The sequence below is a fragment of the Dama dama genome, chromosome 15, assembly GCF_033118175.1.
Source record: "Dama dama isolate Ldn47 chromosome 15, ASM3311817v1, whole genome shotgun sequence".
NCBI classification, from domain to species: Eukaryota; Metazoa; Chordata; class Mammalia; order Artiodactyla; family Cervidae; genus Dama; species Dama dama.
Genome location: NC_083695.1, coordinates 16,947,963 through 17,069,858, shown reverse-complemented (window position 1 = coordinate 17,069,858; position 121,896 = coordinate 16,947,963). Strand labels below are relative to the sequence as shown.

At 38.5% G+C, this 121,896-nt stretch overlaps 1 protein-coding gene and 1 pseudogene across 2 annotated transcripts; one reads left to right on the top strand and one right to left on the bottom strand.

Moving 5' to 3' along the window:
* Positions 1-1,747: 1,747 nt before the first annotated feature.
* LOC133070583 (RAB11-binding protein RELCH-like) lies at positions 1,748-79,233 on the bottom strand (annotated as a pseudogene).
* Positions 79,234-79,515: 282 nt separating this feature from the next.
* On the top strand, positions 79,516-107,243 carry LOC133070004 (GPI ethanolamine phosphate transferase 1-like). 2 transcript variants are annotated; one of them, XM_061161540.1, is made up of 12 exons: positions 79,516-79,920; positions 81,160-81,313; positions 85,844-86,096; positions 87,195-87,316; positions 89,084-89,182; positions 89,360-89,451; positions 97,335-97,451; positions 99,570-99,610; positions 102,801-102,860; positions 104,204-104,296; positions 104,980-105,035; positions 106,411-107,243. In XM_061161540.1, exons 6-12 carry the CDS (start codon positions 89,418-89,420, stop codon positions 106,487-106,489), a joined length of 480 nt encoding a protein of 159 aa, XP_061017523.1. In that variant the 5' UTR covers positions 79,516-79,920; positions 81,160-81,313; positions 85,844-86,096; positions 87,195-87,316; positions 89,084-89,182; positions 89,360-89,417; the 3' UTR covers positions 106,490-107,243. The 2 variants fall into 2 exon arrangements, with proteins under 2 accessions (XP_061017523.1, XP_061017524.1); XM_061161541.1 differs by having other exon boundaries at positions 79,522-79,920; positions 106,449-107,243.
* The last annotated feature ends 14,653 nt before the right edge of the window (positions 107,244-121,896 follow it).

The window sequence follows — 121,896 nt, the reverse complement described above, 5'->3', positions numbered from 1 at the left end:
GACATACGCATAGGAAACTACAAATTGAAAGCAAGTCTATTCAGATAAATGTTGGACATCATCTGTATGAATGTTTAAGGCATAAACAACTTCAGACATTCTTCAGATTCACAGAACGACAATAAGAAAGTATGGCTACACACAATCCATTCAGTTTTATAAACTACCAATGAATAACCTCACAAGGAATTTAAAAACAGATGACATTTCAAATGTCATTTTCAACATTTAATAGCTTTGATCTATGAACAAGACTGTAAGACAGAAAATTAAACAAGTATGACCAAAATAAATGAAGTAAGTCCTCAATAGATATGAAAACATCCCATAGTAGTGAAATGAATTAACATAGTTATTAGGACTTCAATGCAAAGACACACCTCCAGATTTGATGTAATCAGAATTAATATTTGGCAAAAAATACAAAAGCTGATTTTAACAGTCATATTATTTTTCTTTGTACCCCTAAAAAGAAAAACAAGCTTGAAAAACAAAATCAAACTTGGAGACTCACATTTCCCAATGTTGTATGTCAGTATACAAAGCAACAGCATGTAAAACTTTGTAATACTACCATTAACATATGCATTTAAATGAAATTGGATGAAATACCCTCAAATAAACACATACTTCTGGACTCAATGTTTCACAAGGCAGATAACATTCAGTTAATGAAACTGAGATGGTAACAGGCAGGAAGGCCAGGTGTCTCCAAAGTGAGGAAATAGGCTGCAAGTGTCAGATGTCTATTTTTTATCTCTCTCTTAAGAGGCAGCAGGAAATAAGCTAGTGTTATCTTTTTTCCCCTTCTCTATACAAATTTAAAAAGACGTTTTTCTCTTAAAATTCTGTGTTGCCATAATGACACCTGGTTCCACCTGAACTTAACTTTTCCCAAACCTTGAGCTAACCAAGGCATTTTTCTTATGGAAATGTTTGCCTTAAGCTATGTTAATGTACTATGTATTTACCCTAGACTATCTTCAAATCGGTTCTGCCTAAAGCCTCAGAACTGACTTGACAAACCAGTATGTTTTACTCATACCTTGTTCTCCTAATCTATGTTAGTGAAGCTATATAGTTGCTTGGAAATCTGCCTTTCTCCAAGATTCATGTCAATTGTTTTACGGCCCAGGATGACTCACCTGGTGCCACTGGTATCTCCATGTATCTTGTGGGTGAGGGGCCTGCTGCCATTCTCTGAGTTTTGAGACACTTCCTTTCTCTAATTAGTAGACTGCTAGTAGCTATATAACATCTGGTTAAAGACTAGCAGGGGGGCACTCTTTCTGTCCCCTTCTGATGTCTATGTCAGAAGCTCTTTTATACTTTAATAAAACTTTGTGACACAAAAGCTCTGAGTGATCAAGCCTCGTCACTGGCCCTGGATTGACTTCGTCTTTTAAGGAGGTCAAGAATCCCGGCATCTTTCGTGGTTCAGCAACAACCTTTCAAAACAATGGTCTTTTCAAAAAATGATGATAGGTGATGAGTATACACATGCATATGAATGAAATGGGACCCGTATCTCAAACCACATAAAAATAAATCTTCCCTCAACATAAATATAACACAATCAGCCCTTCATATGCATAGATTCTTCAATTATGAAGTCATACAAATATGGATGTAAAATATCACAATAAATTCCAAAGTTTAAATGCTGGGGTCCAGCCCCAGCAGGATCCAAGGGGTTCCCTCAGGATGAACGGCGTCGGCGAGTGATAGAAGACACATGAGACCAGCCTTGATAGGGCCAAGTCTGTCTTTATTTCTTGACAACAGTTTTTATACCCTTACTCAGAGTGTATCCAGGATACAAAATGCTCACTCATGTCTATACAGGGTTAGTTTACATTACGTCAGTTTGTCCTTAAGGAAGAACAAGATGCTTTCTGCATTTCGTTTCTATAATAAATCTTTACACATTATCTTTTGGCCTTAGGGCTTATTAACATTTTATGTAAGTCAGGTGAATGTAGGCCTGTTTTCTGTTTCTGTGGTGACCTTAACAGAAAAGTTACAGTCTCATAGGGCAACAGTGCAGCATGTCACAACATAATAAAAATATGACCCTGTTAATACCAACATCAATTCTTCTGCAAAAGTTGTCAATTAAATTTATCTAAAAGTTTTACCCCATACAGACTTTGTGGCTCTAACAAGACGGCCTCTGCCTAGCACTCCTGGCTAATAATTAACAACTATTTCATTGTTACAATACTAGGGCTAAGCTCTTATATTAACAATGGTTACCATAGCACAGCTTTAACACACTAAAAGCAAAAACACAGCAAGCAAACATTAACCCAATAACCACTTTTATGATAATTTTTCTTATATTTTTTAATAAAACGCCTTCATCCCTCAAAAATGCTCTATATCTATTAGGGCTTTTATATAATCAGGTTCTTTAAACTATTCTATGATTAAAATATCATAAGCAATCATGCATATTAGTACCAAGGGCATAAATGCATTTGACTAACAAACTACCAGCAAAGGAGCTCAAATCAAAACACTCCTTGCAACCTAAATAATCTCATAAAATACCACCACCTAAAAAACTTATTGATTAAAGTTCTAAATTGATTCTTATATGGGAAGAGATCGGGGAAGGCCTTCCTGCCTGCGTCAGAGAAATTAGGGAGTAGTCCACTGAGGCAGGCATCAGAAAGACAGATATCATCTTTAAGGTGAGTGCCGGGGGCAGCTTTGGGGCAGCTTTTGGGAATCCCTGAAAACCTGATCCGCCTTGCCCGTCAGGCTTTCTCCCCATGACCTTGTCATGGGTGGGATCTCGTGAGCTAGCCTTTTTGGAATCCTTGAAAACCTGATCCGCCTTGCCCGTCAGATTTTCTCCCTTATGGCCTTGTCATGGGTAAGGTCTCGTGTGCTGGCTCCCGGCATTTAAACTTTTAAAAGTGGTGAATATTGACTTTCACCTGCTGGCACTTCTTTACACGTCATCGCCATTATATCAGCTATTACAATGACTCATGTGCTGTGCTAAGTCACTTACACCGTGTCCAGCTCTTTGGGATCGTATGGACTAGGGCCCACCAGGCTCCTCCGTCCATGGGATTCTCCAGGCGAGGATACTGGAGTGGGTTGCCATGCTCTCCCCTTCAGGAGATCTTTCTGCCCCAGGGATAGAACCCATATCTCTTATGTCTCCTGCATTGGCAGATGGGTTCTTTACCATTAGCACCACCTGGGAAGCCCCAAGACACATGAACATCAGCGGATTTGGGGATCCACGGGGCACATACAGAACCATTCCTCAAAGAAAACTGAAGAATGACTTTAAAATCTCAAACAAAACACGAGTATACGTGCTCACAACCTTGATGCAGCAAGGGTTTCCTCGATCTGACAAGTGCCACGGACCGATGAAGGACTATGTGAATAATACTTCAAAGTTGATTTGGCCAACACAGCCTAAGTTGGCTATATTTAGTCCTCAAATGAATAAGAATGTCATTAGTAGCGGTGGTTTCCAATAAGCAGCATGTGAAGCTGTTTACACTTATTGTGATTCACGGTATACCACATCCACAAATTTCAGTAGCATTTGTGCAAAAACCATACATTTCTCAGTGGAAGCTTCTACATGGACTGTTGGGATCAGAGTTCTAACTCATACAGGCATACTTTTACTTTTAAAATGATCCTGCATGATAATCAAACAAAACACTGGATTAACACCTAGACAGTGTTTGAGCTCTGTACTAAATAATTTTAAAGCTAGTAGATGGAGTGAGCTGATGAGGAAGACTATGAACGAGTCATGATCTTCAACTTGGTCAAACTGCTGATAGTCATACAAGTTAATAAAAAGTTAAGCCTGTTGTCATTAAATCAGTTTAAAAGAAATAGAATAATAAAACAAATTAGTAAGTCTTGTTTTCTTAATAAACATTGTATTATTTCTGCACAGCTTTTTTACTGGTATTAATAAAATACCTTAAATAATAAGGTCACAGTGAAAAAGATTCACATTCTATTTTCACATCTATAATCGATGTCACAGCTGTTTGACACTATTACTTGAATGAATACAACTTATGTGACTTCACAAACTACAAACACTACTAACATAATAGGTATTAAAATACCTTGACTGACATGAGCGTTAAGAATTAGTAGAGTTGCTCTCATGAATAATGATAGTATTATTCACTCTAGTCATGGTACTGGAATCTGTACATTAATACCTCTACAAAGGAAACTGAAAGGATAGAATACTACTAAAGGAACTTCATAACTATAAATTTAATCCTACTGTAATCATTCAACATTGTATGTTTTCTTTTAAACTAACTTTCATATTTGGTCTACCCTAACCTCTTCTGTGTTCACATTATGCTGTACTTATTGCTAACAGTAAAAATACCATTGGCGCTCTAATTAATTTTTTTTTTACTTGCAATGCTAGTGATAGAATCAAAGGCTGATATCTACATCAAACAGGAGAAATGTAATGGAAACTAAACAATTTTATATAATAACATTGCTGTGCTCCTATACAGTCAAATGGACATTCAAAAGGACATGTTTTTTCTGAATATTTCAGAAAATTAGAATTGGATGACTGCAAACAATAAAACTAACAATATATTAATACATAATGTTAATATACAATTGGTCATTACTTTTCCTATTCTACCACAGCTAACTGACTAGAAGTCAGTTTTAGTAACTACTACTAACATAAGACCTTCATCAATAAGTGAAGATATATAGGAAAATCCATAATATATCTAAAAAACATCAAAGATAAAATGATGATAAAAAAATACAGTGACATCTTAGTTGGTATAAGAAACAGGATGATTATGAAGGCAAAGCCCACGATCATATACAGGCCATGGAAGCCTGTGACTGTCACGAGTGTTGACTTCTTCATCTGAGGTTGTAAAAAGTGCTTTGCAAAATCCTGAGGTTTGCAGGAGTTGTAACCTCCTAAAGAGACTGCAATAAAAACAGTTTCTAGAATATCCTGACAATTTCCATCTACCAAGATATGGTGAGCTCAAGCAATACATACTCCAGAGGACAGAAGACAGACATGTTGAGAAGTGGGAATGACTTCTACTGCCCTTAGGGAGAAAAGGGCATGTTGCTATTCAGCCAAGTGCAAGTGTAGAAGCAACACCTCAGTGATTAAACCTTTAAAGATTCTATAAAAATGACAACGACTGATAGGAATAAACTTTCATAAGCGCCTTCTCAGACCTCCCGTCATAAGCACAAGCATAATAAAAACACTGAGTTTTCATGGTCTCACACAAAGTTAGACTCACTTATGACAATGGCCGGAGAGGCTCCTATAAGACATCAGGGCTGGGATTTACTGTAGGAAGCACATCGGTTTAGTGCATCGCTATGTGTTATGGAAATATGTGTTATTGACAGGGTGAAGGCATATTCTTGAATAACACAGCAAATAACACTACAAATTCAAGGAATATGGCTACAATGACAATAGCTAATTTCATGATGGCTACTGCTTGGTAGAGCTAGGATTGCCTCTCCCATTAAGTACTTAAATGGCCAGCTGTGATATTAGCTACGAGTTTCTCACTGTAATTCTCACTTAGAAACCGAATCTAATACTTTCCATGTTTACTAGCACAAGAACAGTGAAAGATCCTTGTAGAAGAAAGTCAGACAGACATGCTTCTGTTTTATCACAGAAGCTGCTTATGACCAGTCCTGCTCACAGACAGATTGCTAATTCCAAATTTATAGACAGTTATGCAGATATTCTTTACCAACTGAGCCACCAGGGAAGCCCTAATAGCTCAGTTGGTAAAGAATCCACCTGCAATGCAGGAGACCCTGGTTTGATTCCTGGGTCAGGAAGACCCCCTGGAGAAGGGATAAGCTACCCACTCCAGTATTCTGGCCTAGAGAATTCTATGGACTGTATAGTCCATGGGGGTCACAAAGAGTCAGGCACGATTGAGCCACTTTCACTTTCACATGTGGATATTATTAAAAAAAAAAAAGGTGGTAACAGATCTAGTACCTTTGTCAAGCTAACGAATGAGTAATATAAATATGAATAATCAACTTCATCCTTCATAGTTGTTACCGTCCGGTATTTGCTTTGAGAGGAGTTGAACTACTCATTGTTAAAGAGAAATGATCCTTTCCTCTCTGAAACATTTGTGAATCATTCAGTTGGGTGTGGTGAATAAAATAATTAAGGGTCTAATACATAAAAATGCAATAGGCAAAGCAGTTAGATTTTTTGCTCCCTTTCTCAAAGGATAGAATATTTTGTATTTGCCCTGATTTTATGTCTTGACTTCATGTACAATTGTATATTGATATTTTTAGTTGAAATACAATAGGACTAAAAATATTGATATAATACTAATAAATCATGTTGGTATGTGTGGTTGTCACATAGGATTCACAGGAGATTTAAATTCACAGTTGTCAACGTAAAGGATTAATGCTGTTTAGCGTCTTCATGAATCTATACCATGAATGAAGAGCTTTCCTCAACATATTTCACTGAAGGAACTACAAGGATGATAGGCATAATACTATGCTTCAACTCATGGATTTCTTTTTTTTTTTTTTTTTTTTCAACTCATGGATTTCTAAGCATTGCTCACAACCCAAATCTGATTTTCAACATTAGGGTTCTTTCAGTGTCCTTGAACAGCATTTGTTTTTCTGTTCAGTTCAGTTCAATCACTCAGTCATGTCCGACTCTTTGTGACCCCATGAACCGCAGCACACCAGGCCTCCCTGTCCATCACCAACTCCCAGAGTTTACCCAAACTCGCGTCCATTGAGTCGGTGATGCCATCCAGCCATCTCATCCTCTATCGTCCCCTTCTCCTAGTGCCTTCAATCTTTCCCAGTATCAGGGTCTTTTCAAATGAGTCAGGTCTTCGCATCAGGTAGCCAAAATATTGGAGTTTCAGCTTCAACATCAGTCCTTCTAATGAACACCTAGAAGTGGTTTCCTTTAGGATGGACTGGTTGGATTTCCTTGCAGTCCAAGGGACTCTCAAGAGTCTTCTCCAACACCACAGTTCAAAAGCATCCATTCTTCTGTGCTCAGCTTTCTTTATAGTCCAACTATATATTCTGTATACAGAAGAAAACAGCTCATAAGTATAAAACTTGTTCATATAAAATGAGTGTATGAATTGTTATCTTCCCGACCTACGGATCAAACCCACATCACTTCCATCTCCTGCACTGGTAGGCAGATTATTTACTAACTGTGCCACCTAGGAATCGATACACATTTCAAGAACCACTGCCATCAGCTTCTCCTGTTCATGACCGAAGTAGGAGAAAGAACACTGGAAGAAGTACTCGTAAGATATTATTTAGTCAAGGAACTGTTATGCTGGGTACTCCAGTTATTACTGGGACAAGTCAGTTCCTCCAATGATGATGGGTATAACTGAAAAATTCTTACAAGTTCATGGGATGTGATGTCTACATGATAAATGTGTTCATCTTACACTACTGCTTCAGGTATGCCTACTTCAGCATGAAGGACTGTACTTAAAGGGATGCCAACTATTCCAGCTCAAGCAACAGATAGTGAAGTGCAGACCATTGTCCTTTGTTGACAATAATTAGCAGTTTGTCAACATATGTAACATGCCAGAGCAAGCCTTGGGATGGAACTCTAAACACAGATTAGGCCCTCTTTTTGCCAAGCCCTGCGAGAAAATACAAATCAAAAAAAGAAAAAGAGCAACGGTTTTGTCAGGACTTCCTCACCTTTTCTTTCTGGATGGCAGGAAGCAGACATTGAGGGCAGATGACTGCAGGATTTAATTGTGAGCTAACATTGGGTGGGGCGGAAGCTCATCACTCTAGTAAGAATGTGGCTCAATTACACCGTTGGACTTTCATTCACTTCATGTACATAGAGTTTATAATCCTTCGTTAAGGAATTAAATAAGTTATACTTCCTTACACCTTCACAATCTCTTGGTTTACATGAATGTAAATTCCTAGTCCAGCACTTATACAATGAGTGTTACAGGTAGTAATAGTGCATAAATGATGATGAGCAATGACAGGAAGTTTATTTATTCTCTGTTTGAATTATCTATTTTTATATAATCAAGCAGTGAAATATACTTAGGGATGTGAATATTTTAGTGGCGTGTATAAATACATGTTGACTAGTGCTATGAGAACTCATAGTGTTGGCAGAATAATTATCATGGTATTATGTCTTTTTCATATATTCCTTTTGAGATTCTGTTCCATTGTACATTATCATAAGATATTCAATACAGTTTCCTAAACTATACAGTAGGTCCTTGTGGTTTCTTTAATATATAGTACTATCTATTTGTTAATAATTCAAACAAAAACTGGTATGCAAATATTCATAGCGACATTATTCACAATAGCCCAAAGGTAGAACCCATTCAAGTGTCCATCGGTGGGTGAATGAATATGCAACACAGGATATATTCAAAAGCTTGAACATTATTCTACCATACAAAAAAATAAACTGAAATGGTTCTGCCACTGTGCAAGACATTACAGAAATTACTCCAAAACTAACACAGGGAATAAAGATATATTTCAATTCTAAGTCATGCTATGTACCCAAAAGGTTTGGAAAAAGGGGCTGAAAAAATGCATATTTCTGCAGTCATATTCACAACAGCGTGATTCACACTGGCCAAAAAACAGAAGTAATCTAAGTGTCCATGGACAGCCAATTCCATAAACAAACTGTGGTATACACACAATGGAATATGATTCAGCCCTTCAAAGACAGTAATTCTGACAATGCTACAATGTAGATGAACTTTATGGTCATTATATTAAGTGAAATAAACCAGACCAAAAAAGGACAAACATTCTGTGATCCCACCAGTATGAGATATCCAAACAAGTCAAATCCAAAGCCTGAAAAAGCAGAAAGTGATTCCCAGGGATCGAAGACAGTTCATGTTTCATGACACCCACCCAGTTTCCCTTGGGGAAACTGACTTCCCATGACATCTCCAAAACTAATTATACAAATAATTGGAAGCCATATCCAATCAAATGAATGTATACATAATTTTACAATTTATACCAACCTCACTCAAACTTCTCAACAGACAAAAGGCAAAACTGTATCTATGGTACCTCAGCTTTGCTTAAAACTGTATCTATAGTACCTCAGTTTTGCTTATGAAATTTAACAAAAAAAAAAACCAAAACACTAAAGTCTATCCAAAAGTAGATATAAAATTTATAACATGAACTGTAAAAAATTATAAATTTAAACTGTGGAAAACCTTATTCACAAAACTTAAATACAAGCCACAGAAAAATATATTTATAAAATACATATCTGATAAAGGATTGTACTCCAACTATACCAAAAAATCTGGAACGAACAGCCTCATTAAAAATGTATAAATCTGAATGCCTGGCCAAAGAACATATACAGAGAGTAAATAACCATATCAAAAATACTCAAAATCATATATCATTAGGAAATTACAAACTTAAACAACAGTGAAGTAGCACTGCACACCTATTAGATCCAGTAAACTCAAAAAAGGGGGGCGGGGCTTCTTTGGTGGCTCAGTGGTAAAGACTCTGCCTGACAACGCAAGACACTCAAGTTTGACTCGACCCCTCACCCAGGAAGATCCCACGTGCCAGAGAAACTTAGCTGGATTTTTCCACAGCTAAACAAGGCTCACCTGTGACCTGAACACTATACTATACTAGACTTTACTAAGTCTAGCACTTAGTAAACAGCTTTGAAAAAGTGTCCAGACAAAAACTATTACACAATTATACACAGCAGCTCTACTTGTAACAGCTAAAAACTTTCAAATATCAGGATGTCTTCGGTAGATGACTGTGTAAGCAAATTGGGATACATCCAAAGTGAAGGGGAGCAAATGCTACCCCATAATATACCTCTTCAGCCTGAGAATTAGTTGGACCTAATTAACTTTTTTTTTAAGAGGACACATGATCATCTCTGAAACCCAAGTTCAAGATGGCTCTTCTGTGAGTCACATTTACAAGAGAAATCTCATTTCAAAGGAATCCTCGGTATATACCAGACAGAAGGATGACAGCTTGTGAAACTCTTTTTTTTTTTTTTTATCAATAGGGAAAGCTAAGATGCAAATCTGTACAACAACCATACCCTTTCTTTCCTTCGGTTTTAATTTTTTAATATTTGTTTTTTTATTTGGCTGCGCCAGGTCAACCTTCGTGGAGGCAAGCCAGATATTTAGCTACAGCATGCAAACTCTTCGTTGTGGCACTGGAGATCTAGTTCTCAGATCAGGGATTGAACCTGGGCCTCCGTCTTTGGGAGTGTCCAGTCTTAGCCACTGGACCACCAGGAAGCCCGGGTTCTGTTTTTAGATGAAGATGCTATCTAAGGTGCTATCTTGGGCCATTTCAGTCACTGACTCCGTTTCCTGAGTTTCTCCAAAGCATGCACAAGGTACATATTATTAAACTGGTTTGCAAAACAAGTAAAGGTAGTTCATACTACAACGCTGTATGCTTACAAATATCTACATGGTAAATGGCATGTTATTTATTCTTAATTACTATGGGGAAGAGAAAGAATGCATTTTCATACATGTTACAACATGAATAAACATTAAAACCATCTTTAGTGGAAAAAATCCATATAGAAAAGGCCACCCAGATCCCATATTCACCATGTCTGCTTTAAATCCATCAAGTATGTCCAAATAACTGAAAATCCCAGTAACACTCTGAAAAAAAAAAAAAAAGAAAAAAGGATGAGGAAAAGGATGGGAAGAAAAGATATATTCATACAATTGAACAATTGCCGAAAGGGAAGTGGGGCTGTGGATTACATTTTAATGTAGAAACCATATGATTTCCTGATTTTGGATGTTATGTGCTGCTTCTGCAGGAGAATGCACCCATTTTGGATAAAACACATACAGTATTTTAGATGATGTGGCAAATGCGAGCACTTTTCCCCATTGCTAGAAGTTTTCTGTACTTTTTAAATTACTGGAAAGTAAATTATGTTTCAAAACAACCATGTCAATACCATAAAATAAAATCTGATTAGACAGGCATGAAACTTTCTTATAGAGGCCAAGACTTACCCAGACGAAGTTCAAGGGAAGCTCTGATGCTCACTGCCCTTGAAGGAGTCCACATTGAATGAAGAAATACTGTGGGAAGTCTATTAGTAACCACCATGTCTTGGGTCCTCTGGATGACCTATTGCAGGAGAAACAGATTTTACAAATAAAAATTTCTCCATAACTTCACAAAAGGTTGTTAGACTACATTCAGTAAAGTTGAATAATTTTGGATCAATTTATAATCATATAAAATACTACAATTTACAATCCCAATCAATATACAAAGATCAGTTGCATTTCTATACACTAATAACAATCAGAAACAAAAATTAAGAAAATCCCACTTATAACTGCATCAAAAAGAATAAAACATCTAGCACCAAACTTAATCAAGGACATAAAAGACCAGTATTCAGAAAACTAGAAAGCACTGATAAAGAAACCAAAGAAAACACAAATAAACAGAAAACTACTCCACGATCATGCACTGGAACAATGAGGATAAAATGTCCATTCCAACCAAAGCCATCAACAAATACACTGACTGGAATCACAAAAAAATATTCAATGGCATTTTTCACAGAAATAGAAATATTCCTAATATTAGGCTGCTAAAACTGAACAGGACCTTAAACAGCCAAAAAGACTCTGAGAAAGAAGAACACAGCTGGAGGCATCTTCCTCTCCGACTTCAAACTACATCACGGAGCCGTAGTAACCACCACGGTGAGGAACTGGCATGAACACAGACACATGGACTCGAGGAAAGAATAGAGAGCCCAGGAATGAACCCACGTGTACGGGGTCAGTTCATGAAAATCAAACCAGGAAAGGACAGTCTTCTCAAGAAACAGTGACAGGAAAACTGGCCACCTACACTGAAGAACATCACTGGTCATCCTCTAGATCATCTAACAGAAAACCTGTCATTTTGCACATGGAGCTCCTCCCCCCCGCCCCGCCTCCGAGTCCTCTGAGATGGACCTCGGTCAGCGCTCAGCTGGACACAGGAAATGCCTACTTCGTCCTCATTTTTCCCTCTTGCAGAGCCTCCCTGCTGGCGGGCACTGAGGCAACCCTGCTCCTCTCAGCCTGGACGCAGCCCCGTTATCCAGAAGCCCGAGCCCTGACGGCCCTGAGGAGACAAATCCCCGCTAGCTGGTCACCGAGCCCAGTCTGAGGGCAAAGCGTCCGGTGCCAGCAGATCAGAGGGGGATTTGGCGCCCCCTGCTGGCCGCCAGAGAAGAGCGGGCAGCCCCGTGCTCAGAGAGCCCAGAGGGCTCACCCAGAAGCAGCTCTGCTGTGAGCACTCAGACTGGAAGCCCAAACTGAAATGCAGCAGAATAAGCTCCATGACCCTCCTCAAAGCATGGCTAAGGAACAATCAGAGCCTATATGGAATACAGCCATAAAAAGGAACACATTTGAGTCAGTTCTAATGAAGTGATGAACCTAGAGCGTATTAAACAGGGAAGTCAGTCAGAAAGAGAAAAACATGGAATCTAGAAGGATGGCACTGACGAAACTGTTCACACAGCAGCAATGGAGATGCAGACATAAAGAACAGACTTAGGGACAAGGGCGGGGAACGAGAGGGAGAGGGTGAGATGAATGGAGAGAGCAGCATGGATTTGTAAATAGACAAACCAACCAGCACCAACATTTGTAAATAGACAACCAGTGGGAATTTGCTGTCTGACTCCGGGAACTCAAACTGGGACTCTGTAATAACCTGGAGAGGTGGGAATGGGTGGGACGGTGGAGGGAGATTCAAGAGTGAGGGGACACACGTACACCTTTGGTTAATTCATGTTGATGTATGACAAATCAAACCAATATTGTAAAGCAATGATCAATTAAAAATAACTATTAAAAAAAAAAGATGGAATGAAATGAACAGAAACACAAACTTTGCAACTAACACCGTAATTCAATTTAAAAAACTATATAAAATTTTAGAAAACAACAAAAGATCTACATGACCTTTGGTCTGGTGATGAGTTCTAACACACAACAAAAAAGCCAACTTACCAAATTATGAATATAAATTATTTAAAACATTGACTTTTACAATTTTATACATTTACTCTGTGAAGGACCTTATTCGAGAGAACCAAAAGACAAACTGTTAAAAGAACTACTGACCACCCACCCTTGCCAGGCAACAGAGAAGAGAAAACACTTGCAGGAGTCATCTTACAACAGGAGGTCCTGGTAAGGAGCAAGGAACTAACAAGCTACCACCAAACCAGGATTCTGGAGAGGTCAAAAGGAGATGGGAGACTCCAGTCCAGAGGTCCTACCAACTTCCCAGGATCCTCCTTGCTGGAATCCAGCTCGGCTGAGTGATGCATGTGCCCTCAGGAAGGATCCCAATTCAGAATGACTGGCAAGAGACAAAACAGAAACTAACCCAATGACCATAAAATCTGAGACTGTGAGCCACGTGGCAGAGAAGTTCTCTCTGTTTCCCTCACCCTCCTGCCCTCCGCCCCAGCAGCCCTTCCCAATAAAGTCTCTCACTTGGACAGCATTCCTCTCCTTGGACAATTCATTTCTAAGTGTCAGACAAGAACCCACTCTCAAGCCCTGGAAGGGATCCCCCTTCCTTCATCAAAACCACAATCCAAGAGAAGATATCTTCAAAATGCTATCTTGTAGAGAAGGAAATGGCACCCCCTCCAGTATTCTGGCCTCAGAAATCCCAGGGACAGAGGAGCTTGGTGGGCTATAGTCCAACAGCAGGGCATTTCTGAGGGGAGGAAACAGTCCCAGGGAAGTTGAGGTGCTCGCCAAAGGCCCCAGAGCTTTTGATGTCACAGCCAGAACTGTGGCTGAGGACTCCCAGCTACCAGGCCTCTTGATCCTGGCCTCTCTCACCAGGTACATGTGTGGAGAACTAGAATAAAAAATATGCCTGAGGGCTTCCCTGGTGGCTCTGTGGTAAAGACTCCGCCTGCCAGTGCTGGAAATGCAGGTGTGATCCCTGCTATGGGAAGATCCCACATGCTATGGAGCCCGTGTGCCACAACCGCGGAGCCTGTGCTCTAGAGCCTGGAAGCCACAACGCCGAGCTCACATACTGCAACTACTGAAGCCCGTGAGCCTGTGCCCCACAACAAGAGGAGCCACTGCAGTGAGAAGCCCGCACACCACTAGTTATGGCCCACGCTCACCCAAACTAGGGAAAAGCCCACACACGTAGACCCAACACAGCCAAAAATAAATAAAATTGTTTTCCTAAAAAATGCATATCTGACAAAGAATCTGTACTCAAATTGTCCAAGAACACTAGAGCACACAAGCCCATTCATAACTGGTAAAGACTGAAATAGACACCTGGCCACGGAGGGTATACTGACAGTAAACTCTCCTATAGAAACATACTCAAGATACTGGTGGAATGCATGCACAGCCCCCTTTGGAAGACAGTGTGACAGTTTTTTTCAGTAACCACATGGGACAAGCACTGAATTCTATACATGACAAGTGGTGGAAGCCAGGTATCTTACCATTGGAATGAGAAGTTACGGATAAACAAAAGGAGAGAGTACAAGATTCATGGAGACATCATCACAAATTACCTTTAACTGAATATGTTCAAAGGTAAGCTGGAATACATGTATATATTTCCAAGAATTGTCAGCTGAGCATATTTAGCTCTTACATCCATGTTTTAAATATCATTCTCTAATGAAAGGGAACAGGAAATGTCCCTGGTGGTCCAGTGGTAAAGGAGCTGCCTACCAATGCAGGGAACACGGGTTCAATCCCTGTTCCTAGGAGATTCCACATGTCCAGGGGCAATTAAGCCCCCGTACAACTACTGAAGTACTTGCATGCTCCAGAGCCCAAGTTCTGCAACCAGAGGAAGTGCTGCAATGAGAAGCCATGGCATGGCAACTAGAGGGTAGCCTCTGCTCACTACAACTAGACATCTAGCTACAAAGACCCAGCATAGTAAAAAATAATTCAATGTTTAAAAAAAAGGATAAGTTCTTTCAATAAATGACTGAGACTAGCAGTGAGACAGTAAATATATGAGCCAGGATAATCTTAAAGTATGAGAAAGTAAAGAAAGTAAAGACAACTATCAAGCTGTCCAAACTGATAAAAATGAATGATTACACAGTTTTATCTGTATACACTAGCAAATAATAATCTGAAAAGGAATTTAAAAAACAATTCCATTTCGATAATGTCAACATTAATAAAATACTTTACCATGGATGTAACGAGGATGACAAGACTGGCACACTGGAAATTATACGTGATTGCTGAAAAATATCCTGAATACTTGCACAGATATTCCATAGCGATGGAAAGACTTAAGATGGCAATACCATGGAATGCATCTTCAATCTGAAATGAAGATTCAATACGAATTACAAAAGACTGAAAGGTCATGGCTGAACCACGAAAGGCGCCAGGATTCTTGGCCTCCAGAGGAGAAGAATTCAATCCAGGGCCCGTTGACAAAGCTTGATCACTCAGAGCTTTTGTGTCATAAAATTTTATTAAAGTATAAAAGAGATAGAGAAAGCTGCTGACATAGACATCAGATGGGGCCAGTAAGAGTACCCCCTGCTAGTCTTTAGCCAGATGTTATACAGCCACTAGCAGTCTGCTAATGAAAGAAAGGCAATGTCTCAGAGAATGGCACCAGGCCCCTCACCCACAACAGGCATTGAGATAACATTGGCAGCTGGTGAATCATCCCGGGCCATGGAATGATTGACATGAATCTTGAAGAAAGGCAGATTTCCAAGCAAATATATCGTTTCATTAACATAGATTAGGAGAACAAGGTATGAGTAAAACATACTGGTTTGTCAAGTATTGTCCTGGGTTACGACATCTGTACCAATTAATTCACTCAGCTGTTAACCCCTCAGATGGAGATAAATGGTTAAAAGATTTAATAACCCAAATGTGAGTATTTCTACAAATGAACTTCATTGGGCAAGGAAAATAGGAAACACACAACATAAGGCCACTTCTGGAGCCTTTCACTTAAAGATTCAAAACTGCAAACAAAGTAAAGATAAATCAATAGGAAAGTTTTTAAAAACAGATTTTAGTAAAGTTCCAAAATATATTCTGGGGTAGATCCACAGCAAAAATGAAGGCAAGCATGTCCTCTCTTTTTATAAAACGGCTGAGATCTAAAATAAGGAACTTAAAAAACAAAAAACAGAACTGATTTGAAATGTAAGACTGCTATGTTAGAAAATCTCTGAAGTATGACTGAACATTTTCAGAGAGCCTTATAAAGTTAAAAAAGTGTGAAACAAACAAAATTGTATCATAGTCTGAAAAATATTCCCTAGTGGCTCAGATAGTAAAGAGTCTGCCTGCAATGTGGGACACTTGAGTTCAATCCCTGGGTCTGGAAGATCCTCTGGAGAAGGAAATGGCAACCCACTCCAGTATTCTTGCCTGGAAAATCCCATGGACGGAGGAGCTGGCAGGCTACAACCCATAGGGTTGCAAAGAGTTGGACACGACTGAGAGACTTCACTCACTCACTGAAAAAACCAAATGGCCCCTGAGATAAAAATCAAAACCTAAAGGTCCTGTGACAACCAAGAGTTGGGAAAGAAAAAGGGCCACTGGATGAACTGATGTCTTCTATTCTCTAAGAAATAGAGGGGGGAAAGTTCAAAAATATCACTCCAAGAAACAGCAGTTACTACCCTGCAATTCTCTGATCTTTCTCTAATTCCTAACAGTAATTCTCTATAAATACAGATAGCTAACAATATAGCATCCTTGTCAATATGGGTTCTACTTTGTCTACCATTCATCTTATTAATATAGGACATTAAGTTCCTTGGGGTAAAGTTTTAAAGCAAAAGAGAAGCCAACCTAAATACAGAAGAAAAAAAACTTTTTTTGTCTTAAAAAAAAAAAAAGGTCTAGTGCCAGAATGTGAAGGAAGACTGTATAAAACACACTTGTCAATCAATACACAGTTAACTTGTAGAAGGCTTCAGGGATAATGGTTTACTACACCTATTCAAGCATTGGAAACTTCTATTCTCAATCCTTTCTCTAGCCAAACCTTGTTATTTTGGGATCATTTGTGAAAAGAAAGTTTCTTTTTCTATGTAATGTGTCAGTCTTTCTCTTGAATGTACATAAAAAGGTTCGATTGTATTCTCAACAATGTGGCACCCACCAAAGGTCCACTGACTATTTAGCCTATTCCTTGATTCAATAGCTAAGACCTGCTTCAGGGCAATTACACCCTCAATAAAGTCAGGCAAAGCTCCTGCAAAGGGTCATCTGTATATCTGATGTTACTACGATGAGGAACTAACCCTCAGTTCAGTTCAGTCCAGTCGCTCAGTTGTGTCCGACGCTTTGCAATCCCATGATTCGCAGCATGCGAGGCCTCCCTGTCCATCACAAACTCCCAGAGTTTACTCAAACCCATGTCCATCGAGTCGGTGATGCCATCCAGCCATCTCATCCTCTTTCGTCCCCTTCTCCTCCCGCCCCCAACCCCTCACAGCATCAGGGTCTTTTCCAATGAGTCAGCTCTTCGCATCAGGTGGCCAAAGTCCTGGAGTTTCAGCCTCAGCATCAGTCCTTCCAATGAACACCCAGGACTGAGCTCCTTTAGGATGGACTGGTTGGATCTCCTTGCAGTCCAAGGGACTCTCAAGAGTCTTCTCCAACACCACAGCTCAAAAGCATCAATTCTTCGGCACTCAGCTTTCTTCACAGTCCAACTCTCACATCCATACATGACCACTGGAAAAACCATAGCCATGACTAGATGGACCTTTGTTGACAAAGTAATGTCTCGCTTTTTAATATGCTATCTAGGTTGGTCATAACTTTCCTTCCAAGGAGTAAGCACCTTTTAATTTCATGGCTGCAATCATCATCTGCAGTGATTTTGGAGTCCCTAAAAATAAAGTCTGATGTTCTTTCCAATGTCTCCCCATCTGTTTCCCATGAGGTGATGGGACCAGATGCCATGATCTTAGTTTTCTGAATGCTGAGCTTTAAGCCAACTTTTTCACTCTCCTCTTCCACTTTCATCAAGAGGCTTTTTAGTTCCTCTTCACTTTCTGCCATAAGGGTGGTGTCATCTCCATATCTGAGGTGATTGATATTTCTCCTGGCAATCTTGATTCCAGCTTGTGCTTCATCCAGCCCAGAGTTTCTCATGATGTACTCTGCACAGAAGTTAAATAAGCAGGGTGACAATATACAGCCTTGACGTACTCCTTTTCCTATTTGGAACCAGTCTGTTGTTCCATGTCCAGTTCTAACTATTGCTTCCTGACCTGCATACAGGTTTCTCAAGACGCAGGTCAGGTGGTCTGGTATGCCCATCTCTTTCAGAATTTTCACAGTTTATTGTGATCCACGCAGTTGAAGGCTATGGCATAGTCAATAAAGCAGAAATAGATGCTTTTCTGGAACTCTCTTGCTTTTTTGATGATCCAGCGGATATTGGCAACTTGATCTCTGGTTCCTCTGCCTTTTCTAAAAGCAGCTTGAACATCTGGAAGTTCACAGTTCATGTATTGCTGAAGCCTGGCTTGGAGAATTAACCCTACTGCTAACTAAATTACTAAACTTTTTCTGTTAACTAATTGTGAAATATGCGAAATATTATGATTTCCTCCTCATGTTACCAACACTATTTCCCATTGAGAAACAATCTTGTGATTGTGTTTTTGTAGTTCCATAAGTGTTCATGCCCTTTTGGACACTGCAGTCCAAATCCTGACAATATTTTTGGTGATAATTCTTATAAACTGACTTAGGAAACCAAGCCTGTGATCCTTTCAAGAGCATGTCAAATGGCTAAAAATAAAAGGACTAAGATGTAGCAGTGATAACTGTCATGCTTTTGGTGTAATAATTACTGGATGCTTTGATACCACTCAGAAATTGCTATCATAAAGGTTGAGGCTCACTATAGAAGTGAAACTATAGAAACTGGAGAAAATGCTTTAGCAGATCATTATGCAGATTATTTAGCAGATTGACAAGCTGTGACTTAAAATTGTCGAATGACATGCTAAGTAGAAGAAATGTACATCTTTCATAACATGTCTAGAAACACATATAAATTTCCTTAGAAATAAGAATTAAATAATAATCTCTACATATAAGGGGCACAGTTATTTTGAAATTAAGTTATTAAGAACTGTTTTAAAAATAATGTGAAATTATTTATGAGTTTTTTCATATGTCTATAGGATATAGTATAAGAAACCACTGAGTAATAGCAATAGTGATCAATCCTCAATAAGAAACTTGTTTCACTTTTAGCTTTCAAAGTATGAAAGACAAAGTGCAGAAGAGGCTTTAACACATGACATATCTACAGAGAAACTTATGGTTTTGCTTTTACATATCAATTTAGGAAAAAGAGTTAAAAAAATGCAACTTACACTCATCTCGGAACCTTGGTTCTGCATTAGGCCCAATTCTACCAAATGTTTTTATGATCTCTTTATTCAGAGAATATTTGTCTTGATATTGAGTGTCTTCCAGGAAAGAAGCCAACTGCATTTTCACTCTTTCCAGCAACTTAAAATTGAATATTAAACAGTCAAATTGAGAGAAAGATACACACTAAACATGGTTTGCATCACTGGATTCAAATGACTTATATCAACATGAGTTGAAGTTTGAAATTAAATAAGTACTTCTTTAATCTTTCAGCTCAGAAAAGATCCTACATTTTTATGTTTACCAACTTTTTTTTTTTAACAGAACTATTCCCTGACAAACTGTAGAAAAGATCCCACAGTATTTAGGGCAAAAGATAAATGTATGATGATTTTGTGTCTAAGTTAGAATTCTTCAAACAGATCACAGTGTAAGTTACCCACTTATTCACCTTCTGAAAGCAATGAGTCATTAGTGACTTATATATTACTCATATTTCCCTAAAAGAAGTTTTTATTTTGGGATTAAGAACATGTTGAAATTCTGCCAAGACTGCAAGCTTTGCAGAATGATGTATTTTTTTATTTTGCTCCACCAGTGAAATATACATATATATGTAAGTGAAAAAACAGAAAACACTTTTTCCCACAGCTAACATAAGTTTAGTTTTTTGTTATAAAAAAATCTCTATGACAAAAATTTTACAAAACAGTCTATATATATATATATATATTTTTTTATTAAATGTCTATGAGATGGAAAATCTTGTTTTCCATTTAAGTGGCTAATATGTCCACAAATAATTGATTTTCTAATGTATAGCATTTGTCATTGTGCAAGGACATGTCCAATCTAATAATAGAGAATAATATTCTGATACTAATTTTGATAAGTGTCTAATAGTTAACGGTGCAGACAGAACCGAACAACTTTAGATCACACAAGTTTCTGAATCAAAATATACTTTGAGGGAGGAAGACTTTGGTAATCTCCTGAAGCAGGCATGAGAGAAGGTTGTCCCAGTGAACTGGACTGCAAAAAGATGACACCAGTCCATGACATGACTTGCAGTTTGATATGAATGATAGTTACAAGAACATAGGTACCTCTAGCCTCCATTCCTGAAACTGAGGAAACCTGTTCCCTTCAAATCTGCATGTACTGACAACTGGGAATTTATGCAGACTATCCAGAAGTCTACTGAATAAGAGAAGTCTGTGAAACTATATCTGCTGTGAAGGACTATTCAGTACTGCAATATCCAGACCAGCTCAGAATAGAACATCTGAGACCTGGCTTATACTAATTGAGAGATTGCCCTAGCATGTGAAAAGATACTTTTGGTAGGCTATCATATTTTCAAACACTGAGATCCTCTCTGGCCCATAATTAACTAAGAAATAAAATGAATGTATATCCTCCCTGCCCCCAACCACAGGGTACGTGTATGGTCAGGTGCTTTCATCACCTCAGCAGTACATACAGATTAAATAAATTCCACTCATTTCCTACCTCTCTTTGGATAACTGTCTTCATAATCGTGCCAAAGGCTGGAATTGTAGCAATCCTGACAGAGCTGTTAGAATTAAAGAAGAAAAACACTTTACATTTTCTTTGAGACGAAAAACTCGTTATTATTAAAGTATATATCAACGTAAGTACAAGGTAAATATAGTGTATTAGTCGCTAGCAATGACAAATTAAATTAAAAAAAAAGCAGAGCAAGAAGAATGCTCAAAAAGACAGACAGGATAACTTAAGGTTGTAGTCTGTGGAACTCACAATTCAGGATCATTGGACAAGGTAACAAGGGCCGGAGCAACCTGCTTATCAACTAATGCTTCACTCATGCCTCGAAGAGTCAGCTGTAAACCAGTCAACATGCAACAAAAAATGGTTTGGTAAACTGGAACGAGAACTGGGTTAGCTGTGACCGAGGATGGGCAGGCAGACTCACTGGCCTTTCTTGGTTTAGTCACCAACACGAGACATTAAAACATTAAGCCTCTGGTTCATGACACTATACTTACTGGTAACAACATGTTAGTGAGATTAGCAGAGCATCCCTTCTTGGCTTGGAAGAAATAGTTCATCAGCATGTTTTAAGTTTTGCAGATGTTTATTGAGGACCAACACTACTAATAACTCTTTCAATATGTGGGCCTTGTCATTAGGTTTACTGTGAAGGTTGACTTAAAAAAAAACAAAAACCCATACACGAATAGTAGTATGATAGTTTAAAATCAAGTAAGCATAATCCCATATTATTATTTTAAAGAGTTAAACCACTCTTCAGTGAATTTAAAAGCTGATGGTTCTTTCTTTATATATATATATATAGATAAACTTTTATTTTTTTTTTCATTTATTTTTATTAGTTGGAGGCTAATTACTTTACAATATTGTAGTGGTTTTTGCCATACATTGACATGAATCAGCTATGGATTTACATGTGTTCCCCATCCTGATCCCCCCCTCCCACTGTCCTACCCATCCCATCCCTCTGGGTCATCCCAGTGTACCAGCCCTGAGCACTTGTCTCATGCATCCAACCTGGATTGGCGATCTGTTTCACACTTGATAATATATATGTTTCAATGCTATTCTCTCAGATCATCCCACCCTCGCCTTCTCCCATAGAGTCCAAAAGTCTGTTCTATACATCTGTGTCTCTTTTTCTGTCTTGCATATAGCGTTATTGTTACCATCTTTCTAAATTCCATGATGGTTATTTCTTAACAGGCACGTTTTGAAAGGGATGCCGAAGGTAAAAGGCAAGGACAACACTTACACTTCAGGGTCACTGGAGAGAGTTATGAGAGCAGGAACAACCCTCTGAGCTACCAGAGTTTCATTCACCCCCTTCACCAACAGCTGACTGGTCAGCACAGGGGGTAATCACAGGTGATGCATGGAAAGAACAAACAACAATGCCATGGGAAGAAGAAAGGAACAACCAAGAGAAAGTGAAAATACAAAAGCAAAAAAAAAATTAGAAGCTAAGCAAATATTACTACTGCAGTGCCTAAAAAAGACAAAGAATGCTTAGGAGGAACATAAAGCTTCCACAGCCTAGCAGTCCCTGAAAACAGCTTGTCACCAATTCAATGGCAATTTGTACTACCAGTCACATAGTCTACACAATTTCCATATTCAATTAAAAGGCAATTTAAAATAAAGCTTTATTCTTTGTTATTATTATATTTTTAAAGAAGCCAAAAAGATGACATACTGGCTTCTATGGTTAAATTTTTTAAATAAATCTGGTATAATTTTGTTTTGACCAACAAGGTACAAACTGGAATGTCTTTAAATCAAACTCAAATGGCTAGCAGCCACCACTAAATTGCTTTTGACTGTTCTAAAGCATGTAAATTTAAAAATCACATACAAAAATTTCCGGTCTTTCACATCACAGAGCTTTCTTTCTTGAGGTACAGAGACCTAAGACAGCCTAGTGCAAAGGAGTTATTTCATGTGGGCATCAGACCTGGGTTCAGACTCTAGCTCTCCACTTGCTAGGCATGTGCCCTCACATATATTACACCATCCCTTGAAACTCAGTTTTCTCATCTGAAAATGGTGACTGTCATCTACCTTCAAGGATCGCTTCGCTACTAACTGCACATAATACACTTAAACACTGTGTCTGACAAAGGCTAGGCATTCTAGAAATGCAAGCAAAATTATTATGATGACTCAAAAAAGAAATTATTAATTAAAAAATGTTTCTGGTTGGTCCAAGGAGTTAATGCTTACAAAGAGATCATTTCTCTAAAAGCTCAAATTAAAAAAAAAATTTACAACCACAATTAGACCTATTTCTATAATCTAATCATAAAACAATTTTTTTTAGCAGCCAACAATAAATCGCAGAACAAGAGGACAATATTAAGCTATATGCATTTTGTTTTTATAGAAATGACAGCATTTTATGAGCTTCAACAGAGAAGGGTAACACCTTAATCCTATAATCTCAATTTCAGAATGTAAATACAAATTATTAATCTTCAGTTCAGTTCAGTCACTCAGTCGTGTCTGACTCTTTGCGACCCCACGAATCGCAGCATGCCAGGCCTCCTTGTCTGTCACCAACTCCCGGAGTTTACTCAAACCCATGTCCATCGAGTCGGTGATGCCATCCAGCCATCTCATCCTCTGTTGTCCCCTTCTCCTCCTGCCTCCAATCCCTCCCAGCATCAGGGTCATTTCCAATGAGTCAACTCTTCGCATCAGGTGGCCAAAGTATTGGAGTGTCAGCTTCAGCATCAGTCCTTCCAATGAACACCCAGGACTGAGCTCCTTTAGGATGGACTGGTTGGATCTCCTTGCAGGCCAAGGGACTCTCAAGAGTCTTCTCCAACACCACAGCTCAAAAGCATCAATTCTTCGGCACTCAGCTTTCTTCACAGTCCAACTCTCACATCCATACATGACCACTAGAAAAACCATAGTCTTGACAAGATGGACCTTTGTTGGCAAAGTAATGTCTCTGCTTTTTAATATGCTATCTAGGTTGGTCATAACTTTCCTTCCAAGGAGTGTCTTTTAATTTCATGGCTGCAGTCACCATCTGCAGTGATTTTGGAGCCCTGAAAAATAAAGTCTGACACTGTTTCCACTGTTTCCCCATCTATTTCCCATGAGGTGATGGGACCAGATGCCATGATCTTAGTTTTCTGAATGCTGAGCTTTAAGCCAACTTTTTCACTCTCCTCTTCCACTTTCATCAAGAGGCTTTTTAGTTCCTCTTCACTTTCTGCCATAAGGGTGGTGTCATCTTCATATCTGAGGTGATTGATATTTCTCCCGGCAATCTTGATTCCAGCTTGTGCTTCATCCAGCCCAGAGTTTCTCATGATGTACTCTGCATAGAAGTTAAATAAGCAGGGTGACAATATACAGCCTTGACATACTCCTTTTCCTATTTGGGACCAGTCTGTTGTTCCATGTCCAGTTCTACCTGTTGCTTCCTGACCTGCATACAGGTTTCTCAAGAGGCAGGTCAGGTGGTCTGGTATGCCCATCTCTTTCAGAATTTTCCAGTTTATTGTGATCCACGCAGTTGAAGGCTTTGGCATAGTCAATAAAGCAGAAATAGATGTTTTTCTGGAGCTCTCTTGCTTTTTCGATGATCCAGTGGATGTTGGCAATTTGATCTCTGGTTCCTCTGCCTTTTCTAAAAGCAGCTTGAACATCTGGAAGTTCACAGTTCACGTATTGCTGAAGCCTGGCTTTGAGAATTTTGAGCAAGTAAAGAATTATTTTACTTGCGTGTGAAATGAGTGCAATTGTGCGGTAGTTTGAGCATTCTATGGCATTGCCTTTCTTTGGGATTGGAATGAAAATTTTTGCTGCACTCAATATGCCAGCAAATTTGGAAAACTCAGCAGTGGCCACAGGACTGGAAACGTATAAATGTTAAAATTATAAAAAAATAAAGTAATAAAATTTACTACTTATGAGAAGAAACATTTGTAACCTTAGTGAGTCTTAATTTCTGGCATCTATAAACACTGGGGAAACAATACTGTCCTACATATGCCATACGATTGGTACAGGATCAGTTAGGATAACCCAAATCAAGAATAACTCAAACCACCATATGGAAGGGTTAAGTTGGGTATGAAGCTTATCCAAATGTGGGATAGTGTCATTAATAAATACATAAACCTGTTTTTAGTAAAGAATAAGAAGAAACTACTTAAGTAGCTAGATGACGTGATTATGATTTTGGTCACTCAGTGGTGTCTGATTCTTTGTGAACCCATGGACTGCAGCATGCCAGGCCCCCTGTTCATCACAAACTCCCAGAACTTACTCAAATTCATGTCCATTAAGTCGGTGATGCCATCCAACCATCTTATCCTCTGTCGTGCCCTTCTCCTCTTGCCTTGAATCTTTCCCAGCATCATGATCTCTTCAAATGAGCCAGTTCTTCACATCAGGTGGGCAAAGTATTGGAGTTTCAGCTTCAGAATCAGTCCTTCTAATGAATATTCAGGACTGATTTTCTTTAGGATGAACTGGTTTGATCTCCTTGCTATCCAAGGGACTCTCAAGAGTCTTCTCCAACACCACAGTTTAAAAGCATCAATTCTTCGGCACTCAGCTTTCTTTATAGTCCAACTAACATCCGTACATGACTAGTGGAGAAACCATAGCTTTGACTAGATGGACCTTTGTTGGCAAAGTAATATGGCAACATACTATTGCTTTTTAATATGCTGTCTAGGTTGGTCGAACTTTTCTTCCAAGGTGCAAGTGTCTTTTAATTTCATGGCTGCAGTCACCATCTGCAGTGATTTTGGAGCCCCCCAAAATAGTCTGTCACTGTTTCCCCATCTATTTCCCATGAAGTGATGGGACCAGATTGCATGATCATAGTTTTCTGAACGTTGAGTTTTAAGCCAACTTTTTCACTCTCCTCTTCCACTTTCATCAAGAGGCTCTTTAGTTCTTTGCTTTCTGCCATAAGGGTGGTGTCATCTGCATATCTGAGGTTATTGATATTTCTCGCAGCAATCTTGATTCCAGCTTGTGCTTCATCCAGCCCAGTGTTTCTCATGATGTACTCTGCATGGAAGTTAAATAAGCAGGGTGACAAGATGCAGCCTTGATGTACTCCTTTCCCGCTTTGGAACCAATCTGTTGTTCCATGTCCAGTTATAACTGTTGCTTCTTGACCTGCATACAGATATCTCAGGAGGCAGGTCAGGTGGTCTGGTATTCCCATCTCTTGAAGAATTTTCCACAGTTTGTTGTGATCCACACAGTCAAAGGCTTTGGCATAGTCAATAAAGCAGAAGTAGATATTTTTCTGGAACTCTTTTGCTTTTTCGATGATCCAGTGGATCCTGGCAACTTGATCTCTGGCTCCTCTGCCTTTTCTAAATCCAGCTTGAACATCTGGAAGTTCATGGTTCACGTACTGTTGACGCCTGGCTTGGAGAATTTTGAGCATTACTTTGCTAGTGAGATACTGCTGCTGTGCGGTAAACCAGGCAAATCAACTGGAATAGAAAAGGGAGCCCAGTGATCCGGCTTTCACTGGGACTCCTTTTCCAGTCTGGGGCCACTGAATTTTCTTCGAATTTGTACTTGATTTTATGCCTCCAGTTGCTTCAAAGAAGACATATCTCTATCCTGTACCTCATTCTTTTTTACAATGTATTGATTACAAAATACTAAAATATACAAAAAAAAAAGAACAAAAAAAATCTTAAGTAAAAAAGTCAAGAAGTTTGGTGTGTATACTAATCTTTATTTAGACTAAAAATATGTAGTCTATAAAACCAATTTTAAAACTTTCAATAGCTTTTAAAAACTATAAGCTATTATTTTTACCCCAGTTGCACAAAAGCAGCTTTCAGGCTATCAAGAGGAGCATTAGATAATGAAAGCAAGGTCATTTCATCTTCTAAGAATCCAATCAACAGCTTTAGGTCTTCTTCCTATGGAGGAAAAAGACTGATAATGAATTTCCAAGCAATCAAGTAGAACTTAAAAACCATCATTTCGTATCTACAATTAGAAAAATTTATCAAATAAGGGGAATATATCCTAATTTGGAAGCATTTTAATTAAAGATATTTATTAAGCATATCTACGATCACAATGGTATAAGGACAAACACTATTCTTTTTTTTATGTTTTATTTTTTTATTTTTTCCATTTATTTTTACTAGTTGGAGGCTAATTACTTTACAATATTGTAGTAGTTTTTGTCATACATTGACATGAATCAGCCATGGATTTACATGTATTCCCCATCCCGATCCCCCCTCCCACCTCCCTCTCCACCTGATTCCTCTGGGTCTTCCCAGTGCACCAGGCCTGAGCACTTGTCTCATGCATCCAGCCTGGGCTGGGGATCTGTTTCACCCTAGGTAATATATATGTTTTGATGCTGTTCTCTCGAAACATCCCACCCTCGCCTTCTCCCACAGAGTCCAAAAGTCTGTTCTGTACATCTGTGTCTCTTTTTCTGTTTTGCATATAGGGTTATCGTTGCCATCTTTCTAAATTCCATATATATGTGTTAGTATACTGTATTGGTGTTTATCTTTCTGGCTTACTTCACTCTGTATAATGGGCTCCAGTTTCATCCATCTCATTAGAACTGATTCAAATGAACTCTTTTTAATGGCTGAGTAATATTCCATGGTGTATATGTACCACAGCTTCCTTATCCATTCGTCTGCTGATGGGCATCTAGGTTGCTTCCATGTCCTGGCTATTATAAACAGTGCTGCGATGAACATTGGGGTCCACGTGTCTCTTTCAGATCTGGTTTCCTCAGTGTGTATGCCCAGAAGTGGGATTGCTGGGTCATATGGCAGTTCTATTTCCAATTTTTAAAGAAATCTCCACACTGTTTTCCATAGCGGCTGTACTAGTTTGCATTCCCATCAACAGTGTAAAAGGGTTCCTTTTCTTCACACCCTCTCCAGCATTTATTGCTTATAGACTTTTGGATAGCAGCCATCCTGACTGGCATGTAATGGTACCTCATTATGGTTTTGATTTGCATTTCTCTGATAATGAGTGATGTTGAGCATATTTTCATGTGACAAACACTATTCTTATTCATAGATTTAGACCTGAGCTGTCAAATATGGTATTCACTCACCACATGTGGTAACTTACACTCAAACTAAAGAGAAGTAAAATCAAAGATTCAGTTCCTAAGCTGCACTAATTACAATTCAAGCTGTTTAATATCCATGTATGGTTACCTCACTGGACAACTCAGATACAGATTACTTGCATCACTGCAGAAAGTTTGATGAGATAGTTCTGGTTTGAAACATGAAACAGTGTATTTTTTTTAATTAAAATTCATTTTAGCAGTTTTACTTCTCATTAATTTTGGCTCTAAATACTTAAATATAAGCCACTAAAACAGTTATCCTCCTAAGAGTAGAAATTGATATCTGAGTAATTATCAGTGGTGAGAAGTTGCACAGTTGCTGAAATACAGACCATTGTGTCCTTAAAAAAAAATAGTCACACCTTTGATTAAAAAATTACCTTTATTTTTAAGCTTTCTTTGACAAACCATTATTTTAATAATCAGAAAATATTTCTTTCTTTTTTTACACAGCACACTATTAAGAAATTAGTTAGAAAAAGCAAGTCTGCTCAATATTAAAGTTTAAAAAGATAACTGTACATTAAATTAGCCAGAATCTGTAAGGGAAAGAATCTGACATTCTATCACGGAATAAATATATAATAAATTAGAGTCAAATATTTTGTCTTTAGGGCTATATTATGTCAACAATAAATGGCTTCTATATATATCAGTATCAATGCTTCCTGGTGGCTCGGTGGTAAAGAATCCACCTGCCAATCAATGCAGGAGACGCAGGTTTGATCCCTGGGTCAGGAAGACCCCTCGAGAAGGAAATGGCAACCCACTCCAGTATTCTTGCCTGAAACATCTCACGGACAGAGGAGCCTGGCAGGCTATAGTCCATGGGGTCACAAAGAGTTGGACATGACTTAGTGACTAAAAAGGCACATATATCACTAGATCCATGAGGAAGACTGGATTACCATCTAACTTTTCCTACATGGTCAGGTTAATTTAGAGTGAGGCAGAAATAAAGGACTGACAAAAGTAATGTTCAGCATGAATAAAGGATGGACACAGCAGTTTTGTAATATGCTGGTTTGCTTAGTGAAGAACAGAAACACTGACAAGCCACCGTCAGAGCTATGGTGGAACGGGGATCTCACTCATTTTTAGTTGCTTACTGTATCAGAGGATCCATAAAATTTGGAAAATAAACTGTAAATCTGAAAAAACTTAACTGAAGCAACAGCTATAAAATATACTGCTAAATGAGCATGAATTCTTTGATTTGAAAATTTACTACAACACAATTTCTCAACTTTGAAATTTCAAAACAAGTAATACTGCTTACGTACTTGATTCAAAATAGGCTTTGTTTATCAAAGCAACAAGGACAGTTAATTTACCTTAATGGAAAATTTTGTTTAGTAAGAAAAACATTGGCGTGTATTTCCTTAAGCACTGGCAATCTATGATAGCCACTCAGTTCTCATTTTGTAAATAGTAGCAAAGCTCTTCTCTCTTTAGATATTTGGATTTCACACAGTTACTTAAAAAATACGTCTATATTGATTTATTCAATAAATCTATTCTGAGGGACTGCTATGAGACAAACCTTGTATTTCATACTTTATCAAGCTTTAAAATATGTATTTCATATTTATTACGCCTTAAAATACTATTTATGGTCAAAATCAACATACTTAGCATACTTACTGCTCAAGCTTAAAAATGAGAGAGGAAAATACTGACATCACCTTTGTTATCCTGCTGGAAGAGCTTCCAAAATTAAAGAGGAAAATGGTATTTGTGCTGTTGTGCCTGGTAATGTGCTAGGAGTTAATCGCCACAAATTTAAGGACAACAATGGATGCAATCTGTTAAGGTTACATGACTTAAAATATTCTAAACACAGAGATCCTGTGTGTATCTGTATTATGAGGTAGTCTGAGAAACTAGGGTAGAAAAGTGAAAAGAATACTGTACTACTTTAACTGAGTTGGAGCTTCTACTACAAGATATGATATTGTAGAACTACAGTTTAATATTATAAGAAGGTTCAAATCTGATTTGGAAGAAGAGTGCAATAAATATGAACGGCTATACTTTGAATTCAAAAGGCAAAAAAAAGTTAGGATTAGTGTGGAAAATTTGGGGAAAAAAGATCTTCCTCTTTGATTTTCCCATTCTAATCCTTTTTAAAACTTAATTTGGGTTTATTTTATTGTTTTCCTATGATTACATTCAGATTAATTGGGGGGAGTGGTCAGAAATCCTACATAGGAATTACTGTGTCATAATTTCTAAAATGCTTTATCTTGAGTCCATATTTTCAACTCACAGGTGGGACTGCCTCACACTTAAAAATGACTGATATGCCTTAATACACAACGTGTTAATTTAAAGCAATGCTAAGTAGAGTGAGGTGGTCTGCTATGCTGGTGACCACCAATGAACCACCTCCTGGGTCAAGCTCTCATTCAGTTTCCTCTTTTTTCAATCGGGGTTGGACCTGTGACTTGCTTTAACCAACAGAATACAGTAGTAGTAATGTGCTAACTCCAAAGCCTAAGCTGCAGCCTAGCAAATTCTGTTTCTTACAATTTTGGGAGCCCTAAGCTAGCACAGAATGAGCCTGGCTCTGCCACTCCACAGGACATGCGGACAGAGAGAGGCCCTAAGACCGTGGGGACTGAAGCCCAGCCACGCTTCCAGGAGCCCCACCAACCAACCAGGTGAACACAGCCACACAGCCAAGAACAGTGGAAGAGACACCCAGCTGAGCACAGACCATGAGCAATAAAAGAGTTATAACAATTCTTCATGTTTCAGGATTACAAAATACTTTGCTAAAAATAATGAAACAGTATGTTACAGCATTTTGCAGTTTGCTTCAGCTAACACATGTGCTTTGTTTATTAATGAAAAAATTATCATGAAACACAAAGAAATTGCTACATAAGTACAACCCAACACTTTTAAACAAAGTATCAAGAAGCACACAATCTCTAATTTTATTTGTTTAACAGAGACTCAAGAGACTATTATTAAAATATGCTTTCTACTATAAACTATTTATTGAATAAGAAGAATAAATAAATTTGTTTCTCATTTATGGGTATTATTTTCACTTATAAACACATTAAAAGATATAACATTAGCTATCTTTCTAAATAGAAAGTGCTTTTACATTTTCCAACCAAAGAATTTTTCCCTTACCTGAATATAACATGTAAGGACTCCTGTTGCATAAATGGGGACAGTAGCTTTTGTGAGGACCCCATTTCCTGCTGAGGAATCTAAAAATCACAAAAATAATTTAAAATATCTGAGTATGCTTTAAATGTAAAGCAAAAAGTCATAATACAAATTATATTTTAAATTACAACTGGTTACAAGGCTTACAAATAAATGTTATCATTACTTTAAAAATACTTTGATCAAAACGTATATATCCACTGGTGGTTGTGAAAATGCAACTTAATACTTTTCAGAGCCATTAGCATACACAATTTTGATAGATGGGAAAAACTCTAATGACCAAAATGCAATGTTATACTGTTATTTGCATAGTCATAAATCAGAGCTTTCTTTAACACTTTCCCAACTGGCCATATAAGCATATTGTATGAATTTTCAGGCTTTTAATTTGCAGTATTCAGTAAAACATCAAGGTACTCAGCTGAAAGGAGACACCTAGATATATATTTAACCTGCTTCTAGACATCGAGACACTACCTAGTTTCTACTATTAGCCTAGTTCCAGAGCTCTTCCTGTATCCTGTACGGGGGTTTTTTAGAAGCCAGACAGAACCCTGACTATTTTCATGGAGTAGGGAGGCTAAATACAGCTTGGGGAAAGGGGAAAGCATCCAACCACAGCTGAGTGTCCTGTGACAACTTTAAGACATCAGATTTTCCTATGCAGCATGTGTAGATGATTTTTTAAAAACAAGTCCAGAGATGATATGGCAGTTGCTATTTATAGCACCAACAGCTCTCACTTACTGAGGCATTATTTGAAGCACTTTACGTTTGCTTTTATGTACTCAAACTTTTAAAAATTACTTTTTTCTATTCTTATATGGTTTTAAATTCTTTTCAGAAAGTAGTACATACAGAATTCAGGTAAAAACATGTATTTAACTATCTTGAAAGTATTTTCACCAAAAAAGAATCTATTTTCATATCAATTAGTATTTGAGGTTTTTTTATTCTCCTTGGCAAGAGTAATTTTACCTTTTGGGGACTACTGATGTTGGCTGAGTGTGACTATGGTAGCTGAGAGGTAAATCTGAGGCTACGAACATAAGCTTAAGTTGAATTCATACATATAGACTGAATATAATCACCTCATAACTAATAATTCTGAAAGCTATCATCATCAGAATGTATAATTAACTAAACAGATAATACCAATTTTTAATTCCAAGTAATCAAACCATTAGAAAGCTATATAACATAAACTTTAGGAAGCATTTGTAAAAAAAAAACCCAAACAACTCACTGACATTTTCAAACTTAAAAGGAATCATTTATTCACTCTCTAATTACCTCTGAGGACAGACAAAAATGGAGTTTTCCAGATGACTCAAATCAAATCACTAAGGTAAGACTGAGATAAGAATTACCTATATATCCAAAACAGCCAAGTTAAAATACAAATCACGGGGACTATACATTTTTGTCCTTAATATTTTTCACAATTCATTCCTAGAAATTAGAAAAATACACAGGGACATAAGATCCACACATAAAGGAGTTCTTGGTGCTATAACCAGACTTCTTAAGACAGTAATTGAAAACTATGAACAGAGGGGCCGGAGCTGTCCATTAAAGCCTGTAGTTTCTTAAAAATCACATGTTTCATTAAAAAAATATATGTATATCTTATATTCTATTCAGTTATACTTGTTTTAATTTTTAAAAGTTCTAAGTAACTAATTATGAATTATATGCTCTGTATTTTTTCCTTTTTAGTATTTCAATTGCACCACTTCAAACCTCCAAGGGTACAAGTAAGTACACAGTCTGAGAAGGTCAGGCTTAGGTCAATTTGATTACAGTGAAGGTAGATATTTACAATAAAACTGATGGAGATTAATCTTATTACTACTCCATGGAAAGGATATTAGATGTAGCAGTGCTGTAAACCCAAGAACTCCATAGTATAAATTTTCCTTTTCAACTGTACTTGTTAGTTTATTTATACAATTTGCTTATAATGAATAAAGTATTGTTCTGAAGTAAAGAGACTTAATTGTTTGTAAAAATTATAATGCACAAACTTACCAATATTTTCTTCAGACAGCCTTAAAATCTCCTGGAACGGAGGTTTTACCTAAGCAACCTGAAGAAAAGATCCAGAACATCTCAGGTTCAACAGACCAATCAATGGTTAAATATAATGTTTCCTACCATTGCTACTACTACTTATTTTTAAAGATTTAAGTAGTCAAAAACACAACAGTTCTTAAAAGCCATAGGAAAAAAAGAAGTGTCAAGTTTCTGAAAACAACATCTTTTTAGAGATAAAATATTTAAAAAATCAATTTAGGTCAGCAAGTTTTCTGAAGGACCTTTAGATTCCTTCACTAAATTAAAATAATTTCCAAGGTGACTTTAAGTGTTTGAAATTACTACCTCCCAAAACCGAACCTGATGACAGAAAGGATACTTAGGCAGATAGTATATGATTAAAACTGTTGAAAGAAAATGTTCTGTATAAAAGGAATGAAAATGAAATTCCATTCATTTAGGATATTCAGTAAGTAAGATACTCATTATGTTATATCCATTGGCTTAGTCTTTAACTTTTTTAAAATTTGATTTTAAACATGAAAGACAGAATTTAACATTAAAGTTTTAAGTTAGAGGAAATGCTTGTTTCAATTTTTATTATTTAACATCACAGATGTCAGGCCTCTGAAGTCAGCCACTTAAGTATTAAAGTGAATTCCTAATTGCTTTTGTAAGAAAAAGTAAAATAAATAACAGTTACTTCTTCCGGAGATGTCAAACAGGTTTTGCCAATAGTGATTCCCAGTAAAATCCAACTATACTTAATAATTAGATGTTAATGAATGATTTGGTTTCTCCTACAGTAACATTAAGCTCTGATTTTTGCCCTCCTATCAATAGGTCAGGCATATTAATCTGCAAATTCCATTTAAACTGAGATGTAGACCACTGTGAAAAGATTAACCTACAGCATCAGATGTACAGGATTAAATTTCATTTCACACATGAAAAGATTAAGCACAGCTACATTAAATGATTTACTCAAGGATACACAGAGTCACAACCCATTTTCTGAATATTGTCAGTCCACTATACCAAACTGTTATGCTCTAAATGTTTAAAAAACTACAGGCTTAGTAGAGAGGTGCCACAAAATTTTTACCTTTTAAATGTCTTAACTTACAGCAACCACATCTTTGTAAGGTTTTGTTAACGCTCTAAAGAACTGGCTCAACAATCTGTTATAAAGACAAATGGATTAATAGGATTAAAGAAGAAATTAGGACCTAAGAACTTTCCAATTTTAATATTTAAACAACAAAATAACCTGGTTAGGCAAATGTAACAGTGATTGAAATATGCAGCATTATCTCATTTATCTTAGAATGATTCCAAGAGCTCCTATCTTGTAGCAAGCTGCTTTGTTTCTATAATCACCTGAGTGAAAGTGAAAGTCGCTCAGTTGTGTCTGACTCTTTGCGACCCCATAGGCTATACAGTCCATGGCATTCTCCAGGCCAGAATACTGGAGTGGGTAGCCTTTCCCTTCTCCAGCGGATCTTCCCAATCCAGGAATCGAAGCCAGATCTGCTGCACTGCAGGTGGATTGTCTCTACCAGCTGAGCCACAAGGGAAGTCCAAGAATACTGGAGTGGGTAGCCTATCCCTTCTCCAGCAGATCTTCCCGACCCAGGAATCGAACTGGGGTCTCCTGCATTGCAGGTGGATTCTTTACCAACTGAGCTATTAGGGAAGCCCATAATCACCTGAAGTTCTGACCAAAGCATATAGAGGAAATCGTGGCTTCCTGAATCTGTGGTAGATTCAGTACAAGAAGCACATTCAAAGAATTGGAGGGGAGTCCCCTAGCTGATACTTTCTCTGCTGGAAAGCTCTGAGACATCCACAGTGAGCAGACCTTATATTTAAATGTGGATACAGACTAAATTTTGACTAAATAATTTTCTGAAAATCAATAAAGAATATTACAGACCAGAATTTTCTTTTATTATCATAGTTTTCTAAGATATTAAAAGATAATTAGAATAAAGGAAGGGCTCCTGCTTTTACTTACTCTGCCATACCATTAATTAACACATTACATTTTTATATGTCTTGCATATAAGAAAATATGAAATACAAGTTTTTACCTTAGTGTTTGTAAAAATTTTGCCAAATGTCCGGCAAAGGCGCCAGAAAAATCTGGAGAATTCATGGACACAGGCAGTTGAAGTAACATTAATTTTGCCAACTATTTCTATAAGCTGTGGTAACCTGAATAAGAAAGAAAGGAAAATCGGCAGGGGATACAAATAAATTACTGTTTCCTTGCCAATTTTGGAAACAATCCAAATCTAACAATCTCTTCTGCTTTTCACAGCCAGTAAAATTAGAATGCAAAGGAGTTGTTTGGGACCCTTTGAAAAAGTCTTAACTGTATACTCTGTAAACTTCTTAAATTTTAACAGATTGTCATGAAATATATGGAACCTTAATGGCAGAGTTCTAAGTGTGGTGTTAATAAGACTTAAGTCAATGGAGGTGATACTTCATACAAAAGCTTGGCTAACATGCCACCATATATTTTAGCCTCAAAAATGAGAAGTCTGGATGTAGTTTACAATCCACCACCACTTTTAGATACTAAGGGAGCAGACAGGTCTTTCTGCAGTAATACAGACGTACCGTTTTCACAGATAAGCAACTACATGTCTACAGGTATAAATCTTCTCTCCTGAAGACAGTTACCACAGATGACGCCAAGTTATGTTTTGTTCTTTTTAAAAAAATATTTTGCTATATTTTGTCCCTCAGTTCCCGGGCTTCCCTGGTGGCTCAGAGGATAAAGCGTCTGCTTGCAATGCGGAAGACCCGGGTTTGATCCCTGGGTTGGGAAGATCCCCTGGAGAAGGAAAGGGCAACCCACTCCAGTACTCTTGCCTGGAGAATCCCATGGACAGAGGAGCCTGGCTGGCTACAGTCCACGGGGTCGCAAAGAGTCGGACAAGACTGAGCGATTTCACTTTCTTTCTTTCCCTGGCTAAATATCATGAGCTATCTTCCATTCAAGTAGCTGAGATGTACCAAATGAACATGGAGGTGGTAACTTACAGCTGACTGACAGCCCATGGTAACCTCTCCCAGCCGGCTGTACGCTCGTGTTCCAGCTGGTGGTCATAAAGCTGGAGCAGCAGTGCCAGTTGTCACGACTCCAATAATAGTAGACACATCCTGAAGAGGTGACAGGCCGAGGGAACCTAGTCACCATAAAATAAGAGAAGCAAAATAAATCATGTAGAAAATGGCAGTTTGGAAAGTTAACTATCTTATCAAAAGAAAAGTAAGGTTCTGCCTCCTAATATCTGCTTAGCATATTATAGACTTCAAATATAAAACCAAAATACATTAAATCACTTTTAGAAAAAAATGAAATGTAGTTGATCCCTGCACAATCAGGGGTTAAACTGTCTAACTTACAGTCAGACCTTTCAACCAACCATGGACCAGGCAGTACTACAATATTAACTACAGAAAACTATCCATATATAAGTGGATGTGTACACCTCAAACTCCTGTAATGTTTAAGGGTCGACTGTAAATTTCTCTTGCATGTGAACAAATTTAACAAATCTCAAAAATTAAGATTTTATGAGACTAAATATCTAGTAAACAAACACTGAAATGAAAGAGTTTGCCAGTAAAAAGCAAAACTTTATTTATTTTAATTTAAAATTTGCTCCAAAATAAGATCTCAGTTAAAATATGGATTTGAATTTGGTTTTAAAAAAAAAGATAGTTTTAAATCCACCAGACTGCTTATGTCAATAAATAATAACTACAATAAGATATTTCCTTCATGGAGTAAGAAACTAATAGGTTGACAGCACGGAAAAATTGTTTAATACCAGAGAATAACCTAAAATACACTAAAGCTTAGCTGAACAGGATTCTTAAGTATTTAATCTCCAATATTAAATGCTTTATTTAGAAATTTTCCCATAATTTGATAAACATTAAGTTAATATAAAGTGTTAAAAGCAGTGACCAGTAAGATAAAACTATATGTAATGATAATCAAAAAATTATTATAAATATTATAACCAGGGTCTCAAATACAAACTTTAAAAGTTTTGGGGGAAAACTGAAAAAATGACTTTAAAAATTGTGTAAATAAATAATGAATATACATTAGTATATTTTCAAATTTGAACATATCAATAAAATGTATGATCCTACAGATCACAATTAGATCTCAGGTCTCAGCTGGCTCTTAAGTGAAGAACGCTACCAACAGCTCCTTAACTGTTGAAGAGAAATTCCTAGTGGCCCAACAGCTCCTGCATAGAGGTTAACACCCTAAAAAGACACAATGAAGGATGCAGCATTTTCTCAAAGCATGTGAATGGCTTAATGATAATCATTAAATTTAAGAAAATATGAAATAACTTTTAAAATGCTGAAAGACAAAATTAAGATAGTTTTATCTTCCTATGCTTCCTAAGGTATTTAACAATATCTTAAGTACAGATAAAGGTTGTCCCTTGTTAGTTAAAGTCTCTACTTGCTATCATAATACACAAACAAATAAATGAACTTAGGTAAAATGGTACCCCATACTCTCTGAGATTCCTGCCTGAATCATCATTATCTCAACCTAGGAATCAAACAGATTTGGACACTGAGGGATAGCTGTACCTCATATTTCTATATCATGTTGAAGCACATCTGATCATTTCAAATAGGATTATATCATATTGGTCACAATCTGTGATACTACGATGGAAGGCATATTATTCCTTCAGAAATATGACAAATTACTGAAAAGCAGTGGAAGAGTTAAGAGTAAAATAGATAGTGTTAAGATTTATTATAGGAAAAGTGAGGCCCAAAGATTTAAAGCGAGGTCCAACAGAAGCAAAACAAGAAATAAGCAATTACTTGGATAACTCAGGGGTTCCCTGGGGGCTCAGATGGTAAAGAATCCGCCTGCAATGTAGGAGACTGGAGTTTGATTCCTGGGTTGAGAAGATTCCCTGAAGAAGGGAATGGCTACGCACTCCAGTATTCTTGCCTGAAGAATTCCATGGACAGAGGAATCTGGCGGGCTACAGTCCATGGGGTTGGAAAGAATCAGATATGACTGAGCAACTAATACACCATGGATAACTCAGTTGTAAAAGATAGGTAGTCGGAATGATAAGTTTGAGGTTTAGGAACCTCAAAGTATTATTCTATTTAAAAGGATTTTTAAAAATTTAAGTATCTAACTTGTCAACGTACAGAAAAGTCCTCAGAATGCCATTTCAGTAGACTGGCAAAAAGCTAGCATTTCATTGTCTAAAAATTACCAAAATAATCCAAATCCAGCAAAATAACAGCTACTATGATTCTTTAATGTATTTCCTTCCCACCAAAATATCAGCTCTATGATGGCAGAGATTTTTTTCTGTTTTCTTCGTGAGTGCATCTGAAGTGTTCAAAATAGTACCTTGCATAAATATTAGTTAGTGTTGTGGAATTTTCATTATTTAAGAGAAAAACAAATCTTCACTTCTATAAATTGTATCCGAAATTATATAGATGTGCATATAGACAGACATATAGACACAGCTATATAGACAGACCCTAAACACAGACATAATATTTCCTCCTTTATAGCAAATGCATTATACCCTACATGTGAGTATAACAACATTAACATTTACAGCTACTATTAAAAGTCAGAAGGTCAAATTAAGTCAGTGGGAACTTAAGATTATTTTTGACATGATAAAGACATAATCACAGGAAACGTCACATAAACATCTGTTCAGAATGGTAAAGTAGTTTTGAAAATTTTCTGTCTAATCTCTAGCATGTGCTTGGCCATAAGTGACACTGAAGAATTATTTGCTAAGTGAATGAATGATAGCGAATGCTATTGGGTGAACTATGTCTCCCTTAAAAATTTGTATGTTGAAATCCTAATGCCTAAGATCTCAGAATATGATCTTATTTGGAGATAGTACTGTGGCAGGTATAATTAGATGATATGAAGTCACACTGGAACAGCGTGGACTTTCAATGTAATATAACTGATCTCATAACAAGGGGAAGTTTGGGCACAGAGATACGCACGCGCGCACACACACACACACAGAACGGAATGTGAAGATGAAGGTAGAGATTGAGGGGATGCATTTACAAGCCAGAGTACTAGAGATCGCCAGCAAGCCACAGGAAACTAGGGGACAGGCAGGAAAGAGCCTTTCCCTCACAGTCTTCAGTTCAGTTCAGTTCAGTTCAGTGGCTCAGTCATGTCCGACTCTTTGCGACCCCAGGAATCGCAGCACACCAGGCCTCCCTGTCCATCACAAACTCCCGGAGTTTACTCAAACTCATGCCCATCGAGTTGGTGATGCCATCCAGCCATCTCATCCTCTGTCGTCCCCTTCTTCTCCTGCCCCCAATCCCTCCCAGCATCAGGGTCTTTTCCAATGAGTCAACTCTTCACATGAGGCGGCCGAAGTATTCGAGTTTCATCTTTAGCATCAGTCTTTCCAATGAACACCCAGGACTCATCTCCTTTAGGATGGACTGGTTGGATCTCCTTGCAGTCCAAGGGACTCTCAAGAGTCTTCTCCAACACCACAGTTCAAAAGCATCAGTTTTTCGGTGCTCAGCTCTCTTCACAGTCCAACTCTCACATCTATACATGACCACTGGAAGAACCATAGCTTTGACTAGACGGACCTTTGTTGGCAAAGTAATGCCTCTGCTTTTTAATATGCTGTCTAGGTTGGTCATAACTTTCCTTCCAAGGAGTAAGCATCTTTTAATGTCATGGCTGCAGTCACCATCTGCAGTGCTTTTGGAGCCCAAAAAAATAAAGTCTGACACTGTTTCCACTGTTTCCCCGTCTATTTCCCATGAAGTGATGGGACCAGATGCCATGATCTTAGTTTTCTGAATGTTGAGCTTTAAGCCAACTTTCTCACTCTCCTCTTTCACTTTATATTTACATATATAATATATCTGATTACTGATGATGCAAATTTATAAAAACTCATGCAGTACAATCAGTTTTAGTGGTAGAGTTTTTTATGATTAAAAAAAGGGAAAATTAAAGTTAAAAAAAAGCTTAAACTGCATCTCATAGCAATTAGGTTTCTATGCTATTTTAAAGATTATCTTAAGGAAACATAGTAAAAGGGATGCAAACATTAATGCATTGCACAGATTATGTTACAAGCTGAAAAAGGAAAAAGAAGCTCAAACACCATTCTGCCAGGCAGAACTGCAAAACAATCTGAAATTGGACACTGATCCTTCAAGACACAGAAAATTTTCATACTTCTTAATATCTCACAACTATTCTTAAATGTTAGGTAAAATAAAACCGTAAGTAAGAAAACAGTCATGTTTACCATTTTTAAATTAAAAATACTTATAGGTATAAAAATTATTAAAGCTCTACATATACGTTTTCTTGAGGATCAGTACAAATTTCTTGTGCTAAACAGATAATTAAGGATAAGCTCTTATATGGGTTTTGCCAATGCATTGTGTACCTATCATACTGTAGGTCACGTGAATTATGATTTAAACCAGTGGTAAAGATTAAGAGGTTAACAAAAGAAAACTTGTAGGACACGTTTGATAATATTTTTAACCTATTTAAAAAATTTGTGAATTGCAAATTGATTTCATAAATTGAATAATTCAAATAAATAAACTTGTTTGCAAATAAATCACTCACTATTTAAGTGAGATAACAGATAATTTTTCCTTAATCTTTTAATGGTGAAATATAACTCTACAGAATACTTTCTATAGTATTTATGGCTTATAACAGATGCTACTGGGGGCCGCTTTGTGGTGTATACTAAATAACCTCTGTTATGTAACCTTAGATATTACTCCTTTTCCTCATAGATTAAGCACATAAAGTACAACTCATAGTTACTTCTCTGGGTCTCACCTCTCTCTTGGCCAACAGCACGTTAGGGACGATGTGCGGCAGGCAGCACCCCAGCATTAGCATGATGTTCGTCCCACTGTCTGAAGGCCAAGACACCTGGAAGAACACAGGGTTAACCAAAGATGACACTGGAGGACTCCTGTGCATGATGGGACTTCAAGGCTATGATTTGGACCCTGTCACTTCTGTTTCTGATTTTGGAGTTAGTGTGCCAAAGCTGAAGCCTGTTTGCTCATTACGTTCCCCCTCCCCATTCTTTGAGCGGAGAGAGCTACAACACATCTAACTGCCCAAGCCATAAAGTCTTTATCCTTCTCTTAGTTTTAACTTCCTAATCCAATCAATTTTCACCTTCTAACTATCTTATAAATCTATCTATGTCTTCCAATACAGGAAACTCCCCCATTTCTTTCCTGGACTCTTCCAAAAGATATCCCATGAGTCTCCATTCTTGCTACCTTCTAATTACCACTACTCTAGAGGACTCTTTCTAAAACTTCAGTTCAGTTCAGTTCAGTTCAGTCACTCAGTCGTGTCCAACTCTTTGCGACCCCATGGATTGCGGCACAACAGGGCTCCCTGTCCATCACCAACTCCCGGAGTTTACTCAAACTCATGTCCATTAAGTCAGTAATGCCATCCAACCATCATGTCTTCCCCTTCTCCTCCCACCTTCAATCTTTCCCAGCATCAGGGTCTTCTCCAATGAGTCAGTTTTCACATCAGGTGGCCAAAGTATTAGAGTTTCAGCTTTAATATCAGTCCTTCCAATGAACACTCAGGACTGTTTGGATCTCCTTGCAGTCCAAGGGACTCTCAAGAGTCTTCTCCAACACCACAGATCAAAAGCATCAATTCCTCGGCACTCAGCTTTCTTTACAGTCTAACTCTTACATCCATACATGACTACTGGAAAACCATAGCCTTGACTAGATGGACCTTTGTTAGCACAGTAATATCTCTGCTTTTTAATATGCTGTCTAGGTTGGTCATAACTTTCCTTCCACGGAGTAAGCGTCTTCTAATTTCATGGCTCCAGTCACCATCTGCAGTGATTTTTGAGCCCCAAAAATAAAGTTTGCCACTGATACCACTGTTTCCCCATCTATTTGCCATGAAGTGATGGGACCGGATACCATGATCTTAGTTTTCTGAATGTTGAGCTTTAAGCCAACTTTTCCCTCTCCTCTTCCACTTTCATCAAGAGGCCCTTTAGTTCTTCTTCACTTTCTGCCATAAGGGTGGTGTCATCTGCATATCTGAGGTTATCGATATTTCTCCCGGCAATCTCGATTCCAGCTTGTGCTTCATCCAGCCCAGCGTTTCTCATGAGGTACTCTGCATAGAAGTTAAATAAGCAAGGTGACAATATACAGCCTTGACATACTCCTTTTCCTATTTGGAACCAGTCTGTTGTTCCCTGTCTAGTTCTAACTGTTGCTTTCTGACCTGCATACAGATTTCTCAAGAGGCAGGTCAGGTGGTTTGGTATTCCCATTTCTTTCAGAATTTTCCAGAGTTTATTGTGATCCACACAGTCAAAGGCTTTGGCATAGTCAATAAAGCAGAAATAGATGTTTTTCCAGAACTCTCTTGCATTTTCCTTGATCCAACGGATGTTGGCAATTTGATCTCTGGTTCCTCCGCCTTTTCTAAATCCAGCTTGAACATCTGGAAGTTTACGGTTCATGTATTATTGAAGCCTGACTTGGAGAATTTTGAGTATTACTTTGCTAGCGTGTGAGATGAGTGCAATTGTGCAGTAGTTTGAGCATTCTTTGGCATTGCCTTTCTTTGGGATTGGAATGAAAACCGACCTTTTCCAGTCCTGTGGCCACTGCTGAGTTTTCCAAATTTGCTGGCATATTGAGTGCAGCACTTTCACAGCATCATCTTTCAGGATTTGAAATAGCTCAGCTGGAATTCCATCACCTCCAGTAGCTTTGTTCATAGTGATGCTTCCTAAGGCCCACTTGACTTCACATTCCAGGGTGTCTGGCTATAGGTGAGTGATCACACCATCGTGATTATCTGGGTGGGGAAGATGTTTTTTGTACAGTTCTTCTGTGTATATTTGCCACCTCTTCTTAATATCTTCTGCTTCTGTTAGGTCCATACCATTTCTGTCCTTTATTGTGACCATCTTTGCATGGTATCTCTGCTTTTCTTGAAGAGATCTCTAGTCTTTCCCATTCTATTGTTTTCTGCTATTTCTTTGCAGTGATCACTGAGGAAGGCTTTCTTAACTCTCTTTGTTATTCTTTGGAACTCTGCATTCAAATGGGTATATCTTTCCTTTTCTCCTTTGCCTTTCACATCTCTTCTTTTCATAGCTGTTTGTAAAGCTTCCTCAGATAACCATTTTGGCTTTTTGCATAATCTTTTCTTGGAGATGATCTTGCTCCCTGTCTCCTGTACAATGTCACGAACCTCCGTCCATAGTTCATCAGGTACTCTGTCTATCAGATCTAGTCCCTTAAATCTATTTGTCACTTCCACAATCCCTTCCACAATTGTAAGGGATTTGATTTAGGTCATACCCAAATGGTCTAGTGGTTTTCCTTACTTTCTTTTAAAACTTAGATACCAAAAAAAAAAAAAAAAAACTTAGATACCAAGTCTCTAAAATGAGTTAACACAGCTTGTATAACTTAGTCTCAGCTTAATTCTCCAACTTCCCCTCCTGTTGTCTTCTCATTTGCATGCTTTCCTTCAATCCTCATAAATCCTTCTTAGCTCCCCAAGTTCAGTGTTCTTCCTGCTCCTGTTAGTCCCTCTTAGGGGGAAAACTTCCTCTTATCTCTTTGCCTGGTTCACTGCTACTTACACATCAGGTATAAAGTTAGAAAATACTTCTTCCCTGAAAGCTTTCCTACTCTGATGACTAGGTTAGGTACACTGATTGTGTGTTCCCCAAGCAAGCTGAACTTCTCTTATATTATTACCTTTTACAATATTATAATTGCCTGACAGTCTCTCTTATACTGTAAAGTTTGTAACCGAAGTGTAACATGTTTGGTTACCGTTACTATACTCTTCATTTGGGCTTCTCTAGTGGCTTCATTTGGGCTTCCCTAGTGGCTCAGATGGTAAAGAATCTGCCTGCAATGCAGGAGACCCGGCTTGGATCCCTGGGTTGGGAAGATCCCCCGAAGAAGGGAATGACTATCCCCTTCCGTATTCTTGCCTGGAGAATTCCATGAACCTCGAGAAGATTGGCAGGCTATAGTGCATGGGGTCCCAAAGAGTCAGACATGACTGAGCAACTAACACTTTCACTCTTCTTTTAAACTTTATATTCTTCATTAACATTGCCCGACATACAGTTAAGAGCTAAAAAAGTTAGTTGGATAAATTTAACAATCATCTTTCTCCTGAGAGTGGCTTTGGACTATAAAGGAGATATATGGAACTACTAAACATTAAGAACTACTACAAATGCCACTGCATTATTTTTATGACTATATCTTAACCATATTAGATTAAATGCACTTTGAGGACTGGGCCATGTCTATTTCAGTCACACACAACCACACACAAAGTTGTGGCATATGAATAAAAAAATTTGCTTTGGAAAAAAAAAAATCAAATACTTCTCACTAATAATGAGTACCTTTAAGTCTAAAACAAATTAGTCCTGCTTTCCTATTACACCCCAACACTTGCTCTAATACTCCTCCATTTAATAGGAGGAGGAAGTATGACTGGCTCAGAATGCATCACAAGGTATGTGTGAGGATTAACTAAGCTAGCATATGTAAAGCATTTAGAACTGTGCCTGACATATAAAAAGAACTCAATAAATATTCCTCTCTTAGAGAATATTCTTTTTTCACATTATAATGTAAATACTTTTTGTCTCCTCTACTAGGAAACATAATCATGATGGGCAAGGGACCCTGCTTTAGTCATCTAAATTCAATCATTGCTATTCAATAAAAATTAAATGAATTAAGATAATATTCATGACACAACATTACTAATGGAGGCAGACACAGGAAAAAGGACTAAGATCAAGAACTAATCGCCTTTTTAGTAAAGGTAACTATTTAATATCAAAGCTTTCTACTGAATCTGATAATGACTGTAGAACACAGAAAAGGTAAAAAACACTGGGTAAAATACAGCACACAGAACATACATATTATTTATGGGTTTCAGTACTTAGCTAAAATAGGACCTAGTTCATTTATGGTCTATTCCTCTTCAACACAATTTAACTTAGTAATTACTTGTGATTTTTTTGCAATGATGTGGACTCTGCTATGTGTTAAGTTCATGTCAGACACATAAAAATTCATGCATCTGATCTGCAAAATAAGAACTGAAACTCTTCTAGTTTGACAATGTACTAAATAGCTGAAAGATGCATTTCAAAACATAGAACACATACTAACCTATTGGGTTTTTCAAAATGGACTCTGTTTTTACTTGATGGAGAAGAAGATGGTATTCCTTCTCTTTCTCTCCTGAGGAAAGAATGTGGAAAATTCTCTTTAGGAACAGTGGAATCAACTTCATCTGATTTTGAAAGATGGACATCCTTGTTTTCTCCCTTGTCGAAACTATTTATAACTGATTTCTTTCCACTGTCTTCAGAGTCTTTGTGGGGAGACTGATCCAAAGAAGGCTGAACAGAGTCACAAACTACAGGGCTGGCAAAGTGTTCATTTTTGAGGAAGTCCATTTCACTGTAAAAGAAAGAGAAATTACTAGTGAAGAATTGTATTTCTTAAGACTTTGGCAATAGCATAAACCTCATACTGGGTTTAATGCTTTAAAAGTATAACATGTTAATAGAAAGTGGTTTGGCAACTAATTAATCTTTTCTGTACCATATATATTGATGCTTCATATAGAAATGTAGCCACAAACTCTTACAAAACATAAAAATGGTTTATAAACTATGCTTTGGATTATCACTGAGCCTTCTTTGTGTGCGAAATGTGGAAAATTCCATCTAACCCACATCATGAGTATAAGAATTAAATGAAATACATGAATGGAAAATATGTATAACACTAGCATGTATTACTACTGATACAACCTGAAGAAAGTAAAAAATATCTTACTCCTTGGTTCTAAGACATATACGATTTTCTGATTATTACAGTGATTAACAACTTTTGGGGGGAAAAGAACACATTAAGTATATAAGCAATTATAAGATTTTTTTTCCCCCAGAAGTATTAGGATATGAAAAATTATAGCTTTCCACTGAAATATTATCTTATATGTTTATATAATCTGTCAATTTCTTTAATAATTTTAAGAGGTTTTATAGAAATGATGATTAAGTACTAACCTTTCAAGTCTTCTGATTTGTTCCATCAAAGACCATTTCTCACTATTGAACAAACTAATTTTATCTTCTAATTTCTGCACTAGCAAGGAGTTCTAAAATCAAAATGGGAGAAAAACAGAAACTCAAGATCTCATAGTCTGCTTTGACATGGCTTAAACACTTTTTGTGGACTAGATTAATACCTCTCACCTCTACAGTCTGCAGAGTTTCAAGGGTTGAAGGAAGGCTGCCTAAAACTGGTGTCAGAGCCTCTAATTCGTCTTCTTCTACACTGCTGGCCACTTCCACAAGGTCTTTCCAGTTACTTGATGATTTCCAAAATCTCGGTAGGGCTGTAGTAAGTCTGGAGGTTTTGGAATGTTTAATCCTACATCATCCCATAATTCAAAATCTTAAAAGATAAAAAAAATCCATGTGGCAGTTTTATTCTTGCATTTTTGAGATATATCTTTTCCTTATTGCTACTATCTTGAAAATTCAACATAATTGTGTGATAATGTCAAAGTGTATGTGCCCGGTGAATAAATATCCTGGGAGTCAGGAAGTGTCTAGGATTAGACTATGAGATGCACCCCCACCTCATACTTGGAAAATAAGGGAAACAGGGTCCTCAGTGGAGAGACAAGTTTTCTTTACAGCAAAAAGGATATTCTGGACTTCCCTAGTGGCACAGTGGATGAGAGCCTGCCTGTCAATGCAGGGGACCTGGGTTTCGTCCCTGGTCCGGGAAGGTTCCATCCGTCTTGGAACTACTGAGTGCAAGCTCTAGAACTTGGAGGGCTGCAACGACTGAGCCTGCAACCTGCAACTACTGAGACTCATGCACCTAGAGCCTGTGCTCTGCAACAGGAGAAACCAAGGAATGAGAAGCCCATGCACCCCAAAGTGAAGAGTAACCCCAGCTCGCCACAACTAGAGAAAGCCCGAGTGCAGCAACAAAGACCCATCACAACCAAAGAATTAAAAAATAATAAATTTCTAAAATTAGAAAAAAAAAGGATATTCAGAGAGAAGTTGAAAATGAAGGATGTTTATTTACAATAAGAAAATTTCACATAGCACCACAGAAAGGAAAGACAGGAAGTACAGGAAAGAATGGGCAACAGGGAACCAAAAAACAATAAGACAAGGATTATATGCAGATAAAAATATAAGAAAACTATCAATAAGTGTGTAATAAGTGTTACTATTCATGCAGATACAGAGGTGAACAAGAGATTCGTTTAGCCTCAAGAAGATTATAGGCTAGTCAAGGCAGATAAGAGATAATCTTAGGTAACAATAGAGCCATGAAGATAAAATCAGGCCACTAATATAAATGATCAAAAAACAAAATCAGGTAAAAAGTCTTACATTTTAGGCAGAGGCTAAACATGAAAGGAGTGAGGGCTCTAGGATAGAATTGCTTTAAGGTCAGTTGAAATTACCATTAAACATCACTTAATGGTTAAAGAATAAATAATGATGAGCACTTGCACTGCCCTTTATAAAATAATTTTATTGGGGTATATAATTAATAAATAACAAACCGCATAATTTAAACCCGACTCTTTGTGACCCCATGGACTGTAGTCTACCAGGCTCCTCTGTCCATGGGATTCTCCAGACAAGAACACTGGAGTGGGTTGCCATTTCCTTCTCCAGGGGATCTTCCCGACCCAGGGATCGAACCTGGGTCTCCCACCATGTAGGCAGACGCTTTTACCGTCTGAGCCACCAGGGAAATCTTAAATTCACAAGCTAATTTAAAATGTACAATCTGCGAAGTTTTGACATCTGAGTACACACCTGAAGAGATCAGTGCAATCAAGAAGATGAACTTGGCGGCTTCCCTCGTGGCTTGGTGGTAAAGAATCTGCCTACCAATGCAGGAGACACAGGTTTGATCCCTGATCTGGGAAGATCCCACATGTCCTGGAGCAACTAAGCCTGTGTGCCACAGCTACTGAGCCTGTTTGATCTACGGCCTGGGAGTTGCAACTATTGAGCCCATGTTCTGCAACTACTGAAGCCCACATCCCTAGAGTCCGTGTTTTGCAACTACAGAGTGGCCCCCCGCTCGCTGCAACTAGCGAAAAGCCAGCACAGCAATGAAGACCCAGCACAGAAGCAGAGGGGGAAAAAAAAGATTAAACACCAAAGCTATGAAAAAAAAAGATGAACTGTTCACTCCCCAAAGTTTTATTGGTTGCTTGTAACACTTCCCCTTTTTTCCTCACAGATGCTCTGTACCTAGGCAAATACTGTTCTGTTTTCTGTCACTGTTACAAGTTTACATTTCTTAGAATTTTATATAAGTGAAAGCATACAGCAAATACTCTATTTGCCTGGTTTCTTTCATCCAGATTATTGATTTTCAGACTAATCTATGTTGTTGTATCTGTCAGAGGTTCATTATTTTTTATTGCTGAGTTAGCATTTCACTGTAACAATACATCAAAATTTTTTATTCAACTGCCTGCTTTTGGATACTTGGGTTGTCTCCCTAATGTCGGCTATTATAAATAAAGTTGGTGTGAACACTGTGTAGAGTCTTGGTATGAACATCTCCCTTCACTTGGACTGTAATATCTACGAATGGAATGATCAAGTCATATAGGTGGTGAAGGTTTTAATTTTTTTTAAATTGACTGCCAAAAAATGTTCCAAAGTGACTGCACCATTTTGAACTCCCAAGAGCAATGATGATATTTCTCCTTATTCCACATCTTTGCCAAGACTTGGTACAGTCTCGGTTAAACCTTCTAGTAAGTGTGCTGACTTAATTTTTATCTACCTATCTATCTATCTATCTGACTTAATTTTTATCTACCTAATGACTAAAGATGTAGAATATCTTTTTTCATGCGCTTATTTGATATCCATATATGTTCTTTGTTGAAACATCTGTATAAATTTTTTGTCCATTTTTCAAAAAAATTGGGTCTTTTTAAAAAAATTATTCACTTTAGAGAGTTCTTTAAATATTCTGGATAGAAATTCTTTATCAGATATGTTACTTGAAATATTTTACCTAATCTATGGCTCATCTTTTCATTTGTTTAGAGTTGCTTTCAAAGAGTAGAAGTTATTGACTTTGATGAGAACAAATATTTGATGAAGAATACCATACCTTTGGTGTCATATATGAGAAATCTTGGCCTACCTTCCAGGGTTGCAATGAATTTTTCCATATTTTCTTCTAGGAGCCTTATGGCTTTAGAATTTACATTTAAATCCATGATCCATTTGAATTACTTTTTGTATATGGTGTGAGGTATGGTTCGAAGTTCATTTTTGGAGGTATACAGATATCAAAATGTTACAGTACCAATTGTAAAAAAGACTATACTTTCTGAATGGAATTTACTTTGTGCTTTGTTAGACATCAAAAGATCATCTATGTGTAAGTTAATCTCTTGACTCTCCACTAAGTTCCAGTGACCTGTCTAAGTTTATGTCAATAAGATACTGCCTGAACTATAATATCTTTAAAGTCAGATAGCTGAAGTCCCCTAATTTTGTACTTCTTTATTAAAGTTGTTTTGGCTATACTATGTTATTTCCATTCCCATAGAAATTTTAGAATAAGCCAACCTCTACAAAAAAAGCTATCGAGATTCTGATTAGGATTGTGTTAAATGTACAAATCAATTTTACAAAAATTGACACTTTTTGACAACACTGAATCTTACCTATTAGCATAATATATCTCTTCTTTATGTCTTCTTTAATTTCTTTCCACATGTATAATAGTTTTCAGTGTATAATCCTTCATCATACTTACCCCTAAGTATTTCCTATTTTTTTGGATACTTTTGTACATGGTATCTTTAAAAGTTGAACGTCTATTTGTTGCTAGCATACAGAAATACAATTCATTTCTGTTTACTGATCTTGTATCCTACAACTTGTCTATCATCACTTATTATAGTGTCTTTTTTAATGCAGTCTATAGGATTTTCTATATATATATATCATGTTACCAGTGAAAGTTTTCTTTCTTCTTTTCCAAAATATATGCCTTTTATTTCTTTTTCTTGCCTTGTACTGGCTAGATTCCTCAGTATGATGTTCAACAGAAGTAGTGAGAGCAGATATTCCTGTTTATTCCCTATCTTTCATCATTAAGTATGATGTTAGTGATAGTTTTTCTGTAAATGTCTTTCATGAATTTGAGGAAATTCCTCACAATTCCTAATTTCTTTAAAGCTTTCACGGGAAAGATACGTTTGATTGTGTCAAATGTTTTCTCTTGAGTTGATCATATGATTTCTTTTTTTCTTAAAATGGTGAATTACAATGATTGATTTTTGGACTAATCAATCTTATGTTCCTCCGATAAACCATTTGGTCATTGTGTATTAGCATTTTTACACATTGTTGGATTTGATATGGTAAAATGTTATATAGATTTTCTACATCCATGCTCATGAGGAAAATGAGTCTGTAAATTTCTTTGTTAGCCAGGTCTGTATCTGGTTTTGATATCAGAATTATGCTGGTCTCATAGAATGAGTTTTGAACAATTCCCTTCTCTGCAATTTCTAGACGAGTTTGTGGAGAAGTGGTATTACTTCTTCCTTAAATATCTGGTAGGTATCTACAGTGATATAACCTTGTTCATTTACTTTACTTCTTCCTTAAAAGTCTAGTAGATATCTACAGTGATATAACTTTGCTCATTCCAGATTCTGATAATTTGCTTCTTGTCTCTTTTTCTTAATAAGTCAGGCTAGAGGTTTACCAATTTCATTAACCTCAAATATCCAGTGTTTTGTTGTTATTAATTTTTCTCTGTTTTTCTCTGTTGCCTGTATCACTGATACATTCTCATTTTTAATATTGCCTTCCTTTCAATTTCTTTGGACTTCAGTTAGTTTTCTTTTTCTAGTTTCTTAAAATAGAAACCAATCTTCATCAATTTGAAATCTTCTTTCTTTTCTATTTCAGTATTTTGGTGTTACGGAATTTTACTGTATGTATAACTTTAAAAAAAAAAACTAAAGAAGCTAGGTAAAAGAGGAAATAAGTACATTCTAAATTAGAAAGGAAACAAATTATTGTTAAAAAAAAAAAAAAAGGAAACTGTAGCTGATCATCATTTTCATCTGAAAAGGTTATTGATGTCAGCTTGTAGTTATTCTTCAACAAAAGTTCACTGACTAAGAAGTTGAGAGCTCTCTTTTCGAGAGGTCTGACTGGCTCCTAGAGACGGATAAAAGACGGACACAGCACTGTAAGTCTTCTCTTTCAATACGTGTGCTACCATTTCACATGGAAGATACTTTCAGATCTGTCATTCACCCACCTGAATTTCAGGACTTGATTTGTAATTTTTTCGTTCCTGTAAAGGAGCTCCATGTTCTGGTGGAAGAAATACAAATAATATTTTACTCTTTTACATTTGAAAATATCTCAGCTACTTCTACATCGTCAAAGTAGAAAAAGTCTCAAAAAAGTTGTATGTACACCACCTGCAGCCTTTGTCAGGTTGGCTCGGAGGGCCTGAATGGTCTCCTTGGCTTTCCGTAGTTCAAATTCCAGGACTGGACAGGGATTTGGAATAAACACACACAGGCATCCAACCAAGAAAAAGGAAACAAAAATAAAAAATAAAAAGCAAGGATGGGTATGAAAAAAAAATTACAATTTGTATTGAAAACAGAAAGCATGCAATCTTTAAGAAAGTTGTGAACGCATGGAGCAGAGTTGATTTGCAAGCAAACTGGTGAATGTTTTCCATAGTTGTAGAATACAGGGGACTACTGATCAAATGTTCTAGCTGTCTGACAAGGAATAGCTCTATTTAAAAACAAAATCTATGGCATATTCTCATTGAGGCAAATAAAAACCTTAGGTGTTGTGCTTCACTCAGTCTAGGTAAGAAATGTAATGGAATGTTTCCAGGTGACATAATTTTAGGGGAAAAGAAAAAACTTAGATGCAGTCCTAGCAAATACAGTTAAAGAAAATCTTAGGATTAAAAACAAAGTATTTATCTAGAATAATGTTATAAATCAACATACAGAAACAGTGAATATATTCCTTCATTAAGATGTTGAAGAAGTATGTTTTAAGTATCTTACAAATGTGGGATGTCTATCAATTTTTCTACAAAGTATATGTCTTCTATAAACAAGCACAGATATGTTAAACACATATCTAAAAAAAGTTCCAAGGGATTTATTTTAGGTTTCATTTAAAGCCAAAGAATAGACATATGTTTGTTTTTAAAGTTACAATTAAAATCATTCTAAAGCAAATGATGGTGTACAATTCTAAGAGTGTAGTTATCTAAGGATACTGAATAAAATTAGGTAGAATTTCAAAGTTTCTGACAACTCTTCAAATAGATATTTGTTCAACAGTAAGAGGTACTAATGAAACTTAAAGATTTCTCCTTTTACTGCAGAGTCTAATACAATAAACATGAATACTGAGGAAACATTTTAATGAGCTTTTTGAAATGTTTCATCATGAGCAAGATTTAACTATGTCTTTACTGGGAATTTTCTTTAAAATATATAAATACTGCTATGAAGAAAAAAGTATTAGAGCGGAAACAGTCATTTCTGTGAAGTAAAAGCTCTGAGAAAATTAAGTGATCTTTGTCACAACTGAATATTAAAAATATTATTATTTAAATAGTTCTGCATAAAGATGAGTACATTTAAAACTTTAGAGATGCAACTTTTTCCTGATTGGCTAATAAACAGAAAAAAGAAGATGGCAAATGAAATGCTATCAGAGACAACAAAGCTATAAAAATATATGGAAAAAATAGAATTCACTCAGTTTGCACATTTTCATTAAAAACTGAAGATGTAACTGAATCACATCTAGTACAGAAGGCCAATTATTTTGATGCATAGAATTTCACTGCAGCAACACAGAAGCACAGCTAAAAATCAGATGACGTGTATATGACTATTTCTTTTTTTGGTCGTCAGCAATGCTGATCTGCAAACATTTCTGTGCAACAAAGTAGAAACATTTTCCCTAAAAATTACACTTCTGGAAACTCTTAAGAGTTTGTATTTAAAGTCAGACTGCACAGATTCGACATGTAAGGTAAGTACAAAATAGATTTAGTTTTCTTCTATTTCAAAACTCTAGGTTTTGATTTAAAAGCACTTCACTATACCATAAGCAAAGTAAGTATACATATCATACTTTCAGTATCACTTACAATTTATTAAGACATATTACAGAACAATTGCAGATCAGAAATGCCCTGCACCAAAATGATAGAATATGAAAAAAAAAAAAGGTTAAAACACAAACTGTGGGGGAAAAAAAGAAAAAAAAAAACCTCAATTCAATTGGTGAAAGTTTAGGTGACCAAGAGGAAAACAATGAATGATCAAGGCACAGAAAGCCAGAAAAACCCATGTCAGACAGCAAGAATTTATATTTTTATGCACATCTACACATACATTGCCAAATGTCATTAAAAGTTACCACTGCTTTTAAAGCTAGTGCTTATCAAAATGAATTCACTCTGCTGCATGTATCTTAATATATAATACAGACTTTGAAAGACAAAGGCATATCTTTGAAGCTACAGCACATCTCTATGAAGGCACAGTATGATCAAATAATTGCAGTTATGTGAAAAAGTTTTACATGAAAGGTCTGAACAGATATATTTACACACATATGAATTTGTCACTTCTTTATTAAAAGATATTGGATTAAAACTCAAAACTTATTACTTTGTAAAGTGATACATTATACCAAGCAACCTCCAAGTAGTTTTCAAATGTTATAATTCTTCATAAGAATGTTTGAAGTGAATGCTTTTAAAAAACACTGTAGGAACCAGCTACCAGCCTGCTCACTCCACTACCCCAACCCTCTACTAGCCCAACACTGTTGAATGCAATTTTAGTGGAACTAAAGTAATAACTGCAAAGATATAGGTATATTGTAATACTGCATATTATAATCTTACAAAAAAAATTAATGACTAAGTCAGTATCAGCCATTATAGATTAGCTGAAACAGTTATTTCTCAATCAAGGTTGGATAATACTGGTATTATATCAGGGGTACTTGAGTGCTTAGTTAAAGATCAGGCACTCATGACTTGGGATATATGTTAAGTGTGTATCACTACTATCTTAAAATATTTTTTAGTCCTAGTTCTTTTAGCACAAAACTCAAAATAATGGTGCTCTATAAACATATATTCACTTAGAGATCTTTTCCTCATTTAAAGAATATCCGCACAGACTCAAAAAAATAACCAGATTTTTAAATTTAGGAAAATGATGATGAAAATCATCACATACATATATATATATCACACACATATATATAAAAAATTATATATATATATATATAAACACACACACACACACATATATATATGTCAGATAAACAGTTTACTAATGGTTGGAGCAGACCCTACATTTGCATCATGGGGCAATGGACTCAAAACCTGTGTTATCTATAAACTCCTTCTGCCCAAGACTGGTACAGGAATATCAAACAGAGATTTTTGTTCTTTCTCAGTAAGGTTTACATGTGATCCAATGACAGATGACACGATAATTCTCTCTTCTCAATTACTGGTCTTTCAATTAGCTTCTAAGTTACTACCAATGGTTAGTAAAGAGATTTACTTTCTAAAGTAAATCTCTTTGGAAATAAGAATTGTGATTAATTTAAATTTTCAGCCACATATCACACACATGGTTCAACAACAGGCTATGGTACAAGAGCCCTAAGAGTCTAAAGGCTATTATCTTGTAATAACATGTATTTTCTTCCTTTTCCCAGTGAAGATGAAAGACTGCATCCATTCATTCATTTATACTGAAGTACCACTGACTCATAATATTGTGTTAGTTTTAGGTGTCATCCCATTTTTTTGTAGCCTATATTTCATTATAGGTTATTACAAGATATTAGATATAAATTTTTGTGCTATGAAGTAAACCCATGTTTAGTAGTTCGTATCTGTTGCTCCTGTACTCCTAACCTGTCCCATCCTCCCCTCTCTCTCCGCTTTGGGGAACCACAAGTTTGTTTCCTATGTCTGTAAATCTATTTCTGTTTTATATATGTATTCACTGGTATTATTTTTAGATTCCACATATAAGTGATATCACATAGTATTTGTCTTTCTCAGGACCACATGTATTTATATATTAGCATTATATAGTAAGCAAAAATTACTTTATTTCCCCAAACTTAGAGAAAGAGTATAATCTTTAGAATAAAAATATAAGGTCAAAACTAATCGCCAGTCCAGGCTCGATGCATGATACAGTGCTCGGGGCTGGTGCACTGGGATGACCCAGAGGGATGGGATGGGGAGGGAGGTGGGAGGGGGGTTCAGGATAGGGGCACATGTGCACCCGTGGTGGATTCATGTCAGTGTGTGGCAAAACCAACACAATATTGTAAAGTGATTAGCCTCCAATTAAAATAAATAAATTTATATTGTTAAAAAAAAGGAAAAACAAAAACCTACCAACTATTTAAAATTTTCATTCTTAGTTATGTTTGGTTATAGCATTTTGCTTAGTTATAACATCTTGCTTTTACATCCATGTTTCCCCTAATTAAAAATACTAACATACCTAATAACAAGAATGATGATGAACCTCTTAAATTTGACTTTAGGTTTTCAAATAAAAATTAGAGGAATGAAAATAATTACATGGTCTATTTCTGGGTTGAAGTTATTTTCAAATACATAACCATTTGAACAATAATACAATATACAAAACTAAATATATTTGGTTAGTTTCAAAGAAACTAAAATACCATGTATTTAACAATAAATAACATAAAACAGATAATATCTAACATTTACTATACAATTAAATATAACATAATGCCACTTAACAAATGATATAATTAGGAGGATGAGTCCTAAAATTATTGAAATAATTCCCGCTTGATTTGCTAATTTTCAGATATCACTGATGTGATTTGCTCTTTTGACACAGCTGTCGATTAACAATGCTCACGACTAAACCATGACTATGGAGGAGGCAGCTGCACTGAAGTCTTCCAATGACTTCCCCCTTCAGCTGATACTGCTGTTGTTCTCACGGCTCACTCCTCTCTGAGCCTCTGCTAAACTAAAAATGATTACATCATTTTTTCCCCTAAATCATGTAATACTGTTTGAGGTTTTTAAACATTCAATAGCTCTTTTCTCAAGCAATAAATGAAAAGCACAAATTGGAATGTCATTTTACTTAGGTCAAACTTAATCCTTCACCCTAAGAGGTGGCATATGGTACAATCAGCCGTGGGCTCTGTTGCTAGGCTATTCTACACTTGAGTCTTAGCCCTGCCACTTAAGTCTTAAGACTCTCTGAGTGCCTCAGTTTCTTGGGGAGTGGAAGATGAGGATAATTCTATAACCTAATGAGTTAACATACATTTACAAAATGTTCAGAAAGGAGCGAGTGCTATATAAAAATTAGCGCTCAACAGCACTCATCTTTATTCATGATGACTACGACAAGCAAATTTATGGCAGGTTTTAACAACCCTGTTCCAGTAAAGGGAAAAAAAGAATCAACAGGGTTGGTGAAGAGAGGAAGCCATGGTGTGAATGTTCCCTGACCCCACAGGGCCCTCACAGGCTCCACCCATCCCATGTGGCATCTTTCCTACGCTAGGTGTGCCCCCCATTCCAGTGGGTTAAAATACGCAGCTGAGGGTGGCTTCCCATCTATCTCAGAGTCAACATCCCGTGAAAACTACAGTTCCTATAAAGACGTTCAGGAACTACTTCAATAACTGACAGTCACAGTCTGAAGCACCAGAAAGGTACCAGTCACTGGACATCTGAGGAGCCAGGGCTTCTACACTGGTAAATTCAGGGTGGACCCCGAGAAGAATCAACTGGCCTCATCTGATGTGGGCAGAATACAGAGGGTACAAATTGATCTTCTGAAGTCCCTACAGATCCTATGGTGATGCCAAAAAGGCTAAATTGGTGGGAGGGTGGAGAGGGAAGGAGACTGGAATGAGGAACCAAGCAACTAAAAAGGATGCTGGTCTTCTTTTTGGAATGGGCAAAGTCCAGGAAGCCCTGAGTGGACCGAGCATTAACAACCTCTATTTTCAGGATCACAGGAAAGTCAAATAAAGTTTCTAGAGGGATGCAGTGGCGGCCAGGGAGACTCCAAGGAATGAAAACAAAGTTTTGATCACCAATCAGCATGGAAGTATTTAAACCAATTTTTAACCATCAGCAGAGTTGCATAGGTATATACCACATAAATATTACTTAGCCCTGGTCCAGGGGATAAAAGGAATGAGGAAAGCAAGGTCCAAATAACTTTGCACTAAACCATGGCTGACTTATGCCTGCTTTACACCAGTTTTATAATTATATGGCTATAAGCTGTTAACTGTAAGCAGAACTCAGTAGTTGTAGGTACACATAATCAAAAACTCAGAGCGTCACCGGGAAGAGCAGCTGGGTGTAGCTGAACATTCAGGAATGCTCCCTGAAGCCAATAAATTAGTAATATAACTTTGTATGATAACTGTCTAATTCTATTCACATACTGAACTATAGAAGGAAGAGAATTTTTCAAGCCATTTCATTATTTCTGGAATGTCAAAAACATCCAAATCTGTCCTGAGAATCTTACCTGCCACTCTCTCATCTGTTTCCCTGTTACCATCATCTGAATATCTTGCAAAGTCTAAAGAATCAAGGGTACTGATGCTCCCGGCTCAATCTGTAATAAATCAAAAACAGGGGGAAAAAAAAAAAAGATTAAACAGCTTTTTATTTAACTGCCAAAATAAGGGACTGGAAATCAATTACCTACGATTTTTTTTTCCAGTTAATAAACTATGATTCTAAGGTATAGGAATTCTATTAAAACTATAAGGTAAAAATGCTCATACTAATTAAACTACTTTGAAGTAACTTGAGTTTCCCTGCTGAGATCTCTAACTCCTGAACAAGACACACACAGAGTATAATGCAACCAGCCTAGCTAAGGACAACAGAACTGCAAACAATTTGGATTTTATTCGACGTCCATTGGAAAAACAACAGAAACACATGCATTTTTAGAAACTGGCTGCTGTATGGAAAGTGGTTTGCAGAGAGACCAGCTCAGAAGCTATTATGTAAATCAACTATACTCCATTAAAACATAAAAATTAAAAAGAGAGGCTATCAGAGTCATGTAAGGGCTTCCCAGGTGGCATTAGTGGTAAAAAAACAAAAACAAAAACAAAAAACAAACCTGACTGCCAATGCAAGAGACATTAAGAGACTTGGGTTTGATCCCTGGGTCAGGAATATCCCCGGAGGAGGGCATGGCAACCCACTCCGGTATTCTTGCCTGGAGAATCCCATGGACAGAGGAACCTGTGGGCTACAGTCCATAGGGTCGCAAAGAGTTGGACACAACTGAACTGACTTAGCACACCACACAGCACAGAGGCGTGTAGATGAGAGATGATCAGATCTGGCCTAGAATAGAGGTACTAGAAATGTAAGAATTGCTCTGATTTGGGTTATTTTTTGGTGTAAAACTAACATGTCCTGGTAGTGAAATGAATGTGGGTTTAAGTAAAAGAGAGAAAACAAGGTGATTCCTGAAGACTCCATTTACTTAATTTGTAATATGAGATGCAAAAGATGAGTGCAGGGGCTTTAGGAGGTCTGTGTTTTAAGTGCATGGGGGTGGTATGGAGTGTTCTTAGCTTTAGGCAGATTTTTAAGTGTCTCTAAACAGAAAAACACACTGTAAAAATTCTCACTTGAAGGAAGAAATCAAAGCTGACACTTATTAAGGGCGATGTATCAGATGCTAATGCAAAGAAGGGACAATAGGTCAACTCTTTATTAAAGCATGCTACTTACAGAGTACTTACTGTTTATATATTGCTCTAAGGAATAGATTATCTGTTTAGAAAGCACTATCTGGGCAAATAAATGCAGATTACAGAAATATAGATTTGAAATCCACATATGGCTCCCCCACCTCCTTTTAAAACAATTAGTATATGCCAATAATTGAAATGGTTGACTTTTCAAATAGAGTTATGCTATTATCAATGTACCTCTTATGTTTAAATTCCTATTAAGGTGAACTAAGTGAAATTCTATACATAGTACTCTTCTGAGAACACAGTGTTTGTATTCAGAGAAGCATTTAATTTCTCTGCACTTCAATTATATCTGATAAATAACAACTTACTGTTAACTTATGTTGTAAGATAGTATAAACAAATAACAGGAAATCAAGTATACCATTCATTAGGGTGAAATTGATTTAAGCATAAACCAAGAAATATCAAATAACAATATTTACTATAGAAATCTCAAAAGTTCATATTAAAACGGGTTGAAATTAGGAATATTACTCAGCAATAAAAAAAACTACTGATATATGCCACATGACTGAATTTCAACACTTTATGATGAATGAAAGAATCTTTATACAGAATACACACTGTGTAATTTCATTTACATGAAGTTTTAGAATAGACAGTAGTAATTTATGGTAGAAAAAATCATTATAGTGGTTCTTGGAGTCGGGGGTTGAAAGGAGTGGGGGTTGACTGACTGGGAAGAGGTATGAGGGAGCTTTCTGGGGTGACACTGATTGACAGGAGACTGGGTCATCACAAGTGTATTCATTTGTTAAAATTCATCAAGTAGTACACTTGAGACGTATATATCACTGTCTTTAAATTTGCCTCAAAAGAAAAAAAGGTGAATTCTAAACATTGAGCCCAAGTCAGTGATATGCATGCTGAAATATTTAAAGGGAAGTATACCGGTATTGAAAAGCTTCTCTGGTAGCTCAGTTGGTAAAGAATCTGCCTGCAGTGCAGGAAACCTGGGTTCGATCCCTAGGTCAGGAAGATCCACTGAAGAAGGAAATGGCAATCCACTCCAGTATTCTTGCCTGGAGAATCCTATGGATAGAGGAGCCTGGCAGGTGACAGCCCATGTGGTTGTAAGAGCTGGATACGACTCAGCAACTAAGGGCTTCCCAGGTGGCGCTAGTGGGAAAAACCTGCCTGTCAATGCAGGAGAGATGAGAGATGCAGGTTCGAATCCTAGGTCAGGAATACCCCCTGGAGGAGGAAATGGCAACCCACTCCAAGTACTCTTGCCTGGAGCATCCCATGGACAGAGGAGCCTGACCCTACTACAGCCCACAGAGTCATACAGAGTCAGACACGACTGAAGTGACTTAGCACAAACAAACAGCAACTAAACCACCACCAACACCGATATCTGCAACTTAATTTGAAATGCACAAAAAAATAAGATGAACTTTCAGATGGGTAGAGGATCAGAGAGTTGTATAAATCGGAGATAAGGCAATCACAGTAAAAATTTAATCACATAATCAAGGTGGTAGATATCAGCTGTAAAGATTCTTTCCCACCTTTCTTAAGTTTTGAAATTTTCCAAAAAATGTTGGAAAAAAACCTGGATGTACAAAGAGGACCAAAGAAAAAAACACATTTAAGTTAAATCCAGGATCCACTGACTCCTAGAATTTAATAACTGAAGTTGTAATAGTGGGAAATAGCTATGATTTCTTATTGTCTTACATGACAAAATAAATAATTTTGCTTTACTTCTACTGTTTGAAATGGAACCAAAGTTAGACAACGTGTCACAAAAATAAATTTCAAAATATAACAGATAAACTTCTTAAGGCTTTTTACTTATACATCTTTTAAACAAGTAAAAATACAAAATGCTTGACTGGAATAGACCACTGACCTATGAATACATCTGCCTGGTAAATAACTAATATATACTATAAAATGGTGTTCTCAGATCACTATATGTATGCTACCTAAAATTTCCTGTTTTTTTTTAAAAATATGACTTTTCTCCAATGATTTGTACCTTACTGCAAATAAGAGCTCTTTCCTCCAATTATATAAATACACATACTATAAATAATGACAAAAATAGAGGTACATGAAAAAGTAGAAAACCATTCCAATATTACTAAGATTGGAAACATGATCAGAGATTATTAATCCCCTCCCCCCAGAATGTCTAGATACTCTTTTCTGAACTCTTTTCCCCATGTGTAAGAACACATACATTTCTGCAAAAACAGAATGGATACTTGCATCTCTGTAACGTGCTTTTTAAAAATGAAGACCATGTAGTGAGATTTTGCCATATCGATAGGGCGATGGATACATATTGCTTAGACTGCTTTCTAAATTAAGTAAGCACAGCAATCTGAGTTCCATCCACAGTATACAATAGCAGTTGTCAAGGCTTGGTATTATTTTTAATCTCACCAATTTAACATATACTATAAAATTGTCTTATTTAATAATGCATCTCTTTGATTCCTGGTGAACTTGAACATTCTTTTAAAGCTGTAATGGCCATCTACCTTTTTTGGGTGTATGTGTGCAAATTTTCTATTCATTTTTCTTTGACCACGTAACTAACATCCAGATTTTCCTGGTAAGTTATTTTGCCGTTACTGCCGTAACCAGAAACTCCTCTTGAGTACCTGTCCCTCTGCTCACACTCACGAGCACGTTTTAGCTCCTCACTAGCTAGTCTCATGTCTCCAACCTGTGTATTAAAACATGTACACCCAGTAGGATAAATATTTATCAACCAATATTCTGGCGGTGGTGTAGCAGACCTCACTGTTTATTCCTGAGTTTCATGAATAGTGAAGTATGATGCTGGTTGTTGATTTCAGATATATATTTTTCTACATGTTAAGTATCTAATGTTAGTTTTCTAAGTATTACTTTCTCTTTCTGGTATTTTCAATCAGACACACAGGCCTACTAAGTAAGAGGCTATGTGATCATCATACATTATTCCTCCATTATACTATTTCTCCAGAAGTTTGTAATAGGAAAGAGTCTTTGGGGAAAGCAAAGGCAGCTTAATTTCTGTCTTGGTATTATTATAACCATTGAAAAATGTATCCTAACTGCCAGGAGCCATTATGGGATGTCCTGGCCGTGACGAGGTCATGAAGAAAATACCGCGCAGGCAAGGCCATCTGGGACCCCATCCATGACGAGGTCACAAGGAAAAAACCTGACAGGCAAGGCCATCTAGGATAAGGGACCCTCCAGGTTGGCCTCGGCCTCTACCCCACCCTGTATCCTCCCCGCTTTTTCTGCTGTTGTTCTTGTTTGCCCTGTTGCAGATTCTTGTGTTGCCTGCCAAGAGCTCTCCTGCTCCTCTTTCACTGAATGAGGACCAACTTAAAACCCTAATTAATAAATCTCCTGGATGCTGCTACCCTATGAAGGGGCCAGGGATGAAGGAAATACTTCAATTCAAACCCTTTTGCTGGCACTCTGGCTTGTTTGATAAATGTGTGCTCCCATTGCAAAAAATGCTCATGATTGTTCTAAACATCCTAAGCACAGTATGCTAACAAAAGACACCATTAAGCATAGGTCCCTCCGCAGGGTGAGAAAAGCTCCACAAATAAAATAGCCACAAATGTGCCTAATAAAAAACACTTTAGATAGAGATTAGCTGGTGACTTCTTGCAGGTAATTAACTTTTAGACTAAGAGCCTGTTTTGTGCCATATCTGCTGTTTTTGCAATCCTTTGCATTTCTGTTCTGTAAGAATGTAATCCTATCTAGTTCCCATGGAGATGACACCTAATAGAAAGAAAATAGATTAACTAAAAAAAAAGACAGGGTCGGCTACTGACGTTGCTTAAAGTTATACCAGGTGCAAGCCATAAATTGTCAACAGGCCTGAAAGCCAAAAGATATTATACATAGAGATTAACCATAAAAACGGCCCTAATAGGCACAGAGCCCTTTGGGGGGTGAGGAAGCCCTATTAGAGAATACAAAAAATATTGTTTTAAAAGTGGTTATTAGATCAACGTTTGATTGATGTTAATGTGCTGAGGTTGTGCAGTGGAAACTATTGTTAATATAGTTGGAGATCTAGAAAAATAAGAGTTTAGCCCTAGTGTAAAAACAATAAGATAATTGTTAATTTTAACCAGGAGTGCTAAACAGGGGCTCCCTCACCAGAGCCGCAGAGTCTTTGTGTGCTAAACTTTTTAGATAAATTTAGCTGAGAACTTCTGCAAAAAGACTGACTTTATGTTAACAGAATTGTATTTCTATTATGTTGCAACCTGCTGTATCATGAGACTTCCACTTTTCTGTTTTCTGCTAAGCTCGAGGCCAGAAGATAACGTACAAAAAATCTATGGGAAAAGATTCTCATAAACAAAAATATACAGAGAACACCTGGTTTTGTGAAGGACAAGCTGATGTAATGTTAAACTAAGTCTGTATGCTTATCTGCCCCTTAGAAATGTACCAACTTAGGGTATAAAGGCTATGGTGAAAAACAAAGCAACTGCCAGACTGCCGCATATCCTGGTCTGGTCTGGTCTCTCTCTCTCTCTCTCTCATTCGCCGACACCATTCACCCTGAGGGTTCCCCTGGATCCTCCTGGGGCTGGACCCCGGCACCTGACTTTTTTTTTTTTTAGTTCTGAGTCAACAATTTTATATTCTCCAAGGAAAAAAAGCTTTAGTATCTTTTAAACTATAGTAACAATAATGTCATAAAAGTAAAACCAATTTCCCAAGGTATTAAAATATATGCCATGTCAGAAAATAATTATTTATGGAAGAAAGTAATTTCAGCTTTGATGGAGCTAACCTATAACAGTCTGTATATAAAATATACTTTGAAATTTAGATCTAATAGGTAAGATTTTTCAGTGTTTCCAGTAGTCAGGTATGGATGTGAGAGTAGGACTATAAGAAAGCTGACCACTGAAGAATTGATGCTTTTGAACTGTGGTGTTAGAGAAGACCCCTGAGAGTCCCTTGGACTGCAAGGAGATCCAACCAGTCCATCCTAAAGGAGATCAGTCCTGACTATTCATTGGAAGGACTGATGCTAAAGCTGAAGCTCCTATACTTTGGCCACCTGATGCGAAGAACTGACTCACTGGAAAAGACCCTGATGCCAGGAAAGATTGAAGGAGGGAGGAGAAGCGGACAACGGGGCATGAGATAGTTGGATGGCATCAGCGACTTGATGGACATGAGTTTGAGCAAGCTCCAGGAGTTGGTGATGGACAGGGAAGCCTGGCGTGCTGCAATCCATGGGGTTGCAAAGAGTTGGACATGACTGAGCGACTGAACTGAACTGAGGTAAGATTATGGCTTCTAGATAAATAAGCTTCTTTGGATTCAGCCAGAATTCTTTTCCAGGGCAAGCACATACCTTTCCAAATACTCTGATATAAAAGAGCAAGAGTTTGGAAAAACTAGGCTCTTTTCTTAAGAAAGAAGCTACTACCACTTTCTAATATAAAGTATACCACAAAGCATTTCTTCAAATTCCAAGATGGTGTAACTTTTCAGTAATTCACTTTGTAACTCAGAAACTGAATGATCAGGGACTTTTGTCATAGCTGGCAAACCAGTAAAACCTGTATGTAAGTTTTAGTAGGCCTGAAAATTAAAATCATTAGACACAGTGTAACTTTAAGGCATGCAGACTGATTTCATAAATTGCTGTAGAGAGTAAGAGTATTCTTATTTATATACATTAAATCTTTTAGTACTGATGACAGAATGTACTTTAACAGTAGCTAAAAAAATTAGTTTCAGACTCTTGAAAAGCTATCTTTTATAGAAATTACCTATCAATAGCATTGTAAAAGAAAAATGTATCAGAAAAATTGATCAGCTCCTGACTGGTAAAGAGCATTGGTTAATTCAGTGAACATTCAATGAACAACTACTGTGTACCAGGTTAATAACAGGAAAATACAATAAAGAATTAAAGAATACTTTTTAAAGGCTATAGATATAACTGATTCTGAAGAATAGACTTAAAATTTCTGAATACTTCTCTCTATACTGTTTAAATTTTTTTACAATTAATGCTTTTTGTAATATGGGCATTTTATAATTAAAAAGTCATTAAAGTACCCAATTACAATGAATGGATTTGAAGAAAAATAATGTCAAGCAGTTATCTTTAAATTTCAATTTGCTTAGTAAAGATAATTTACTCAACTGCACCAGTGTCATGGGTTAGGGTTAAAGCAAAGAAAGAAGTATATAGTTTATAAATTCAGTAAATAGATAACAAATTTACCTTAAAAATAATTATATCTAAATTTGAGGTCATGCATAAACATTTTAGTATATTATCCACTTAAATTAAAAAATGGATCTTAGAAACTTGTCAATGGCAAAATTCACATTTAGATTTCCTGATCTTCAGTTCTTCTCTAACATGGGGACTCATTTCACTGGCCCCTATATTCAAAATATTTGAAGTTAGAGGGAATCTTAGAGACAGCTCAACACCTCATCTTGACTTATAAGAAAACAGAGCTGTGTATTCATTCAGTGCATATTTACTAACCCATGGTGTGGAGGAGAAAGGTAAAAATTCAGTAAGACTTGGCTCTAGCCTTAAGTAAGCTTACAAACCACTGGAATTTAGTCATGTACACAGATAATAATGATACAATTAGACTATGTTAAAGGTTAAGCAAATTAACCTTTATGAGAAGCTTGCGGTATAATTGAAGTCTCCCAGTTTCTAGTTCACTGTCTTTTCTTTGTCACAAGATTCCACTGAATTAAACATCAAATTAAAAGACTTACACTTTGGAACAGGCGAACACTGAAACTTTACTGACAAATTATTCACTAAAGTTAAAATTTCTATAAAGCTGGATGACTTGACCATATGAACAGTTTGTCAGGTAAAGAGGAGGGTTATTATTAACAGCATTACCTATTATTATATTTAACACTTTCTGACCACTTATTCTGTGCCAGATATTTTTCACAGATAAATAGAAGCTGTTACCTTATGTATTTTACAGTAAAGGATAAAGAGACTATCCCAGACTCACGCAACTGGGAAGGAGCAGAGTAGAAATATGAACTCAAGCCCTCGGATGCCAAAGCCTGAGCTCTAAACCATTAGTTTCCTTGAGCAACGTGTAAAAGCATGCAGGTTCAGATCTCCTAGATCTGAACTAAGCTAAGTTGGGCTTGATACCGTGAATGACCTCAGGAAGGTCAACCTGGACTCAACTTTCCTTAGGCTACAGAGGGAAAAGCTAATTTCACAAGGAATATTCCAAACTTACATATTTAAAGAATCCCAATACCTAAAGATCATCTCTTTAACATACCATCAACATTTATTCAAAGGCTTTTTTGTCAGGCACAATATTAGGCACTGGTGACAAAAAGATAAATAAAATATGGTCTCTTTTTCTATATCCATGCTAAATACATATTTATGAACTGCCTACTTTAGGCACTTGTGCCAGGTGTGAAAGAAGACAAAGATATATGAGACAGGAACCCCAACAAACACCTTTAAAAAAATCTAGTCAGCGAAAACATCAACATACAAAAATAAAAGCAACACTATCACAGTCACAAGTTTCATATAATTAATTTCCATAAGAGAGAGACAAAAAAAACAACAACAAAAAACCACAAGTTCAGAGGGTTTAGAGACTACTTTGAGTAAGGAACATAAACTGGACCTTCCCTTAAAGATAAACAGAATCTGGAAAGAAGAAAAGAATGATGGAGGAAAAGAATATGAAGAGAAGGAAAAATAATATGGACAAGAGCACTGAGACAAGAATATATATAAAACAAGTTCAAGGAACACTAAGGAAACAATGTGAGTACAAGAAAGGTCTGTATATGACAACGTGGATGGAAAACACAGGAAGAAACAAAATTATAGGGAGAACTTTATGACGCATATTTATAATAAAATATTTCAAAGTCATTTTTATCATATACTGTGCAAAAATGGGAAAAATTAAATTCCTAAACAGATTTGTAAATTCTTTTTTCTGCAATATATAATTCTGCTAATAAAAAAAAGAGTTCAAAAAAATTGTCTTGGATGAGAGTGATTTTAAACGGTGTTAGCTAGAGTGACATGACCAAACTGCTTTTAAAATCAATTAAGGAGGGAGGAACTGATTAAAGGCACAGGAACCAGTGATAAGGCTAAAACTGAGGGTCCAGATGTGAGCTGAAGGCCTGAACTAAGGCAGCACACAAGCACAGAGCAGATGGACAGTTAGAAAGAACACAGAAAATAGGATGAGCAATATTGGCCACCTAGTCAGGATCGGCTGGTTTCAAAAACAAATGAACATCATTTCTGACTGCTGAGGAAATCTGGAAGGTTACACTCATGATGGCAACCACGGTCCCCTCCCAGAGGCTTAGTCATCTTCCATGACTAGACCAGAAACTGAGATGTAACCATGCAGCAAAGCTGCGGGACTGAAAAAAAGGAGGACATACTAACCCAACCTTAGTGGATTTCCGTAGCTGAATTTCATTCAGCAGATTATTCTCCTTTGTCTTGGTGTGGTGCTACAGTTTATCATTTTATTTGTTAAATGATCAATATTATTCTACCCGACCTGCCCTCTGCATTAAAATGACTGGCTACTCTGAGTCAGTAAGATATACTCTGAATGGGTCACTAAGATACTTTGCCTGATCACATACTAAAATGATTTGAGAACATTTGCTTAACTGTGCTTTAAAATTGACAAAACAGTAGTTGTGGTGCAATGGAAAGAATGAAAACTTGGAAGCTGATGATCTGGTTTGGAATCCCAGTCTTGTCACTTAAGAACTTAAGACATGATACGTAGTAATATACAAAAGGGCATACAAATAAAAGGTAAGCCCGTCTTCAACCAGCCATCACCCTATGGGTCATCAATCATTGCTTAGACTCTTCTGTATGTATCCCTTTAGAAATACGCTAGGCATAGACCAATCTCTCCCTTTTTGTATGTCAGTGGAAACAATTCACAAATATTGCCTGCATCCTAACTTTTTCAACTTATATTCTATATCATTCCACTTCAGCACATGTAGATCATTCTGTTTTAATTAACCAATCCCCCACTGTTGGACATTCAGGTTGTTTTCAATCTTTGATACCTTTACTCGAATGTAGAAGATACAAAAAAAGTCTAGGTTCAATAATTTGGATGCAAACGAGCTGGTCTATAATAAAATATGGAATGGAACTGGATACTAAGGAATATGCATTTTTAAAATGTGCTTGATACCACCAAATTGCTCTCAAAAGAGTGTCCTACCAAGAGTATATAAGTATACATTTTACTTTCCAATCTTGGTATCATATATATTTTGATCAAAACTACACTCAGGAGACAACATTGTTTACAGAAAAAAAAAACCAACCTGTTAGGAAGAGTTCAGCGAGACTGTAGACTCAAAACCCACCTATCAATACAAGCTATCTATTTGTTACAGACATCTTATTAGAAGGTTTAGGAGGCAAAAATCAGTATCCTTACTACTGTAACTTACCACAATGCAAATAAGAAACATTAAGAACATAATAAAATATGACTAAGAGATTTTGGTGATACATTCGTTACTCTCATCATCTCATCTTATACTCTTTGGACATTTCTCCTTACTCATACATCCATTCTCCATGCCCCCTACCCACCAACACACACACACACACACACACACACACACACACACGCTTTATTCCTTACAAAGATTGTAAAGAATGCCTATAATCAGGAACTACTCTTGAATAAAAAAATTAGAAGCTTTTAAGGCTGCTGCTACATACAGCTCCAATGGTGATTCTATTTCTGCACATATATACAGAATATTTACAAGACTCCCCATACAGTGCAATGTGCAGTGCAATGCACTGTAATACTTCTTATTACAGTGCAATAAGAAGCTATCGGTATAGTTCTGTCCGCTTGAAACATGTCAAATGTATCCTAAAAGAGATCCTTGTCAAAATTATAGTAAGAATTATCAACTGAGTCTCAAAATTTCCCTTCCAAATAAAACTACCTTCAAGGTAAAATAGCAATAGGAGACTGAGAACAGAGAAACTGGTACATAGGCACCAATAATTTGTGAGCAAAGAATGACATTTTTTGCTGCTGTCTTGTGCAAATTTAATTAATAGATGATACAAGACAGATATTCAATATAAGGCAACAAAAAAGGCAAAAACATGTACCAAACACACATGCAGAAATAACTTAACGATGCAGAATATATTCTTTGCATTCATATACCAGAGGGGAAATGGTATTGGTATTTCACGTCACCAGAAACACCAAACTCGGTTTACACGGCACAGTTACAGGATTTGGTGTCAATTAATGGCAGAACACTGGAGCTGTAATTCCCATTACAAATGTTTCTTGTTTTGCTAGCATTTATTACATGCAAAATTTGACAAAAATACCTTAAATTGACTCAAAAATGAAAAGTGCAAAGGACACCACCACATAGCCACCACCTGATATGAACAACTGCTAACATTTTGGAAAATTTAAAAAGAAATACCTTAAAGCTCATGTCCCCAGTATTTCCTTCCTCAAGGGCAATCACAATAATGGATTCAGTGTAACCCTAGTTGATGTTTTTTAAACCTGTAGCACATGTGAAAGTGAAAGTGAAGTCGCTCAGTTGTGTCTGACTCTTCGCAACCCATGGACTGCAGCCTACCAGGCTCCTCCGTCCATGGGATTTCCCAGGCAAGAATACTGGAGTGGGCCGCCACTGCCTTCTCCAGATCAATCCTGAACTAATCCCCCAAAAGTCAACAAAAGAGGCATCGTGTTCAAAATATGGCTAAACAGCAGAACACAATTTATTTAAGTATCAACAAGTATGTTTTTAGTATAAATAAGTTAGAAACCACATTTTATCATCAACTCTTACAGTACAGATGTGTGTGTTGTGTGTGTTTAGATAGTTACAGTATATATACATAGAAGCCAATAAAAACAACTACCCGAAGGAAAAAAAATAGGCTATTAATATTTAAGGCCCTTCTTAATTGATATCTACACTTTAGGTATAAGCAGACTGTACTTTTAGACCAAGGTAAGTGCTCTTTTTCAGTTAATCATCCTAAAACCAATGGGAGTTAAGGTAGTAGGCACAGTTAAAAGCCACCATACAAAAAAAAGTAACAAAACTTAGTTTTTGACCTAAATAGACTAAACAAAATGAAAACTGTGCCAATCCTGAATGGTGTTTTTTCCAACAAAGGTGCTTAAAAAACAAGCAAAGAAACAAAAAAGCATACAGTCTGAAGATCATCTCTAAAGTAGAAAGTGTAAATTTAGTTTTTAACACAAAAAGGTCTGTTCGCTGATTAAATACCCCTATCTTGTTTCCCTTTAAACTATGTACCCACAGTGGCTTGAAGTGTCATATTGCATTTTTATAACTACCCAAATGGAATCACTTTATTAATTGTGAGCCAGATAATGGCAAGCATGTTCCCAGATGATGTTTTAAACAAGGCAAAATATAAAATAAATATTATCTTCTCTTTACCCTCACTTTCTTTTCCTCTTCCTCATTCAGGATGAAGAGTCTAAATATGGCCAAATAAGAAAGCTACTGTTTATATTAAAATTTCACTCATACTCGAGCATCACATTAAAATTTTACTTTCTCCACAATTATCACAATCAACAATGATTTTTCTATATCCGAATGCTTACACTATTACCTGTACCACAGAAAACTATTCTATAGACTTTCACGTGTTAGTCTTGCCTCTCCATTAAGAATATAATATGCTCAAGGATATGCACTAAACTTCCTCTGGATTCCTATAATACTTAGCTGATCACATAATTTAATAAATTTACTGATCAATGTAAAATATTGAATACCAACTATATGCAAGTCACTGTCCTAGGCAATGAAAATATCTGACAAAATTTCCACAAGAATTAAAAAGTTTGAAGCTGCTGAAAGGCATGGGTACAAAATGACAGTCATATAAGACAGAAGTTTAAGAATCTATACCAATAACCTCAGATATGCAGATGATACCACCCTTATGGCAGAAAGTAAAGAAGAACTAAAGAACCTCTTGATGAAAGTGAAAGAGGAGAGTGAAAAAGTTGGCTTAAAGCTCAACATTCAGAAAACTAAGATCATGGCATCTGGCCCCATCACTTCATGAGAAATAGATGGGGAAACAGTGAAAACAGTGTCAGACTGTATTTTGGGGGCTGCAAAATCACTGCAGATGGTGATTGCAGTCATGAAATTAAAAGACACTTACTCCTTGGAAGGAAAGTTATGACCAACCTAGACAGCACATTAAAAAGCAGAGACATTACTTTGCCAACAAAGGTCCATCTAGTCAAGGCTATGGTTTTTCCAGTCGTCATGTATGAATGTGAGAGTTGGACTGTGAAGAAAGCTGAGCACAGAAGAATTGACGCTTTTGACTGTGGTGTTGGAGAAGACTCTTGAGAGTCCCTTGGACTGCAAGGAGATCCAACCAGTCCATCCTAAAGGAAATCAGTCCTGAATATTCATTGGAAGGACTGATGTTGAAGCTGAAACTCCGATATTTTGGCCACCTGATGCGAAGAACTGACTCATTTGAAAAGACCCTGATGTTGGGAAAGATTGAAGGCGGGAGGAGAAGGGGACGACAGAGGATGAGATGGTTGGGTGGCATCACCGACTCAATGGACATGAGTTTGAGCAAGCTCCAGGAGTTGGTGATGGACAGGGAGGCGTGGCGGGCTGCGGTTCATGGGGTCGCAAAGAGTCGGACACGACTGAGTGACTGAACTGAACTGAATGTGGTCCAGACAACAGTAGCAAGTCTCACTCAGCTAAAAGCAGTGAACTTAATACATTTTAGAAATATTCTCTTGATATTTTGTTAGAAGCCAGAGGAAGCACTAAACCTAATCCCAACCTAACAGGGAGGAACTACTATTTTAAGTGGAAGAGATGGGAACTTTTGGAAGATGGGAATCACAGCACAGCTGATACTAAGAGGGAAGAGAGCACAGTGAGGTAAGTACTCTTTCAGAGTTCTGAGAAAAGACAGGACAATGAAAGAGTATTTTAAAAAGGAGAAGGATGACTCAAGAAGTCTGTAGGCTCATAAGTTAAATTATTAAAGTCAATCATAAATGCCTCCTGATAAGCTGCCGTATGAACATCTAGAAGCATGATAAATACAGAATAAAAGAAATTCATCACTGAAAGGCATAAGTTATTTGACCACTTACTGTCTCTACAGAGCTGACTCATTCTAAGGAATTTTAGTCTGATTTTGATTAGACCTTGAAGACTCAGAGTAGAACAGCATTCCTCTAGATAAAATACTGTAATTTGCAATCTAACTGGAAACCAAACTGACTCAACTGGCAAAAATACAGGGGAAAATATATAATTAATGTGTGTGTATATTCAAGCAAGTAATGTTACATGCAAAAGATCAAATTAGTTCATCAAATGTACTTAGTAGAACATCACAAGGATGCTACAATTTATCAAACACTGAGACTCCGTGAGAGCTCATTTTAAATTCTTCCGCTGAAAACATCAAACTTAAAAAGCTATAGTTCTTTGATATGTTTTATAAATTTGACTTACTCTTTTAGTCAAGAAAAAGAAGATAGTATGAAGACTTCTTAAAGCATTTTATAATTACCACTGTAGTATTACCTACGTCAACAGACTCTGGGGCAAACAATTCAGTAAATCTTACAGTTAAACTGCTTTTGTGTGTGCTGAGTCGCTCAGTCCTGTCTCTCTGTGATCCCATGAACTGTAGCCTGCCAGGCTCCTCTGTCCATGGGGATTCTCCAGGCAAGAATACTGGAGTGGATTGCCATGTCCTCCTCCAGGGGATCTTCCCAAGCCAGGATCGAACCCAGGTCTCTGCATTGCAGGCGGATTCTTTACATCTGAGCCACCAGGGAAGCCTTTTAGACATCTTTAAACAAAGAAAACTACTGTTGACTATATATTTATTACTCTGAAGTTTTATGAATTTTCAAATCAGACACACATTAATCAAAAATACATAAAAACAAATAAAAATAATTTAATGTTTTAGATAATCTACACTATCAATCTTTATACTGTTTATAATAAACCAAAAACTACTCATTGAGTATTATAAAGTCATAACCCAACTAGCACCAATTAACATGGTAGAACTGAATACAGAGGACCTTTATAACCGGCAGTAGTCTGGTCCCAAAGAAAGATTCAACCTCAGAGTTTCTAAGATATAATTTGTATGATCTGAGTATTAGTCAAAATCTTCAAAACATGGTACTAACCACAGATTTACAGATTTATTTTGGCATTTATCTATTTTCTGACTGTACTAAGACATTTAAATATATTGATATTTTGACATACAATGCATTTGGATTTAAATTATACTAAAGCTTGTGCTGTAAGTGTCTGCATAATTATAGGAGGAACATTTCAGAAATATTTCTCCTTTTTATGATGCCATCATAGGCCTAAATTCAGAAACAGAAACTATAAAACTTCCAGAAGAAAATACACAAGAAAAATTTTGCAACTTTAGGATACACAACTATTTATTTAGGAAACAAAGACCATGAATCACTAAAGAAAAAACACAATTAACAGGACTTGATGAAATGAAAATCTTTTGCTCATAAGACACATTGTTAAAAAATGAAAAGGCAAATCATGCTGGGAGAAAAAACTTGGAAAACACATATTTGATGGAGGACTTGGGTTCAGAATATATAAAAGAACCACAACTCAATAAAAAGCTATTAACAGACTTTGCACAAAAGATATGTAACGGCAGTAGACACTCCCCCCCCACCCCCCCCCGCAATGCCCAAAAGCTCAAAGAAGGAGCTCAGCATTACTAGTCAAGAAATAAAAATGAAAACCACAATGAAATACCACTGTACTCTCACTAGAATGAGTTAAATAAAAAGCCTGAAAATACCAAGGGTTTGGGGGATGTATAAAAATTGAAACTCTCATACACTGGTGATGGAAATTTTAAATGATACAACCACTTTGGAAAGCCTGTTTGACAGCTTCTTACAAATTTAAATGTATACTAACTATATGAACCAGCAATTCTATTCCTAGGTATTATCCAAAAGAAATGAAAACATATGTCTCTGCAAAACGTATACAAGTATGTTCATGGCAGCTTCATTTATATGGGCCAAAAATGGGGAAAAAAATAAATGCCTAATAACTGATGAATGGAAAAACCAAAAAAGGAATGAACTACTCTTACACATAGAAACATTATTTGGATGAATTTCAAAAACATTCTACTGAGGAAATGAAGCCATACAGAAAAGACTAAATGCTCCAAACTGCATTTATATGACTTTTTATTTTTTAATTTTTTTTTAATTTTTATTAGTTGGAGGATTACTTCACAACATTTCAGTGGGTTTTGTCACACATTGACATCAATCAGCCATGGAGTTACATGTATTCCCCATCCCGATCCCCCCTCCCACCTCCCTCTCCACCCGATTCCTCTGGGTCTTCCCAGTGCACCAGGCCCGAGCACTTGTCTCATGTATCCCACCTGGGCTGGTGATCTGTTTCACTATAGATAATATACATGCTGTTCTCTCGAAACATCCTACCCTCACCTTCTCCCACAGAGTTCAAAAGTCTGTTCTGTACATCTGTGTCTCTTTTTCTGTTTTGCATATAGGGTTATCATTACCATCTTTCTAAATTCCATATATATGTGTTAGTATGCTGTAATGGTCTTTTTCTGGCTTACTTCACTCTGTATAATGGGCTCCAGTTTCATCCATCTCATTAGAACTGATTCAAATGAATTCTTTTTAACGGTTGAGTAATACTCCATGGTGTATATGTACCACAGCTTCCTTATCCATTCGTCTGCTGATGGGCATCTAGGTTGCTTCTATGTCCTGGCTATTATAAACAGTGCTGCGATGAACACTGGGGTGCACGTGTCTCTTTCAGTTCTGGTTTCCTCAGTGTGTATGCCCAGAAGTGGGATTGCTGGGTCATATGGCAGTTCTATTTATATGACATTTTTAAACAGGCAAAACTTATCTAAGGAAGTGGTTTTCACTTGGGGAATTTTGCCCTCCCCTTCCTCAGACGGTGCTGGTGACATTTCTTGATTATCACAACTTGGGGAATGGGGGCTGGGTGGTTGCTTCTGTTATGTAGTGGACACAGAGGTCAGCAACACTGTTAAACATTCTAGAATATATAGGACACTAACACAACAAAGGATTATCAGCCCCAAAATTCCAATAGTGCCTAGGCCCAGGTTGGGAAACTGTTGTCTACTGTGGTCAGTGATGGTCTTGGGATACTGAATGCAAATGAAAATGAAAGCGTTGTGGGGACAATAAAAATGTTCTATATTTTATTTGTAGTATTAATTTGTTCTCCAAAATTCACCACACTGTACACTTCAAATGGGCACATTTTATTGTATGCAATTTTACCTCAAAGTTGATGGTAAAAATTACAGCCTATCAAATAATATAAAGTTACAAAAACAGTTTAATCCAATTTTTGCTTTTAAACATATATGCATAGAAAGAACGGAAAAGGCAAGTACTATTGGTTGGATTATGGATAAGTGTGATTTTTTTTCCCCTACTGCTCATCTGTTTTGTATTCACTCGAACATACATTATATTTTGTAATAACGTACTTTTGAGTTATACCCAAAACAGGTCCAAACAAACTATGGAAGAGCACAACTGCACATGAATATTTGATTATAGCTAAATTCTGATTTATGATCACAGGACTGAAGTTATTTCAAGAAACTATAAAAATGTATAATGCAAAGGCATTTAGAAGTCAACTTTTACTTTAAAACACAGCTATATTTAGAGCCTAAATTATAACTATTTCTGTACAAAAAAGTTTTTAAGAGAAATTTTCACTATAAACAGTGATACCACACCATAATAAGTGGGTGACCATAATAAGGTAGGCTGAAAAGATTAATAAATTCTTTTAAATAAAATAATGTTATAAAGGAATAACTTATTTCATCATATCTATACAGTAGAAAAACATAGCAGATACAGTTCAGTTATGTTCAACAACAGGCCAGGGACTATACAAACTGTGAGTAATAAAAAGATGTCTCTCAAGAAGCTGACTATCTAATGGAGAGAAATGATACTGCTAATAAATCAAATAAAAAGAGTTAAAGGCTATGGTTGAGGTTTGAAAGTAGTACAATGAAAGAATCAAACAACTAAGCCTTGGTAGTGTGGGAAATTATTTACAAAGATGACAGTTGAGCTGGGTCTTGAGGAAGTAGTAAGAGCTTATCAGGTGAAAATCATTATTAGACACTTCAAAAATCTTAAACAAACAAAAGCCAACTGCCTAACAATTTTGTTACACTGCTCTTTTGTTACGTTTTATAGTCTTAAATGTCAGCAACAGAAAAACTAGTTTTGGGAAAAGGAAGATAATCCTACAATACTGAGCAAGGACGTTAAACCTGCTGAGAAAATTCCATATTCAAGAGAGAAGGCTGCTATGGATTTATCTTGATGGAAAAAGGCACTCTTTGCAGTTTAACTACATCTAACTAAGTTACATCTAAGTTAGGCAACTGTGGTGTTGGAGAAGATTCTTGAGAGTCCTTTAGACTGCAAGGAGATCCAACCAGTCCATCCTAAAGGAGATCAGTCCTGAATATTCATTGGAAGGACTGATGTTGAAGCTGAAACTCCGATACTTTGGCCACCTGATGCGAAGAACTGACTCATTGGAAAAGCCACCGATGCTGGGAAAGATTGAAGGCGGGAGGAGAAGGGGACGACAGATGATGAGATGGTTGGATGGCATCACCGACTCAATGGACATGAGTTTGAGCAAGCTCCAGGAGTTGGTGATGGACAGGGAGGCGTGGCGGGCTGCGGTTCACGGGGTCACAAAGAATCAGACAAGTGACTGAGGGACTGAACTGAACTGAAGTTAGGCAATCTCAGTCTCTGGCACCACTTAAAAGTACTGACAAAAAACCATCAGTTCGGCTACAATTTCAAATCATGTATTTTAACATGTGTGAGCAAATTTCAGTTGGCCTCACATAACACATTGAAAACCTCATACCGTTAGTAAGGGAAAATCTAAGATGCCTCTTAAGAAGGGTAGGTACTGAGACTCCAATATGCATCCTTGACAGTACGTTTTAAAGACATAAGAAATGCTAGTAAATATATGATGAATGAGGTAAACGACCAGTCTATACAGTTAACAATGATTACAACGAGGCAGAAAAGTTAATTCCTAAACTAACGAAGAGAAAAAAGCCTACAAGGTTTTGAGACCAGGAGGTAACACTGCAGAGAGAATCTGCCTACTCTGCTTAGACTTCCTAAAATTCTGGAAACCCACTTAAATTAAGGAACCGAAAGCGAATGAAACTGAGTTTATTTAAACTGAACAAATTTTATGCAGCAGAAGATGCAACTTTTGAGTAATCAACTCAACCCCAAGACAACGGGTCTTCAAGTGGATCTGGCTTCGGGCAGAGAGCACCATTTCCTATTCTTTTCTCTCTTGACTTGGAGTCAAATAATTACTGCGAATAACACAAGGAACACTGTTTCCAGGTAGTGGCGATTCAGGAGATGGGAGAGAATGGAAAAACGATTAAAGCGATAAACCAAGGTTGCAACGGAGTCTTCTGGAGTCATGTAGTAGCCAGTGAACTAGAAACTCTGGATATTTAATAGATATCGACACCAATAGTGGAACCAGGAGCTGGTGCAAGTCCCTCCAAGGGCTGGAGGCAGGCAGGGAGAGAACAGTGGCTGCCAGATCCTTTGACCTCCACCGCAAAAGATCACCGCCCGACCCCGCCCCAACCCTCTAGCTGAAATGCTCCCAGTACTCAGCACCGGCCCACAAGCACCCCCTCCCCACAATAACCCCCACAACCCCAACAGCCCAGCTGGAGGGACAGCACCGTCGTTCACTTACTGAGCTGTACCCCACCCGACGTCGTACTCGGCTCCCAACCTCCTGCGCCTCCAAGGCCGGCCGCCCCGGGGACCCCCGGCACCCTCGTCCCCGGCGGGGTCCCGCTCTGCCCCTCGAAGTTGCCAGGGTTGGATAAGTAGTCGCGCAGCCGAGGGAGCTTGCGGCCGCTCTCTAACAGCTCGGTGTGCAGCTCCAAGGCGGTCAGTAGGTACTGATCGCGCAGCAGCTGGGCCGCGATCACATCAATTGACAGGCGGGCCGGGGTCTCCCCGGGGCCCCCAGGGCCGCCGCCGCCGCCGCCTCCCCAGGGAGCCCCGCTCGGGCACTGCTCCCCAAGGCCAGGGGGTCCTGGGGCGACAGCGAGTCCGCAGAGCCCGGATCTAGGCCGCCCCCGGCACCCAGCCGAAGTCCTGCCGGCCGCTCGTCGGTCGCCGAGACCTCGTCCTCGTCCTCGTCCTAGTCCGAATCGCTGAGGAAAGGGTTCACGCCGCCCCCGCCACCTCCAGGAGCCATCGCCGCCATCTTACACTGTCAGGCGTGTGGGCGCCTCCTTGCCTGGCTCTGACAGGCCGCGGCCTGAGTCCCTGCTCGGCCTCGGCAGGCACCGCTCGCTTCCGCAGCCCCGGCCTTGCCACGTTCCGTCTCCTCACCTGGAGACCAGGCGCAGGCTCGGAAGCGAACCGTCCGGAGGCTGCAGCGGCAGCAGCAGCGACTGCCTCAGCCACGGCTGCACCAGCAGCACGGCTCTGCGGGCGTCTTCCTGGTCCCCGGTCTCGCGAGAAATGGCGCGTGCCCCGCCCCTCCCCCCGCCCCGCCTGCTCCCCACGCTTGTGAGCAGAGACTAAGCGGCCCCGCGCCCTGCTCAAAGGGAAAGCCCCACCCCACTCCTTTTTGACTGGTCGCAGGAGGTAGGGGCGGGGATTGGAGTCACGGAGGACTGACCCGTGAATTATCGCGAGAGTAGCTTCTGGCCCGGTAAGTGTCCGCGGCATTTCGTGGTTGGCGGGGACGGGGTGGGGGTGGGGTGGTTGTGACGGTGGCTTAGGAGCTTTCTCTTCTGCGCGGGAGGGGAGCTCTGACTCTCAGCCGGACCCCGCCTTCTCGCTGACAAGGCCTCGTTCCCGAGATCAGGCCTGACCTGCTCATGCCCTGATAGAGTCCGGGAGAAGTGGGGGCAGGGGCCAGGCCCGACACTGGCGCTCGCTGGGGTGCGCTGCCCCCTCTTACTTCGCTCCTGCGGTGTGCGCTGCCCGCTGCTGACGTTTTCCCCGGCGGGGTGGCGGGTGCCTGGCCGGGCCCGTGGTCAGAAGGGGGCTTGCTTCCTCTTCCTCGCCCTCCCAGTCTCGTGCCTGCGGGCCCCTGGGGCCTGGGTGCGGCACAGGGACAGAGCCAATGGAAAATGCAGCGGGACGTTGGGATCTGCTTGGATCTGCGAATATCCCGATAGTCTCGACTTCGGTAACAAACAATTAGGAACGCAGTAAGCACTTGTGGTTTAATACACAGCTTGCACTATAGGGACGCTTCAAAACGTCAAATGCTGTCCCTCAGAGGGTTCCTTGCTGAGCAAGGAGATCCAACCAGTCCATCCTAAAGGAAATCAGTCCTGAGTATTCATTGGAAGGACTGATGCTGAAGCTGAAGCTCCAATACTTTGGCCACCTGATGCGAAGAACTGACTCATTGGAAAAGCCCCTGATGCTGGGAAAGATTGAAGGCGGGAGGAGAAGGGGACGACAGAGAATGAGATGGTTGGGTGGCATCACCGATTCAATGGACATGAGTTTGACCAAGCTCCGGGAGTTGGTGATGGACAGGGAAGCCTGGCATGATGCAGTCCATGGGGTCACAAAGAGTCAGACACGACTGAGCGACTTAACTGAACTTGGGGTTTTTGTTTTGTTTTCGGTAGAAATTTTTTTGTCGTTGTTGATATTTTTAATACTAAGAATTGGAAGCATTTTTTTTTAACAGAACATTAGCTCCTAGTGTTTAATTCTAAATTTATGTGTGTGTGCGCGCGCACGCCATGTATTGAAGAAAAGCATGGAAAAAAACCCCAGATCTTAGGAAAATAGTATCAAAAGAGCCACCAGTGTTGTTTCATAGTCCTTAGCTAAAAGGATTGCTGATCTTTATTGTAATTGAGTTGCCAGAGAGATTGAAAATGGAACCAATTTCTGGAATGGAAAGATGGGAAGGACTAGGGAATGGCATGGAAAGGGCATGTTTAGAAATGGATTATTTATATGCAATATTTCCGCCTGTGTAATGGGAATTTTACACATCTGTTGTACCTAAGGTCCCCACACTTAGGGTCTTCCTCTCAAGGATTGGGCTTATTAGGTTGAAGAGCCTACACTTCATATCCCCGTCCTGCCAATGATTTGCCTTGAGACTTTTAAAAGGTTACTTGACTTCTCTCAGCCTCCTCTGTCAAGGAGATACTTAAAGTACAGAGACTTAGGAATGTGCTTGTCACAGTACCTGGTACCTAGTACACAACAAATGTTGTAATCATTTATCGATTAATGTACTACTCGTATATATTGAGAATATTTGACAGATTTTTAAAAGTAAAGCGAAACAAACCTGATGTCAGTCATTGAGTAGTGTTAGCCAGAAAAAGCAATTAAGGTAGTAGGCCCCAAAGGGAATATCTTTAGGGTCTGATTTCTAAAATGAAAATTGAAAATAGATTTAAAATATGTTTCCTCAGAGAGTTGTAAGAAGTTGGATGTAGAAGTTCTTCCTTAATCAGCAGCTTCCTATGACACATCTGTGGTTTCCTGGTTCTACCTCATATCCTATAATCATGGACTTGTTAATGTGACCTTCCAAGCCCCTAACAAATCAACTGGCCAGTCATCTCAGTAAGTACCTTTCTCTTCCACAGTGCATAGAGATTTGCTTATCATAAAAATGTTGAAGAAATATTAATAGTGCATACTGCTGCTGCTGCGTCGCTTCAGTCGTGTCCGACTCTGTGCGACCCCATAGACGGCAGCCCACCAGGCTCCGCTGTCCCTGGGATTTTCCAGGCAAGAACACTAGGATATTATTAACAATTGATGATTTCTATTTAATAATAATTTGCCATTAATATTGTTGAGGAATTTTCCTTCTACTTACCAAGATTTGCATTAATCTATGTCTTTACAGCCAATGTTTCACTGAATAATCTAGATAGTCATTGATGCTTGTATGTTAGTGTTAAAAATATAAAAGATCGCTTTTTCCCAAGCAGTTCAATTGTTTTCTTGATTAAAAAATTATTTTTTTTGTTTTAGTACCCTCAAAATAACCACAAGTAATATTTTCAGTGCAAGATTTTCATTGACTTTGTAAAGTTTTATAAATATCTAATTTTTATACATTTTTACATATTCTAATTTTTGACATTGTTTTTCAGTGTATGGTAAACATCCCAGAGGTATAAGTGACTTTTATTGATACATGGTTATGTGTATTTTAAAAATTTTATTTGTTAATCATTTTTTAGGTGATTTCCAAATGATTCATCCGTGAAAAAGTTTTCTTTTTCACTAAATCTGAATAAAAAGTGATTAAAAAAAAGAGAAATATTAAATGATCTGTATACTGTCACCCTGCTTATTTAACTTATATGCAGAGTGAAAGTGAAGTGAAGTTGCCCAGTCGTGTCCGACTCTTTGTGACCCCATGGACTGTAGCATACCAGGCTCTTCCCTCCATGGGATTCTCCAGGCAAGAGTACTGGTTTGGGTTGCCATTTCCTTCTCCAGGGGATCTTCCAAACTCAGGGATCGAACCCAGGTCGCCTGCATTCCAGGCAGACGGTTTAACCTCCGAGCCACCAGGGAAGCCAATTAAATGATAATAGTGCTTAATTATATGTGCGTAGCTATAATAAAGTAGGTAGTATGTGAAGGATGATATTTTGGAATCACTGAAATTTTATGTATAGTAAATGACAAATACGAAAGTTACTGTGGTTGTATTTATCCTGAACCTTCACTGCTCTTGTCTCTGTTCTGGGGGAATAGAGAAGCAAGGCAGCCTCTAGTGGCTACAGTGCGTATTACACATACCGTTGAAAGGATAATCCTAGGTTATTTAATAGCCCTGACTAAGTGCCCAGGACTGGGCCGAGTACTGGAGAAAGCCTGTCTTGCTGTCCTGGGATCAGCATGAAGTTATAGAGGCAGACATTACTACAAATAGTCAGAGTCATAGCTGTGTAGTTATAAACTAAAGTAAAGGGTTGAGCTTCTGATTTGGACTGAGCAGTCCCTGAGGAAGTGATGCTAGAAAGTGCCGGGGAGGGACCAACTAAGATCCCACTGTTACTATATGAGAGAACTAGATTTTTGTGTTAGCTATTACAGCTTCAGGGTCAAGGTTCTCAAATAAAATGTTTGTTTTACTACTTCAGTAAGCTTTAGGGTAGTGGAAAATTTGTATTATCCTTTAACACAGACACTTTGATACTTTTTACAGAAAAGTTGTGTGACAACAGTGGGGAAAAGGAAGAACATAAGTGCAGAGAGTTATTTGTAAATGCAAAAGAAAGTGAGAAATGATAGAGATATTTCCTTACTAGTGAACATGATAAGGAGAGTACTCAGGTTACCATGGTAGGAGTATTTAAGTCAATGGGAGCTTCTCTACATCTAGGTAGATACCATATGTACTGTAGTTGTAAACAGAGCTTAAGATCTTACTGAAGTGAATTAAAATGAGTTGAAAAATGAGTTACTTTGCATAACTAAATATGATACCTGATAGAAGAGTTCTGAGCTAGAGAATAGAAGAAAGAATAAGTGAACAGAATATTATGGACAGTTTTGTAATAATTTGACAATTTGGATGAAATGGAAAAATGGACAAAAGGTACAACTACCAAAACTTACTCAGCAAGTAGTAAATAATCTTAGTATCTCTCTGCATATGAAGAAATTGAATTTATAGTTAAAAACCTTCCAACAAAGGAAACTCTGAGCCATTGATATCCTGTTACACAATAAAGGAAGAAATAGTACTAATTCTACACAAACTCTTCCAAAACATGAAAGGTAGTAACACTTCCCAATGCATTGTCTGACACCAAAACCAGAGAAAGACATTACAAAAAAAATTATAGTCTAAAATCACTAATAAATATTAATTTAAAATGCTAAATATTTTAGCAGATAAAATCCAAGAATATATAGGAAGGATAATACTTAATGATTAAGTTCAGTTTATTCTGGGAACCCTAGCTTGGTTTAACATTTGAAACTCCATCATTGTAGTTTACCACATTAGGAGACACCACATTAGGAGACCCCACACCAGGAGACCCCACGCCAGGAGAGACCTCACACCAAGAGAGACCCCACATCAGGAGAGACCCCACACCAGGAGGCCCCACACCAGGAAAGACCAAAAGAGAAAAACCAGATGGTTTTGGTCCTCTCACGGGAGAGGATCTCACGTGATCCTCCCCTCTGACTTTTGCTTTTGTCAAAAGCACTTGACAAAATCTGGCATTTTTCATTCACAACTTTAGAACTGCATATTGAGAGTAAAAGAGAACTTCTTTAATGCAACAAAAGAAATCTATGAAAAAAAACCCTGAAAAACTGACAACTTTCACCCTAAGACTGGAAACACGGCAGGGATTTCTATTGTTTCCACACCTATTCAACATTACACTAGAAGTCCTAGACAGTACAAGCATGAGACATAAATAACAAGTATATAGATTGATAAGGATGAAGTCCTTTATTCACAGGTGACATAATTTTTCTCCTTGGAAAATCAAAAGGCATCTACGTAAAAACTACTATAACAAACAGTTTTTCAGTGTTGTGGAATACAAGGTGAATATATAAAAATCAGCGGTAATTTAAAAACTAAGGAGGGGAAACTGAAATAAATACCATTTACAATAACGTCAAAAAGTGAAATATATAGGAATGAACCACAGGGGCATGAGGAAACATTTGAGGGTTATGAGTATGTTCACTCTCCTGTGATTATTATACACTTTAAATATGTACACAGCTTATGACAGGCCAGTTATGCCTCAATAAAGCAATAAAAATGCTGTGAAGAACATTACTGGGACACTTCAAAAAGTTGGAGTATAAATGGTAGATTAGGTAAAATACTGACGTTGAGTTTACTGAAGTTGGTAACCACTGTAGGTAATAGGGGAGTATCATTATTGTCAGAAAATAAACACTGAAGTATACACCTGCCTCCCCACACACACACTCACACACGAGACGGGTAAGTTAAAGAGATGAGGCAAGGACCAGAGAAAAATGGTAATGTTAGAGATATATGGCTAAGGGGTGTATGAATGTTTGTACCATTATTGCAACTTTTCTCTGAACTTGAAATTGTTTTAAAATAAAAATATTAAAAGTCTGTACTAAAGAAAGTGTTGTCATCTACAAAAATTCCCTGGGTAGAACACAAAATACAATCGCCAACAGAAAAGTTAATTCACTGAACTTTAAGAATTTATAAGCACTGCTCTTTGAAAAACACAGTTAAAAAAATGAAAAGGGGATAAAAGAGGATTAAAAAATGTCCATTACATGCATGTAAAGTAGCTCAACATTATTGATCACCAGGGAAATGTAAATTAAAACCACAATAAGTTAACAGACTGGACAAAATCAAACAGATTACAATACCAAGTTTTGGCCAATGTAATGGTCATGTTGTTGAGGATATACTGCTCGGTGAAACAAGTCAGTCACAGGAGGACAAATGTGCACATTTCTCCTTGTCTGAGATAATCCAGAAGATAATCCACCCAATGATGGGTTTGGGGTGTGTTGGGGGAAGAAAGTGGTTGTTCAATGGCTGTAAAATCTCGCTTATGCAAAGTGAATAAGTTGTTGAGATCTGATGTATAACAGTGCCTGTAGTTTGAAATACTGTATTTTACACGTAAAAATTTAAGAGGGTAGATCTTATGTTAAGAACTCTCTCTCTCTCTTTTTTAAGTCGCTCAGTCATGTCCAACTCTTCGTGACCCCGTGGACTAGAGCCTGCCAGGCTCCTCTGTCCATAGAGTTCTCCAGGCCAGAATACTAGAGTATGTTGCAGTTCCACATCTCCAGGGGATCTTCCCAACCCAGGGACCGAACCCAGGTCTCCCGCATTACCAGCGAATTCTTTACCGTTTGGGCCTCTAAGGAAGCCCTCTTAGCACAACTTGAAAACTTGAAAGCCATGTAGATAAGGCAAGTAGCCGCAAAACAAAGAAGCTTATTGAAAGATGGAGGAAATAAAAAGTGTCCACCAAACGAAGAAGTTTTTTGAGACTGAAAAATGAGGCAGGCAGCTCTAGTCATCAAATAAGTTGAAAACATATTTGTTTGCACTAAGGCTTACCCAGATTTAGTTTTGCTCCCTCTTTCCAGTTTCTCTTGGAGATAGATTAGTTCCTCTGGATATGCTGCTGTACGTTACTTCGGGATTGCTGGTGCACTTCGTGTTCTTCGCCTCCATCTTCATCATGTGTTTCACCTCTCCTTTGGTTCATGGAATGATTCCTCAGTTTACGCCCCTGCCTCCCCTAGCAAAATGATTAGTGCTGTTTGTCGCTGATGGCCTGCGAGCACATAAACTTTATGAATTAGATGAAGATGGAAATTCTAGGGCACCGTTTGTTAGGTAAGCATGTCAACTGGTACAAAGACATCTCTGGAAATTGTTACGCTGATGCTGTTTATCTCACATTGGATAGAGGGGTGATGATGAAAAAGAGAGTAGGGCACATATGCCTCTGTCTTTGTCATAGAAATTAGCAAATGTGTTTCCTTCTACAGTTACTTCTGTTATTGTGGAAGTTGATACCAGGTAGTCGAAATGCATGACCTTAGCCGCTTGACCTCACTTGTCCTGATTTCTGAATCCTGGCTTACAACTCAGTATATTATCTTTTTTTCTTTTTTGTAAACTAAGACTGTTCAATTTTTAAGTAATGACAAGCATAAATTTCAGTGAGTTGCCAATTACAAAGGTATTTAGCTAAAAAATATAAATTTCAATTCAAAATACGTTTTCTGTAAAATAAAGCCTTCCAAATTTATATCACTATGTAATATGATAATTTTGGATTCTGTTAAGTGGCTTTGAAAAGAAATATTTAATTTTTTGGACCTGTGGGGTTCATGCAATCAACTATTCTTTTTTTTTTCATTCATAGCAAGCCCCTCAAAAGCCCTTCCTAATGCTACTGTGGAGAGATTAAAACTCAAATTCAAGGGAAGTTTATCTAAAATTGTCTATCTTTCCCCTGTCCCTACCTGTCATCATTGCTTCCTATCCCTCTACCCTATTTTAATTTTCTTTATAGTACTACTTAGCATGTACAACTTCCACTAAGGCAGGGACTTTGTTTTATATACTACATTATCTCTGGTTCCTAAAACATAGTAAGCAGTTAATAAATATTTGTTGACTGCTAGAAGAGTGAATGAACCTGCAGTCTATGTCAGATTTCCAGGAATAAATTTATGGTGCATCAAAGAAATGCATAATATATTAAAGGATACAAAGAAACAAGCAACTCAGGGCAATAGGAAAATACAAGTAGGAAAATAAGGTTGTCAGGGTTAGGTTCAGTACACAAAAATATGTAACATAAATTTCTATGACTACTTTAAAAATTGGGGTGATATATTTGGTTGAGTTTCTTAGTTGTCATAGAGAGGAGAGAAATGTAATTCATTGCAAAGTTAATGACATTAAAATATACTGGTTGTTAAGGCAAAGATGAGCTTCTCTGACAGCGCCTGTTTCTCCTTGCGGTGTTCTGTGGCGGGCCAAGGGCTCCCCGGTGATGTGCCATGTGTTGTCTGCCATTCTAGCTGCTTCTGAAGCCTTTTTTGGTAGGTTTTCTTTGTTTCTCACTTCATTTTTTAAAAAATACAATCTGATCAAAATGTTTCTCAAGAGAGGTATCCACATTGCTATATACCTCCCTGTTTTGGCTTGAGTTCAGTTTCCATTATAGAACTGAAGAAGTTAAAAAATATTTCTCTCTTTTAACATGTGGTGTAATGGTTTTTCAAGCCTTTTACTTTTTATGTATGTATTTTACCAAAGTCTGTTTGGTTATAAGTCAATTAAAAGTATCTAAATCAGCACTTTTAGGTACTTCTCTCCAGAACATTTTGAGAGTTTAGAGTTCAGCTTGGAAACTGTTACAAATGAATTCATGTTTCATAACTTGTTGCTCTGCTGGCCTTTCAACTGCCATGGCATTACTGTTACTTTTGCATTTTTCTCCAGATTTTGCAAATCACCCTTAAACAGCTTAAAGAATGGTGATACATTTTATCAAAAGAAACTTTTGGCTTGTTTTAATCTCAAATTTAGAAAGATAATTTAACTCCTATTTGAGAGTATAGCTGGTTCCTCTCAATTTTTTTATTTTGAAAAACTTTTAACTAGAAAATGTTAAAAGGATTATATTATGAATATTCATCTGTATATCCTTAATCTAGATATGACCATTTTAAACATTTTTCATATTTGCATTCTCTGTCCCAACACACACATACACACATATACACACTTAAACTTTAATTATTTTTTCCTGAATAATTTGAAAGCAAAATATTTTAACACTTTACCCCTAAACACTTTAGTGTGTATCTCCTAAGAACAAGGACTTAAACATGATAACAACACCATCATCACACCTAACAAAATTTAACATTGACAAAGTAATACTTTGTGTATCAGTGATTTCTCATATAACACAACGTTTCAATACTTTGTGACTTAGAGCTATAGCGTGTATTTTGTTTTGTGATTCTGTGCAGTGGTTGGGTGGTTCCTTGTCTAAGAAAGTTCCTTGGGCTTTCTTATGCCACGGAATCAGTCTGGTGGGAGGAACTGGACTGAGCCCAGCTGGGATCAGAAAGATTCCTTCTTAAATTTTGACTCCTTCTTTTGATTGGATTTCTTCTGTGGTGATCTTGTTTTTCTAAAGCCTTAACAGAGCATCTGGTCATAGTGTGTGCTGACTCCTCGTCTGTGATACCTTTCAAGAATGTCATCATGAACGAAGGCAGCTGGGGCATCTCTCACACGCGTGTGCCGACCGAGTCTCGGCCTGGGCACGTGGCCATGATTGCAGGGTTTTATGAAGATGTCAGCGCAGTTGCCAAAGGCACTGTCTCTTTAGATGGTTTTATCACATGAGGAGATTGATTGCATAAATATTGCTTCTTTAATACTGAATCATGACACAAAGCAAAGTACATTTTGAGATCCTTTTGACAAGTCATTTAGCTTGCCTAAGTCACTCAAACACGCACTGGGACTGACTCAAGAATAAAACTTCAATCTTGTATCATCGTGTCCTGTTGATAGAATATGATTGGGTGGATCTCTGGTTTTCCTAGATGTTAACTCTCAAAAGTGATTCTGTATTTTAGTAAGAAGTCAATTAACTGTTGTAAGCTTTTTAAAAAAAAAAATTGTAATATAATACAGATAACAAAATCTGTTGTTAGTTTTGCATTTGTTCTGCGGGTTAATCCTCTTTGTTATCATTTGAAAAATACTTCTTCAGGAGCCATACCAATACTTCACCATCTAAATATTACTATTGTCATTGTTTTTTTTTTTTTCTCAATTACCTGAAGGCTGGAAGGAAAATCCTGTAGAATTTGATTCTCTTCTTAATGAAACCAGGTACACACAGTCCTGGGGAAGCCCAGACATCCTGACTATGTTTGCCAAAGGTAGGGGTCACTGATTCTATTTCCCCAGATACTAAGTAGGCAATAAATCAATATGGTAATTTAAAATATATACTACATTTTACTGATTATGAGATACATGTTTTGACACATTTAACATCTTTGAAATGAGTGTATATCATAATAGATGTGTGAGTTTGATTTTTTTTTTCATCTTAGTTGTACTTAAAATGTTGGATTATACAGTTTAAATACCTTGGATTCAGTGAAATGGTATATGATTCTAACATCTGACAGCTTTTTAATCTTGGGTAAGTTAGATAACTTCTCTAAATTTCAGTTTTCTTTTTTGTAAAATGTGATAATAATAATTTCTATCTTATGGGTTTGTTTTGGGCATTAAATAAGTTAATTCATGTGAAATATTGACCAAAATGCTTATTACAATGATTTCATTATGGTGATGATGTTCACTTACTTTGATTATTAAGAAGTTAGTAGATAATCACATAAAGATTTAAATGTTAAAATATATATTTATAACTTCTATTTTCATGTATTCAAGATCATGACATTGAGATTTGTTGTATTTGTTGTGTTTCTGTGCATGAATCTGCAAGTATGAGAACATCTCTTGATGAGAAAATTCATTTGCATCATTTTCTAGAATCAGCTGGATTCCACTTGAATTTTATGTTATTAAGTGCTTTTTAGTGAGAGCATTGTAGCATTTCACCTAATGAAAAGCTTTGGACCTTTAGCCATGGGTATAATTATACTATAAATGATAACAATCGGAATTATTAAAGATTATTCTATATTTCAAAAGCAAAAGAGATATTCAGAATTTTCTGTATGATAGTCACAGAACATTATTATGTAGAACAGGTCCAAAAACTCATAACTGCTTGCCATTTATATACTCCCTTAGTTCAGTTCAGTTGCTCAGTTGTGTCCGACTCTTTGCGACCCCATGGACTGCAGCATGCCAGGCCTCCCTGTCCATCACCAACTTCCGGAGTTTACTCAAACTCATGTCCATCAAGTCGCTGATGCCATCCAACCATCTCATCCTCTGTCATCCCCTTCTCCTCCCGCCTTCAGTCTTTCCCAGCATCAGGGTCTTTTCCAATGAGTCAGTTCTTTGCATCAGGTGGCCAAAGTATTGATGCTTCAGCTTCAGCATCAGTCCTTCCAATGAATATTCAGGACTGATTTCCTTTAGGATGGACTGGTTGGATCTCCTTGCTGTCCAAGGGACTCTCAAGAATCTTCTCCAACGCCACAGTTCAAAAGCATCAATTCTTCAGTGCTCAGCTTTCTTTATAGTCCAGCTCTGACATCCACACATGACTCCTGGAAAAAACATAGCTTTGACTAGATTGACCTTAGCTGGCAAAGTAATATCTCTGCTTTTTAATATGCTGTCTAGGTTGGTTATAGCTTTTCTTCCAAGGAGCAAAGAGTTAAGCTTTTTTTGGTAGTGGTGAAGATGAAGTTGCTATGGTTTACCAAATTCACCTCCCTACTTCTGACTACAGTTCATAGGACAGGATCAATGCCTTAACTGGAGACAATCCAGTAGAAGTGTTCCATTTCTTATAGTAACCTGCAGTCTCACTCAGATCTTTACTTGGGATTTGAAGAGTAGAATGGTTGAGGAGTGGAACCCGTATCATTAGAGCTTAGCTTGTCATTATTATAAGAGATTGTCATTATTTTATCTCTTCCTTACGACCTTTAAGAGGCTATCTAACTCAGAAATTCACTAAGTTGATTAGATCCTTAATAAAATCTTACAAGTGTGTAAGATTAATATATTTGTTGACCCTTTCAAAGTATTTGGCAATTATCAGTATTTTTTCTCATATATTGAGAAAAATGCATGTATTTTATGAACAAAAGAATTGAAATATTTGAATTTTCTTTTTGGTTGGGGAATTTTGTAAAACAGGTGACTTAATCTGTTTTAGATTGTACCATCCCTAGATGCCCAAATTTTTTGATTAGTTTCATCCTTACTTGAAGACAAACTCTGTTGTTTACTTTTACACTATTGTATACTAACTAGCATTGTGATTTTTTTTTCTTAGCATTTTAAATTACAACTCACTTTATCTGTAAAATTGGAAAATGTTACTGTGAGAACAAAAGCAACAGCATATGTTCAAGCATACACCATGGTCCGTGGCATGTCATTAAAAATTTTTCCCCCAAATTTCCTCTTCAGGTGACCTTGGAAACCATATTTTTGCACACACTTAATGATGCATCCAGTGAGGATTTTGGTGCCCACGATGTAACAAAACTGGACACGTGGGTTTTTGATCATGTGAAGGTATGTGCTGTTGAGTAGCTAACCTGCAACACACTAGATGTAGGTATTTGTCTAATGTGCACTGGTTGTCTAGTACCTGTACCTAATGTACTAGAAACTGATTTATTAATACATGCATCTTAGTTTTTTCTGCTTGGATGAATTTGAAAGTTCCTTACTGTAGCATACTATTTTGAAAAGACTGAATTCTAAGAAATTGCACATTCTACAATAACATACAGGTTTTTAAAAAATAATTTGAAAAAGTAAATCCTTTTCCGTTCCACGCTTCTGACAGTGAAGTGAGCCCTGGATGGGATTCAGGAACCCCACATTTCATTCCTCGTTTGCTGAATCACCCCAGAATAACCTTCCTGGTCTTTTGTTGACCACAGAACCAGTCTCTTACAAGCAGTGAGGTATGTGAAAGTCTTTTGAATGTTCAAATCTAAGGCATTTATTATAAAATAAGGTAGATATTTTCAATATTTGTAAAGAAAAATTAGATAAGCAAAGAACAAGTTCATAAGTTAATCATAATAAAACATTTGGGTCTCTTTAAGAAATAGAGGGGGGTTTTTTGGACTATTTGTTAGTGACAATCCTCACGGTTTCACCAGGAATCCAATAGAATTTATGTTTTCAAAAATTGTGACAGAATCTCAACTCTTGATATTGGCTAACTCCTATCTATCATTCTCTTCTTTCTCATCTCCAAATTAGACTCATAATTCATCTATTATAAGAGGCATTCATTGACTGACCTTTAGTGATTCTTCTTTTTACCAGTAGTGTCTCTGGACTGACACTGTGGGCTTCTCCATAACAGAGTCATTTTTTATTGTTTGTTTGTAAACAGTTGGTAGGTGCCTGCATATTTATCAGAAATTAAGTGCTCAATATGTTCTTTGATAAACCCTATTTCTTTTCTTAGAATTTTTTTCCTTAAGATTTTCTTTTCTTACTCAAAATGAAAGTGAAAATCTTCAAGTTAGATAAAATCTCTTTACAAAAGTAGCAAATGATTTTGCTAAGTATCACTTCTTAATATAATCAACTTACTTTAGTATTTGTTTCAAGGCCCTTGGCTTCGAACTTCATAAACATAGCTAAAAATGTTCAACATCGTGGATTTGATTCATTGTGGATAAGCAGATATAGTTAGTGGCTGGCTTGATTCTATGCCTTTTTTACCTTATTTCAACACTGCTATTGACCAGAAAAAAAAAATTTCCCTATAATTTCGTAAGATATGATAGAGTATGTACATTAATCAAGTAACAACAAAAATATGAAATCATCCAGAATAAAGAGTGGTGGGAAGGAAAAATATAGGGACTAAGAATATATCTTTAGAAAAGTTCAATCTAAGCTGAACAGTTAGAGGAAGACTTTCCTGTGAGTTTTGAGATAATCTCTGGAGAAGCCTAGGAAACAAAGAAATGGTTGGACCTGGATTGCATATAGAGAAGAGTATCTTAGGCCAACAGCATAATGATAACTTGGGCTCCAAAGGAACTCTGTAATAGAGTAAAAATATTGCTTTAAAGTTTGTTTGTCTCTCAATGAACGATAATGCCAGAAGTAGGCAGCCCAGGATTGATGTAGTCCAAGATTGCCATGGTGGTTCCCCAGTGTCATTAAGATCCGGTCTCTTAAGTGTCTCTTCTGTCCTCAGAGCGTGGACTTAGCTTCTGAGTTGTCTTACGACGGGAGATGCTGGCGTTCCAGCCATTATTTCAGTGTTTTAGGTCAACAATACAAGGAATTGAAAGGGATCTTCTCTTCTACTAAATTAAATTTATTTCAAAAAGATTTTAATAAATAGTTAAATTTATTTCAAAAGGCACATCGTCTTTTGACTGAAGTGTTTGATTTCTGTCTCATTGGCCATAACCAAAAAGGCACAGACAGGTAGCTGTGGGAGAGAGTAAGAAATATGTAGGTTTTAAGTTTGAAGCACTGACATGTTCCCATAAAATCAGAAGTTTTACTTAGAGAAAAAGGGAGAATGCATGCACTCTCCCACAATGCATAGTAAATATTTAAGTACAAGAAGGAACGAGTGCCTTTGAGCTAAGAAAAAAAATGGGAGTTGGTGGGCATAATTATACTAAATATTGGGAGTGGAGAGGAAGCTAGGAGTGTATTTCACCTCTTGTGTGCAAAAGACCAACTTTTTAAAAGGCAGTGGAAATCTATCAGGTTGAGCTCTGCAAGATTAGTGTTTCATGGTTTCCCAGATCTTGTGTCCACGTCTGAATGACCAGCAGTTTTTACAAAGCTGAATAATATCAGTTATGAAACAGATTGTAAATTCGACTCCAGTTGCTAAGTTTTTTTGTTTCTTGTCAGCTTCTCAGTTACATCTTTAGAATATAAGTCCTTTTTCTTGAAAAACTTCCCATTTCTATCTAGATTTAAAGTTTCTTAGGGGCTAATTAGAATGTATGTGAAAGCTAGGGGGTCATTTTATGCTTTTAAGGATGATTATGTATATTTATATTTAATTTATATTTATTTATATTTAATTTCATTTGTATTCCTTTTTTTTCCTTCTATTCAGAAATAGGTAGTTTCTCTAATGGCACCATGTATATGTTTTTAATGTTTGTAATAATGAAGAGTTAGTTGAAGGAATACTTCAGACTTTTATTGGAAAGTTAAATACCTTGTTAAAATTAACATCTTATATAGTTAAAGACATTTATGTGCATAATAATTATATATCTTGGTAATCAGGTGACTTAAAAGTACTTTCCATAGGTACTTGCTTATATGTTCATGTGTATGTAAGTACAGGATGAATCCTTTTCTTAGAGGGCTATATGAATCCAGCTTATCATTGTGAAATTAATCATTTTTCATCTGTATTTCCATTTGTTATGTGGACATTTTTCTATCATACCTTGTGAAGCACAGATTTGAGTCTTGGGACGGTAGAAATAGGCTATTTGCAATGTTCCGAGTGAGAGATTATGGTTGAACTTGGGTGCTAACACGGGAAAAGAAGCAGGAAAACATTTTAAACTCATAAAGCATTCCTAAATTGTTGCCATTAGTGCTATTTTATTGTTGACTCATGTCAAAATAGTTCTCCAGTGTTATTAGAACTTCATGAAATTGAGATCCCCTTTCTATCATCTTTTTTCAGCCTAATTATAACACGGAAGATATCTCACTTGTTTTTTGAATATAGATGCCTGAACTGACAAGTACTTTGTGTTGGTAGGTCCTGAGGACAAATTTAAACAAAATAGGACAATTTAATTTGTTAGTTCTGTATAAGTTTAATTAAATGTTTTCATTGGAAGTACTTTTTGGAAGTACTTTTTAAATTAATGAACTAGAAAATTTTAACTGATTTGTTACATATAGGAATTCTTTCATGCTGCCAGAAACAACCAATCTTTGTTTTCTAAAGTAAATGAAGACAAAATAGTTTTCTTCTTACATTTATTAGGAATAGACAGATTGACCATCATCAAGGTAATTTTAACACTGTGTTTAATTTCATGGTTTTGAGGGAAATACCTGTTCTGTTTGAACTTTTAAAGTACTGTAATGTTTTCTTTGTGATGATCACAACAGAACTTATCTTTTGAATAACTCTGAAGTAGAATACATTCTAATTTACATGATATGTAGTATGATATTGTGGCTAAAATCACATGTGCTGTGACCACACTACACACTAATATAAGTAAAATATGTTCTGTACGTGTATTCCATATTACTCATTTATCAAAGCAGAGAGAAAAAGATTATGTTTTAGAAGGATTTTAATAAATTTTGAAACAAAAAGCATTTTTATGGTGCTAGTATTTAATATCACAAAAAGATGTAACTAACTGTTCCTTAGGTTCCATTTAATCAGTGCTATATCTAGCAGATAATATATAAAGTTTTGTATTCTATATTTCAGTAGCACTCCTTATATAAAGCAGCAACTGTTTCTCTCACTTTTGCAAAGCATAAGATAGGAAGAATTCATATTATACTTTTATTTTTCATTTTGGATTAGATTTAGATTAGTCTAACTAACAGTAAAGTCTATTAACATCCAGTAATGAATACCTCGTGCTTCTCTTCTTTAACACAATGCATTGTCTTAAGTAATAAAACTTATACTAAATCACTCCTTGTTCAATTGTATGGAAAGCTTAAATATAGTTTGTTCAAAATGTATTATATCATATCACAAACACACTAAAGAATGAAAATATTCTATGGTTGAAACAGTGATACTTGTTTGATAAATGTAGCAAGAGCAACATAGTTTACATTATTAGAGACATGAATTTAAAAGTCATCATTGTTGCATTTGAGACTTAAAAAGCATTCATGAAAATCTATTTGCTAATCAATACTTTTTTAAAAAAATATTTTTGAAAATGATTTCAGATTGTTTTACTTCTTTAAGAGAGGAAAAAAATTTTTTTAACCATCTACAGAGCTCTGATTGAAAAACATTAAGGTTGAAATCTAAAAGTATTTTAGGAGTTACTGACTTTATCATAAATTTGTGTCAAATAAATTGGATTTTGTCAAATTAATGTAATTAATATAATTCGCTCTCTTAAACAGGGACTATTCAGACAATATTAAATTAGTTGATAAGGAATTCAAAGAAATTGAGTCTACTGTTAAAGATTTTTATGGAAATGATGGGAAAACAGCATTTATCTTTACCGCTGACCATGGAATGACAGACTGGGGTTAGTCTGTCTCTAAGTGATACATACTTTATGATTAAAGTAGTGGTAAATGTAGCTTGCAAATATTTTAGGGTATTGAAGAGGATTAGATGTCTTAGTATATGCAAAGTGTCTAGCACATAATAGTATGCATAAAATGTTAGCGTAAAAAAGACTGATCTTATATAATCTTTCTTCTAACTATGAAAGGAATATATTCTCATTTGACTTCCCAGGTGGCACAGTTGATAAAGAATCCGCCTGCCAGTGCAGGAGACAGGAGACACGGGTTCAGTCCCTGGGTTGGGAAGATCCCCTGGAGTAGGAAATGGCAACCCCCTCCAGTGTACTTGCCGGGAAAGTTCCGTGGACAGAGCCTGGAGGGCTACAGTCCACAGGGTTGCAGAGTCGGACACAGCTGAGTGTGTGCATGTGTGCACACCCACCCACACACACACACACAGACAGAGAACTCCCCAAACCCACATTTATCTACCTAGAAGTAACTGTATGTGATGGCATAGTGCGTGAGTTTAAGGTGGTGTTGCTGGGGGAGCTAGGGCTACTGACTTTGTCCACTAGAGGAGACTGTCCACTCTGCCAGACTCCCAAGGCAGACACAGTGTGTGCCCAGAGAGCAAATCAAGGCAAAGCTGAGACTTGGGTCCTCGAATCACAGTGTAGAATTCTGATGAGTGGGTCCCACTTTATAATGGGGTTTTGGCTACACCAGCCAGAGTGGCCGGGAAGAAAAGCAGACCGAGACCCTGCTATCCTCTTCAGAGCAGAGCTGGCCTTGACTGCCCACCCCAAACCTGGCGGCTACTCCCCAGAGGAGCCTTCCCTGTGGTTTCTGCCTTCAGTCCCACTCTGGTGGCATCTCCTCCAAGCCTTAGTCGTTATGATTCTTAATCTTCTTTCAACCAGAGTCACTCCACGGGTGTTCTGGTTTTTCTTTTTGCCTGTTTGTTGTTGATGCTCTGACTTGCCTTGAGAATATTTTAAAACTAATTGTTAAACAGAGATGCAGTCTTTTGGGAGTGTGGTGGCAGAAATTAGCTCTTTATGGGTCAACTCTTTAGAGTATTAAACCAAGTATTAAAAAATATTTAGGTATAGGTTAATCAGGTATAGGTTCATCTTTTTATATTCAACGTTGCTCTTTGTGCCTTATTTGTAGGCTCCCATGGAGCTGGTCATCCTTTAGAGACTTGTACTCCTTTTATCACTTGGGGAGCTGGAATCAAGTTTCCCCAAAAAGTGTCAGCTCAGAAATTTGATGACTCATATTTGCAAGGTAGGAATGCTTACCTTTATTGTTTTTATGAATGTGACATTTTAAAATCAAAGTTTAATTTTAAAAAATGACTTTTCAAATTATAGCTTTCATTTTTTTATTTCTGACATTACTATTTCTGTGTATTACTTTTGTATAGTTTATATTATTTCATTTATGATATTCAACTTAAAATACACATTATTATTTGCCTTATGAAAGTTCAAGTGTACTATTCTTTTTTCACAAACTTTATTACTCTAGGACTCAGGTTAAACCTTTGACTTAAATCTTACCTGCAAAGACTATCAATCAAAAAAAAAAAAAGACTATCAATCAGATAAGCCACATTTATGTCACAATTTACATTTCAAAACTGAACAGATTTTGCCCTGTCTCTAGTACTTTTGAAGGCCTTCTCTGTTGCGCAAGCCTCTTTGTTTCTCAATCCATGATAAAAAGGAATTTCTTTTTCCTTGGAGCTCTGGTTCTCTTGTAAGGTAAGGGTCTTTTTAGAATTTCAGAGCTTTTACTAATTGGACAAAATAAATTCCTCCCAAATGTCCTTCTCTAGATTAGTTGTGTCAACTCATTCAAAGTACTTGTTAAGAATACAGATTTTTTTAAAATTACAGATTTCTAGACCTTATCACTAGATATTTTGATTCCATGAGTCTGGGTAAGGCCTGGAAATTTTCTTTTTAAAACCTTCTCCAGGGATGTGAACTCATAGCTGTATTAGTTGTTTCTGCTAGAAGACTTTCGAGTTTGTATAATAAAGTTTTCTTACATATTCTTTTTTTAATTTTTTGGACATGTAATTCTCATACTATAAAATTCATGTTTTAAAAGTGTGTAATTGAATTTTTTTTAGCATATTCACATGATTTTGCCTCTACTGTGCAATTTCATTGCTCTCCCCCACCCCACAGGAAACCCTTATCCATTAGCAGTCACTCCTTACTCCTCTCTCCATTGTATGTATATATCATATTTTGTTCAATCATCTTATGGACATTTGGGTTGTTTCCCACATTTGGGCTATTATTACAATGATGCAGTGAACCTTTGTATAAAATTTTTTGTGTGGATATGTGTTTTTATTTCTCTTGGGTAGATTCCTAGGTGAGTAATAACAGGTCATATATTCCTTACGTTTTATTTTTTGCAAACTGCCAAACTGTTTTCCTAAGCAGCTGCATCATTTTGTATTCCTATACTCTGTTAAATAGATTACTTTTGTTGTTTAGTCACTCAGTCATGCCTGACTCTTTGTGACCCTATGGGCTGTAGCCCGCCAGGCTCCTCTGTCCATGGGGTTTCCCAGACACGAATACTGGGGTGGGTTGCCATTTCCTTCTCCAGGGGATCTTCCTGACCCAGGAATCAAACCCATATTTCCTGCTTGGCAGGCGGGTTCTTTGCCACTGAACCACCTGGGAAGCCCATTAAATGGATTAGATTGGGTCTAAGTAGAAGCTAGGTTAAATGGGATGTTTGTACTTAGGAAACAGAACTTTATTTTGGCAGTTGATTTCAACCCACTTCAGTATTCTTGCCTGGAGAATCCCCATGGACAGAGAATCCTGGCGGACAGCAGTCCATGGAATTACAAAGAGTTGGACGTGACTGAGCTGCTAAGCACATACTACTTTCACATTTGGGATTAGTGGTGGTAGGAGCATCAGAGCTAAAAAATTTCATGTATTTTGCAAGCAGCTGCCATTAGAAAAAAAAGAACAGCTTGGATTGACTAACGGACAGTCGGCCGCCGTAGTGACTCCCTGGAGCAGGACTGTCACTGCAGTCATGTGGCACTTGTTATCGTTGTGCCTTTTGCTTCCATCTTTCCTTCCTTAGCCTTTTGATGTTTTGAATCAATTATCCCCTAATGAGCATTTTGGAAGTTTAATAAACTATTACAGAAAATATCAAATATATATTATTGAGTTACTCTTTTAAAACTCTAGTTTAAAAAAAGTTTGCCACTCTGCCTTTTTAGCACCCTCATGGTTCATACTTGGCTTAAAATTGACTGTCCCAATACTTTCTTTTTCCATTGACCACCTGTAATAATAAAATAGCTTCTTTTTTTTTTAATTCTTAACATCAGCACTTATGTTTATTTGTATCTTTCAGAATGGAAGTTGGAGAACTGGAAGAGACAAGATATTAATCAGGTATTCATTATATTTAATCATGTTCAAATTTAATTTTCTCTCCTATAAGAAGTTTAGAATAAAAAAATCTGGGAAAGAAAATTGTATTAAAGATGATAAAATATTTTTCTAAAACATTTCAGTTACTAAGAGAGATCCTGCTAGTGTGAATATTTTCACCCCGAGTAATCTTTCTTTGGGCAAAATAAAGCAGCCTCAGATAAAACTGAAAGAAGAAGACTTCCTCCAAATAACACTGGCTAATTACAGAATTATTATGCAAATTGAAATGTGCATGCCTGTTACTTTTGTGTGACTTTTTTGTCATGGTTGCTTTTGTCATGGTTTGCTCAGTTGCTTTCAGCACAGATCTAATAAAACCCCACTATGGGTTTCCTTCCTGTTAGTGTGTCAGTTACTGTTTCTTCTTTATTAACGCAAGTTTTATCTTTAATTCTACCCCAAAATTTTTACAAATACAGTGGGAAAAAAGTGACAAGAGTATATAGATTAGAAACCTTACATTATAGGCATCCTTACATTGTAGGAAACCTTACCTTACAGGAAAATGCCTGGCCAGTCTAGTAGAGTTAGACCAGTAGCATCACCTGTAAATAGGAAGCACAGAATTTTCTTGTTGAGGATATGCTATGTAGACAACTGTCTTCAAGTGAAAGGCATGGTATCATTGGGGTGTGTCCTCCAGAATGGCAGGAATATCTTACACCTCCTCCAGGTCACCTCACATGTTCACCTCAGAAGCTGGCTTTCCTTACTGTGGAGGGTAAACCAAGCTCTGGGGTCTCATTTTCAGCTGTGTGCTCACAGAAGCCTTTTCTTTCTCAGCATATTAAGAATGGTCTCATCTCTCCAGATGAATGCTTATTACCCAAGCAAATGAAAATGTATAGAATCAGATAGCAATCTATTAATTTGCAATAAAAATCACTGTCAGGGGGATGGGACTATCTTGAAGTTCATAAAATAAGAGCATATATTATTTATAGCCAGACTGGATCATAATCAAAAACTGAATGCTATTACTCTCTGAATACTGCTTCAGATCTACATTAGATGAGAATTCTGTATTCATTCCTTCTGCCAGCGTTGTTATGTGTCTGCAGTATGTTTAAGCACTGTGCAGACATTAACACTAACATTCAACATTGAAATATTAACATTAAACTTCATGAGACAGCTGTAATGGTGAATAAAAAGGAGACACAGTCCTTCCCCTAGGACGCTTATAGTTTAGGAATAAGATAAATTTTACATATATCTTTACTTATCATACAAATAAATGTAAAATTATAGCAGTGATAAGTACAGCAGAAGAGACCTGGGAAGCCATGAGGGTATAGAGCAGATCTATCTGGTGGGCTGTGTGGTCAGCAAAGGTTTCCTGAGAAACTGAGGCTTGAGCCGAGACTGAAGCCTGAGTAGAAGTTGCCAGGCCAGGGCAGGAGGCAGGGAGCTTCTCAGTCCGAGGAGCAGCTTGTGCCCTGAGGTCTGGGAGGGGGTACATGGCATTTCAAAGGATCCTGAAGAAGGCAGCTGAACAGAGCACAGACACCGTGGTTTAATGGGAGGCAGACACTGGACGCGCAGGGCCTTGTGGGCCTGTGGAGTTTATCCTTAAGTTTGGGGAAGCCCTCCTAGTGTTTGAAGCCTGGGGAGTGATGTGATCTGAGGTTTTACGGCAGGATCTTCTCTATGTTGGAGAATAGTTCAGAGGCCAGCATTGGAGGCTGGGGAAGGAGAGGATGCAATCAGGCAGCCAGGGGTGTTGTCAGTTTTCTGTGAGATGGGGCTTGGTAAAGAGGGCGTAGATGGTGAAAGTGAGACAGACTGAGAGCCTGGGACAAAACTCCAACTTTAAATGAGGGCTTGAGAAATCAGCTCTGAATGTTCACTGGAAGGACTGATGCTGAAGCTGAAGCTCCAGTACTTTGGCCACCTGATGAGAAGAGCTGACTCATTGGAAAAGACCCTGATACTGGGAAAGATTGAGGGCAGGGGAAGGGGACACCAGAGGATGAGGTGGTTGGTTGGCATCACCGGCTTGATGGACATGAGTTTGAGTAAACCCCGGAAGTTGGTGATGGACAGAGAGGCCTGGCATGCTGCAGTCCATGGGGTCACAAAGAGTCAGACACGACTGAGTGACTGAATGAGCTGAACTGAGAAAGTAGAGATTGGAGACACTCTAACGGTGGGGTTACAGAGACCCAGAGGGAGTGGTCTGCACAGTGCCGAGTGGTCACATCATTATAATCACAGCAGCGTCTGCAGCAGCTGGTTAGTGCAGGATTATTACACACCAGTACATTATAAATTGTCTCATTTGATCGTGTCGTAATTCTGTAAGGGAGAAACTTCTATTTATTTTTTAACTGACAAGGAAAACTGAAGCATTGGAGAGTTGAAATAACCTGCTCAAGGTCTCAAAGATCACAAGCGAAGTGTTTGTAATTGGGCATTCTGACAGCCAAGCGCTTGACTGCCTGAAACATTATCAAGACTAATACAAAAGCAATCAATTAGACGTAGAAAATGGAGGTTATTAGTTCTGCAGTGAGCACAGCCTAGAGGATGATAAAGAGTCAGAACAAGTTAGAGCGGCCCGAGGACAGATGGGGAGGTGAGGCCATGGAGACCGGAAGCGTGGACAGCTCTTCTGAACACTTGGACCTGGAGGGGGCTCTCCAAAGCCGTGCTTGCCTACTTGTGTCTAAAGAGACTCTTATCCTGCTTGGTGTCTTTTTCTAGATTTCACTGTCTGGCCAACCAACCTCCTTCTGCTGTATTCTTTCTTTAATATATATGTGTGTATATATATAAATCTCGTTGAAGTCTACTTTTGCTGTTTATTTTCTGTCTAATAAGCATCCTTGTCATAATACCCAAAAACTGTTACATTAGGTGGTCAAGCTCTCAGCTTGTAGAATAAGTAACATTTTTGTTTTATATATTTTACTTTGGGGGCTCCTAGTGGTTTCAAATTGAGGTTTTCTTGAGTTCATGTACCTCTAGCAAATGACATTTTTTTAGAGATAGAGATCAGTATCTGCTGTGTATGGAATAAGTATTTGATGATAATGGATTAAAATGGATATCATGGTTATCTTTCAAAATCCAGTTATACAAATTAAATTACTTAATGTCCTTGTTGATCTGTCGCCATCTTAGATTTAACTTATTCTGTTTGCAGGCTGAATTTGCACCGTTGATGGCAGCTCTTATTGGAGTTCCCTTCCCTCTTAATTCAGTGGTAAAGAGTACAATTTTCTTATCAACTCTCAGAATAAAAGAAAAATTATCATACAGTAAAATTTACTTTTTATGTGTTTCTGAATCCATTTAAAGAAAATTTATTACAAAGATATTGCTGGTTTGCTAAATCAGTGCTCCAGAGACCCAGGACAAAGAAACTCACTGCGGTTCCGTGGCAGAACCAGTCTGCAGGGTCACCGACTCGCACTGTGCCTCTTGTACTGTCTGTTCCTTGACCCTGAAGCTTCAAATTCCAGTGTTTATTAGCATTTGAGTGGTCCAGGCTGGATTACTTGTCTACCCTTCCGTATGGGAAGTCAGGGGGCCTCATTAGACTCACTATGCTCCATCTAATATCTCAGCTTCCAGTGGAAATGTTTTTTTTTTTTTTTCTTCTTTTTTTAGTGAAAGTGAAGTCGCTCAGTCATGCCCGACTCCTAGCGACCCCATGGACTATAGCCTACCAGGCTCCTCCATTCATGGGATTTTCCAGGCAAGAGTACTGGAGTGGGTTGCCATTGCCTTCTCCTGGAAATGTTTTTAAGATGAGAACTGGATGCTGAAAAACTACAAGACAAACAGAATCCATTCCCATCAGCCATTCTTTCTAGCCCTTCAAGTCAAAGTTTAAAAAAATAATATCATCTGCCTCGGAACCCTGAGTCATCTGACCCCTGTAGTCATAAATGTGTGTGTATGTCTATAACTGAAATGAAAGTTTCACAAAACATCCTCACTTTTAAGTATAGTATAATAGTGTGGAGCTTCCCTGGTAGCTCAGTTGGTAAAGAACGTGCCTTCAGTGCAGGAGAACCCAGGTTTGATCCCTGGGTCGAGAAGATCCCCTGGAGAAGGAAATGGCAAACCACTCCAGTATTGCCTGGAAAATCCCATAGACAGAGGAGCCTGGTGGGCTACAGTCCATGGAGTTGCAAGAGCTGGGCACGATTTAGCAACTAAACCCTAATAGCCTACTCCTATTTTTCTTATGTCTTTCTTTTTTTTTTTTTTTTTAGTGTGCTGGCTGTGGCCCACCATAGTAGCTTTGTGTGTGTGCAGAGCATTTAGTTCACTGCCTGCCGTATAGTAATCTTTTGATAAATGTTAGGTTTTATTGGACTTAATTCATCTCTTTTGCTTTATTTATTTTATTATATCTATTTTGTGAGAAAAGTGGTAGAACATTTTTCAGTTATGATTTAAAAAAAGATTTTTTAATTATTCCAAGAATTTATTTGTCCATGTCTTATCTCTATTGCTTCCCTTGTAAGTCTGTTTTGTTTTATAAGAATAACCTGAGCTTTGTTAGTACTAATATTAAACCATGTTTGTTATTTACAGGGAATCATTCCTGTGGACATGCTTAATACCTCTGATCTCTTCAAAGCAGGGAGCATGTTTACAAATGCAGTACAGATTCTTGAACAGTTCAAGGTAAAACAAGACCACACACAAATATGGACATGATTCCAATTTTAAAACTGAATATATTTTGTGAAAATACTTGATTTTGTATTTGAAGAAATGATTTTCGTAATGTATTATCTTTAAATTGTCCGTACCTGACTAGTGTCCTGCAGTTCCACATTTCTGAGGTACAGTTTTCATGAATCAGTTTGAGGGTGTAAAATTAGCGCTGAGGAGTGTCCCTATCTGTTAGAGTACCACATGTGCTTATAAAGACTGCAGACTAAGTCTCTGTTGATGGAATTTGCCTTGTAGAAGTAGTTATAGAGATTGCAACATTTCATGTCGTTCTGTGTGTTATTATTTGCATTAACGACATAAAGAAATGACCGTTTAACTGAAACTTTGTTATTCATAATAGTGTTAATGCAGCATAGCTTAGTTTGTTTCCTAAGAGTTAAAAAGTATAGCTTAATTCTATGACAGTTTGTTTTTTTTGCAGGCTTGATATGCTTCATTCTCAGCTTATTGTAATGGTACTATATAGCATTAACATTTTCTTTAAATATTTATGAAGTAGGATAGTAACCCAAAATTCCATTTATTTCTATCACCGAAGAACCATTTTAATGGATATTTGTATTTCAAAATGAAATTAGTTCATTTTTTTCTCTTTTCTAATATAAAATATTTTCACACTTGGTTCCCAGGTAAAAATGACTCAGAAAAAAGAAGCTACTTTATCGTTTTTGTTTACACCATTTAAGTAAGTCTCTTATGTTTTTTATTAACTTGTAGGAAAGAATTTTTCACTGAGTTTGAATGCTTGACACAATAGATTAGGTACTTAGAAAATTTGTCTTTTTTGTATACATTAGTGTAATATACCAAATGAAAGCCTCTTCTATTGTCTTACAAATAATGAACCAGATGCTGTATACCTTTGAGTGGCTCATAGAGGAGATACAGGGGTGCAGAAAGACAGGAAGCATGAAGGAGATAAACTCAGCAGGGCTTGACTGGGAAGGGGCGCGGGCTCTTAGCCTGGCTGACTGGGGAGATGTTCATGCCATTCTGGCTTATAGAAAGAGAGGAGAGCTGGCGTGAGAGGTGAGGCTGAAGGCTACTGAGCTCAACTTGCATTTGAAGATACAGGAATTAGTTAGAAATAGGGATTTGGATCTCAAGATAGAGATCAGTCGTGTCTGACTGTGTGACCCCATGGACTGTAACCCTCCAGGGCTCTTCTGTCCATGGGATTCTCCAGGCAAGAATGCTGGAGTACTTTGCCATTTCCTTCTCCATATAGCACTGGAGGTCAATCCTAAAGGAAATCAACCCTGAATATTCATTGGAAGGACTGATGTTGAAGCCCCAATACTTTGGCTACCTGATGCGAAGAGCTGACTCATTGGAAAAGACCCTGATGCTGGGAAAGATCAGGGCAGGAGGGGAAGAGGACGATTAAGAATGAGGTGGTTGGATGGTATCACTGACTCAGTGAACATGAATTTGAGCAAACTCAGGGAGATAGTAAAGGACAGAGAAGCCTGGCATGCTATAGTTCATGGGGTTAAAGAGTCAGACATGACTTAGCAACTGAACAACGACAATAACATAGCACTAGTGTAATAGTCATGAACTAGAAGCTTTTACTCTCGGAATCATGTAATTATGATTCACTATGGCAGCCTGCTTCTGTGTGTGTGTGTAGGAGAGCAAAAGCAAAGCAAAATTAGGATTTTGCAAGTCAAAATTAATTATATAATATCATAACATATATAATAATGTTAATGAAATATTATATTAATTATATATGTCAAAGGTAGAATTATCATTTGAATAATGTCCCTAGTTGTAAGGTTATCACATATGCTTGTAAAGAGTATAAGCCAAGTCTTTATCAATTAGAAATTAGAGTTAGAATTCTCATCTTCCAGTTAGAATGTGTCCTATATCATTTAGATATCATATGCATCTGTTTATTAATAACATAGTAGGATAGTCAGACCATAACAAAATAAAGAAATAAATGAATAAGAAATATTTTACCAATTCCTGGTATGAAGAAGATACACAGGACGTTGAAAATAACAGTCACCTTAGATCAGCAGCTTTATCAGGGAGATGCTCTTCTGCAGGAGGTTCAAGCGCGTGTTGCCTGTCTTCTTCTCCTCAGCCCAGGAGCTGACTGTGACCTTGCCCTGCTCTGAAGCTTAGCACCTGCCTGGGAGCCGCTGCTAGCTTTGTGTCAGCTGAGGGCCTGACAGAAGGGCTGATTCTCATCCATTGGCTCACCCGTCCTGCCTGCAAATTTGTCTGGCTGAAAAGCACCATTTGTCGAAAGCCTGCAGCATGACCAAAAAAGCCCCAAGATAAAATAAAAAATTAACTTAGGAGGAAATAGATAGTTGAAGGAATAGCAAAGGACTAAAAATATTAAAATCTTGAAATCCTCAGAAGTATCTGAGAAGCTGTTTTATCTATAAAACAAAAAGTGGCACAAACTTTACAAAAGGAGGAGTACAGGGTGCATTGTTTAAAAATGGGAAATGTGTCTAAAACCTCATGGAATGATAAATTGTACAGGGATGAGCCGAAGGGGAGGCCAGTCCTCCAAATTAGAAGAGCAAGTAGACCTCAAATGAAGTGAAATGAGTTTTCAGTAATATATGGATTGATGAGGAGCTAAGGAAACCCTGGAAGGCCTCATTTCTTCACCCCTCTTACGGTGGAAACTTTAGGAAAAGGAAATGTTTCAAACTGTACAAGAAAGCACGCTTGCAATGTGCAGCAACGAAAGACGTGTCGCGATTTGGAACAATTGAGGGAGACGGCTTGATCAGAGCAGACACAGGGAGGGGTTCATTTCTGTACTGGCAAGCTGAGAGTTGAGAACGGTGGGGCGGGAATTTACTGGTTGTCATTATGCCCCTCTGTACTGTTTATTATTATTAAAAATTATATCTATCTATGTGTGTGTGTGTGTGTGTGTGTGTGTGTGTGTGTGAGTGTAAGGCACTTTCAGTTCAGTTCAGTCTCTTTTCATGTCCGACTCTTTGCGACCCCATGGACTGCAGCACGCCAGGCCTCCCTGTCCACCTCCAACTCCCGGAGCTTACTCAAACTCATGTCCATTGAGTGGGTGATGCCATCCAGCCATCTCATCCTCTGTCGTCCCCTTCTCCTTCTATCTTCAATCTTTCCCAGCATCAGGGGCTTTTCCAGTGACTCAGTTCTTTGCATCAGGTAGCCAAAGTATTGGAGTTTGAGCTTCAGCATCAGTCCTTCCAATGAATATTCAGGACTGATCTCCTTTAGGATGGACTGGTTGGATCTCCTTGCAGTCCAAGGGACTCTCAAGACTCTTCTCCAACATCACAGTTCAAAAGCATCAATTCTTCGGTGCTCAGTTTTCTTTATAGTCCAACTCACATCCATACATGACTACTGGAAAAACCATAGCTTTCACTAGATAGACCTTTGTTGGCAAAGTAATGTCTCTGCTTTTTAATATGCTGTCTAGGTTGGTCATAACTTTCCTTCCAAGGAGCAAGCATCTTTTAATTTCATGGCTGCAGTCACCATCTGCAGTGATTTTGGAGCCCCCCCAAAATAAAATCTCTCACTGTTGCCATTGTTTCCCCATCTATTTGCCATGAAGTGATGGGACCAGATGCCATGATGTTAGTTTTCTGTATGTTGAGTTTTAAGCCAAATTTTTAAGTCTCCTCTTTCACTTTTATCAAGAGGCTCTTTAGTTCTCCCTTTCTGCCATAAGGGTGGCAGAGAAGGCAATGGCTACCCACTCCAGTACTCTTGCCTGGAAAATCCCATGGATGGAGGAGCCTGGTAGCCTGCAGTCCATGGGGTCGCGAAGAGTTGGACATGACTGAGCGGCTTCACTTTCACTTTTCACTTTCATGCATTGGAGAAGGAAATGGGAGCCCACCCCAGTGTTCTTGCCTGGAGAATTCCAGGGATGGGGGAGCCTGGTGGGCTGCCATATATGGGGTCACACAGAGTCAGACACGACTGAAGCGACCTAGCAGCAGCAGCAGCCATGAGGGTGGTGATATCTGCATATCTGAGGTTATTGATAATTCTCCTGGCAATGTTTATTCCAGCTTGTGCTTCATCCAGCCCCGCGTTTCTCACAATGTACTCTGCATATAAGTTAAATAAGCAGCATGACCCATATATAGCCTTGAAGTACTCCTTTCCAGATTTGTAACCTGTCTGTTGTTCCATGTCCAGTTCTAACAGTTGCTTTTTGACCTGCATCCAGATTTCTCAGGAAGCAGGTCAGGTGGTCTGGTGTTTCCATCTCTTTCAGAATTTTCTTTAGTCCTGTTCAACTCTTTGTGACCCCATGGACTGTAGCCCACCAGGCTCCTCTGTCCATAGGATTCTCCAGGCAAGAATACTGGAGTAGGTGGCCATTTCCTTCTCCAGAGGATGTTCCCAACCTAGGGATTGAACCAGTGTCTCTTACATCTTCTTCATTGGCTGTTGGCTTCTTTACCACTAGTGCCACCTGGGAAGCCCAAATATATCTTAATATATATAACTTTTATAAAATATAATTTAAAAAGAAATAAAAAAATAGAAAGTTTCCTGGTGGTACAGTGGTTGGGACCTGGTGTTTTCACTGATGTGGGCCCAGGGTCCAACCCTTGTTGGGGAATAAAAGTGTACAAGCTGTGCAATGCAGCAAAAAATAACTAAAAAATAAAATTTTTAAATCTTAAAATAATTTAAAAGATATATATTCTGATCATTGGCATGAATCATAAAATCATACAAGCTATGGGCACAGATAAAGAAATTTATTCTTTCATATATATTTTAGAATCATCATGTTGAGTTATATATAAAATTCTTAGTTATTTTAATATACTTAGGAAGCAATTGGAGAGAGTTGACATTTTTTACAGTATTGAACATTATTTATTTATATCTTCTGTTGTATCCCTAAGTAAAATTTTATCATTCTTCATCCAATATACATTTCTCATTATTTTATTCCTAGATATTTTATTTCTAAATATTATGAGTAGTATCCTGTTTTTCCTATCACATATGCTCAGTATACCAGGAAAAACAGTTATCATCATTTATCATTTGAGTACAATGGGTTCTTTAATTTTCTCTATTCCAATAAGTTGTCATTTCTACACATCACTTTTCTTTCAATCACCTTTATATATTCACCTAATGTCAGCATTGTCCACTTTGAAGCTACAATATAAAGTAATTATTGGCACATAAACATTATAAAAGATGAAAGTATACTGTGGTTACACATTCTTTTTGTACAACAGAGCTTCCCTGGTAACTCAGATGGTAAAGAAACTGCCTGCAATGTGGGAGACCCGGGTGCAATCCCTGGGTTGGGAGGATACCATGGAGAAGGAAATGGCAATGCACTCCAGTATTCTTGCCTGGAGAATTCCATGGATGGAGGAGCCTGACAGGCTACAGTCCATGGGGTTGCAAAGAGTCCAACACAACTGAGCGACTATCACTCACTCAGGTTCTTATTACAAGTAATTGTTCAATGAAGTCCTTCCTTCTTGAATAAGTACTGTATTTCTTTTTTCTTCTTATAAATATATTGTTCACTCATTGGTGCATAAGTGTGAGAAAATTTATCTCTGAGGTATTGAGAACTGAAAATTCAGTCTTGAGATTTTGCTCATGTGATCAATTTCACCAGCATCACTAGATTTTGGTTTATTAATGTCTCTACCATTCATCCGTTGTCTTATTTAGTCTTTTTTAGCATGAGTAATTGGTCTTCCCAGCACCCTTTCCCCAACCCCACACTATGGTGCCTTGGTTAAAGGTGTAGATGTGCAACCTGTGCTGTGGGATTTGCAGTTATCACTCAGTAACACTGTAGCATTAAGCTAAAAGCCACACCTCTCAGAGCCAAGATGGATTGGTTATTAAAACTGCTAATTTTATTAGGTGGGACATTGGCAATTTGTAAGAAAATGTGGTTTGTTTTTTTTTTTTTTTTTTGCTTTGACTGGTAAATGGAGGTATTTGGGGAGCAGGAAATGATGTGGTGCTTGGAATTTGTCTTTAAATACACTCCAGACCAAAAAAGGGAGTGTTAGTGCAGTGGTAGGAGAGGACAGATGATTGCTGAAGCAAGGCGAGGGCTACATAGAGTGGGGTGGGGTTTTCTGTGCCCTCCAGAGTTGTGTGTATGTTTGCAAATTTTCACTAAGAGTAAATGAACCAAAGACAGACAATAAGGATTTCCAAAGAGCATGTACATTTCATAATTGCAATTTATTTGATTTTCCAGATAGATTCCAGCTCTCATCCTATCTGTTAGCTTTCCTAGACATCAGCAGGGACATTCCCTTTGACAAGACCTGCCAGGTCCAATGCTAGTGAGCACACTGGTTTGGATTCTATCAGTTCATTTCAGTCGCTCAGTTGTGTCTGACTCTTTGTGATCCCACGGATTGCAGCAAGCCAGGCTTCCCTGTCAATCACCAACTACCAGAGCTTGCTCAAATTCAAGTCCATTGAGTCAGTGATGCCATCCAACCATCTTATCTTCTGAGGTCCCGCCTTCTCCACCTCCCTTCAATCTTTCCCAACATCAGGGTCTTTTCAGTTGAGTCAGTTCTTTGCATCAGGTAGCCAAAGTATTGGAGTTTCAGCTTCAGCATCAGTCCTACCAGTGAATATTCAGGATGCTTTCCTTTAGGATTGACTGGTTTGATCTCCTTGCAGTCTAAGGGGCTCTCAAGAGTCTTCCTCAACACCACAGTTCAAAAGTATCAATTCTTCAGTGCTCAACCTTCTTTACAGGCCAACTCTCACATCCATACATGACTACTGGAAAAATCACAGCTTTAACTGTATCAATCTTTGTTGGTAAAGTAATGTCTCTATTTTTTAATATGCTGTCTATGTTGGTAAAGCTTTTCTTCCAGGGAGCAAGCATCTTTACATTTCATGACTGCAGTCATCATTTGCAGTGATTTTGGACCCTAAAAAAAAATAAAGCCTATCACTGTTTCCATTGTTTCCCCATCTATTTGCTATGAAGTGATGGGACCAGATGCCATGATCTTAGTTTTTGAATGTTGAGTTTTAAGCTAGCTTTTTCCACTGTCCTCTTTCACTTTCATCAAGAGGCTCTTTAGTTCTTCACTTTCTGCCATAAGGCTGGTGTCATCTGCATATCTGAGGTTATTGATATTTCTCCTGGCGATCTTGATTCCAGCTTGTGCTTCATCCAGCCTAGCATTTCACATGATGTTTTCTGCATATAAGTTAAATAAGCAAGGTGACAATATACAGCCTTGACATACTCCTTCCCCAATTTGGAACCAGTCCCATTGTTCCATGTCTGGTTCTAACTGTTGATTCTTGAGCTGCATACAGATTTCTCAGGAGGCAGATCAAGTGGTCTGGTTGTTCCCATTTTGTGAAGAATTTTCCAGTTTGTTGTGATCCACACAAAGGCTTTAGTGTAGTCAATGAAGCAAATGTAGATGTTGTTCTGGAATCCTCTTGCTTTTCCTATGGTCCAGCAGATGTTGGCAATTTGATCTCTGGTTCCTCTGCCTTTTATAAATCCAGCTTGAACATCTGGAAGTTCTCGGTACATGTTCTGTTGAAGTCTGGCTTGGAGAATTTTGAGCATTACTTTGTTAGTGTGAGCTGAGGGCAATTGTGTGGTATCGTGAACATTCTTTGGAATTGCCTTTCTTTGGGATTGGAATGAAAACTGACCTTTCCAAGTCCTTCGTGGCCACTGCTGAGTTTTCCAAATTTTCTGGCATATTGAGTGCAGCACTTTCACAGCATCATCTTTGAGGATTTGAAATAGCTCGGTTGGAATTCCATCACCTCCACTAGCTTTGTTTGCAGTGATGCTTCATAAAGCTAGTTGATTCACACTCCAGGATGTCCGGCTCTAGGCGAATGATCACACCATTATGTTTATCTGGGTCATTAAGATCTTTTTTGTATAGTTCTTCTGTGTATTCTTGCCACCTCTTCTTAATATCTTCTGCTTCTGTTATGTCTATACTGTGTCTGTTCTTAATTGTGCCCATCTTTGCATGAAATATTCCCTTGGTATCTCTAATTTTCTTGAAGGGTTCTCTAGTCTTCCCCATTATATTGTTTTCCTCTGTTTCTTTTCATTGATCACTGAGGAAGGCTTTCTTCTCTCTCCTTGCTATTCTTTGGAACTCTGCATTCAGATGGGTATATCTTTCCTTTTTTCCTTTGCCTTTCACCTCTCTTCTTTTCTCAGCTATTTGTAAGGCCTCCTCAGACAACCATTTTGCCTTTTTGCATTTCTTCTTGGGGATGGTCTTGATCCCTGTCTCCTGTACCATGTTTCAGGCACTCTGTTTATCAGGTTTAATTCCTTGAATCTATTTGTCACTTACACTGTATAATCTCCCTGGAGAGGGGAAAGGCTACCCACTCCAATATTCTGGCCTGGAGACATTCCATGGACTGTATAGTCCAGAGGGTTGCAAAGAGTTGGACATGACGGAGCAGCATTCACTTTCACTTTTCATTGTATAATCATAAGGGATTTGATTTAGGTCATACTTGAATGGTCTAGTGGTTTTCTCTACTTTCTTCAATTTAAGTCTGAATTTTGCAATAAGGAGTTCATGATCTGAGCCATAGTCAGCTCCAGGTCTTGTTTTTGCTGACTGTATAGAGCTTCTTCATCTTTGGCTGCAAAAAATATAATCAATCTGATTTCAGTAGGGACCATCTCGTGATGTTCATGTGTAGAGTCATCTCTTGTGTTGTGGGAAGAGGATGTTTACCATGACCAGTGCATTCTCATGGAAAAACTCTGTTAGCCTTTGCCCTGCTTCATTTTATACTCCAAGGCCGAAACTTGCCTGTTACTCTAGGTGTCTCTTCTTACTTTGCATTCCAGTCCCCTATGACGAAAAGGACACCTTTTTTGTTGTTAGTTCTGAAGGTCTTGTAGGTCTTCATAGAACCATTCAGCTTCAGCTTCTTCAGCATTAGTGGTTGGGCATAGACTTGGATTACTGTGGTATTGAATGGTTTGCCTTGGGAATGAACAGAAATCACTTTGTCACTTTGGAGATTGCACCCAAGTACTGCACTTTGCACTCTTTTTTACTATGAGGGCCACTCCATTTCTTCTATGGGATTCTTGCCCATAGTAGTAGATATAATGGTCCTCTGAATTAAATTTGTCCATTCTATTCCATTTTAGTTCACTGATTCCTAAAATGTTGATGTTCGCTCTTGCCATCTCCTGTTTGACCACCTCCAATTTACCTTGATTCATGGACCTAACATTCCACTTTTCTATGCAATATTATTCTTTTCAGTATCAGAATTTACTTCCATCACCAGTCACATCCATGATTGGGCGTTGTTTTCGCTTTGGCCCAGCCTCTTCATTCTTTCTGGAGCTATTTCTCCACCCTTCTCCAGTAGCATATTGGGCACTTACCAACCTGGGGAGTTCATCTTTCAGTGTCATATCTTTTTGCCTTTTTTTTTTAAATTGTTCATGGGATTCTTAAGGCAAAAATACTGAAGTGGTTTGCCATTCCCTTCTCCAGTGAACCACGTTTTGTCAGAACTCTCCACCATGACCCATCCATCATGTGTGGCCCTACATGGCATGCTCATAGTCTAACTGAGTTAGACAAGGTTGTGATCCAAGTGATCAGTTTGGTTAATTTTCTGTAATTTTGGTTTTCATTCTGTCTGCTCTCTGATGGATGAGGATAAGAGACTTGTGGAAGCTTCCTGATTGGAGGGATTGGCTGTCAGGGAATCTGGGTCTTGCTCTGACATGCTTAGTAAATCTTTAATCTGATTTTCTATTGATGGGTGGGGCTGTGTTCCCTCCCTGTAGTTGGCTTGAGGCCGAGCTATGGTAGGGGTAATGGCGACCTCCTTCCAAATGGTGTATGCCAGGACTGTTGTATTCAGTGTCCCTGACCCCACAATAGCCATGTTGACCCATGTCTCCCCTGGGGACTCTTGGACATTCACAGGCAAGTCTGCCTCAGTCTCTTGTGAGGGTCACTGCTCCTTTCTCCTGGTTCCTAGTGTGCACAAGGTTTTGTTTGTGCCCTCTAAGAGTCTCTTTCACCAGTCCCATGGACGTTCTGTAATCAAATCCCACTGGCCTTCAAGGTCAAAGTTCCTGAGGGTTCTCAGTCCCTTTGCTGGATCCCCATGTTGGAAAATCTGTTGTGGGCCTTAGAACTTTCATAAAAGTGTGAGGACTTCTTTGGTATAATTGATCTCCAGTTTGTGGGTTGTCTACTCGGTGGCTCTGTGGTGGGGCTCACACATTGTGCTTCCCCAGTCTGCTGAAGCCGCAGCCCCTGTCCCCACAGCAGGCCACTGCTGACCATGCATCTGCAGGAGACACTCAAACACTCAGAGGCAGGTCTGGCCCAGACCTAGATCCATGTTTTTAAAATGTGACCAGTTTGCTGTTTGCACTAACTTGAATGCAAGAATCTCATTCTGAGGTGTTGTCTTCCTCTGTCCCACTCTTTCTTAAGGACTGTTGAGGGTTAATGTTACCTCCAAGGTGACAACAGCCTTGGGAGGAGCAACCTACACCTGATGTATAAAGTCAAAGTCTGCAGGAAGAAGAGTTGCAGGGTGAAGAGTGTCAAGTGATGTTTGTAGTTTGAGTTATCAGTATCAAGGAGAAAAAAAAGAAAAGTGAATCCTCATCATTTGCTCATGGTATTCAGAGCCAGAGGCAGGGACCTTGGGAAAGTAAAGAAGAGAAAAAGAAAGAAAAATGTCCAAATACAATTGGGATGTATGGGGGCAAGAGGAGGGAGAACGTCTGAGAAAATGGGGTTGGGTGTATGATCACATTGATTTGCTGTTGTTGTTTAGTCTCTAAGTCATGTCCAACTCTTTTGCAACCCCATGGACTGTAGCCCACCAGGCTCCTCTGTTCATGTGATTTCCCAGGTGAGAATACTGGAGTGGGTTGCCATTTCCTTCTCCAGGGGAATCTTTCCGAGCCAAGGATCAAACCTACCACTCCTTCATTAGCAGGTGGATTCTTTAATGCTGAGCCACCAGGGAAGCCCAATCACATGGATACTGGCCTCAAACACAAAAATTTGCTATTCCTACTGAAAAATGGAATCAGCTCAGTTCAGTCACTCAGTCATGCCTGACTCTTTGCGACCCCACAGACTGCAGCACTTCAGGCCTCCCTGTCCACCACCGACTCCTGGAGTTTATTCAAACTCATGTCCATTGAGTGGGTGATGCCATCCAACCATCTCATCCTCTGTCGTCCCCTTCTCCTCCCGCCTTCAATCTTTCCCAGCATCAGGATCTTTTCCAGTGAGTCAGTTCTTTGCATCAGGTGGCCAAAGTATTAGAGTTTCAGTTTCAGCATCAGTTCTTCCAATGAATATTCAGGACTGATTTCCTTTAGGATGGATTGGTTTGATCATGCTGTCCAAGGAACTCTCAAGAGTCTTCTCCAACACCACAGTTCAAAAGTGTCAATTCTTTGGCGCTTGACTTTCTTCGTAGTCTAATTCTTACATCCATACCTGACTACTGAAAAAACCATAGCTTTGACTAGATGTACCTTTGTTGGCAAAGCAATGTCTCTTCTTTTTAATATGCTGTCTTGGTTGGTCATAACTTTTCTTCCAAGGAGCAAATGTCTTTTAATTTTGTGGCTGCAGTCACCATATATAGTGATTTTGGAGCCCCCCAAAATAAAGTCTGTCACTGTTTCCATTGCTTCCCCATCTATTTGCCATGAAGTCATGGTATGAGATGTCATGATGTTAGTTTTCTGATTGTTGAGTTTTAAGCCAACTTTTTCACTCTCCTCTTTCACTTTCACCAAGAGGCTCTTTAGTTCTTCACTTTCTGCCGTAAGGGTGGTGTCATCTGCATATCTGAGGTTATTGATATTTCTCCCAGCAATCTTGATTCCAGCTTGTGTTTCATCCAGCCCAGCATTTCTCATGATGTACTCTGCATATTAGTTAAATATACGGGTGACAATATACAGCCTTGATGTACTCCTTTCCCGATTTGGAACTAGTCTGTTTCCCATGTCCAGTTCTAACTGTTGCTTCCTGACCTGCATACAGATTTCTCAAGAGGCAGGTCAGGTGGTCTGCTATTCCCAGCTCTTTCAAAATTTTCCACAGTTTATTGTGATCCACACAGTCAAAGGCTTTGGCATAGTCAATATGCAGAAATAGATGTTTTTCTGGAACTCTGTCGCTTTTTTGACGATCCTGCGGATGATGGCAATTTGATCTGTGGTTCCTCTGCCTTTTCTAAAAACCAGCTTGAACATCTGGAAGTTCATGGTTCACGCATTGCTGAAGCCTGGCTTGGAGAATTTTGAACATTACTTTACTAGCATGTTAGATGAGTGCAGTTGTGCAGTAGTTTGAGCATTCTTTGGGATTGCCTTTCTTAGGGATTGGAATGAAAAGTGACCTTTTCCAGTCCTGTGGCCACTGCTGAGTTTTCCGAATTTGCTGGCATATTGAGTACAGCACTTTCACAACATCATCTTTGAGGATTTGAAATAACTCAACTGGAATTCCATCACCTCCAGTAGCTTTGTTCATAGTGATGCTTCCTAAGGCCCACTTGACTTCACATTCCAGGATGTCTGGCTCTAGGTGAGTGATCACACCTTCGTGATTTTCTGGGTCATGAGGTTCATTTTTTGTACAGTTCTTCTGTGTATTCTTGCCACCTCTTCTTAATATCTTCTGCTTCTGTTAAGTCCATGCCATTTCTGTCCTTTATCGAGCCCATCTTTGCATGAAATGTTCCCTTGGTATCTCTAATTTTTTTGAAGAGATCTCTAGTCTTTCCCAATTCTGTTGTTTTCCTCTATTTCTTTGCATTGATCGCTGAGGAAGGCTTTCTTATCTCTCCTTGCTATTCTTTGGAACTCTGCATTCAAATGGGAATATCTTTCCTTTTCTCCTTTGCTTTTTGCTTCTTTTCTCACAACTACTTGTAAGGCCTCCTCAGACAGCCATTTTACCTTTTTGCATTTCTTTTTTGGGGGGCATGGTCTTGATCCCTGTCTCCTGTACAATGTCACGAACCTTCGTCCGTAGTTCATCAGGCACTCTTGTCTGTCAGATCTAGTCCCTTAAATTTATTTCTTGCTTACACTGTATAATCATAAGGGATTTGATTTAGGTCATACCTGAATGGTCTAGTGGTTTTCCCTAGTTTCTTCAATTTCAGTCTGAATTTTGCAATAAGGAGTTCATGATCTGAGCCACAGTCAGTTCCTGGTCTTGTTTTTGCTGATTGTATAGAGCTTCTACATCTTTGGCTGCAAAGAATATAATCAATCTGATTTTGGTATTGACCATCTGGTGATGTCCATGTGTAGAGTCTTCTCTTGTGTTGTTGGAAGAGGGTGTTTTTTATGACCAGTGTGTTCTCTTGGCAAAACTCTATTAGCCTTTGCCCTGCTTCATTCCGTACTCCAGGGCCAAATTTGCCTTTTACTCCAGGTGTTTCTTCACTTCCTACTTTGGCATTCCAGTCCCCTATAATGAAAAGGACATCTTTTCTGTGTGTTAGTTCTAAAAGGTCTTGTAGGTCTTCATAGAACCATTCAACTTCAGCCTCTTCAGCATTACTGGTTGGGGCATAGACTTGGATTACCATGATATTGAATGGTTTGTCTTGGAAACGAACAGAGATCATTCTGTTGTTTTTGAGATTGCATCCAAGCACTGCATTTCAGACTCTTTTGTTGACCATGATGGCTACTCCATTTCTTCTAAGGGATTCCTGGCCACAGTAGTATGTATAATGGTCATCTGAGTTAAATTCACCCATTCCAGTCCGTTTTAGTTCGCTGATTCCTAGAATGTTGACGTTCACTCTTGTCATCTCGTTTGACCACTTCCAATTTGCCTTGATTTATGGACCTAACATTCCAGGTTCCTATGCAATATTGCTCTTTACAGCATCGGACCTTGCTTCTATCACCAGTCACATCCACAATTGGGTATTGTTTTTGCTTTGGCTCCATCCCTTCATTCTTTCTGGAGTTATTTCTCTACTGATCTCAAGTAGCATATGGAGCACCTACCAACCTGGGGAGTTCTTCTTTCAGTATCCTATCATTTTGCCTTTTCATACTGTTCATGGGATTCTCAAGGCAAGAATACTGAAGTGGTTTTCCATTCCCTTCTCCAGTGGACCACATTCTGTCAGACCTCTCCACCATGACCCAACCATCTTGGGTGGCCCCACACAGCATGGCTTAGTTTCATTGAGTTAGATGAGGCTGTGGTCCGTGTGATCAGATTGGCTTGTACTTGCCACACTGATGATCAATTCTGAAGATGGTCAGGGGTGGGGACTTACATGCAGCCAGCAGCTCTTCACTGTCTCCACCCCCTTACCCCACCCTCAAGGAGCATCCTCAGTGGGAAGGTAGGGGACCCAACGGAAGCCTCTCCAAGTAAACCTTGCCTGGGCCCCAGGTGAGCTGCTCCTGAACCTCATCCATCGTTCCCAGGTAAAACACCAGAATATGAGCAAAGATCTCACAGGCTGGAGAAAAGGGCTTGGGGCCACCTCAGCGACACCACGCTTGCCGAGTTGGTCCTGACCCAGGGGCTCTTCTGGAAGCTTTCTGTTCCCTCCCTGAGTTACCTCTCCAGTCCTGCTCCCACTGCCTTTTCTCTTGCTTCCTCACCACCACCACCGCCCCCCCCACCCCGGGGAGACATCCAACAGCGGGAATGGGTGACACACCGCTTCCTTACCTGGTCTACAAAAGACCTGATCACAAGCAGCGACTGCAAGCCCAGCCCACACACCGCCACAGAGTATGGCGTCAAGTCCAGCTGCCAGCGCTCTGACACCCGCTCACGGAGACCTCAGCCCGGCACACCTGGAAGGGCTGGCCAGCGGCTCAGGTCAGCCAACCCTCCTCCACCAGGGGCTCTCAGCTGCAGAAATGGGCCTTGCTGTGCCCTCCAGCTGCAAGGAACAGGGGGGCGTCCTGAAGGTCAGGATGGACTTGGGGCTGGCGCTCTGGCCTGTTTTCTAATCATTTTATCTGGCCCACGAGTGGGAGGTAATTTCAACAGGACCCTCTCCTAATGAGGGGACTCCACAAGTCAGGGAGAGGAGGGGTGGGGTGTGGAGACAACTGTGCCTGGGTGCAGTGGAAGTCTCTGGAAGACTCGGTGGAGGGAGGCTGTGTAGTGAAGCCCAGGGTCACTGCCCTGTTCAGGAGCAGCTGTTTGTTAGTTCAGGTCCTGCTCTGAGGGGCTCAGGGTCAGACCTGACCAACACGTGGGCTGGGGGTGCTCTGCAATGAGGGCCCTGTACTGGGTTCCTGGGTACTGAATCCTGTGGGTACCTGCCCAGGTGAGCCCCATGCCCTTGGAGGAGCCTGCCCACCAGAACCCTGTGCTCCTGGGAGGGGCGTGTGAACGAGCGCCCCCTGTGCAGCAGGCGCAGAGTAGCTCCCCCGCGGGCAGCGCCGGGATGAGATGAGAACCAGCACGCAGTGGGGCCCTGAGCTCACCCTGGGCCCATCCAGAGGGAAGAGGGAAGGAGGCGGGTGCGGCCACTGTGCTGAGTGTGGGAGGCCCCACCTGACACCACGGGGGCTCCCCAGGACAGCAGATCGCCTGCCCCGGGTGGTGGGAGCTCCTGGAGACCCTGCAGGAGGGGCCGGGAGAGGGAAGGGCCAGGCCGGAGGGGAGTGAGCACCCAGGCAAAGCCAGGGGGCGTGGGGCCCGAGGGGGCCTTTGTGGTCTGAGGGGGAGTGGGCAAGCAGGCAGTTAGTGTGACCAGGAAAGCAGCCCTGCTGATGGGAGACTGAATCTGCCTCAGAGGGACAAACCTTCCAGATGATCGGATGATCGCAGATAGGATGTGAGACAGGAGTCCTAGTAAAAGAAGGTGAGTGAGTCCCCCTAAGAGGAGGCTCTGTGAGATGCTCCGGGAGGGGGTGAAGGGGCAGACGTGAACTTGCTGTGAGTGGGCACTCACCCTGGGAGGGGGTGAAGGGGCAGATGAGAACTTGCTGTAGGTGGGCACTCACCCTGGGAGGGGGTGAAGGGGCAGATGAGAACCTGCTGTGGGTGGGCACTCACCCTGGGAGGCGGTGAAGGGGGCACATGTGAACCTGCTGTGAGTGGGCACTCACCCTGGGAGGGGGTGAAGGGGCAGATGAGAACCTGCTGTGAGTGGGCATTCACCCTGGGCAGGGGGCAAACACCCCGCTCCATGGCTTTGCGTCTGTCCTTCTGGGTTGGTCACTTGGCTTCTCAGAGCCTCAGTCTCTCAGCTTGCTTTTGGGCTGATGGTAGCAGGGACTGACCAGTCATTTGCTCAGAACAGCACAGAAAGGGGTGTCGTGGAAATTCCACAGAACATCAGGACGGGACTCACGGCCGCTGTTTCAAGCAGGTCTGTCTGCAGGACCCAGAGAGCAGACTCGCAGCAGAGCCTGGGATGGGCTCGGTCTGGTGGTTGGTGGAGTGACGGTTCCCGTCCCCAGGCCCTGCCAGCATTGGCCCTTCAGGCTCCGGGTCGGGGAGCCCGTGGGGTGTGGGTCCCGCTGTGCCCACCAGGGAGGCCTGGAGGACTTGGTGAGGAAGCACTGGTGTGGCTGTCACCTGTGCAGACGCTTCGGAGCAGGGTCCAGTGGGAGCTCTTGCCCTGCACGTGGGTTTCAAGCCCACAGCAGACATGAGCTTCTACGGCTCTGCCTGTTTCCTGCACGCCAAGTCCTGACACCCGGTACACCCACCGCCCGTGAGGAGGCTCGGCCGACCTGCTCCAGCTGCTGCTTCTGGGTCCGTTGTGACCGCGTGCCCGGCAGCCCGCGTCACCGAGTCAGGCCGTCGGGTGCCGTCGGGGTGTGGGGACGAGGGCACAGGCCAGGCCCGGGGGGCCGCGCCGACCACTGGCCGGTGCTGCGGCTGTAGGTGCGCCCTCCCCGCCCCCCAGGCGGAGACCACCGGCCCCTCCAGACTGTCACCAAGTCAGCCCATGGACCCCGATCTTGCCCTAGCCTGGCCGGGGCTCTCTGCCTCAAGAGGAAAGGTTTACTTCTTCCATTTGGGTTCAAGTAGGAGATTATGAAACCAAAGCTGAGGCCAACACAGCACAGGCTTTGTTCAGAGGCCAAAGAATGGAGAAGTGGGAACAGAGCTCACAGCTCAACTTCTCGCCCACCTGGAGAGAGTGGTTTGATTTTAAAAGTAAAGACAAAGGCGGAAGGAGTGAGGCTAACGCTGGGGGGACAGGTGCTTTAGGGGAAGGGCAGGGCTTTCCGAGTTAGTGGGGTACCACCTCCTTTTTACCATTTTTGGTTCTTCATGTTCGGTCACGGCCAACGGTTGGTGTATCACTTACTATAACGATCAAGTTAGCAGTGAGCAGTGACCTGAAGTGAGATCTTAATTCCCTGCCCAGGAATTGAGCCTGGGAAAGCTGGATGCGAACCAGGAATCCTAGCCACCAGACCAGCAAGGGCTAGAGGCTAGACACTATTTTCCCCCAGATCTTTGCCCCCAGTGAAAAGTGATTTTACCATGGAGGCAGAAACT

Excerpts from the sequence above, each read along its gene's own strand:
- LOC133070004 (XM_061161540.1), top strand. The coding sequence starts at position 89,418 with ATGATTCTAACATCTGACAGCTTTTTAATCTTGG. Across the intron at positions 99,611-102,800 it reads AGAGACAAGATATTAATCAG|GCTGAATTTGCACCGTTGAT; the intron begins GTATTCATTATA and ends TTCTGTTTGCAG. Across the intron at positions 102,861-104,203 it reads CCTTCCCTCTTAATTCAGTG|GGAATCATTCCTGTGGACAT; the intron begins GTAAAGAGTACA and ends TGTTATTTACAG.